The 144179-nt window shown below is 41.8% G+C and overlaps 2 protein-coding genes and 1 pseudogene across 11 annotated transcripts; 2 read left to right on the top strand and 1 right to left on the bottom strand.

The window, feature by feature from the left end:
• Positions 1-4172: 4172 nt before the first annotated feature.
• TGS1 (trimethylguanosine synthase 1) lies at positions 4173-40260 on the bottom strand. Of its 2 annotated transcripts, XM_067712313.1 has the most exons (13): positions 39987-40259; positions 37435-37499; positions 35530-35702; positions 34370-35180; positions 32110-32227; positions 31249-31335; positions 29865-30039; positions 27812-28118; positions 25593-25748; positions 23835-23978; positions 19990-20199; positions 18993-19078; positions 4173-7132 (listed from the first exon to the last, which is right to left on the bottom strand). In XM_067712313.1, the coding sequence occupies exons 1-13, from the start codon at positions 40088-40090 to the stop codon at positions 7010-7012; spliced, it is 2559 nt and encodes an 852-aa protein (XP_067568414.1). In that variant the 5' UTR covers positions 40091-40259; the 3' UTR covers positions 4173-7009. The 2 variants fall into 2 exon arrangements, with proteins under 2 accessions (XP_067568414.1, XP_067568415.1); XM_067712314.1 differs by lacking the exons at positions 4173-7132; positions 18993-19078 and adding an exon at positions 19139-19858 and having other exon boundaries at positions 19893-20199; positions 39987-40260.
• Positions 40261-40309: 49 nt separating this feature from the next.
• TMEM68 (transmembrane protein 68) lies at positions 40310-78382 on the top strand. 9 transcript variants are annotated; one of them, XM_067712322.1, is made up of 11 exons: positions 40311-40475; positions 40958-41030; positions 47182-47226; positions 48042-48244; positions 48336-48435; positions 56577-56741; positions 57374-57406; positions 59665-59858; positions 64899-64959; positions 70699-70838; positions 76766-78382. In XM_067712322.1, the coding sequence occupies exons 4-11, from the start codon at positions 48191-48193 to the stop codon at positions 76868-76870; spliced, it is 852 nt and encodes a 283-aa protein (XP_067568423.1). In that variant the 5' UTR covers positions 40311-40475; positions 40958-41030; positions 47182-47226; positions 48042-48190; the 3' UTR covers positions 76871-78382. The 9 variants fall into 9 exon arrangements, with proteins under 9 accessions (XP_067568417.1, XP_067568418.1, XP_067568423.1 ...); XM_067712316.1 differs by having other exon boundaries at positions 40310-40475; positions 48042-48435; XM_067712317.1 differs by lacking the exon at positions 40958-41030 and adding an exon at positions 46446-46584 and having other exon boundaries at positions 40310-40475; positions 48042-48435.
• Positions 78383-122709: 44327 nt separating this feature from the next.
• On the top strand, positions 122710-127068 carry LOC137210106 (tigger transposable element-derived protein 1-like; annotated as a pseudogene).
• The last annotated feature ends 17111 nt before the right edge of the window (positions 127069-144179 follow it).

A 144179-nucleotide genomic window follows, 5' to 3' on the forward strand; every position in this document is an offset into this window, starting at 1 on the left:
CGTTGCGGAGCACAGGCTCCGGACGCGCAGGCTCAGCGGCCATGGCTCACGGGCCCAGCCGCTCCGCGGCACGTGGGATCCTCCCGGACCGGGGCACGAACCCGTGTCCCCTGCATCGGCAGGCGGGCTCTCAACCACTGCGCCACGAGGGAAGCCCTCATTTATTGTTTTAATCATGTTTTTCTGGACTCTTTCCAGCTGACGGCAGAAGCAGTAGAGTCGCCCCAGCTAGTTGTTTTTTGGTCTTCGCTGCCGACAGGCACAGTCTCATGGATCAAGTCTCGACGGCCACTCTGTGTTAGGATGCTTTCAGTTGCAAGGAAACAAAGCTGATGCAGTTGAACTCAGTACTAAGGTAGAGCTCATCGGCCATGTGGTTTCAGGTGCCTCTGGGCCCAGAGATGCTTGGCCGTGGTTTAGCCCTGGCAGTGAGATGGCTGCTCTACCCCGAGGGCTAGAGCTTCTTATTTATTGACATCTTCTCACTGATATACAGCAAGCCCTACGTTCCTGCTGATTGAAGTGACTTAGATTGTGTGTACACTTCTGATCCAGTTGCTGTGACAGGGCAGATGGGACTATACTGATTAGCTCTGGCTACGCAGGGCCCACCCTGAGAACAGGGCCGAGGGGCCGTCAACACAAACCATGGCAGGGAAATTCAGGACCTGCTAGGAATGACCGGTAGGTTGGTAGCCACTAATAATATCCTCTGTGATAGCGCATGGGTTATTGACACAAAGCCATGGACACTGTACTTCACAGAGCAATTTAGGGAATTTCAAGGCAGAGCTTAAATTAAAACACTCCAAGTCCACCTTGCCCTTATCATGGACTGACTTGTGTAGGGATTTTTAATTCAGGTGCTGACTTGAGACCCTTGACTCCACTTCAGGAACTGAGTGTTGGTTCTGGGTTTAAAAGACCCAGATTGGAGTTCCTCAGATTCCATTCCCCTGCTTCTGCAGAAGGCGCTAAAGTTGAACAGCCAGTGAATGAGGGAACTATTTTATCCTCACAGCCTAGCATTGGCTATTACTATTTTTAAACTGCTAACTGATGAGCTGTAAACTGTCATCTTAAGCCTGCACTGATTGGTGCTATGAAGCCCCAAAGTCTAGCAGTCCCTGGCACTCTTATTTGTTTAATAAATGATAATTAGGGAATAAATCTGTTTTTTGTGTTTGCATACTATTTGCATTTCCTCATGTAAATTAACGTGCAGATGCTTTTTTTCTATTTATTTATTAGAAAAATCATTTAAAGAAATGAATTTGAATGAAGAAAGCATATGTCTTAAAAGAGAGTTAATGGTTCTCCTGTCCCTTAGAAGGGGTTTCCCAGAATGCAGGTCCACGTCTCTTGGAATCATTACCTCCCAGGGAGAGGCTATCAGGCATGAAAGAATTCAAATTCATCCAAGATCCACAGGCAGTCTAGGCTCAGGAACAAGTGGCTGACACAGTTACAACAAAAACCTTCAGTGCATACATTTACTATTTTTAATCTCAGTTATATAATTCTTAATTATCTAAAGGATTAAAAAAGTCTTGAATATACTTCAGTTGGGCCAATCAAACAAGAACAATGTTAATTTAGGACTTGCTGAGTACTTGCTTATCTGAAATACTGTAAAAGACTGATCTCTGTGTTTCTAGCTGGAAGGAGGAAGACTTTCACAGTGTCATGTCCTGTGCTGACAAATGCAAGTCTAGTCATTTCACTTTCCAGCTTAAAGTCCTCTGGCTCCCTGTCACCTAAGGATGAAGTCTATAAATTCCTAAGCATTTTAGAATGAATTATAAGTTGCCAGAAGCCTCACAATGGAAAAGAAGTGTTCTTTTTGTTCTCCAGAAATCTACATCTGCACTGTTGAGGCAGGCGCCACTAGCAACCAGCCACATGTGGCTACCGAATGCTTCAAGTGTAGCTGGTACAGACTGAGATGGACTCTAAGTTTAAAATACACGCTGGATGTTGAAAACTTAGTAAGAAAAAAGGTAAACTGTCTCATTAATTTTTTGTATCATTTACAAGTTCAAATAATATTTTCAATATAGTTAAACATACTATTAAAGTTAACTTCACCTGTTTGTTTCTACCTTTATTTATTTTTGTTTTTTGAGGAATTTGTAATCTAGGTTTTTTTGGAGTATAATTGCTTTAAAAAAAATTAATTTATTTTTGGCTGTGTTGGGTCTTCGTTGCTGCGCACGGGCTTTCTCTAGTTGCGGCCAGCGCGGGCTACTCTTGGTTGCGGTGTGTGGGCTTCTCATTGCGGCGGCTTCTCTTGTTGCGGAGCACGGGCTCCAGGCGTGCGGGCTTCAGTAGTTGTGGCACACGGGCTCAGTAGTTGTGGCGCACGGGCTTAGTTGCTCCACGGCATGTGGGATCTTCCCGGACCAGGGCTCGAACCCGCATCCCCTGCATTGGCAGGCGGATTCTTAACCACCGCGCCACTGGGGAAGCCCTGGAGTATAATCGCTTTATAATGTTGTGTCCGTTCCTACTGTGCAGCAAAGTGAATCAGCTATATGTATACATATATCCCCTCTTCCCTGGATTTCCTCCCCATTGAGGTCATCACAGACACTGCGTAAAGCTCCCTGTGCTCTACAGCAGGTTCTCATTAGTTATCTATTTTACACATAGTGGTGCGTGTATGTCAACCCCAATCTCCCAATCCACCCCACCCCGCTTTTGTTTCTTCTTCTCAACGTGGCTGCTAGAAAGTTTACAGTTACACTTGTGGCTCGTATATTTCTACTGAGCATGTATCTATCCACATGTGCCTCTAGATGATTCCCACCGATATTCTCCAGCATTTCCACTAGGCACCTTGCTTGGTCACAGAACGCCTTCCCCATTCAAAGCTGGGGAATTAACCCACTTCTCTGGTGCAGAAAAAAGACGGGTGTGTCTTACAGGGACTCTGGGAGCTGAGCGCCCATCGGGAGGAGCGAGTGAGCGGTGACGCCCTGTGGGCTCTGCTTCCTACACCTCTCAGGTCTGCCTCTCCCCGCGGCCCTCACTCACGGCCCGGGTGCACATCACTGACTGTGGGAGAAGCCTCCTCCCCGGGACCACGGAGCGCACTCAGGCGGCCTGTGAACGCGCACGGCAAACATCGCACAAGAGCACGCTTCTGGCAGTGCCTGTGCTCTGCCGCCGATAGAAACTTAGTTGTTTTCATGCACCATTCCAGTTGCTGCCGCTTCTTGAGAGGCCGTTTACATGCATCACTGCTCGGAAGCTGCGGTCGCTGGTACCCAGCGTGTCAAGAATCGAGGCCCGCGCTGTTTTCGGAGAGCAGCCTGCGCGCCCTCACTCGGCACAGGACGCTGGCTCACTCTTCAGCAGCTTCTCCAGGAGTCTGACATTCGCCGAAGCCTAAACATACTCGTCATTCTTTTGCCTTCGCGCCTTCTAGATGCTGTTTCCTTTCTTGGAATGTCTTGTCCCAACTGGTTAACCTGGAAAACTCCTGTGTGTCCCCCTGCTGTCCAGAGGGCGGCCTTTCACGGCACAGCAAGCAGGCCACGTCACACTTGCCAGCTCCCTGAGGGACGGAATGGCTCTTCGTCATCCTTACGCTCACGATCCATTCCACTGCTCAGGTACGTAGCATTTAGAAAGTAAGTGGATGAACTTTGAAAATATTAATACATAAAGGCATGGTGATCTTTCATTTATGGCGGTATTTGAAATTCTTTTTCAAATAAATTTTGTTTTAAAAAATTAGCTGAGTTAATAAAGAACTAACAGCACATACTGACACAGATGTGGCAGCAGCATCATGGTAGCAGACAACTGTCTGCAGGTTGGGAAGCATTGGCCGGGCTAAAGTCTTGCCTCTGGCTGGTTAGGATGTGACCTAACCCCTAGGGCTATGGGAGCATTTCATGTTGCCTTAGATCCCTCTGCTATTTCCTCCAGAATTGTCTGGGTCCATTTATGAAGAGTCTGAGATAAGATATTCACATTTGGGAAGAAGAGTAAACAGTGTATGAAAATTTTTGGGGCTAGTTTTTCAACCTTTTTATGACAGTAATTACTAAAGAATGAAAAGTTAAAGAATGAAAGCAATGCAACTAAGGAGCCCGCCTGCCACAACTGAGACCCGATGCAACCAAATAAATAAACATTAAAAAAAAAAAAGGAATGAAAGCAAATATGAGAAAATGTACTAACTTTATATCAATAAACCATGAACCAACATCTAAGTAAATGGATGTTTTCCAGGGAATTATAAGTTAAAAAAAAAAACTTATCAAGACATTTTTTAAAAACCCGAATGAAAAGATTAATGTTATTTAGCACACACAAAAAATAAAACCCTTTCCAGAGCATTCTGCCTGAATAGTCTAACTCTGACACCAAAACCAAGCAAGGTGCACAAAAAACAAACATAAACAAGACAAAACAAAGTAAACTCTTCAAGTGAAATCCAGTAGTGAACTAAAATAATACATTATGATAGAGCAGGATTTAAAGATAAAATGCAGATATGGTTGAATAACTGGAAATTTCAAAAGTAATTTAGTACTTTATTAGATTAAATATGACCAAAAAACTCTAGGAAAGAAAAGCAGCATCTTTAATTTTAATGCAAGCTGCAATAACATTCAAAAGAAATGCTTCTAATCTTTCATTGTAAGATAAAAAGCAAGTAAAAAAATGCCATTATCATAACATTCCTGGCGTCCTAACCAATGCAATAGGAAGAGAATAAGAATGAAGAGGTATACACATTGGCAAAGAGAACGACTCAGGCAGATGTCGGGACTGCCTATTTAGAAAATCAAAGTGAAGTAACTGAAAAGCTATTAGAACCATTAAAAAGAGTTCTGTAAGGTGACTGCATGCAAGGAAGAAATTAAAAGCACTGTTACATACATACAATACACCTGTTAGAAAATGTAACAACAAAAAAGACCCCATTCAAAATCAAACAAAAGGTGTGAAATATCAAGCAACAAACTTGGCAAAAAAATGTAAGATTTATACAATTAAAATGATGAAGTTTTATTGAAAGACATAAAACAAATTAATGGAGAAGTGTTAGTTCACTTGATAGAAAATGATGTAGCAGTTAGCTATTCATTTGGTGACAACATGAGATGCCTAACACGTGCAATTTGGGTAATATATGAAAAATTGCTCACACCTTACTCGTAATAAGGACATGCAAATTAAAATAAGTTTATTGTTTGTTCAGATTGGTAACAGTAAGAAGTGAAAAAATATGATATGTTTTTGAGGCTGTGGGGAAAACCGGCCCCTTTCATGCATAGCTAGTGAGAATATACATTTTTGGAGGACAACCTGACATGATATACATTAAAGAAAAAAATAAGCATGAACTTTGACTTGAAAACTCCACTTCTAGGAATCTACTCTACTTAAAAATATACACCATAGTACTATCTGCAATTGCAAAAACTGGGAACAATGTAAGTGTTCAGAGTTGGGTAACGGTTAAAGAAATTCTCATAGATTTATATTATGTGATTGTTAGAAGATGTATACGTATTGATGTGGAAAAATTTGTAAGACATTAAATTAAAAACAAAACTCAAATGCCAAAATAATATAATCCAATCCCACCCCATCCCACTGTGTATGCACAAGCTTATACTGCAGAGAAGTGTCTTAAAGGATATACACCAAAGTGTCAATAGCGGTTGCCTTTGGGAAAAGGAGTGCAAGTGTGGGAGATGGGGATGGAGAGGAAGGGCTCAAGGCAGGGGCGGATGGTAAGGTGAGGGTGCTGTGTTCACTTTGTATTTAAACTGTTGGAATACATATTCACTTTTATAAAAATGTCTTTAAAAAGTTTTATAATTTAACAAGAAAATAAAACCGAGTTGGACTAGAACAGGATTTGGCTTCTCGGGAAGTTTTTATTTGGACACGGGGGTTGCTTAGTAGATAAAGTTCTTTTGAGCACTACTAATCTGTAAATGAGTCATTTTACAAGTCAGCTATATCTGTGCCATTAGAGGGCAGGAATATTTTAACCTTGGTTAGGCTTCCTGTTCTACTTATACACGGTCACATATGTTCAGGAAGACAAATTAGTTTTAATGTTAACAATATACAAGAAAATGTATTGTGGAAAAAAGCATATGCATGAAAGTTAAATGACAAAAACTAAAAAATAATTGGTGATTTTGGAAATCTGCTTTTACCCTTCCATCTCCCACCCCAAGGGGCTAAGTGAGCATATTCTAGTGCTGAGGGCCACGTATAGAGCTGTTAATGACCAACACTGCCATTATTTAAAAAGTGGTGACAAGTTTACGGGTTAGACACTAATCCTACCTGATGAAAAAGTATAAAAACCTAGAACATCGACAGATTTTGATGTTGCAAATTAAATAATAAGAAATTACTTCCATCCTTAATGATCAGTTCAATTGCTGCGGTATTGCAGGGCAATCAGGCAAACTTTGTAAAGTTTCAAGAGACTAAAGTTAGCACTGCTCCATTCTCCAACAAAGTTGTTTTTTATTTAACAGTTATTTTTTTCTAATACTTACTGGAAAATTTCCAGTTTATTTCAATCCACCAGCTCTATCCCAGCCAAAACCATGCTTAATATGCCCATATTATTACAAGATAAAGATCCCAGATCCCTTGTGGCGAAAGAGTCCCCTGTCCCTGAATTCTGACCTACTTTAAAAATGACTGAACACACCTTTTGGATGAACAGTTACGCAACACATATTCTTCTTCCTTTCACTGCCATTTTAATAGAAAAAGAATATAAACTTCTATATTACAAAATATATTTCACATTTTTTTCAATAGAAACTTAAGAAACACTAACTTTATAAAATAAATGGATGTTTAAAAGTAAATTCCGGATGGTACTGCATCAACGTGGGGAAAAAGTGTATTGGGGTACAAATACCCATTTGACTATGGGTACAAAGTATCAGTGAATACAGAGAAGAAATTCCAAGTGAATAGTGTTCTGACCGCTATGATCTTTTGGTCACCTCACTTATGATTCAGAGGCCGATCTGCGGATCAGTTTCCCAAAATAAGCAGTGATTGTCTTCAATCTATTATTAAGAAAGTTTTGTTCTATTTCCACTTGCCCTCCAGGCCCGGCCAAGGACGCCACCTAAAAAGGGAACAGAAGAAAGTCACACATACATAAGCATGGTTTCAAAAGAAATCTTTCCTTCAGATGCTTTATCAAATAATACAGCTCTGGCTTTTTATTTAAATCTTTCAAATAAGGAGGCATCCCAAACGTTCACTGTTACTTTCCAGGTGGGTATTAATGCAGTACTTGGTGGCAGAAATACTCGTTTCAGACACTTTTGACATTACGGGTATGACCACAGTGCTATGTCATTGTATAAGACCTAATCTCTCCAATGCCAGAAGTGACAGAACTTAGAGGAACAGAAAATCAACGTATCGTTCCCAAATACCAGGTTTATTTATTAAGATGGAATACATCAGAGAGCAAGACAGACCCCGCCCGACTTTCATGGGAGCTCCAGCCTCCACCACCTCCACCTTTCACTTCTCCAGGTGGGTTCTGGTGCTGTTCTCCCAGCTTGTAGCACCTCCTCCGCCTGTTGCTCTTTTGTGTGTGTGTGTAGTTCTAAGTCTCCCACTCCCCCGTTTTTACTGTGGTTAAATACATCGTTCTTTTTGAGGTCTACCGTAGACGGCGACTAACACGGTTATTTGGAAGCTGAAAGCACCGTCCCTCTCCACCCCCACAGACTTAACCTCAAAAGGATGCTTCAAATTAGCAATGCTTTGCCCGAAGTTCTTAGACAGAAAAGTTTTGTTCTGGTCCACCATTTCTTCATCCAGCCTCTCAGATCTGTTACTAGCAAATATACTCTCTCCTTGCCCATGATTACATCACCAGAGACCAGTTTGCCAGGGCAGCAGTGAGGATGAAGTGGAAGGGAACACATGGAAGCCCGGGGACTCAGAGAACTGAAGACACGGGGTGTTGGAGAGAGGGCTCCCCAGGTACCAGGGACCGGCACCAATGACAGAGACACCACCTCTGTAATTATGTCACTGTAACAGCCAAAACTGTAGCTGCGTAGTTTGCAAAGAGAGGTGTTGTTGGTCTAGTTTGGTTTGGAGGTGAGAGATCTAATCTCGGTGGTATTACACATGCTCCACCAGCATCGAGTGGAAGGTAAGATTTATTGTACATCACCAATGAGTATGTATTTTAAAGCATTTCAACTTCCTCTTAGAAAAACGTCACAGATACAGAAATAGGGAAGAAGCAAAGCTCATTCTATACTACACACTAAAAGAAAAAAAAAAAGAGGCTGTCCCACTAAGGCAGTAACAATGTCAATTTCAACCCGGCCCACAAAGAGATGCAAAAGAGACAGCTGTGTTTTCACCAATAGGAACAGATGACAGCAGAAGTGAAACACAGTATCTGTTACAAGGATGAGAAGCTCACATACATCCCACTGTTTACTAATGAGGCATATAATTATTCAAGTAGAACTAGAGCAGCAATTCTTAGGAAGAAGTGTTTTATTTTCTATTTTGATATCTTTATGTCAGTCTGATTTTTCACAAGGAAGGGCAAAATGAAGAATCTGTCTTTAACCAATAAAAGGCGTTTTGACTAGTATATTTAAAATATAATTGTTTCACAGTAATTTTTCTATGAGTTAAGATATAACTTAAGTGCAGTATTTCTCCCATTCCTTTAAATAGTGATTTATTTAAAGAAAGTGAGACTGGCAAGCAGAAGTTTTCTCTGGGGGTGGCGTTAGGGAACGAGAGAGGAAGAGGAAGGAAAGGAGGAGAGAAGAGGTCGGGTGAAGAGAAGCACAGCAGAGCTGAAGCAGCAGCGAAAATCTGCCAGGACAGGGAGGGCAGAGAAAAGCAATCAGAGGCAAAGTTACATACCAGTTCTACCAATAATTTGCTCATCCGTATAGAAAGCCGTTAAGACAGGGTTTGGCTTCCTACACCTAAAAAGCAGGAATGCTACCCATCTCTGTAAAAAGAGCACCCTGTAAGCCATAAATAGAATTACAGTAAAACGAATCTCTGAGAAGGTAGGGTTGCCTGGACTTGGGTGCTTTGGATAGAAAAAGGAATGAAGACGTCTTACCTGGGAGTTTTTGAGGTCTATTATAAAACAGTTATTTATAAATTATTATATAAAATAAAATATCTTATTCAACAACTACTGAATAAATAGCTTAAAGGTTTTGGTTCTGGGCAGTGGAGTGTAGCAAAACAAAACGAAACAAAACAAAAACAACAAAAAAACCCAAAGAATGTTGCCTTCCTGAATCGTACATTCTAGCCGGGAGACTCAGATGATGGACAATTAAAACAAGTATTGAAAATGCCTATCTAGTGTTTAGAAAGAAACTTAAAAAAAACAACAAACTTAATATGTTACTTCAAGTGTTCTAATTAAAAATAATTTCTAACCTTAGCCTTTTTGCGTTTTTCTAATATTTTCACAAGTACATATATTTTCAAGGTTAGAATTCTAGAGTTGAAAGACTAAAAATTATGTAGTTCAAGCCATTAAATATTTTGTTTCAAGCAAACTTAATGCCATCAATTTCCAGCTGTCTTTATTTTTCACTAGCAGGTTTAACTGACAAAATGTCATCTGGTTTCTTCCCCTTTCTTAAAGTTTAATAAATTGAGAGAGAGACAGAGAGAGAGAGAGAGAGAGAGAGGAAAGGGGAAAGGAGGAGAGGGAGAGGAAGAGGAAGGAGGGAGGGAAGCCAGCAACTCTGGACGACACGCTACATTTTTGCTATTGTACTTAAATATACTAGATGTACCAAAAGAAATCACAGTTTGCTTGGGCTGGAACTAGAACTAAGGAATGAACTCTCATCAACTAGATTTCATGTCAGGCAATAAGGCTGTTCTTTGGGGATGGGGAAAAGAGAAATGGGTAAAGGTCACAATACAGGTGATAACTAGTGAAATAAAAGGTACCGTGTAGAAGATTTAAGAGTTCAATAAAGATTCAAAATTGCACTTTTTAAAAAAAGCAAACTGATTTAAAGTAAAAATATATGGTAACTGAAGTAGAGAAAATAATTTCTAAACTGGATCCTCATGGAAAAATATATAATAAATACTTTATTATAAGAAAGATACAGACCAATTAGAACACTGAAAAAAATGTCCTATTACTACACTGGAGAAGTGATTATTTCTGCAACATGTAAAATCTTGCTTAGAAGCAAATTACACCAAGTGAATAGGAAGAGTACTTTTTATGGGGCCTATAGATCTCTGTCAATTACAGTGACATAAGCAAAAAGCATCTGAAATATTGGCTCTGACTAGAAACCTAATGACTACTGTATAGCACAGGGAACTCTACTCAGTGCTCACTCTGTAATGACCTGTGTAGGAAAAGAATCTAAAAAAGAGTGGATATATGTATATGTATAACTGATTCACTTTGCTGTACACCTGAAACTAACACAACATTGTAAATCAACTCTACTCCAATAAATATTAATTAAAAAAAAAAGAAACCTAATGTCCAACAGACAAGTGTCTCACCCACAATTCCCTTTTGTCCTTAAGTTTCTTTTGTTACATCCAACTAATAACTTCACAAAAATAGAGGTTGGGCAAAAATATTTCTGATGAACAGTTCTCTGGGAAATAAAAGTATTTTTTTATCAATGGAAAACCAGGCAATACTCAAACTTACGCATATTTATTGAAATTAGTTCCATATCTCTGCACATGGTAAATAGAAGTGAGATTTCTATGCTTAATTGAATAAATCTTATTTTTTATTTTTTGCTGTTTTTCATATAACTCGAATGCTACCTCAGGTTCTCAAAGACATTATTTCCTCTCTGTTTCTCTCTTCCTTCAAATATTTATTTGTTGATTAAGACAAATAAGATTTTGAAAAGCCATCACTGTCAACAGGAGCACACTGGTGGCATGTCAAAAAAATTCTCCTTGGCATCAAAAGCTCACCTACACGCATCTCTCAGGAGAAGGATATAATAACCAGAGTTCACTAAGCTTCGTCCCTCACCCGTTACCAGAACAGGTACTGGAAACAGGAAGACTGTTCTTAAATTCAACAAGTTCTCTAAAGCACAACAGACTAGAGAACAAGGAAGCCCCTGGTTAACAGCACAGGACTTGTATACAGCTCTGTGTGTGGCATCCTTTATTGAAAAACTTATCCGGAGGAGAGAAGGAAATATAAGCTTAGGTTCAGAAGCATTTGAACCTTCTCAATTAGCCTTAGGAGGCCAGCTTCACAGGCCCCCCCCAAGAAACAGAATGTACATGCCGTACAAGAATGAATAATACTGCTCTGACTGTCCAGCGGCAAACTTTCCAAGGGAAAGGCTGGCTGATAAACGTTACAAGCTGAACAGTTGTATCCTGAATTGCAACATAGGATTCAGCAGTGAATTTCACTAAGAACAGAGCTGGTCTAGAAACCTGGGTGCCGGTGGCTGGAAGAGAGGAGAGGATCCTTGTGGCAGATAAAGGTCGGCAGCAAGCTGTCATTCTGAGGTGAAGTGTTGGCCCCCTGTCGTCCGTCTCACCAGTCAGGAGTGAAACAACCGATTCCGCAAAAATTCTAATGCCCTTCGCTTCTCTTGTCACCTCAACTTCGGCTCCCGCTCTCATGGTGGCCAACTCTGTGACTGGTAACGAGGACCTTGTCAGCAGGAGACACGAAGGCACTAACTGCGCCACGAGAAAGACCAGCAAATGCCTCACGTGCCTCGTTCACGCATCAGTGCAGGCAGGCCGATGACCTGGCTTGCTCGCTGCAGAGCTGTCACGAGGATCCAGTGGAACGCGCGGGGCACGCTGCAAACTAAGTACGCATATGCCACTACGACGAGGCTCCTATGTTGTATCTAAGTGCAGGGGGCAGTCCTTTGCAGGACGAATGCAGTTCTGTAGGGTGGGTGCCCTGAGCTTTAAAGGCTGGGCATTTTCAGGGAAAGCAGTTTCAGAGTTACCACTCCCACATGTACCAGAAGCGCAGTCTAGCTCTCAGCCCTCTTTCTGTTGTCTCCTGCTTCTGGGGTCCACACCTGGAGTTTAAGGGACCTCCAACTGTTGGGGTGATTTTATCACATTTTCCATATGGATATAGTTTTGGCTACATGAACGTGCTGCCATCAGACCAGATTTCTACTATGGAAATTTCATTTAGAGCAATTTGACCCAATTTCTTATCAAGCTTAATATTTAGAAACTGGTCAGGCCCCAATTTTCCTTTTATTGAATAAGCAGATTGCTATAATAGCTTAGAACTAATATTTGCAAAGAAATTAGTGGTAAACTTTTATTGTATTCAGCCAAAAATCAAACACTAAAAATGCTAATGAACCGAATTTTGTTATATTTAAAGTGTTTCCCCAAATAACAAAATTACCTAATAGTTTCCGTAACTATAAATAGTTTTAACTATTCAAATGCATCTAATTGTACTCTTTTATATGGTAAGTTTTAGAAATGTTCCCTATAAATAAGTCCTCCCTCCCTATCTCACAAAATAAACCATTAGAAGTGCGATGACTGTGACACTTCCTAGACACTGTGTGTTGGCTCTGATGGGAGCCTCAAGAATTCTGCTGACTAGAAATGTCTCTGGATGAAATCTAATGTCAATTTCCACACTTAAAGATACAACTTAAATAATCGCAGGGTAAGTTTTACCTACAGTGTTGGGTTAATTTGTAAATATTTTCCTGCTCTATCAGGCAATGAAATAGGTGTGGTCTGGCCTGTTATCATGAAGCATATCGGGGAAGTCATGGAAGGGTGGAGCATGCCTACTAGACAGGTGCCAGGAAGGCCCTGGTTAATTTTCTCAACACAGCCCTTAGGGATGATGCTGAGTGTTGCCCTGCCCTCTGTACTGGTATGAACAAGTTATAGGGAAAAGTAACTTAAATTAACTTGACTTGAAAAGTACAAAGGCTCTCACTTTTCTGAGTCATCACATTTTAAGAGTTACGAAATCAAACAAAGATAAGGATGAAAAAAACAAAAAACAAAAAAAACAAGGATAAGGAGGCACTATAACAAACTGACCAGGAGCCACTCCTCTCTCTGTTCCCAGGTCTGTCTGGGAGACAGGACACCTCCTGTTAGACGTTCCACCCGCAGGGCTTTCATACAAACACGGTGTCTGACAATCGTTGCCGTGTGGCTTCTTTGTGGAGACTAAGCATTCTACTCTGCTCAAACCTCTATCCACATTGTATACATTTACCACTTAAAAGAGAAGATTCTCATGTTTGGAAAGCATGGTAAACCCAAAGCTAGTACCGGCTGCAAATCTATGGCTGTCAAAGGAAAGAAATGAAGGAAAACACAGCAAGATACAGGCGTCAAGCAGAAAATATACAATAATCCCGCACTCCATCGACAGTGATTTCAATGAGTGAGATATACCTTGCCTCCAAAGAGCCTGAGTTTGACAGTGAGAGTCTGCATAACAAGGGACACACATGTCCTGGAATGAACCCCAAACAGAGGAAGGGAATAAGAGACTGAGGAAAAAGGCGACCTGGAAAAATATTTTACTAGATCCTGAAAACAATGAGACTTGTTACTTATATGGAAAGATTATAAGATAACTTATATTTGTACTGAGTCCACAGTCAGCTTAACTACCCTAAACATAAATGTTATCCAGAGTACAGATCTCCCTGGATGGGAACTTAACTGTTCTCTATAGGCATTTCTATGAGAAGAATGTAGGCTGAGTCTCAAACAGCAGAGATTCGTAAACTTTTAGAACCCAACAACCCATTTGTCAGTTCAGGTGGCTGTGATCTTCTAAACGCTCCTCTGCTCCTCTGCTCTTTCTAAATCTTGGAGCACCGTCTCTTCTCTCATTTAAGAAATCCTACATATGGATAGGTTGTCTTCATTTTATTATAAAAAGAAAAGGTGATCTCCCACTGTAATTTGATCTAAATTCAATACCAATATAATGTGCTTGAAATCTTAAGTTTTCTTTTTGACTTTCATTATTCTCTAGTGTCGTTACTCCCTCTAGAGGCAGAAAATGTGAATGCACTACAAGCCAGAATTCTGGCGGGGGTGCGAAGTAAACCAAAACGAAGGGAAAAAAGTTAACTTTCTCCTTGGGCAAGTGTTAATTTAACTAGAAAAAAATGTGCTCGCTTGAACTTTCGCAAAAAATAGTGAATTTCCTATTGTCATTCAAGTACCCAAATATGCCCGTCTAATGTTTAATATAAGGATCATCTAGCCTTTCATGAGACTAGTTATGATGCATGATATCTTTTTTCTTTTTATATTTTTTTTTCTTTTCTTGATGCATAATATTTACATACGAGAAAAAGAGAATTATGGAATAGGCTCAGCCTTATCTGGGAATCTAGAACGCAGATCTGAGTCATATGAGTAGCAGATATTAGGTTTAATATTCAATTTGATATAAAAATGCAAAAAGCAAGGGGATAGTGCTTTTTCTTTTGTCTTGTAGCAGCACAAAGTATTTGAGAGACCTAATGTTTAGATGCAATGGCTCATGGGTAAGATCTAAGAGCAGCCCCTGCTAACTCAGAGCAGGGGCTCAGACTCGTTAATTCTATTTCCTTTTCTTTTAACCCAGAGAATCTCAACTCTGGCAGCACATGACAATCACGTGGGGGGTTTAAAAAATTATGCTTGGGTCTCATCCCAGAAAATAAATTAGAGACAACCTTTCTCAGTAGACCTGAGTCTCAGTAGTTTAAAAAAGCTACTCTGCTGTGACTGTAAAACTCTTAGAAGAAAACACAGGGGAAAATCTTCAAGACATTGCATTTGGCAATAATTTCTTGGATATGACATCAAAAGCACAGGCAACACACAAAAAAATCAGATAAGCTGAACTTCATCAAAATTAAAAACTTTCGTGCAGCAGAGAGCACTATTAAGGGAGTAAAGAGGGAGTTCCCTGGCGGTCCAGTGGTTAGGACTCCGCACTTTCACTGCCGAGGGTCGGGGTTCGATCCCTGGTGGGGGAACTAAGATCCCACAAGCTGCTCGGCGTGGCCAAAAAAAAACTAAAGAGGCAACCCATGGGATGAGAGAAAATACTGGTGAAGCATATAGCCGATAATGGATTAATACTCAGAAGATACGCACATGAAAAGATGGTCAACATCACTTGCCCTTAGGAAAATGCAAGTCAAAAGCACAATGAGATACCACTTCACGCCCATTAGGATGGCTATTACCGAACAACAACAACAAACAGAAAGTAACAAATGTTACTGAGATTGTGGAGAAATCAGAACTCTTGGGAACTGCTGGTGGGAATGTAAAATCGTTCAGCTGCTGTGGAGAACAGTAAGGCGATTCCTCAAAAACCTAAAACTAGAATTACCATGTGATCCAGCAATTCCACTTCTGAATCTATAACCAAGTGAACTGAGTGCAGGGACTTGACTAGATATCTCTACACCCATGTTCACAGCAGCCTTATCCACAGTCAAAAGGTGGACCATGGACCCTAAACGTCCGTGGACGGATGAATGGCTAAACGAAATGCAGTGTACGCTGACAACAGAATGCTACTTAGCCTTAAAAATAAAGGAAATTCTGACACGTGTTATAACATGGATGAACCTTAAGGACATTACACTGAGTGAAGTAAGCCAGACACAAAAGGACAGATATTGTACGATTCCACACACATGAGCTATGTAAGCATGAGGTATGCATGAGTAGTCAAATTTATAGACTCAGAGTAGAATGGTGGGTGTCAGAGGCAGGTAGTGGAGGGATGGGCAGTTAGAGTACAATGGGTGCAGAGTTGCAGTTTCAGCAGATGAAAAGGTCCTGAGACGGACGGTGGTGATGGCTGTACAACAACATGAATGTATTTAACACCATGGACTGTGTGCTTAAAAATGACTTACGGTAGGGCTTCCCTGGTAGCGCAGTGGTTGAGAGTCCGCCTGCCGATGCAGGGGACGCGGGTTCGTGCCCCGGTCCGGGAAGATCCCACATGCCGCGGAGCGGCTGGGCCCGTGAGCCATGGCCGCTGAGCCTGCGCGTCCGGAGCCTGTGCTCCGCAGCGGGAGAGGCCGCAACAGTGAGAGGCCCGCGTACCGCAAAAAAAAAAAAATGACTTACGGTAAATTTTGTCATGTATATTTTACCACAATTAAAAAAACAAAAAAGCCGCTCAGGTGATTTAATTTGCAGCCAGATCTGAGAGAGACCCAGTGTTCCAAAGACTAAGCAGATGAACCAAAGACGGGAAAGTGTAACACATTAAAATAAGAGTACATCCAATACAAGTATTACTGCTTTCTGAGAGGAGGAAGAGAAAAAAAATCTATAATCTGGGATGTGTGTTTATAAATTAAATCCTGGCATTTTACAAAAAAAAACCACATTTTTTTTTGTGGGGGCCGTGCCGCACAGCTTGAGGGACCTTAGCTCCCCGACCAGGGATCGAACCCGCGCCCCCTGCATTGGAAGCGCAGAGCCCTAACCAGCGGACCGCCAGGGAAGCCCCCATTTTACAAATATCAAAGCTGTCTATTCTCTCCTCTAGAGAAAGCATGACATCTTTACCTATTGGTCCTCTTCAGAATCTTAGTAATGTTTACATTCTTTCCACGATAACTTTATGACAGGATCTTCTAAGTAACAGACACACGACTTTTTGAGGGTTTATGGGCTAGACGCACTGTGAAAAATGCTTTATCCCTTATTTCATTTGTTCTTCAAAACCACCACCAACAAGTGGCAGGGCTGAGACGAAACTCGGGTCTGACTCTCAGCGCCTCTTTTTCCAGCCCATCACCGGAACATTAGCCACATACTCCCACTTCCGCGTCACTGATGTTCTGGCCACACCTTCTCCTCCACTCCTCCAGCCAAGTCTGCTTTAGCTTAAAGTCTGGTTTATCCGCTGTATGTATCATCCCGGGCCTTTCCTGAAGTCATCCGGCAGAAAGCCAGGGTTTTAATCTCTGCCTTGCTTAGGAGAAGGTTGCGCTATCACTAGCTTGTAATCCGGAGAAGGTGCTGAACTAGCGCGCCTGCTGGCTCTTGTAAGACAGGTCTGGAGACACAACAGAGGGAAACCACCAAACAAAAGAAACCTATGGAGAGACCTGGGGTGGCTCGAGAGAGAGAGAGAGGGAGGGAGGGAGGGGGAGAGAGGGGGGGGGAGAGAGAGAGAGAGAGAGAGAGAGAACGAGAACTTGCGTAGGACGGAGGGCAGTGCCTCTGGCCGGGGGCAGGAGGCAGTGGCTGTGGGAATTGAAAACAGGAGGAAGGAACACAAGGAACGTGAAATTCTGCTCTCGCTCTTCCCCACCCATCGCCCTGGCCTCAGCTCAACAGCGTCTGTGCCGTGCCTGCAGAGCTATAGCTGGAAAGCGAGGGTGGCTGAAGAGAAGCTCTGACATGAGAAGCTGCGAGAAGCAGGTGGGGACCCGGCCCTGGCAGCTGCCCCCTCCCACCCTGCTCTCCAGACATCCTCGGGCTGATGCCAGACACTCTGTGGTGAAGGAGTACAGCCTTCAATCGCTGCTTTTGCCCAGCCTCCTCCCCAACTGCAGTCCTGAGCTGGCGGGTTAGCAACCCCAGAGCTCACCCACCGCCACCCCTGCAGGTGGCCACTGGGGTCCACACAGCCTTAGATGGCGGTTCGCAACCCAGGATGCACATCAGAATGACCCAGGAAGCTTAAGAAACTGGTTAGATCGATTTCGGGGATGGGGCTCGGAGAGTCAGTTTTTTACAAATGCCCAATGATTCTAAAGGGCAGCGAGGTCTGACACTCACTGGATTCTGGCCTGGCCTTTCTCCTTCTGCATTACTCGAGAATAGCCAATAGGCACTAAAACAAGACATCTGAGGACCACGAGTACTTCATGGAAGAAAAGCAAACAAGCCTAGAAATTATATCAAACGCAGAAAGGATAAAAAAGATTCATGATTTAAACTTCTTACAATAATAAAAATATTCGAGTGCAAAAGAAGAAAACAGAACACAATGCAGAAACATTAGGTGTAAAGAATATAAAAAACACAATAGATGGGATAGAGAGAATTTATATATGTGAGCAATGAAGACCAGACTGAGGTAATCTCCCAGAAGGAAAAAGGAGACAAAACACCAGAAAATACAGTTATGGGAGACTAAGATCCACGTAACAGATGTCCCGAAAAAGGAAAAAAGATGGTGAGAACATAGTTGAACAGATAATGGAGATAATGTCTCCAGAACAAAGCATGAACAAAGCTCAGTGACAGAGCTGGCTCTCAAGTACCAAACGGGAGAGAAAGGAGAAACCGGTGCCCAGCAGCACCGGAGTAAATTGAAATATCAAAGACAAAAGGTTTTCAGTAGAATGCTTCGCACAAAGCAGACATGTAATGAGCGCTTATAAAAAACACCAACAAAAAAAAAAACACCAAATAAAGACATCATCAAATCTTTGTGAGGCAGTTATTATTCTAGGGAAAAAACCCAACATGTTTAAAATAAATGTTTATGATAAGAACGCAACAAGGACATCTGAATGTTAGTCAAGTGTCCTATGGTTAAAACTGTTCCTGGACACATGGAGGTGTTATTTGTCTGTGGATTTCTATCTAGGCTGCCATTCTGAGGAATACCTAAAACCTGTTCTCAAGGTAGGCTGCAGTAAAGAGATCTCGGCTAGGCTAGGCGTGCACATGTGAAACACAACACATTCATCCTTTCAGGACACGGAATGAAAAGCCCAGAGTGCTCTGTTTATGTTTATGCAGGCCAGGAGCCGTGGAGACGAACAGGATGAAACAGGCATGGACTTAACTGCTAAGCACTTCCAGTTTTCTAATAATAGTCAAAAAGTCAGGGACCTCTCATAAACATGTTCTCAAGTAAAGAAAGACCCTGTATCTTTTTCGGTCCAATCTCTGTAACAGTCACACAAGAGGCTCATAGAAGTTCTTCAGTAATGGCTTACCTGGTCGATATTAGCATTTCTTGGAAGAAAATAAATGATATTATTTGTGATCTTCTGGGAAAGTCTGAAAATTTCAAAGGTGGACAGTAGTTAAGGAAAAGTAACAAAAACAGTAGTTAATTTCTGATCAGAGATATATTCTTCACTTACTACATCATAACCCAAATGTACTCCGATATGTAACAATACCCTCTAATGGGACCTAAAAGAGAATGAAGTAGCATACTGTCCCTGATGGGTCGGGGATTAGAGGTTAAATCTATTTATTCAATTATCCTAGTGGTAGGAAACCAAGAGCCAGAGACACACATTCTTTCTTTTGGCCATTTCCTGGGTTTTGTGACAACAGGAAGAATAGGAAAGCACAATACCCCCCTTTCTAGTAAAGAGTAAAGACAAGTAACTCTGTCCACTGTATTTTTCTAAATTTTACTTAGCAATTTAAAACACAATTCCTGTTAGAGTCATACCTGACTCCTCTGGGGAGTAGAGACAGAGAAAGGGACAAATAAGAAATGGTATTCTTTATGAAACAAGGGTTTGCTTCAGCGTCCTGGAAGAGTAACAGGGAAACTTTGGAGACACAGAGGATTCAAGTCAGTGTGAGCTGAAGAAAAGTTAGGGGATAGTCACCCAGACTCTAGGGACAGGTCTTGAGGAAACCCCCATTTCCAGACAATAATTCCACGCAATTAATGCCTTTTAGTTCTTGTTTTGTAATGGTACAACTGGAGAGCAACCAATGGAAACATAACCTCGCAGTTACATAAATACAATGTAACTTTTGGAGATCACTCACCAGTTAATTTTTATGCAAAACAAACTGGAATCTATCAAGTGCTATTAGCTGCTAGCTCTTCTCTTCACTAATGTCTTACACACACACACACACACACACACACACACACACACACACACACACACACACACACACACCCTTCCTCTCCACAACCACTGCTTGAGGAAACTCTAAGGGCTTCCGAAGGATATCCATCAGGGGACATCATGGTGCTGATGTCAAAGATCTCGGCGGTGGCGTAGTCTGGTCCTCCCCAAGGCGGGCTGAGAAACACGACGTCAGCCTTTAAATGAGAAGCCAGCTGCAGGAAGTCTCCACAGATGAACTCAATCTTGTCCGCTACCCCGTAAATTTCTGCATTATGGCGAGCGAGATCGATCTTAACAGGATCAATATCAACGGCGATCACTAAAGTGGGAACAAGAAAGATGAGTTAAATGATGCTGATTATTGGTTATATAGACTAGTTCATCTTCTGAGCAGTCGGTTTATTTTCTGTGCAAGACCCTTTTTAAAAGACTTTTTAAAGGGAGGTTAGGCCATATATATGAGAGAAAGAATTAAACACTTTGATCACAACTAGAAAGATTCACTTGTGTGGTACCAAGAAAATGTGACTGAAGGGTGTGGCCTTCAGAGCTGCCTCAGTCAGTCAGCCCACTGGGCCGAGGCAAGTAGTGACGGTGGCCACCCAGCACCCACTGAACCCGGTCTGTGGTCAACACCGTGCTCTGTGCTGTGGACAGCCGAGCGGCAAACCCTTGGGAAGGCGATGGCTGCATGGAAAGCCTATAAAAGATTTCAGATAAGACCAATTTCCTCAAAATGAGGCAACTTCCAAAGGAAGCCAAACTTGACAACTTCTACTGAAAGGCAAAATAAAACACATTCTGACAAACCGATATAGCCAACTTATGAAGAAGAGATGTAAAAACATCTGCTGGTGACGTGTAATGAGACATTTTAGGTAGAGGGAACAGATGTTATGTTTTCACCACACGGGCTTTCATTTAATTTATTGCAATTTCATAATTAGCAACACAAACCTAAGTTAATTCTGGCGCACTCGTGTCTTGCAGTAAATTACTCAGGTGCACCTGTACGTGCACCAGGATGTTAGTGGCAATATTTTATACCTGCAAGGGCTAAGTGGAATCCTGATACATACACCATGGTTGTCAAGGAAACAACTGCATTCCAGAAAATACTGGTTTCAAAATTTGTTAATGCTTTTGAGAAATAATGCACTAAATAAATCACTTGAACAGTGAATATAAGCACCAGTCATGTTGCAAAATCATGCATCTGCAACACTTTTTTCTGTTCTAAAAAAAAAATTCATATTTATAAAAGAGAAAAATGTCCTTTTTAAGCTGCTTAATCTGCTACATTTATAGTATAGAGACAGATGCAAAGATATACTGACAATAGCAAAAATTCAACAGAAAAAAATGACTTTCAACACCAAATGTATTCAGTTAGTTGTCAAGTTTTCATCTGCGCTCCCCTCGGAGGCCGTCTTTGTTGTCAGGCCTAAGAGAGTGCAAGCAACTCAATCTAGCACGTGAAGGAAGTGCTGACAGATGTTGGTAGATACTACGTAGAACTGTGCTGTCCGATAATGGTGGCCACTAGCCACATGTGGATATTACCTTTAAATCGATGCCAATTAAATACTATTAAGAATTTAGCTCCTCAGTCACGCAGCCAAATCTCAATTGCTCGATGGCCACATGTGGCTAGTGGCTACCATGCTGGGCAGTGCAGATACATTCCCATCATTACAGAAGTCCTAATGGGCAGACCTGATACAGAGCCACTGGAATTCATATAAAGGGGGAAAAAAAAATTTAACAGCAAAATGCAAACTCTGGGAATTCTCTAACCATTCAGTTGAGAACCTGCATAGACAGCAGCTATGTGGGTGGAAATCGGTCTGACACAAAGGGATCGTGCCGACTGCACACGCCATTTTCTCATGTGTATGCACATGCGCGCATGTGTACAGCTGACCCTTGAACAACACGGGTTGCAACTGCACAGGTCCACTTATAGGTGGGTTGCTCTTACTAGACGTGTAGGACAGGACCACGTGATCTGCGGGGGGTTGAATCTGCGGATGCAGAACGTCAGGTACAGAGAGCCGACCATGTTACGCTCGGATCTCTGACGTGGGGGCGTGCAGCGTCAGTGCCCCTAAGCCCTGCATTGTTCAAGGGTCAAGTGTGTGTGTGTGTGTGTGTGTAAAGAGTAATTGATTACATGCATATGTGTGTACACACACACACACACACACACACAACTGTACTTTGAACTCCCTGCCCCAGTGGAGTCAGCTCGCCCACACTAGGGCAGCACCCACCACGACTGTCAGAGCATCTGTGAGCTCCTACTGCTTTGGGTAGAAGGTCCCGGGACAGCACGCTGTGAGCACACTGAGGACTCCTGAGCTTCCGGCTCACAGGCTGCACCCGGCAGGGGTGGAGTCTGGGTGTGCCTCCTTTTCTTCCCAGGGGCTGGAGATCTGCAGGTGTGAGTGATGGGGCTGTGATGGAGTCGGGCAGAAGCGGTCTTCTTTAGCTTGGGACCCACATTAGACATTTTCCTTTACCAAATGTGCACTAAGCTACAGAGGGCCTTGGCAACAGATCTGTATTCGTAGAAATACAAAACTACAATATGGACTGTTTCTGTAATATTCTGAAACAATTTCCAGATCTATCTGCTGTTTTATCAGAGGGTAGATATTTTAATTCATGTTACAGTACAATGCCAAATGAAGACAGATTTTACAACTTTTGAGGAAAAAATCATTTCCATGCAATAAACACTGATTTGAGCTCATAGGAATGGCTTATCTGGCAAAGGCAGAGAAGAACTTTAAGAGAAAGTAGTAAATTCAGGAAAAACAAGAAAGTAACTACTATTCCAGTAAATGTGAAAACAGCTTTCATCCAGTCTCTCAGGAGACCACACACAGACAGCAAAGGTCACGATGCTCCGGAGCACCGGAGTGACTGCATGAGGCCACAGTCCATCAGCACTGGTCTTAAAATCAATGTGGAGCTGCCTTTCATCATTTCCTAGCTCCTATATTATGCTTTCCAGAATCGTATGTTTTCCTAGTTAACATAAAGGACTTTATATAAATCAATAAGACAACTGAAATCTACTGAAATGGGAGCTTTATATATAAAGACATTGGTGAAAAAAAGCATCTTCAGAGTATGACTTAACAGCTGCTATCTCTAAAATATCACATTATACTACATTTCAAAAAGAACTGAGAAAGAAAGGGGATATCAGATACAGAGAAAGCCAAGTAAAAGCCCTGGCTTCCCGACTCCGCTAAGTCAATTTGGGCAGACTGTCCAGTTTCATAAAGCCTTCTTTCCCCTGGGAACAGCACATGTTCTGCCTACTTGACACAGCTCTTAGCAGATATATACTGATACATCAGTAGTTTAACAGAGGTTTTCTTTCTTGTGATTCTGAAGTCAAACAACCATGAGGACAGTCCAATATTTAAAAGGTTCTTAGTGTCTTAGGATGTCAGAGCTGAAAGGTATCACAGAGGTTCTCTCAATTTAATGTCTCCTTTCAGTTAAGGCTAAAGGATGTCCAAGGTCAGCCAGATGGTGAGGGGCAGAGCTGGGAGTCCCTGCCTACTCTTCTCTTCTTCCAAAGAACAGTCTCCCATTTTCATATTTTTAGTTTTATATAATATGCTATAATCTTGGCTCCGCCAAGCTGTGTCTGTGTGATCTTGGGCAAGTTGCTTCATCTTTTATTTCTTGGTTTATTTGTGAAACACAGATAGTAGTAAAAGAGACATATCACAAGATCGCTGACTAAATAAATACATATTAAGCACTTAAACCAGTATACAAAGTATATGCTTAATATATGTTAATTATTATTGTTAAATATTTGGCATTAAATTATCAATGATTAAATCTTAGTAGAGATAGGCTGAAGCAAAATGAAGCCTTTACTGAATAAAGGGAAATTAATTAATGAATAAACTGCTGATGACCACTTACCTCTCTTTCCTGTTAAGGCAAACTGAATGGTATTTCCTCCAACTCCACAAAACGCGTCGACTACGGTGTCACACTGGAAGGACTGGCTGACCCTGCCGGCGATGTGCTCAGCGATCTTCTCGGGTGTAACGGAAAACCAGCCCTCTGCGAAGGGAGGGGGTTTCTGTTATGACATTCGGTGGCAAGAAGCCAAGGCAAACACAAACACAGCAAACATGATTATACACTAAATGCTTAAGAGAAAATACTCAGTTTCTCTTTTCAAAAAATTATGTATTATCTAGTTTGAAGGAAAAGGTCTAAGGATCTTGTTATAAAAGGGGCAGTATTATTCCCAGACCCAATTTCCACAGAAACAACCACCTCAATTCTTGCCTGATTCTTTTGCAATATCCCTCCAACAACTGAATGCAATTCTGATTTTTCTGGCTGAAGTATTAACAACTGACTACCTATCATGGAAAATGGAAAGTTAGCTATTTTAATTGACCAACTCCCCAAACGTCACCGAGGTTCCTAATTATTTAATTCCTGGAGGGGAAGCAGTGAACTGCATCTGTACGGGACACTTAGCAAAATCTGCACGTGTCTGAAGGGTCAGAAAAGCAAGGAAGTGACAGCAAGACTGCAGAGCTGTAGGCTCAGCAGAGCCTTCATCACTTTCAGAAATGAGGTCCCATGTCCGCTCCACAGAAAAAAATGACACTGCCCTCCTTCTTTCCCAAGAGAAGGAATTTACGTTTTTCAGAAAGATATTTCTCTGAACAAAATGATGCACCGATTTTCCTGTTCCCTTTCTTCATCAAAACTTTAAATGGCTCCTCATTGCTGGAAGAATAAAAACATAAACTTCTTTTATAGAATTAAAAGCTTTTCTCCAGTCTTATTTCCCCAACAAACTCTTATGTACTCTCCCTGATACAAAACATTTTACAAGTAATTTTAAGAGGCTCAGAGAAGCCCTGAAACTCCACACAGATCAATACCTCCTGATTTGGACAGTTAATAAAGACCAATGTTTAGGTATAGCCCCAGCATGAAAGCAAGCCTCAGTTTGCGCAACTGAGTTTAAGTTAGCTCTTCAAGGTCATGGTAGGAAAACTTGAAAAAGAATTCAAATTTTCCAGTGTTAATTCATCTACTTACATCTTTCTGCACATCAGATGTTCTGTTTAATAATCTATCAATTGCTTTTGCTATCTATCCTAAGATGCAAAAAATACAGATTAAACCTGAGTCTGAAGTTTAAAAAACACATATGTACCCAAATTGAGAGACACTGTAGAAAACCGGCAGCTGCTCTCTGGAAAATGTCGAAGTCATGAAAGACAAAGCAGCTCGGGAACCATCCCAGATTAAGGGAAACTAAAGGAACATGAAAATAAATGTGATACCTGACCCTATACTGGAAGAAGAAGAATGCTATAAAGGACATGATTCGTATAATTGATGAAACTAGAGTACTGACTTGTTGATTATGATATTGTAACAATGTGAAATTTGTAACTTTATCACTGTGACATAAAAATATCACTGTTCTTAGAAAATGCACACCAAAGCACTAAGGGGCAGGGGCCACTGGATCAGAAAACATACCTACATACATGCATACAGAGGATGACAAAGCAAATGTGGCAAAATGTTAAAAACAGCTCAATCTGAATAAAGGGGATATGAAAATTTCTTCCTATTCTTGCAACTTTTCTATAAGTTTGAAATTATTTCAAAATGAAGTTAAAAATTACATATACACCTTACCTCTGTCTAATTTAATCCCGTCGTCGAAGCGAGAGAAGAGCCTGTATCTCTGGGCCCAGTACTTGGCCAGCTCGGGCACAGCAGTGATCTCAGGAGGCAGACCAATCCCCTTTCTGTTCTTCCTTTTCTTCTTCTTCTTCTTCTTTTTATTTTCAGCTACAATAAAAAAATAGAAATAATACAGATGCTCACTATAGAAAGAGGAAGTCACAGGTGAATTTATCTAAAGTGTGGCCACGGCAAATAGCTACAGTTTGGGACTGCACTCCAGCACACGTATGCAGCCACACGCCGGAGGGTGGAGGGCACCTGGAAACAGCACTGGCTTCAGGTTATAGCCTCCACTTTGCCACTTCTTGGCTCCTTGAGCTTGGAAAAGTAACCCAGGCTCTCTAAGTTCCAATTTTTAATTCCTCAAAAAGAATGAATGAATGGGTAGCATTTTAGCTACTTACTTCACAGGATTGTTAGGAGATGTGGAGAGGTACTATTATAGGTATAAAAGTTATTACATAAGTGTTTCTTAGATAAAGTTGCTTTAGTGGGTGAATTATGGAAATTCAAGCATTTCCCTTCTTTAACACAAAAGCTCCCAAGGACTGATTAAGCTCTAACTCTCAGACACATCAATCCTCTGAACCTAGCCATGACCTACGAGTCCTACAGGCTCTGAGAAATTGAAACCGGGGTCACTAGCTCCATTCAATGGAAAAGGATCTCATTCATTCACATTGACTTTTTCTTAGATAAATGATTTCTATTTGTTTGGTTATTTGGTTTCAGTTCTGAGCAGATTAGATGCAGCAACTTAGAAAGACAGGAATGCTGTCATACCCAAGTATGATGACAAGAATTGATGCTGACAAATAATAAACATTAAAGTAAACATTGAAACGGTCCTCAAACAAAGGACTGTGTCCTAATACGGTCATCTGATCAGTGCAAACAGCAAAAGGTGCCGTCAATAGCCAAGTGCAGTGAGCTCCTCAAGAGAGGAGACACTAAGATTTTGAGTCAAAAACTCCTTATTGTGCAAGACCATCCTGTACAGGACTTAACATTAAGTAATCTAAAGTACGAAATGCCAGAATCCCCCAGATCGACCTAACCCATCTTCCAAATACCCGAGATGGTGGTATCACCCCAGGTGAGAACACCAGCCTCGTGACAAGTGGTGCTTAGGGAGCTAGGGTAGAGTGGAAAAATGGGATTTAGAAATCACACAACTTGGTACCAAGTTCTAGCTTTGCCACTTACTGGCTGGGTGATGTCGGGCGAATTTCTTATTTTCTCTAAGCTTTACTTATTTATAGAACAGGGATGATTTCACCTATCTCAATGGGCTACTTTACAAATTAAAGGAGAATAAGGATTCTCATTTCAGAACTCTCCAAGTGCCACGTGAACATCAGTTGTACAATGGCAATAAAAATATTAAACTACCTTAAGTATGCTGTTTAGAAAGGCAAAGAAATATATAATACAAAGATCACAGGTTTACACACACACACGGAAAAAAAAAAATCAAGACTCAAATAAGGTATTTTGCTCAATACTAAATAAGAAAGCATCACAAGTATAATTGTTTCATTAGGGCCAGTCTGAAATAATTCATCAGTAAAAATGAATACTATGTCAAATGAAAATTTCTGCCTTATAAAAGCCATAATGTTCCACTGAGTATAACTATTATAAAATAAATTCAAATACTACAAAAGGGCATAAAGTGAAAATGCTACACTGTTCTTCATTCATCATAGCCAACTACTGTAAATACTTTTTTATGTCAATGTACCATCTAAAAAACAAACATCACTACCAACCACCATCACCACAAAAAAACAACAAGAACAAAACAATTATCCAAAAGAAAATCAGGGCAATACTAGATTTCAACAGGAATCAAAGGGACTGGCACCTTTAGCCCAGGGAACAGAGTGGTGGCGGCAGAGACCAGTCTTAATGGCACAGACGGAGGTGCTCAAACAGCTCCCCCTACTCTTTGGTCTTTTCTTTTATCATGCTTGCTCAGCCAAGGATGCTCTGGGTGCGAAACCACGGCCATCAGCACATTTACACTAAATACGCCTTCCTTCAACTTACGAATAAACAGCAGTGAATCCTTAGGTATAGATGATTCGTAAGTGATAACGAGGGAAAAACATACTTAAAACAAGGAATTGAAGTCCGTTAGCGAGCGGGAGCACATCTAGCCTCACCTTCGGCTTCTTCCTGAAGACGGTCTGGTGCAGCCTGGGCGGGGCAGTCCCCCTCATCTGGCACTGCTGCTGCTGTGCTGTCCCTGTCAGTTTTCTCTGTTCCCACTTCCCCAGCTGGGGACACGGCACGACGCTTTCCAGGCTCCGGCTCACTCGTCTCTGGTGGGCCATTCCCTTTTTCAACAGACACTTCTTGTTCCTCTGAACCACTGCTTGTGCACGTATCTTGCACATTGTTATGAGAAACTGCCTCCTGCGATGCTTCCTCGTCCATTGGTTCATTAACCCATTTTAGGAATTTTTCTACCTGAAATTTTAAGATGTTACAAGCATGAATTAATTGGCAATTACACAGAATATTTCCACCTGCTTTACCATTTGTGACTTGACAAGCTGTGTCACAGTATTAGCTCTGATAAGTACACTGTATCACACAAGCTAATGTGAATAAGTAATTCCAACCTAATTACACTTTGTTGTCTGGATGTACCATGACCTTATTAAAGAGCTCTTTAAAAGGAAAAAAAACACATCAGCTTAAACACAAGACTATGACCTTCCTGTTAGCAATTAACACTAAGAGGATAAAGCTCTACTGTGCCAGTAACTTTCCATTAAGTCTTCTAACGATATAACCGTAATATATATTACCATTACAAATGTACTTACCTGTTGTTGAGCCATTGCTTTTAGCTTTTCAAATTATACAGAATTTTCTGTAATGGCCCCAGCTATACAATCTATGTTGCATGGTACTCAGCATCGAAGATGAACTCTACAAAGATTTAGTGCCAATCTGTAAAAGCAGTGCTATCTTGAAAAGAATGCGAGCTGCCTTCTAGTGAAGCAGTAGAGCCAGTAAAATGATTCCAAGAACTAAGTTTCTTCTCTGAAATGTTAACAAGGCTCAAGATCAGATGATACATACTTCCTTGCAACCTTCTGTGACAAGAATATGCTTCATAATAGATCTTCATGACCTTCCTAAGAGTCAGGAAGTGAGAACAAGAGTAACAGAAGATGGACATGGACCACGGCTCAGAATCTTCCTTTGAGGGGACTGTGCCTGTGTATCAATGGGACGCCTAAGAACACAACAGTCACTTTAACTTTCTTCCTCGGCAATTACGCGGCAGTTATGTTTCTGCTCTTCAGCTACAGATGAATGTATGGGAATTATCACATCCAACACATTATAAAAAGGCCCGTCGGACTGACTGAACTGATACTGGGAAATTTGTTCCAGATATAACCAGGGCCACTAAAATATTAAAATATGACCAGTAACCAACCAATCTGAAATATAATAAAAATAAGACCAGCTATAAATTTGTAGCATGTTTTGGAAAAACGGTGACGTTAAGGAAGGATAACGTACGCTAAGGGTAAAACAAAGTCATCACGGGACCTGAGACTTTGTTCCATTGCTCTATAGAGCTGCTGGACAGGTGACAGATAGAAAATTCTGCTCACTGGATGGGGCTGTTTTCCTATAATGAAGAAGGATCACTCATCAAACCGAACAAAAGTAATTCAAATTACTTTTGTTTTCCAGGTACACAGAAGGCAGGTACAACGAAGTCTAAGAGAGGGGATATAAATACCCCAGTTAACAATGTGAATCACTAAACTAGCCTTGAGGCTCGTGCCATTTGGATGAACTCGATAGTGCAAAGTCTGATCGATCAACTCTAGAAGACCTCAAGATTAAGCCTTTCAATAAACGCTGCATCAGAAATTGGACTTCCGGGATCCCCCTTAGCCTGAAACAGACGAGCTGTTACTACACACAGGGCGATTCCACCTATTCATTGTTCCATACACTACTCCTGTGTAGCTTTCAAAACATCCCCCTCTCATATCAGCCCCAATTACCCTTTTTTCAAATTTAGTTCACACAGGATAAGCCTTTAGGAAGCAAATGGAAAAGAATTTTAGGTACCTTTATATCTGGGTAGAAACAGGGTTCCTGTTTGCAAACAGAAACTTTAAGGAGTCAAAGGTCACAAAAATGAGACTCTATTTGTAAATACAAAGCAAAGCTTATACATACCTTACTCAGAGTTTTGCTTTTCTTGAGAAGAGTTTTTCCTGGCTCCTCAGTGAAGAAGATGTGTTTGTGTTTCATATCGATCTGTCTTCTCATGTCCAAGTACTTTGCCTTGTACTTCACATTCTTGTGCAGATACCTGACCCTCCGGTGACTGACATTTGAAATTCCACCATATCTGTGACCAAAGAAAAAGAAGTGGACTCAAACCTCAGGGTCTAAGAATCTGCTTCCTTATATGAAAAGACAAGAAAACTAACAGTTTTCACTATTTTCCTATTAGCAGCCACTATTTTAATTTCATTTTTTTAAATTATGGAAATTATGAAATAAAGTGAAAAATGCAGAGGACTTTTTAAGGTCTAGCTTGTATGTTAATTCCCAAGTAAATGTGAAACACCAAAGGTGGGAATATCAACATATCTTACAGATAACAGAAAGGAGAAATTACATTGTAAAATGTAATTAAAAAAAACAGCAGGAAACTATAACCCCAATGCATGTTGGGGAAATATAATTTTTTCTCACAGTGAGGTGATGCCAAAGCTCTTTTAACACGTATCTGGATATGTTCAAATTGTCTTAAAAGTGGCCACTAGATTCTTAAATCAATATGAACTAACCTAAGAAGCAAACCCCCCATTACTAAAATAATTAGAGAACCTGCTGATCTAACCATCTGAATTTTTCCAGTCCTAAAAGATATATGTCTGCTATGAAGCCTTCGCTGACTCTATTAAGCCTCACTAATTGCCTCTCTTATGGACTATTAGGGACCAACAGTGTAATATATAATTTAGCACTTATAAACAAACTCTGAACAGTTTGGTTTTAAATGTCAGTTGTTATCTTCTACCTATATTATAAACTTCTTTATAAAAAGTGTATCTTATCCTTCTCTTTTAAGTGAAATTGGGTGCTCTAAAATAGAAGAATAGTTAAATTCCAGGTAACAGAATAAATCTCTATGAGTATATACCAGCAAGAGCTACCTAAGTAATTTCTCAATAAAATTATGTGTGGGTAGAAATAAATTCTGCCAGGGATTTAAATGTGGCAGTTATCAGGAAAACCCTTTATATTATTAACTTTTATGAACTCTAGCCTTAAATGACTATATGGCTGAAGTACACAGAAATGATTACAATTTTGTAGAATAAAAACATCAGATTGCTATGAAGTGCAACTGAGCTAATACATGTGAATATATCAAATGTACAGTGATAGCTCTACAATTCTTACTAGCAAGAGGGGTTAGTGTTTTAATTGTAACACCTCAAATGTTATGAAATACATCACCATTATTCGCTATCTGAATATCAGAGAGCTTTAGGATAGCTGAAGTGGTTAAGATTTCTGGACGACAACGGCATTTATGGAAAATTACTTTTGTCCTGAGCCGTGCTTGAATCCTAGAAGGGAACCGTCGACATCAAAGTCTGAATCTGGGTTTTCATCGATGTCCAGTTCATGGCTAAACAGATAAACAAAGCCAACAGTGGTAAGTCATTATCTCCAGAGCCCACCAGTTCAGGCAAGTATTAAAAGGTACATACAGTCAACCCATGCAGACTTTCCCACCACAACAATCAACCACAGGTCACAACCCAGGAAGACAGGAAGAAGAGTACTTGAATCAGGATTTTGCAAATGAGATAAATTCCCTAGCAGTGTCCGGGACACAGTAATAAGCGCTCAAATCTTAAACCACGTCAAGTAGTATCTCTATTCCTGAACAAATATAAATTTCCCCCTTTTCTTTCGGGAAAACACCAGTTAACCTGCAGCCTTAACTAATCTCCTAGGTGATACCTCTAGAGGTTTTCCTTAAAAACAAACAAGGAAACATTTGAGAAGTATCAACCCAACCAAGAAAATTACAAAAGAGAAAATATTGTTAAGAAGGTTGTGATATAAGTAACTCAGTAATCCCCACCTTTGGGGGATACCTTCTAGTGATCCCTACTACCTGGGCAACAGCAACAAATGCAAACGATGAGAAATAACTCTTGCAAATTACGTTAAGCTCACTGAACGTTTATGGAGGACCCACAAGAACGTACAAGGGCCCAAGAATATCAGTGCACACAGAGCCTCTGCCTCTAGGGACTAGTAGGAACCAGAGGCGTTAACAAGCAACATATACCGTTTGGAAGGCACACGGCAGAGGCCCGCTTTTATGTACTAAGCTACTGAGCCTCTAACGCTTGCTGACACGTTCTGCACAGAGACGCAGTGTGAGACTTGCCTCCGCTTGAGTTTGCTTGGCTTCTGCTCAGGCGGATCTTCGCCACTCTCATCTCCATCAGTGCCGATGAGGCGTGGGCTGTCTTTGACTGTGTTTGCTTCTGATGACTCTTGTGAATCTAAAGAGGTAGAGGTACTGCAGTTGATTTCCGCCCTTGGTTTGACAACTCTTGTCATTTGCAAAGGCAATCAAAGTACGCCGGGGCCTCTCCTGCAATGAACTGATGCTAGACCACATCTATCTATTCCACGCATCCACGTGCAGAGTGTGCAGCTCGGTCTATTCAGGTCTAAAAGTTTCCATGACCTAACTACTTAGAAAGTGGACTACAGGGAATTCCCTGGCGGTCTAGTGGTTAAGACTCGGAGCTTTCATGCCTTCACTGCTGTGGTCCAGGTTCGATCCCTGGTTGGGGAATTAAGATCCCTCAAGCATTGAGGTGCGGCCAAAAAAAAGTGAACGATAAAACTACTTTTTCCTCACAGCTGTCTAAATCTGTACAAATTAATCCACAAAGTTACCTCTGTGATAGCTGTTAGCTACCACATTTTGATGGGATTCTAATCTAAATGACTCTAAAAATGGCATGATCACATTTGATTAAAAATAACTTCTCTTTATTAAGAAGCAAATACATCTAACTGCCTCTAATATAGCTCTTAAAGTAATAATGGAAGTAACAGAAAGACAAACACCACCATTTACAAAGAGTGATTATAACCTGCGGTGGCTCCGCTGAGGCACGTGTCTGTGTTCTGTATTCCTTCGGACTGGAGCCAGGTGGCTGGGTGGGACCAGAAGTGGAGAGGGGTCTACCCTGGAGACAGCGGGAGCTCTAGTGTTGCGAGGACAGGCTATTTCAGGAGACCCCAGCCACAAACAGTGGAACACGTACATATGGGGAGATGCAGTGTATGCCTTACGTTTTGGTCTCAAGGAGGATCCAAAACAAATGAAAGCCTGGAATTCTCAAATTGATCCCGAGGGCGGTCACACTGGAGCCAACTGCAGAAACGTCTAATTACACACCTCACTACGGGAACACGCAACGGGAGCAGTCTACACACACGCCTGAGAAAACAGGCAACACGAAGGCAGAGACTGTGAGGTTTACTGTGTCTAACAAAGGAAGCTAAGGGACGTGATCAACAGGAGGGACAGGAAGCACTTACTGACCAACATACACACTCCAAGGTTTCTGGTCAAAATAAGAACAGGACTTATCAAAAGACTAACATAAAATACCCACATTAAAAAAGGATGAAAATAACAGCAAAATAGAAAGGAATGAGAATACCATACTGAAGTAAGTTCCATTGTAAGAGGACAGAGAAGCTCATTAGTAACTCTCTAAAGGACACTGTAGGATGAAGTAAGGTCAGTGACCTGAGAGGAGCAAAGCAAACCCACTTGTTAAGTAAAAAGCCGAAACCTTTTGCTTTACATATATGAATGAGGCTGAGAAGAAAGTTGCTATGAACCAGACTTTTCCAGCACCAAACATCAAGGATGCCAAGACAACAAGTCAGTGGGTTTCAGGAGTTCAGGTTATAAAAACGTCCTCCTCTCCCACTTTTCTGCTGCACCAGTTGATGGTCCCCTTCTCCTCACAAAAGCCTTCTTATCTGCCTACTCTAGCTTCTCCTAGCACACCTCTCACTGGCTTTCTTTAGTCCCGACAGTGGCACCAGTCTGCTCAACAATTATTTCTTAATCACTCAGGCAGGAGTCAACCAAGTTCCTTATCCTGGATATTTGATGAGAATCCTGAAATCAATCCGTTCAGTTACAAAATAATCTTATGCCCTGTTGAGACTCTCTATAGAGCAAGACTTCACTTGTCCTGAACGAATTCCAGACACAACCCCCATTCAGATTTGCCTAACAGCAAATGTACGCTCACAGCTACTCTTTAGCACGTCTCCTATAAACTTAGTTGCTCCAGAGAAACTTGGACATTCCAAGCTCACTCTAAAACTAGATTTCTTAATGGATTTCCAAGTTGTAATTCACTGGCCACCAAGGTGCAAGAGGAACGAGTGATACTTTTGAGAACCCTATGCAAATATTCTTTTTATTTACATAAAAGGATAATAACTTGTAACATAAAAGTAAGATGGATTAGATCATTTCACTATTACACCATAAAATGTAGCTGGCATTATTTAACTCTACCATAAAGGATTAGTGTTAGCTATTTTGCTAAATAGACTAATTTTGGTAACCATTACTCAGCAGGATAAATCTTGGCCAATCTTACCCTGAGCTGGTTGGCTTGTGCTTCTGTTCCCAGACAAGCTGCTTTCCTTGGTTCCTCCATTACATGGTTCACTTTGGCCCGAAGCAGGGCATTCTCTTCTGCTGTTCACTTCACGCTGACGTCCGTCACAACTCACAGAGGGATCTGATCGGCTCTGTTCTACTTCCTCTGAATTCAGGCTTATATTACTAAGTCCATCAAGAATTTCATTATGATCTTTATCACCTGAACTAGAGCTTTCGCTACCCACTGATGAAGATGCAGAAGAAAGTTCATCTGCTTTCGTGCGATTTTCGTCTTTCTTGTTGTCAACTTCTGTTTTAGACCCACAAGTATCTGTATCACAGCTTTGTGAAGCTTCAAAAGTCCAACCCTGAGCTTCCCAATACTGAAACTGTTCCAAATAATACCAGTACAGCTGGCTATAATGCTGCTCCCATTCTGCCTTTGTATTAGGGACGTTCCAGGGCTCTGAGCACGGCGTCTGACCTGCATGCTTTTCTTGCCAGCTTTGCCACAGCAGTTCCCCCCCGTATTCCTTCCAGTACTTCTCCCAGAGCTCTGTAATTTCCAGCTTTGGAGGTAATGTATTTTCAGCAGGAAGATTCTCACCGTCAATGTCTTTTTTGGTTTGAAGTTCATACCTTCTGGTGTTCTCATTCTCAGATGAAGATGGATCATCTGAGGCCAAAATGTCACCTTCCTCACATTCTCGTCTCCAAGATTCTCTCTTAATTTCATCCAAGTACTTCTTCTGACGCTTTTTCTTTTTCTTTTTTCTTTTAACTTTGTTTCTAGTATTCATAGAGGCCTACAAAGGTCAATAACTTGAATATAAATTACACTTCAGAAACTGTAAGAGGTAGAATCTAAATCTATTTTGACATTAAATTAAACAGAATACCCTCAACCCCCCAACCTGGGTTTCAGTTACACCAACAAGTGAACCTTACTATCTACGTTTCCAAGAGGAGGAACAACCACACATGGGACATATCACAACTTGCAGTTTTCGTTAACTTATAAATATGTACGTACATTTAAGAAGAGGTGAAGTGCCCTGATTCATGAATGCATTAGATTTGGGATAAAAAGATTCCACGTGATATTTTACGAAGAAAACTAAGAAACAGAAACAAGCTAAGTAAACTAATACTTACCTCAAAATTCTTATGTGCAGACACACTACCAAACTGAAGTGGCAGTCCCATGCTTCTCATGAGTTCAGCCTCAGAATCAAGTTCACTTTCATCTGGGCCTACGTCTTTGCTGTCACAGGACTCTGCAGCGCCCTGGGAACGACCGCCCTCTTCCTCTTCTGCAGCTTGCTCTCCTACACACAGCACTGTTACTTTAGCTTAGTTTCAGAGAAAATTTAGATGCAGCTTTCATCACCCTCATCTTAATGAAAAGGAACCTGAGACCCAAAGTTATTACATGACTTGCACGAAGTAAAGGTGTGTCAATGTGAGTTTTTAAGGGGAAGAAAAATAAAAGGAAAAACAAAGGAACTGATGGGAATATGGACTTGTGAGAAAACAGCCAACTAAGAACCAAGAACAAGCCCTAGTCTGGCTCTGCTGGCCGCTGTCCACCCAACTGCTCCCTCAGCTCCCTCCGCGGAGCACCTCCTCTCGCTGGGTACTGGGCACAGTACTGAGGACGCACGAGGGAACACAGCAGGGCAGCCCCGGGGAAAATGTCTACATTTCCGCATTCCCCATCTGCAGCACTGCTGCACTCGATCAGTGGATTTAAAATGATGACCCGTGGAGTTATTTTAGGAGCTATTAACACGGGAGATGAGAGGTAGGTCTTCAGGCCCTCCACAGGTACTTCAGTCATGACTGGATTTACACCCTGGGACTCTGTGGGGAAGTTCATTTAATGAAAACGTTCTGCTGTTAAAAGTCTGAAATCCACTGAACTGGAAGATCCTTTCAAGCTCTCTGATTGTAGGTCTTAGAGAAAACCTGCTTTATCATAACAAAACAAGTTTTACTTTATCCTAATGTGGTATCTAAAAGTAGATCATACCACTAATTGGCCAAATGCCATCCAAATGCTCTATTTTAAAATGGGAGACGAACACTTTATATATTAGCATACTCAACTAGGGCTGAGCTGCACTCCAGCTACATGATCTTAGGCAACAGAACAGGGAATCTTCCCACTGCAAAGATGGAGACTGAGAAAAAGAGATCTTAAGTGCACAAATTCTATTAAAAGAAAGAGGGGAAAAAGACACCTATCTAAATAATGAAGGCGATTCCACTGAATGAACTTGGGAAAGCTCAGCAGAGAGCAGAGCAGGGAATATGAATCGGCTCACCTTGGTGCCCCTCTCGTGGTGTGCATGTGTTCCTATGTTAGGTGGGGCCCCAGGGTCTAGAGAAATCTTATTTGTACAATGTAACACTGAAATGCAACCAAACGTTTCATCCAGTGTGTAAGTGAAGACGTAGAGATTTGCTCCACCATTGTGAGAGGCGGGGGTCTTCGAGGGTAACGTGACACGGTACTTGTGCTGATTTTAGCCTACACCTCGGGCCACAGTTTTCCCCGTGTCCAGAGAAACATGAAAGATCTGAAAGGACATGAAAGGACAAATGGGGCCCAGAGAGGGAAGTCTGACAGAGACCAAGATGGTTTCCAGGTAACTAGGTGAGGCTCAAAGCGTAGGTTATTTGGGAAAGTTAATCCAGATTGTGGCCTCTTTACTTCAGCCAAAAGGCTGTGGCTGTTCACTTGGAGTTTATCCTGAATGGTTTACATATAAAACTGTTGAAGTATTTAAGCGAGGAGGCCGTTAGCGCGGGGTGGCTCTGATACCTTGGTGGCCTCCCCGAACAAGCCAAAACCTAAGCCAGGGCCAGGGAACTCCGACCTGAGGAGACGGGGCTTAACCGCCACACACGAGCAGCCCAGAAAGCTCTCCCAAGTAAGGCAGCTGCACAAACTACGGCCAGGCAAGTGATTTCCTTGCTTTGCTCCCGCCTCTCCTCTGTACAGTACCATGGTTAGTTTTAGCAAAAAAAGGGCTATGTAGCTTCATACTGTATTACCTGAACTGTTGCCATCGTCTTTAACGTAGTAGCCTTTTAATCCCAAATTGCACAATTTCCGATCTCTGTGAAGCAAATTAAACAGTCAATATTGAAAAAAATTAAACTATAAACTTAGTGAAAAAACAAGCTTAAGGCAGCATAGATTAATAAAAAGGTTAAAAAACAGAAAAGCTATCTGCTAATACATTCTTCTTATCTGTAATATAGAGGTAATGATACATACCTCACAGGGTTCTAATAAGGACTGACTGCACACATAAAGCATTGGGTACATATCACATGCAAAGCACGCAATAATGATAACTACTAATTTATTAAAATTAAGTGGCAGCTCTGGATACTGGGGAAAGAATCTGATCCTCCTTGGGATATACAAACAGTGAAATATTCTCTCAATTTGCTGTAGAAAGTGAGCATAAACGTGAAAAGATTTATCTTACACCTCTATAAACCCACACGCAGACCCTAGTCCATTTGCAAATAGGCCAAGTTATCCACTGCCTAGTAGATAAGATATTCATGGTCTGAGCTAAGGTTGTTTTGGGGACTAACATAAAATTAAGTTCTTATTTTATTAAACCGAAACATAAATCGAAATAAAACAATTCAGTCTCAGAGTTTTAAAAAGTGAATAGCTGAACTTTTCTTTACGTATCTACTTCTAAATTTTTTCTTTACTAAGATAAGAATTTCATAAGCAAAATAAACCTAACAGAACACTTAAAATAAAGGGAAGGGGGGGAATTTTGCTATTATCTTCCTACCGGTAAATTAAGCTGTAATAAACTCCACCATAACTGCCATAACAAGGCCATCTGCAAGTAATAGCTACTACCACTCTTCTAATGGGAGCAACAACAAATTCAACAAAACAAAATTCTTGTGTACTTGATATATCTCATATCCCCCATCTATTTATCTTTTGACACTTTATAAAACGTAACATAGGTGGTGACTTAGCAGGACATGAACGGGGGAGGGGATGAAGTGCAGATGTGCTCTGGCAGCATGCCCACGGACCCCCAGCAACTTGAAGCCTGGGGCGCGGGGGCAGCCACAGAAGGGCATCGACGGTGTGCCCGCTAGTGCCCAAGGGTATGGGCATGAAGGTGTCAGATGGAGAAGAGGGTCAATATGGTTGCAAGATTGGTTACACCGAGCAAATAAGTAAATGCACTGAGGATAACGACAGCCAAGATTCTCCGACACACACCTTTGTGTATGTACGTGAAATGCCCACTCAAACATATCCCGGTTTATTTCTACTCACCTTTTGGGCCACTTTTCAAATGCTACTTTCTCTAAGAAATCTCTGTGATCCATGGCAAAAGGTTGGGTTTTTGCTATAAGAGCACCTGGCACTTCTCTCCCATCTTGTACTTACAACTATAATTAACCAAATAATTACGTACCTGGCTGTCTTAATATTGATCACCTTTGCTAGAAAGTAAACTAAGGATGTAGGGATGGGCTGTGCCAGATACCCCAGTGCTAACCAGTACCTACCATGACGGAGCACAAAGAAAATTCGCTGAATGAACACACGCCTGCATGAATACAGAGACGACAGTATGTTGCTTTGTTTTTTGGCTGAGCCCCGTGTCTTGCGAGATCTTAGTTCCCTGACCGGGGATCGAACCCCCTGCAGTGGAAGCGCAGAGTCCTAACTCCTGGACGGCCAGGGAAGTCCCCAGACGACAATATTTTTTCATTAAATTTAATACAGCGCTTAATTTTTTTTCCGGATTAATTTGCCGATTACTCCACAAAAACACATGGCGAATAGTAAGAATTCCTTCCAACTTAAATTCTGTCTTAATTCTATAATTCTAAATAAACTATGTTAAAAGTACCACATAAAATTCAGTTCCACAAGTTGGATCTAACAATAAGCCAGTGAGAGGATTAGGGTAGATATACCCGTTTCAGAGATTAAAAAAAAAAAAAGGATTAAGTGGCGGAACTCACACACCTAATATATGTATATATATTTTTTAAGAAATCCCTAAAATCCAATTCTTGAGTCAGTGCTTTCCTACCCACTAACTGTCTGCCACGCAGCGCAATTTGTGGCCGAAACAAGTATTTTCCAAAAATAAGCACGGCTCAAAAACTGATGTGATTATAGTTAAATCTTTTCTCCCGGGTAATGAGAAGTTCTATTTATGTGCATTTGTGCTTTAATAAACCTTAAGGTTTAAAAAAAGATGTTAACTAGAAACGTTACTCATCTTCAAACCTCCGCCCTGTGCTATCACATCCCAGATCGCTTTCATTTCACTTCCCCGCAGCTTGTGACCGTCCCCTCAGTTGACGAGTGTAAAATGACAAACACGGGCCACCACATTCTCTCCTAACAGCCCGCAGAGCAGACTTACTCCATCACTTCAGGGCCGTGGGCGAGCACGCCGTAAAGCCCGAGGACGGTTCTTCCTTTCTCTCAGGCACCACTGTACCCGACGGTCGGACACTCTGGCCCCGATCCCGGGGATCAATCGCCACCCCAACCCCTACAGGTCAGGAAACCGAGAGGCCCGCGTGCGACTTACTCCACAAACGCCCTGGAGCAGAGGCAGAGGATGCAGGAGTCCTCCCGCAGGTCTTCAAGGAAGAGACACATCTCCGCCACGGAGCTCCACTTCTCGCAGTACATCGTAGCGCCTCAGAGGAGGCGGCCACGCGGCAGATTGCGCGGGAAGGCCTCCCGGCCGCTGTTCGGCTACTGGGGACCGAGGGCAGGACTGGAGGCGCGCCCGGCTGCAGAGGAGGGACGGACCCACGAGCACTCCACCCCGGAGCACGAGAGAAGCCGCAGACGGAAGTGGTTCCGGGGGTGGGGACACAGGAAGGGACGGGGCGACGGGCGGTGTCACATTCAACGCTGCTCGGGCTGCAGCCGGCGCTTGGCTTTTTCCTTCCGGGTCTCTCGGGGAGAACGGCTGTTCGAGTGCCTCTGCTTCCCCGAGTGAGCCACCGAGGAGCTCCCGCCGCTGCTGCAGGGTGAGGGCGAGCCGAGCCCCCTCTGCTTGCTGCCCGAGGTGCGTCGTCCCCGCCTGGGCCTCCCCGCGCTCCTCGGCGCCCTGCCAGCCTCGGGGGCCGGGGCGCCGCGGCCGCGCCGAGTCCCCGGCCTCCCGCAGGACTCGGGCTTCGGCTGGGGCCCCAGAGTGGCCGGGAGGGAAGGCCCTGCCTGGGTCACAGCGAGCCCATTCACCTCGGCCCGCATCTCCCCTCGAGCCCCAAACACTGCAGTTCGGCGGGTGCGGCCTCCACTTGGGTCGGGGCCAGGTGCCTTCCCCCGTCCCTGCAGATCCCTGGGCTTCCCGGGGCCGCTCTGATAGGGAGGCGAATGGAGCCCACTGTGTGAAGCCGAAGGTGGTCGTGGGGAGGGGGTCGCGTCCACACCCTTCAGTCCCGGCGGGGGTCCTGGTCGATGCCCCTTTATACCACCTGTGTGACCCGGGCGGCCACGGAACCCTCCTGGGCCTCGCTGTGAGCATCTGTAAATAGGGATGATTCGTAGGACCTGCTTCCTCGGACTGCTGGAAGGACCGAAGTGGGTATCCAACCTCTCACCTGTGCTGGTCATAGTCCGGGTAGGTCCATACTCTGGAGGCGCCTGGCACTGTTTCGGTCTCCGGAGTCTGCAGTCTGTGAAACAGGGCTCAGCCCTCCAGCTGCTGATGATATACGAAGGATACATGTGCACAAACCAGGATGTCGAAAACGGGAGCAGCGCTGCTGGATTTGAAAACAGCAATCAGTGTTTGGTGCGTGGCATTGGTTGAGATCGCCCAGGCAGTTTCCTCTTGAAGCACGTTCAAACTTGAAGGTTGTCGGGGCACTTAGGACTTTGCTTGTGCGATGGATGCTGGAGTTGGTTTGGCATTCCTTTAGAATATGTAAGAGCTAAGATAAAATCCAGACGTTTAGAATGGCCCCTAATATTTTGGCCGCATTTACTGGTGAGTGGAAGTAGAAGGTTCATGTTCAAATGAAATGTTTATTCCCGCATCCTTGCTGCTGCCTTACTCATGTTAGTGACTCAGAAAGATAAGACTGCTGCACAGTTACACCAGTATGGTTGTGTTAACATTTGGGGATGAGGATAGTTAAGAAAATAAGGGTGGAACAATAATTATGAAACAGAGTGGAAGATTCTAGCTAGGAGTCGAAGGACATTCTAGGATTGAAAAAAAAAAACAAAAACCAACAACATAAAAAACCACCTTGAAAGGTAATTCATCTCAGAACCTAGAGTTCGAAGCTTGAAATCCAAAAGATATTGCTTTAGAGATAAAATGGTTGAGTTTGCCAGATATCATAACTGAAATATTAAACTTCATTTTTATTGATGGTTTGAAGTAGAGTGTACTCACTAAAACTGAGTACAAAAGCCCTGTTGAACCATTATTAAATCTGCAGAAAGGAAAAGGGAAAATTAATTTGGATTTCAGTGAGTATTTCTTGTAATTGGCATTTTCAGCACATCCTCAATGTGGCTCACATACTAAAAGTAAGAAATGAATCTGCTGCCATACATGGTGCTAAAAGTACCAGTAATGGTTAAAAAAAAAAAAGGAATAGATTTATTTCCTTAAGTTTTTGTAGAAAACAAAACAAAAAAATCCTGTTTTATTAGTTTTTGAAATATTCTGATTTTAAACATCTATAAAGTTAGTTATTGTAAATGTTCCTTGCCATCAATATCAACATGCTGATATTTCAGCTTGTCAACTTTTTCTTACAAGTTACGTGAATTCCAGATGGGAAAATATGTGATGCATAGGACTGTTTCACTGGAGATTTTTGGGGGGGGAGGGGTTAGGAAATAACCTAGAATTTTGGTAACTAAAATATTATATCTCCCCCAAAACATCTTTTAAGAATTATAGTTTTTATTGGATTAAAATACAGTGGTAAAGAGTCACATACAGCCTATGGTAAATTGGAGGGGAAGAAGAGCCAGGCAGAAGTAGAGGGAAGATAGAAATTGCAATCTTAATATTTTCAGCCTTTCTGTTAGAGAGAGAGAGAGAGACTTGAAGTATAATGAAAATCAGAGTAGGAAGTAGGAGGACTGGGTTTTAATTTTGGCTCTTGGTTTTTCACTGAATTAATTTAGTAACTGGGTAAGTCAACTTGGCTTTCTATTTTTAACTTTTCCACAAAATTAAGAGGTTGTATTCATTGAGTTCTAAGGCCATTTTCCCATTTTATCATAAGTAAGTATTTTATCAATTCAAAAGCTTGTTATTTAAATTCCTTTGATAGTTCTCTAGTGACAGATTTTAGGACACTGTCTTGGTCCACATTTTTGTCCAAAATTTGGATGAAAATAGTTTACATCCATCTGTATTTAGTTAGCCAGCATTGGTTAGGTGGCTAGTGTCTGCTAGGCATAGTATTCTAACTGCTTTTACATATGTTTTCTCATAACCATCTATTTAGTGACATATCCCCCGTGTTTAGAATAGTGCCGAACACAAACTACATACTTGTTTGATAAATATTTATTGAGTAAATGAATTAAAAACCGAGTGATGTAAGTCTTTTTGGGGCATCTTCTTTTTTATCCACTGTATTCTATCCCCTCTGGCCTAGGCCTCAACAGTAATCTCCCTTGCGTCATCCATTCCTTGTTCTCTCATCGATACATCATCACTGGTGTTAAAAGCTGCCGTATTTTTGTTCATCGTAAGACAACAAACTTGATCCACATTCCTTTCTGGATACCCACCTGTTTTTCTGTTCCTTTTTGCAACAGTAATTCTCTGAAGAGTTGTCCATATTTGCTATTTCCAATTCATTCCCTCCCATTCTTTCTTGAACTTTCTCCACCTGACTTTTATCCCCACTCTATCAAAACCGGTCTTATCAGGGCTTGTCAGTGCCTCTGTGTTGTAAAATCCAAGGATCAATGATCTTTATCTTACTAGACCTCCAAGTGTCACATGAAACAGCTGAGGACTCCTTTCCTGAAACACTTTCTTACCTTGACATCCAAGATGCCACGCCTGGAAGGAGAATGCTGGTTCCTCATTGGCTTCCCAGCTTCTAAAATGTTGAATGCCCCAAGGCTCAGTCTTGGAAACTTTTTTATTTTATATTCACTCCCTAAAGGGACCTTCTTTAGTTGTACGGTTTTCAGTACTGGTCTATATGTCACCGAATCGCGGGAGTATTTCTTTAGCCCTGACCTTCCTGCTAAACTCTGCTTGTGTCCAGCTGCCTTCTGACCATCTCCACGTGGATGTCCAGTAGAATCTTAACGTGTTCAGACCTGAATTCCTGATGGCCAGGAATTCCTGGGGTGTCTAAACCTGTTCTCTGGCAAGTCCATCCTCTCGCAAGCAGGCTAACGATGATGATGATGATGATGAGAGTAACACTTGTTTAGTGCCTTTATGGTGGGAGGCACTCTTCTGAGCTTTTTTCACGACAGTCTCATTAGGAAGGTACTGTTGTTATTCTCATTTTATAGAGGGAGAAACTGATGTTACGTAACTTGTCTGGGTCACACAGTAAGTGGCAGAGCCTCCCAGGATACAAACCCATGTTGCCTGGACACCGTGAGGCCATACCGGACTTCTCTCGCTCACGTTCTACATGCATTCACCAGCATATCCTGTTGGCTTTATCCTCAAAATACATCCAGAAGCTGATCATGTCTTACAGCCCGCACGCTGGCACACCTGTTCATCACTCATCTCAGTGACTGCAATAACTTCCTGTTTGCTCCCTGTGCAATGTATTCTCAACACAGCAGTCGTTTAGAACCCACCCTTCTGGTGCCTTTTCCATCTCACTTAGGTGAAAGCTGGCCCACAGAGTTCTGCAGTGCTCCCCACTTCTGACTGCCCCACCCCCCGCCCCGCCCCATCCCTCTTCCTCAACCCAACTGCTTTGCTGACCCCTCCAAGTGCACATCCTTTGTACTCACCGTTCTTTCAGCTGGAATTCTCTTCCAAATGCCCGCACGGTTTGCTTCCTCACGTCCTCAGGTCTTTGCTCAAACATCCTTTTAGAGAAACCTTCTGAGACCACGCTGTATAACGTAGCAGCCTTCTCCTTACCCCCTTGTGTGCGGGATGTTGTCTCCATGGCGTCTCCATCAGCTAATGTAGTATATCTAAGTTCTACTGTTATCCCAGTTTTATAGATCTTAGCAAACCCAGGCCCAGGTGGGTTACTCTACCTGCTCCGCTCCATATTGGATAAGCAGAGTCAGTCACAGGGCGTGACCCGAGTGGTGAAAGGTTACGGAACCAGGTCCCAGGAGTGGATGAAAGGACTAATAAGGATTCTGACTAGAAAAGAGGATTTTGTAGCTTTGTGATAGCTGTCCTAAAACTTAAGAGGTTGTCTAATGGAAGAGTTTCAATGGTACAGAACTAGGTCTATGGGGAAAATTCCAGGGAAGTAAGTGTAAGGAAGGTCTTTTTAGCATTTCGATGAACGGTTCTGATGGTGGAAAGGGCACCTTTTGAGTTTTCTGTTCTGGAAGGTTTTAAATCAAAATCTGGGTTGATCATTTTTGGAGGAGGTCCTTGCATGCAGCACTTGGACGCTGTTAGCAGACGGCAGGATCTTGTGAGTGGTCCGCATAGCCCCTGTCCCTGGGTGTCTGCCTTCGCACTGTCCCTCTCCCCTCTACTGTGTGTGTTAAGTGTGTGTAATAAATCAGAACATAACTATGGACAAGAGGTATAGTTCTTTTACCAATTTGGATGGGGCGAGGTACTAAAGAAGGTTTTAAAATCACAAGATTTTACAATCCTATTAAAAATTGGAAATGAAACTAGATTTTTTTTTTAAGATTTTTTTGACGTGGACCATTTTTAAAGTCTTTATTGAATTTGTAACAATATTGCTTCTGTTTTATGTTTTGGTGTTTTGGCTGCCAGGCATGTGGGATCTTAGCTCCCTGACCAGGGATTGAACCTGCACCCCCTGCTTTAGAAGGCGAAGTCTTAACCACTGGACCGCCAGGGAAGTCCTGAGACTAGATTATTGGGACAATTGTATTAAGCAGTAAGGGTCAAATCACCAAAATGATTGGTTTTCAGGCCTGGGAAGAGCTTCTTTTAACATATTTGAGAGGCTATCATAAATTTTAATGTATTACTATTTGAAAGCTCTTTCTGTTGATATGTAATTCATCGTAATATTCACCATTTAAAAATGTGCAACTCAGTGGTTTTTAGTATATTCACAAGGTCGTACAACCATCACTACCATCCAATTCCGGAACATTTTCATTATCCCCAGAAGGCACCTCTGTTTCCATTGGGAGTCACTTCTCATTGCCCCCTGCCCCAGCCTCTGGCAGCCACTAACCTTTCTGTCTGTGTGGATTAGCCTGTGCTGGGTATTTCATGTAAATGGAATCATACAAGGTGTGGCCTTCAGTATCTGACTTTTTTTTACTTAGTATAATGTTTTCAGGGTTCATGCATATTGCAGTATGAACTAGTACTTCATTTCTTTTTGTGCCTGAATAATATTCTGTTTTCTGGGTATAGCATATTTTTATCCATCCGTGGATGGGCATTTGGGTTGTCCATTTCTTGGCTATTATGAATAATGCTGCTGTCAACACTTGTATGCAGATATCTGTGTGAATATATGTTTTCAGTTCTCTTGGGTGTATACCTAGGACTAGAATTACTGGGTCAAATGGTAACTCTGTGTTTAGCTTTTTGAGGACTGATTTCCATGGTGACTGCACCATTTTGTATTCCCACCAGCAATGTATGAAGGTTCTAATTTCTCCATATTATCAACAACACTTGTTATTTTCCTTTTTTTTTTTTTGAATATAGCCATCCTTGTGAGGAAAGCTCTCATTTTAAAAAGTAGTAAGTTTTGCTCTGTTGCACGCTAAATGATCAAACACTGGTAAATTTTAGCAGTTTGCCTCTTTAGATGGATTGATTAAAATGTGATGTAAATAAAACACAGGTTGTGGGCTTAATGTGTGCTGTGTCCACCTTCTGTTACCGTAACAGGCCCAGGTTTCTCACAGATAAATGCTATTGGTTACAAGGAAACTGGGCTAAATCCTCTTAACGCTGGAAGAACAAGTCAATTCTGTGCCCTGCTAACATGCTAGTTATCAGCAAGATAATCTTGGCTTCAAGACAACATGTAATTGCTCTTGTACATCTGTCTCTCCTTCTCCCTCCATCCCTTTCTTTCATTTTTTCATTTCCTGCCTCATCCTCAAAGGACTTGAGATGATTTTCATTAAGTTTATATGGTATGGAATAATGATAAAATATCTCTAAGGGTAGAACCAGAAGCAGAGAAAATAGTGACGGAAGCAGGAAATCTTCTGTAGGAGGACATGATCATGAGGCTGATGCAACCGCACCATCGAACATCACGTCTGCCCATCAGCTCGTTATCTGGCAATGACTAAAAAGAGACAGAGTCTGTTACACATCTTAACTTCATACTTTTTCTCTGAAGAAGCGAAGTTTCTAGAGCTGTGAATTTAAAAAGTGTCTCAGGTGGGGCTTTATAGTGTGGAACTAAAACAGCGTATAGAGGTGTCCTCACTAAAAGCACTGGTAGTGTGAGTGTAATTTTTAATTGTGATACACTAGTATAGGGCTGTAAGCATAATTGTCACACATTGGTGAAAGTGTCTTGCCATTTATTTTATGGAAATTCTATCTCTGGGTATTAATGATTATCTTTTTTTAAATCATTTTTCTTCCTTTTATATACTGTGTTTTTCAGAATACAGACATTGAAGCTTGGGACAAGATATTTATCTAATTTCTGGTAAGTTAAGTGAATGGTTTAGAGAATGACATAGAATAATTGCATGCTGTATTCTTTTTTTTTTTTTTTTTTTGCGCTACGTGGGCCTCTTACAGTTGTGGCCTCTCCCGTTGCGGAGCACAGGCTCCGGATGCGCAGGCTCAGCGGCCATGGCTCACGGGCCCAGCCGCTCCGCGGCATGTGGGATCTTCCCAGACCAGGGCACGAACCCTTGTCCCCTGCATCGGCAGGCGGACTCTCAACCACTGCGCCACCAGGGAAGCCCCATGCTGTATTCTTTCAATCATTTAAGATACAAGAGAAATTTTAGTGACTATAAGATAAAAATGACACTGACAAATTTGTATTATTGTATAATGTCAGAGGAACAGAGAGCTTTTCTATAAACTTGCTTGGAAAAGGTAATATCTAAAAATGTATGTCATCATTTCCTAAGAATTAGGTTACTTTTATTGAATCAGATATTGATGTTTTCTTCTATGAAGAATAGTTATCTCAACATAACCTAGTTTAAGATACAAACGTTCAGTATGATCCATTAAGATATAAGTCAAATTATTAAGATCAATCTGAAATTTCATTCATCAGCTTTATTTTCCTCTTGTAATTGTAGCTTGTGAGTTATTTCAATAGCTAAACCCAACACTCTTCACAAATGAAACCCATTTTCACATTTAAATCTGCAACAAAGTTAACTTGTTAGCAATCTACTCATTTTTGGTATTAAGAAAGGACTACACAGTATTCATGTAGGCTAAAACATTTAACATTTCAGCTGTGAAGAGAATAACTTTGGATTATTTTTTCCCTTTTAGTGGCTAAATTAAAGACCTGCCATGATGTCGAAGAAAGAGACTGAATTTGTCATTTTCACCTAAAGAAAAATGATAGACAAAAATCAAACCTGTGGGACAGGACAGGATTCCATGCCCTCCATGACTTGTCTGATCCACGTACTTGAAGAATGGTTTGGTGTGGAGCAACTGGAGGACTACTGGAATTTTGCAAACTATCTCTTGTGGGTTTTTACACCACTCATACTTTTAATACTTCCTTACTTTACTATCTTTCTTCTCTACCTTACTATTATTTTCTTACACATTTATAAGAGGAAGAATGTATTAAAAGAAGCTTACTCTCATAATTTATGGGACGGTGCCAGGAAGACGGTGGCAACGCTGTGGGATGGACACGCGGCCGTCTGGCACGGTAAGCGAGATTACTTTGAGTTTTGGGCTCCTTTTCGTGTGGGTGGCGCTGAAACCGTGTTACCCTTTCATTTTGTTGATTGAGGAAATATTGAAAAATATAATGGAAGGGATAGTTACTATTTCCTGTTACCTGTTTGCATGCATTGTGCATATATATGTCTTTCTTAAAATGATTTTTTCTGAGCACACTAGTTTCCATTAAACAAAGAACCACATAATAATGTAGACTATTACTCTAAGCTCAAATAAAAAATTAATAGTTAAGAATCTAAGAGAGTAAGAGATGAATTAAAACAGTATAGAAAACTGTTTTGAAATTGCTTTATTTTGCGTTTACTTCCATTTTGTTCAAAATAAGTTTGACTTCCCCAGTGTAGAGATTTTTAAAAAATGAAAAATAATATTAAATAGTAATAACATTAAATTAGATATAATATATATACCAAAATGTACCCGTTTTCCGTTTGCTGTGTGACTTATTCAGCTGACATGTTGTCATTTTAATCCTACATATGCCTGCAAATCTTTTTGAACACTTGACTGTCCATTACAGTCAAATGCTTAACGTGCATCAGTTCTTATAATTCTTATAATGCTGTAGAGAGAGTCCACGTGTTATCTCCATTTTACAGTTTTCCCATAAGGAAACTGAAGAACAGCGAGGTTGTTAGGTGCCCGAGGCACGCCAGGACACCAGGGAGAAGGGCCAGGATGCAGCCTCTGACTCCTGGTTCCAGGCCTGTGCTCCTCTGATCTGTGCTGTGCCGCAGGCTTGTCCTTGGTTGGGCTCAGGGTCAGAGTGTAGCGGTCGACAGACAGCAGCTTTGCAAACAGGAACCACATGCCGTCGATGTGTTGAATTCTTAGTATTTACCCATGAATACGAATGCCCTTGCCAGTCCGTACAACTCTCATACCTGCTCGTGGTTGTTCACCGGAGGTGGGATGCTGTTTCAGCATTCCGTGACCAGAGACCGTGCCTATGTGGACTGCTCTCGTTCACTGTCTTTAAAGCAGTGAGACAGAAATTCAGTGGCCTCGTTTACAGTACTCGGGAAACGATGTCCCCCTCCCACTTATAACCCTCTATACTTCAGGGTAATATATGTTGTAAGGAATTTGAATTTTTTTCTGTTTCGGGAGACATGATTTAATGTGGATAAATTCAAGTGTTAAACTTATTTTGTAGGAGCATATATAATTTTGAGGTATTTATTATTTATTTTCCTGAGGTATTTAAAAATATGCACCTATGGCTCAGAGGAAGTAAAATATATAGTTCTTACCATGTTTTAATGTTTTATTTATAATAATTTAACGTATTTTAGTAAGATAAGTGATGCTCTCTAAAATGATTTTCCTCACTCTGCTCCTTGGTGACGCACAAAGGCGTCTGTGTGCGTATTTGGATTTCGTATTGATGTCAAATCAATTTTAATTTATGCTTTGTAAAGAGTCTTCAGAGGAATTTTTTAACTAATAAAAATGTTCATTTTAGAAAATGTGGCGAGTAAAAATAAAGAAGAAAATAATAGTCACCTAAAATTTACCATGCAGTTGAATTCTGTGTGTTTATTGTTTTTTATTTGTGTGGCAGACTAGTATTTTCATGTCACTGAGCCTCCTTACATGACTTATAATGACTATATGGACTCTGTAAATCCTATAACTAATTTACTTACCTATTGAGCTGTTGTTTGTTTATAACTGGTTTACTGTAAGTATCTTTGTATAAGAATCTATCCAGTGTTTCCTGTTTTGAAGTTAAATTTTACCCTCTAGTGTATATTATGTAAGTGCTTTATCATTTTTCAAAAAAATCTGATTCTCCTACATCAAGAAACATGAATTTGGTATTTCTTAGATACCTGCATTTCTAGGTAGTCTGTCAGTGAAGCCCCTGCCCTCAAGTTGCTTACAGCCTTTAAACTATAAAAATTTTGACTTTTTTACTTCACATTTTACTATTAATTTTTAAAGAAATGGACATATTTTATTCAGTAAAAGCGTCCTATAAATTAAACCATATGTAGTAGAGTTTTTTATGGGAAAATTAAATTGGAATTTCAGGAGAACATTCCTGCTGTCCTTCAGTTGGGTAAGAGTTTCCTTTCCCCTCCTCTGTCTTTCCCCCAGGGAAGGACTCCTGGGTCCGACTCCTGAGTTCCAACGAGGCCCTGCCAGTCACCGCGGGGGGACCTTGGACAGGTTACCTGATTTCTTCTCCCCTCCCTTCTCCCTCTTCCTCCTCCTCCCTTCCTTTTGCAACAATTAGGATTTTTTTAAACTTCATTTTAAAAAAATTTAAAATTACAGAAAAGTTGCAAAAATAGTGCAGAGTTCCTATTTTTCACTCAGCTTCCCCTGATGTTAACGTCTTACGTAACCGTTTGTATAGTTATCAGATTAACAGTGGTATAATACTATCAACCAAACTGCAGATTTTATTCACATCTTACCAGTTTCCCTGCCAGTGTCCTTTTACCAGGATCCCATCCTGCATTTGGTTGTCACGTCTCCTCCAATCTCTGAGGGTTTTTTAGTCTTTTATGACCTTCAGACTTCTGAAGAGTACTGCTCAGTGATTTTGTAGACTGTCTCTTAATTTAGAGCTGATGTTTTCCGTAAATTGATTGAAGTTGTGCATTTTTGATAAGAATCCCTCTGATGGTGGGTCCTTCTCAGCACATTGTATCTGAGGTTCATGATGTTGACACGTTTTATTATTGGTGATGGTGACTTTGATCACGTGGTTAAGGAGGTGTCTGTTAGGTTTCTCCACCACAAAGTTGCTATTTTTTACTTTGTAATTGATAGATGTCTTGGGAGAACTCCTTTAAGACTATGTAAATAACTCTTCTCTTCAAACAAGATACTTAACTTTTCTGGACTTCATTTCCCTCTTCTGTAAAATGGGTTGTTGGAAGGATTCACTGGGCCTTGATGTAAAGTACTTAGAATAATTTTTATTACATAATAAAAGTTCAACAAATGTTAGCTATCACCATTACAGAGCATCTTTCTGCAATAATTTGGAAAGCACTAAAATACATCACTTGTTTCTTGGTCACTATTAAGTTCAACTTCACACACCTACTATGTTCAAGATTCCTAGTATTTTCAAGGTATATTTTTAGGCTATCAAAGTTTTGATTCTTATTGCTAGGAAGAAATGCATTTTGCCACCCAGTATATACATACAGGTATATACTATTTCATCAAAAGTGTATATACTGTCTTCATGCGATCTGCTCTATTTTCTATTCTACTCTCTCTTATTTAAAAAGAAAAATGCTGACTATAACTGACTAAAGTGATTGCATAACTCAATGAGTGATGGCAACCAGCATTTGAAAATCACAGGTGCAGGTTAGCACGGGCACACCTCTAGTAGGAGGTGTGGTGTGGGGAAGGGCACAGGTCGTGGAGTCAGATGCATGTGGGCTTGCGTCCTGGCGGTACCACTGTGTGACCTCAAGTAAGTTACATGGGCTTTTCTTACTTGGGTTTTCTCATCAGTGCAGGGATTCTGTGAGGACCAAATGAGATAGTTATTACGGATCCAATACAGTGCCTGTCAGGTGAATGCTCAATAAATGTTCATTCTTGTTTCTGTGGGACAAAAGTGAAAGCACTATTCATGGAGAAAGTAACTTTTGAACAAGGCTTTGAAGAATGAGTGGGAAAGAAATTGAGTAACTATTTCACACCATTTTGTTTAAAAATTAAATAGACAGTTTTGCAGGAAAAGAGAAATGATCAAAATTGGTTCAAGAAGGAGAGAGAAACAGAACAGACCAGTAATCATGAAATAAATTGGAACAGTGGTCAGTCTGTATCCTCCTCCCTTCACAAAGGGCCAAGAGCCCACAGGTTATACTAAACTTTTAAGGAACAGATAATGCCCATCTGTGTTTGAGAGTGTAGGGAAAAATGTGGAGCTACACAGTTTATTTTGCAAAGCTAGCAGAACTTTGCTATTGAAACGAAGGAGAACACAAAAAGGAGATTTGCAGGTCAGTCTCATAGATTGTAGTTTTATAAAATTCAATAGTTATAATAAAAAAAAATCTTAGGAAGCGAAGACTAAAAGGTACTACTTCAATAAAGGGAATGTACCAGGAATCTTCAACAAAGATGATCCACATTGGAGAAGTGGAGAAGTATTAAAGCGAGTCCCATAAGTAGGGACCAGAACAAGGAGGCTCTCACCACTGCTATTTAACATTGTCCTGGAGCTCCTAGAAATAAGTACAGAGACGAGAAAAGAAGAGATGCCTGAAAGCCAAGTGAATCCACCTATCAGTACTAATAAGATCAGTTAGCAAGGGAAATGGGCGTGTGATAAACACAAAATTAGTAACTACTCATATACCACCAATAATCATTTTTAAAATGGAAAGGAAAAATGCTACTTGAGGCTAGATCTAACCAAAAAACACGTAAAAACTTTATGGAGAAACTGGAGAAACAAATGGAATTCAGAAAATGTGAAGTGGATAGAGAGTCTCCGCGTAGTAGAGATGTTGCTCTACAGCCCACACTCCCAGTTCCTTCACCAATTCAGTAGACTTCTAACACGTTTTCATCAAACGTCTAAAATTCATATAAAAGGGCAAACGAGAATAACCAAGACAAATTTGAAAAAACAAAAGAGGAAGTTTTCCCCTAGCATATCAAAACCATTAACATTTATAATGATTAAAATTACAGCGTTGGTACAGGGAAAGGATCATCACAAACAGATCAAACAGATTAAAAAGTCAGAAATGTGAATTTAGTAAATGATAAAAGTGGTATTCCAGATCAGCAGGAAAAGATATAGGAAAATATTTGATGATCTCCAACTACGGAAGGTCTTAAAGAAGATGCAAAAAACCAAAAACTGTTCAAAAGAGACAGAACTAAAAGACACATCAAAAGATGGGGCAGATCACCACAAGTCATTTACAACATGGCTTAGAAAATAATAAATTAGTAAGAAAAGAAATCCAACTTAAAAGTGGTCTAAGCATGTGGTCTAAAAATGGTCTAAATATAAATGCCAATAATTATAACAGATTCATAAGCCCACTAGTAATTCGGAAAGTGCACATTAAAACTGCACTGAGATAGCGTTTTTACTCAGAGGATTGGCAAATAATTAAAGTTTGTTGACATTAAAGGATGAGAATGTGGAGATGGGAACTCTCACTCGGTGCATGTGAGAAAGTACCGTAGTGTAGCGAGTCAGGAGGATGATTTGGTAGTTTCTGTTATCATTTAAAATGGGCGTGTACCATATGATCAACAGTTACCTGTCTTAGCATCCAGTCTAGTGATAAATTCACACATTCAGTGCACAAGGATGCATATAAATGAAGGTTCATTGCAACCAATATTTGAAAAATTGGAAACAATCCAGTGGTCCCTAAATAGGAAAATGGCTAAATGAACTGTGATAGGAATTCATTATGGAATCCTTTACAGCCATTAAAAAAATCATTAAAAAAATCGCTACATGTGTATATCAAATAGATGTCCAAGATATGTTGTTGAATGGAAAAACTGAGATTCATTGCTATAGTCCTAATAGGAAACTACCTAGGTTAAAACATGCACACACCTCAGTACTGAATAAAATGCAGGGTGTATTCAGGACCAGAAGATGAATCATTCATGGGTGAGATGTATGCGGAAGGATGAACCTGGAGAAGTAGACAAATTAGGCTTTCAAGGCTCTTGAATGCTATGCTCAGGAGTTTGACTTTATTTTGTAGGTAGTTTGCCTCTGTGTGCTTTTCGGAGGAAGACTCAAAAGGATGGTATTGTTATTTGTGTAGGCGTATAGCCTTGAAAATGGATTATTGGTGACAAATTTAGAAAGGATCTCTCTCTTAGGAGAAGATCATCCTTATCTGGATTCATGATGCTGATGTCTAAAGCCAGTGGGCAGTAACTCATTTACATAATAAAGAATTGCTATGGAGATAGATGAGGCTACCTGAGCTCCCCTGACCTTCAGATCCTCGCCAAAGAATCTGGAGAGGCTCAGGGGACAGAGCAGGGGAGGTAAATAAATGCGCATCTCTTGGCATCCAATAAGAGAACCGCAATCGCCACAAGGGTAGGGCTGTTTACATTGAAGGGGCCGAGACCGCTCGAAATGTGCATAAAGTGTGCATACGGAGGCTCCCCGTCCCTGGACAGCGGATGGACGGACGGTGGCGATAGCTGCGGTCCCGATTGCGTTCTCAGATCCCCAGGACTGGGGTTCTGTAGGCAGGAGAGGACGGGGCCACACTTCAAAACCAACACTGGGAAGAGGGAGTGATAGATTTAAGAGTTTTTGGAGGTAAAACGCACAGAAGCTGGTGACCAGGGGAATACAGAGTCTGAGCGAGGAGCAGGTAACGTGCCCCAGGATTTCTGCTTTTGCTCGACAGGGAAACATGGGACAGGAAGTGCGCCTTTAGAGACGGTCACGTGAGCAGCACAGAGGAGGGAGGCGCCCTGAGTCCACGTGACACCGAAAGAATCTGACATCACTTGATCGGTAATTGGGACCTAAAAGGCCTTGACATTGACCAGAGTGATTATCTGCCGGTGCTTTTATAGCGAGGGGCTGTATGACCACATCCACGCTTTACGAGTGACACAGTTGAATATTGGGGCTTAATGTTTAGTGGCACGATGGTAAACTCTAGTTTTTGTCAATAATGAATTGATTCATTGAATTTTTCTACTTTCAATCAGGTGACCTGGTATTAAGTAACAATTATTTCTCAATTCTTTTTTTTAAAAAAAAAAGTATTCTGGAAAACAAGAGAGAACCTCAGGAATATGCTGTATAGAATCCCTGAAAGAAGTATTCTTTATTTCTTGGAAAATTTATCTGATGGGACAATCGATCCTTTGGATAACGTCAGACAACTTCAGTGACTGTTCTAAGTAAATTGAATTATTTGAATTAGAATTCGGTAATTGGGAAGAAATGTTAAAAGTATAGACACATACAGAATCTTGAAATATCATTAAATTTAGTTTTTAAAAACATTCTCTTGAGCCCATTTGAAATATTACCAAGTAGTTTATTCCTTCAGTAGTGGGGGGGGGGGGGGGAGTGGAACTCTGTCCCTGCCCGCGTCAGGTACCTTTGGCAAGTACCGGTTCTTAGAAGCGGTGGGAGGCTTTCCTGCGCTTCTCCCTGGGCCAGGTTTTGCTTTTACAAGAGAAGCTTCCGGGAAGCGAGGGGGATTTTGTTCTCTGAATCTTTAGCAGGGTCTCCCGTGAGTCTCTGGCTTGCCCTGCCCCTGGTTTTCTCGTGCATATGCGCTGAGGCCTGCGTGAGGCTGGGGAGTGGGTGCAGACTCTTGTTTGTCTCTGGGTTGCCGGGGATCCAACACCTAGCGCTCGCCCACATTCGGTCTTTAAGTGTTTGTTAACATTTTGGTTGTTTTCTTCTCTCCCACTTTGTGGCACCTGCCCGCCCTCCCTCCCACGCGGCTGAGAGAGCGACTTCAGCTTTCTAACGTGCTGCTGCTTCTCCTTAGGGTGGGAGTGAGGTTCTCTTACGGCTGCAGAGTTGATTTTAGTTTTCTCCTTTTCTGTATTTGCGACTGTTAACCTTCTCCAACAGTGAGAAACCAGGCTGACATTATCCTTAATATGTAAACTGATTTGATCAGTCCCCCTGGGTGTAATCAGTCTCCCATCACTGCCACCGTCCCCTGCCACTCAGGGACACCACCCTGCTCCACTCGGGCTCTGACCCCCATCCTCATGCCACATGGCTCCCCTCCTTTGCCCGCCCAGGCCCCAGCACCCTTTCTAGACTCTTCTCCTGTGTGTGGGCTCTCGTGACCGTTTGGGTTTTGACTCGCCATCCCGGGCCACCCTGTACGGATGCCCTCCTCGCCCTGCCTGGGCTCCAGCACCCACCGCAGGCCACCCTCCACCCAGGCACCTACTGCACGCCGGCCCACCCAACCACTGTAGGACCGATATATTCAGGGAGGGAGGGAAGGGGAAAGTGGATGGAAACAGGGGGGCTTGTGCTCCCGAAAGAAAGACTGAGTGTCTGAGTTAGTAACCATCCTTTAGTATAAATAAACTAATATTAAATACATTTTAAGTATCTGTATTTTGTCTTTCTAACAGGTTATGAAGTTCATGGGATGGAAAAAATACCAGAAGGGCCAGCACTGATCATTTTTTATCATGGAGCTATTCCCATCGATTTTTACTACTTCATGGCTAAAATTTTTATCCATAAAGGCAGAACTTGCCGAGTAGTAGCTGATCACTTTGTTTTTAAAATTCCAGGTAAACTTTCACTGTAGCTGGTGATATAAAAATGTTTAATTAACATGATCAAACTATGTGACAGTCTGTATGTCTTTGAGTTTAGTATCTGTTTTAGGTAATATACCTAAATATAAAAACATTATGGCCAAAAATGTTATCTAATTTCTTTCTCTATTAACAGGTAGTCATTATTTTTTGAAGTTAAATCATAAAAGAAATTGTAACTTTTTCCAAACAATTAATTTGTATTTTGGTATAGAAGGTAGTTGATTTTTCATATGGTGAATTTTTCTATGAGATATTGATCTGGGAGTTTAATTTTATAGTAATTAGTGTTTGATTACTGTCAGTTTGATAGCAAATCAAAGTTAAAAAAAATTAGCCAGGATATATTTTGTCTTTATATAATCATATAATATTGCCTCAGAAATCCTAACCTAAAGAGCCTGTTATGTCTTTTATCATACTTGACTTGCTTGGTAGAATTATAACTCTTAAGACTGAGGACCACTTTTTTTTAAATATTCATAAAGGCTTCGTACCTCTTTAAAAAGATTAATAAACTGAATGGTTTCAAACATGATAAGAGTTTTAAAAAATATCATTCTAAAGTAAACTCATTAAGATTAAATCTTATTTTCTTCTGTCAGGAAGTCAGCAGAAACAAGCCAAGAAAGTTTATGGTATGTTCTCTGGAATTGTAAAAGCAAAAGCCAACCGTCAACCAGATAAACACCAGACAGTGAATGAAATAACAGTTCTCTTAGTGCCTTTCATAGACATGGTTAATGTTTCCAGCATCCTTGGGCCACTAAAAAGCCATTTGTACTTTGTGTATAAACTAAATTGGCTATAAAGTGTATTTCTTTGGACAGTAATATGATCACTTTATAATAAGCTTGGAAACTACAGGAAAGAAAAACATCATTATATGGTCTTACCCTCCTAACATATATCCAGTTATCATTTTGATTTATTTTGTTCATTTTTTAAAAAATTAATTCATTCATGTATTTTTGGCTGTGTTGGGTCTTCGTTTCTGTGCCAGGACTTTCTCTAGTTGCAGCGAGCGGGGGCCAGTCTTCATCGCGGTGCGCGGGCCTCTCACTATTGCAGCCTCTCTTGTTGCGGAGCACAAGCTCCAGACGCGCAGGCTCAGTAGTTGTGGCTCACGGGCACAGTTGCTCCGCGGCATGTGGGATCTTCCCGGACTGGGGCTCGAACCCGTGTCCCCTGCATTGGCAGGCAGATTCTCAACCACTGCGCCACCAGGGAAGTCCTATTTTGCTTCATTTTTAATTTGCACATCTTCACGTTATGCAAACTGTTTTGTTCTTTTTTAAAAAACTTAATGTAGCATTAACATTTTCCCATGTTTTATAAATAACATTTTAAATATATGACTAAAATATTTACTTAACTAGTTTTCTCTTATGGAACATTAGGTTGCTTACTTTTTTTTCTTTTTATAAATAATAAATGTGAATATTTTTATTTAGCATTTGACTTAAAAATTTCCCCCTTTATGATCTTTATGATCTTGTAATTTATTAAACCTCCCGTTTATTCATTTATCATGAGAATACATCTAGTGAAATCAGTGAACTTTTAACATAGTATAGGATGAGAATTATTTCTTCTCAATAATATTGATAATCTTGCTTCAGATCCTTAAACCTGTGAGAAGTTGGATTATTCTGCACAGTTTTCACTCTCCATCCCCATATTTCCCAGTCTCAAGGGATAATGTATACAAACACCAGTCCTCTAAATTTCCAGTTTAGGATTTGGTTAAAATATTTAATTACTGATAGGATTATTTCTTTCATCCATAAATAGCTATAATTTGAAAAACTGTATAATATTAAGACTGGAATTAATTGTTTCTGAGCCAACCACTCACTTTATTAAAAACTCTTAATGATATTGCTATCATTGTTGATTTAAAAAAATTTTTATTGTGGAATTAGCAGTATCTAACTTTTAATTTCAATAGCTTTAACTGTGGCTTGCCAATTTTGGTAGAGCTAGAGCAGTCAGACTCACATTCTCTTGAGTGATTCTCTTTCTTATAGGGTTAATGGAAGATTAGATGTGTGATTGATGATGGGATGTCCTTTCTGATTGCTCTAATAAATACTGTAGACAGTGTTTGGCCATGAGATGCAGTGGAAGGAGCTTTGGACTAGACATACCTGGACCGGAATCTCTGCCCTGCCCTTTGCTAGGTGTGTGACTTGGAGCAAGCTTCTTAATTCTCTGAGTCAACTTTCCTCATCTGTAAAATGGGAATAAGAATCCCTATTTTCTGGGCTTCCCTGGTGGCGCAGTGGTTGAGAGTCCGCCTGCCAATGCAGCGGACACGGGTTCGTGTCCCGGTTTGGGAAGATCCCACATGCCGCGGAGCGGCTGGGCCCGTGAGCCATGGCCGCTGAGCCTGCGTGTCCGGAGCCTGTGCTCCGCAGCGAGAGAGGCCACAACGGTGAGAGGCCTGCGTACCGCAAAAAAAAAAAAAAAAAAAAAAAAATCCCTATTTTCCCAGGTGTTTTTTTTTTTTTTTTTTTGGCCACCACACAGCACGGCATGTGGGATCTTAGTTCCCCAACAAGGGATCGAACCTGTGCCCCCTGCAGTGGAAGCATGGAGTCTTAACCACTGGACCACCGGGGAAGTCCCATGAGTTTTAATTAAGAATTTGAATATGTAGCCAGAGTAGTAGGTGATCACTGAGAAAGTAATCAGCGAGACATAGCTATTAATTTACCAGCAATATTAATCTTATGTTAACCTTAAGAGTTGTTGTTGGTTTAAAAAAAAGTAAAAAAAAGAATTTACTGATTTAAGTATAGATAGTACATTATGTAGGTTGTGAAGATTTTTGCTCTTGAAGAATTGGACAAGAAGTACTTAAGATATATCTTCATGCTAATGTTTCTTACAGGGTTTAGTTTATTACTTGATGTATTTTGTGCTATACATGGACCAAGAGAAAAATGTGTTGAAATTCTGCGGAGTGGTCACTTGTTAGCTATCTCACCAGGTGGTGTTCGAGAAGCCCTGATTAGCGATGAGACCTACAACATCGTGTGGGGTAATCGTAAAGGCTTCGCTCAGGTTGCAATTGATGCAAAAGTGGTGAGTTGTATAAAACTGATTATTAAAGGAAAGCTGTGTCTTTAAAATAAATGCTTAAATAGCTTAAGAGTATATCAGAATTTAGATACTGTCATTGAACTGCTTTAAAAATTAGTGTCTGTAACTCTAAGATAACAATAGAGAAATATTCCTTGTGCATGGGAAGCCATCTTTATAAAAAAATTCAATCTGGAAATTTGCAAATATCTAGCAAAGCTTTATTTTATGCTTCAAAATCCAGCTTCTTTTAATCAGATTTATGAAATTTTTTGTATTCCTTCACTTATACTTTTTTTCATAAGTATAATCAATCCAACTCTGTGTATTTTAATCCTTTGGTTCAACTGAGTTGGCACGTTTCAGTGATGGCTGTTGGTTGGTTTCATTGTAATTCTTGCATTTGTGACCAATTTGTATAACAAGAGAGCCCAAATAATATATGGTTCCTACCATTTTTCATCAGTAAATGTGATCAGCTCTCTAATAGTATGAATAAAGATGAGAAAGAGATATTGGTGTAATTTAGATCTTTTTAAAAGAACGAATTTGTCAATAAAATTAAGTGTTCCTCTGGGATTCACTGTAATTATTCTACTTAGTAAACTGGAAAATCTGAATGTCATCTTGTTTTTTTGCTTTGGAAAGTATATCTAAGCTTTTTGGTCTCTGTATTGTACTTTATCCTATGAAACATTTATTACTTATGGAATGTTTCTTCTTTGTTTTCTGTTTGTTTTCATTATAGATTGTCTATCAGAAAAAGAAATCATAGCACTTGACAAGGTGGTTTTCTTTTTCCAGGCCAATTAGTTAGGGACTGCTGCTAATGCTTTCACATTTCTGTTTTTTGTGTGTGTGTTTCCACTGCTGTCGTATAGACACCAGTCTGTACCCTTAGCTTGCCTGTCCATCTTGCAGATACAGGCTTTTGATTAAAAAGGAAAGGATTATGGATGACTCCTTCTAACCCAAAAGCAACATTTGAAGAAGAATGGACATTTTCCCTTTATTTTTTAATTGCAGAGTTACAATAAAATAAAATACATTGAGCTCTATTCTCTGTACATATTTGTATATGTAATTCCTAGAAGTACGTCATAGTGCTTTAACAGTGTGATCTTGGTATAAGTTAATGTACTTGTCCAAGTGTTTAATGATGGACAACATAAAAATTTAAACACTACTGTCCTATAGTAGATTATAAACTCCCTTAGGACAAAGCCACTTTTTATATTCTGAATTCCTAGTACAATGACTAGCACTTAGTAGGCTCTCTGCATTTGTTGAATTGATTTTTTAAATACTACAAGAAAGGAGTCTTTTGAATTTAAGTCTATGTTAATAGTATTAATGGTACAGAAAATTAATTTATAGCCCATTTTATTTTCCAGAAAGTCTTATGTACTAAGGTAGAAAACAAAACCTTAGACTTTATGAATAACGTAGAATATAAGATGATATATGCACAGTTGTTCCGAAATTAAGGATAATCAGTGTAAATGTACATTAAAGCAATGATAACAGCTAAAAACTTAAAGATAGTTCAATCTTCAGGTTTGTATTTTGAGAGAATTATTTTCTTCCAAGGTTTAAGGTAAAAGTGACAAAAATAGATTTGGAATCACACAGATTGATCATGGAATTCTAATTCCTCATCCTTAAGTTACAGTTTTAAGGACCATTGCCTGGAAGAAGTCTTGAAAGAAAAAATTATATAGAGAAAGAAGCCCGTTTATCAATCCCTGAGTTTCTAGATAATTAATTAAGATAACCTAGATAGAGCTTCCCTGGTAGCAGAGTGGTTAAGAATCCACCTGCCAATAAAGGGGACACGGGTTCTAGCCCTGGTCCAGGAAGATCCCACATGCCGCTGAACAACTAAGCCCGTGCGCCACAACTACTGAGCCTGCGCTGTAGAGCCCGTGAGCCATAACTGCTGGGCCCACGTGCCACAACTACTGAAGCCCATGTGCCTAGAGCCCATGTTCCACAAGAGAAAACCCGCAATGAGAAGCCCACGCACCACAACGAAGAGTAGCCCCCGCTCGCTGCAACTAGAGAAAGCCCATGTGCAGCAACGAAGACCCAACACAGCCAAAAAAAAACCCCCGATAACCTAGATAATTTAAGGTTTTTCATACAAAACTTGAGAAAATTTAATAAACAGCCTTTTACAAGTTAATAAACAAAAATCTTTAACGTTGCTGATTTACAAAATAGCACTGCATCACTGATAAATCTTGTACCACCCTAACCTTTCTTAGCACTTTTAAAGGCTTTATGTTGGTACCCCTGTACAGTAAGTAGGTGACATATGTAATTATTCCAGTGTTACAGATGAGGAAACTCAGGCACACAGAGATGAAGGGATGGAGGGACCCTGTCACACAGCAAGTCAGAAGCAGAGCTTACAGTTCAGGACTGCAGGCAGCTGGTACACTGCACAGTGAGTCCGCCAACCCCAAGATTAGAGGGCCTTGCAGATCCGCGAGGGAAGCCTTTCAGTCACATGAGGATACAGTTGTAAATGGTACCAGCAGCTTATTTGAAAAAGCCCTTCTTAGGTCTCACAGAATTATCATAAACTTTGAATAAAAAGCTACGACTGTTGTTACAAGACTAACCACATTTAAATTGAAACAAAGGAATGGAAATTCAAGTGAAAACCTAGGTCATCAACAGAAATTCACAAAATATTGGCAGAAAATATTTAAGACTCGTCTGCAAGTTACAGGCTTTTTGATATAATCTAAATCACTCTTATTTTGTGAATTCCTGAGAATTCTGACTGCTAAGAATTTTTAGGTAATTTCGTAGCTAAATAATTTGGGGAAAAAAATGAGCCCATTTACTCTAATTGGAAAACAAATAACAGATGTAAAAGAAAATAGCATTCGTTCCAATAAAATTGTTTATATGTATTATCTCAATCTATAAAAACCTTGAGATTGGATCATTATTATTATTGTCATTTCATACATGAAGAAACAGGTTTAGTGACCTGTCCAATGGTTCCCACTTAAATTTTTGTGGCAAAGTTAAGACTCCAAGGCCACGCTCTATTCCCCAAGAATAGTTTTAACAAAATACACATTCTCTACCTCTTCACACACGTGTACATACACGTACAGAGATACACGTATACATGTGATCAATTTGATTCTAGGTTACTTATGCAACTACCTTGTTATACAAAGTGTGCGCAAACAAAGGAACGAACTACAGTATGAAGTTGTAATAAGGTAATGCTTGCAGCTGTAAGGCTGCAAGCTTGAATGTAAATTTAGAAACCAGGGTATAGCCTGGAATACTGAGTTTGTAGGGTAAGCCTTCTCCGGTTTAGTATCTTCTAGAAATGCCCAGCTTCTGGAGAGTTAGCCATTTAAAGGATGATATATATATACCTGAAGAGTCTTTATAAAGTGCAGCCTTCAATACTAACTTCGGGGTTCATGCCAGTCAGTAGACAAAAACCTAGCAGCACTGATCAGAGAAGGCAAAGTGGTGTATATATGAGCTGAAAGCTTTCTGTTCCTTCCTGGGCATCTTAAGTTCTCAACTCTAAAGACATAGTAGAAGTATTTAAAACATTAGGATTCCAACCATCACTTTATTCTACAAAACTAGTGGTGGTTTTAGGAAAATCATAATCTGAATTTTTTTACAAAAGAGTCAGTCTACTTTGTCTTAGGTGTTAGCTTTATGAATTAACTCCATCAGATTTTAAATTATTCATCGGACTGCTGCTTCTTTACCCGGCTTTTCTGGTTTTAAAATTGCTGCTGCCTGTTTCCTACCCTTTGTATTCAGAGAATACAAGCTAATTCCTTAGAAGCATTTTCTCTCTGTCCTGTTGATTCATTCCTTCTTTAGTTCACCTGTCACACTGTCTTTTAGTACCTGCTTTATTCCAGGCACTGTTCTAGGTGTTTCCAGCAGTGAACGAAACCAAGTCTCTGCTATGGGGGGTCTTGCTTCTAGTGAGGGGAGAGTGATAAAAACTAAATGATCAGTTAGGTGATTGAAAGGGAGTATGTTTTATGAAGAAAGCTGTGTCTGTAGACTCTTCCCTTTGGTCCACCAGATTTCACTGGTTTCCAAAGCTGAAAAGGAACGGCTTTTTAAATGTCAGCTTATTTAAATGTTTCAAACCCTGCTCACTCAGGCAAGTAATTCTGTATTAACAAATGCTGATAGTAGACTGTAAGTAAAATGATCCTCGCCCCCCCTTCCAGTTTTATCTATTCTAAAACATCATTTAATTCAGTATATTTTGTGTACCTTTTAAAGTGTTTTATTCAATTTTTTATCTACTTCAGTTTCGCCGTGGCGTAACTTCCTTGCATGATCCTTTGCTACTTTATCCGTTGTTTCATGACATTTAGATAAGCTCTCCATTTTTAAAAAATCATATTTAACCAATAATGTTCATGGAAAAATAAAAACCATGAACTTTTGAGCAGACATCCTCCAAAATAATGATAGAAAGGATTCTTTTATGTATATGTTTTTCCTTTTTTTTACTTTTTTTTGGTGTTGAGTATTATACTTACTTTTCATTGATGTTGAACATTATTAGATTTAATAAGCTCACAAAAACATGGTGTTTCACTAATTCCATGACAGCATCTTGCTAAAACTTGTCATTTGAACATATGTAAGTTTCTCCATAGAGAGAATTTGTTTTGAAACTTTTTCTTCAGTAGCCCACTGAAACCAGTTTAATTATCACACTCATTTTACTTAATGAAATTAATGATCACTTTAATCTTAATTTTGAGTTTCAAGAGTTCATGTGGAATGATAGGAAAGTCGGTAAATGAAATATTATGTATTACCACTAGAAGGTAGTGTTTTCAATTTATATTTTTCTACAAATGATCATGTTAATTTTAGTCTGATAAATCACACTGGTGATAACAGTATACCTTTATTTTTAAAATGCCTTGGTTTTGTGACTTAAACAGGCCCTCAAAAGTTTGCATTAGAGACATCAAATGGATTAACGTATTTACTTTTTAATTCAAATTCTCTCTTTAGCCCATTATTCCTATGTTTACACAAAATATTCGAGAAGGATTTAGATCCCTCGGAGGAACAAGTAAGTTCTGATTCATATGTTTTTGCTAATTGTAATGTAATATTTAGAATGTAATATTTTAAATATTTGGGCTTTTGAACACTACAGGAAAACTTTTCGAATTATTGCTTTAGAAAATGCATGTACTATTTAGATGTTTTTCTCTTTAAACTCTAAATGTAACTGGTTCTAAGTAATGGTGGTTCTAGATGTTAGATTTTTGTTAAGAGTCTCACGTATATACTGAAGCTTATTTATCATGGGCTTTTTAAAATTACAGAGTGAATTTTCTAATTTACTGTGTTAAACCATGTTGTTGAGGTTTAAAACAAATGTACTTATTTGTAAATAAAGACTATCTTCCTAACTCATTCCTGAAGAAGTGACAGCTGTAAAAATGGATGGCAATAAAAAAAATTGGGGGGGCAGAATTTGAAAGTCTATTTATCTTGAAAAAAGTATATATATATGTTTGCATAAATCTCTTAAATTTTAAGAAATTAATTTCTATTGGAGTATAGTTGATTTTACAATGTTGTGTTAGTTTCAGGTGTACAGCAAAGTGAATCAGTTATACATATACACATAGCCACTCTGTTTTAGATTCTTTTCCCATATAGGTCATTACAGAGTGTTGAGTAGAGTTCCCTGTGCTATACAGTAGTTTCTTAGACAAGAAAATATTGAATTAAGATTAACAACCTAAGGAGATATCATTTGCTTTAATTTATTTCGGTTACCACTTGTTTTTTTTTGAACCATGATAGATTTACATTGAAAAGTTCTTTTTGCCTACTTTTAATGTATTGATAACAAAGTAAGCTTTGAACCTAGTTATAAGAGTGATAACAATTCAATGTGCTTTCTCTTTGCAAAGTCTCTCTTTTTTTTTTTTAGTTTTTTTTTTTTATTTTTTTTTTATTTTTTATTTTTTTAAACATCTTTATTGGAGCATAATTGCTTTACAATGGTATGTTAGTTTCAGCTTCACAACAAAATGAATCAGTTATATATATACATATGTTCCCATATCTCTTCCCGCTTGCGTCACCCTCCCTCCCACCCTCCCTATCCCACCCCTCCAGGCGGTCACACAGCACCGAGCTGATCTCCCTGTGCTATGCGGCTGCTTCCCACTAGCTATCTACCTTACGTTTGGTAGTGTATACATGTCCATGCCTCTTTATTGCTTTGTCACCGTTTACTCTTCCCCCTCTCCATAGCCTCAAGTCCATTCTCTAGTAAGTCTGTGTCTTTATTCCTGTTTCACCCCTAGGTTTTTCATGACATTTTTTTTTTCTTAAATTCCATATATATGTGTTAGCATACGGGTCTCTTGTAGACAGCAAATATATGGGTCTTGTTTTTGTATCCATTCAGCCAATCTGTGTCTTTTGGTGGGAGCATTTAGTCCATTTACATTTAAGGTAATTATCGATATGTGTGTTCCCATTCCCATTTTCTTAATTGTTTTGGGTTTGTTATTGTAGGTCTTTTCCTTCTTTTGTGTTTCTTGCCTAGAGAAGTTCCTTTAGCATTTGTTGTAAAGGTGGTTTGGTGGTGCTGAACTCTCTCAGCTTTTGCTTGTCTCTAAAGGTTTTAATTTCTCCATCAAATCTGAATGAGATCCTTGCTGGGTAGAGTAATCTTGGTTGCAGGTTTTTCTCCTTCAACACTTTCAATATGTCCTGCCACTCCCTTCTGGCTTGCAGAGTTTCTGCTGAAAGATCAGCTGTTAACCTTATGGGGATTCCCTTGTGTGTTATTTGTTGTTTTTCCCTTGCTGCTTTTAATATGTTTTCTTTGTATTTAATTTTTGACAGTTTGATTAATATGTGTCTTGGCGTATTTCTCCTTGGATTTATCCTGTATGGGACTCTCTGTGCTTCCTGGACTTGATTAACTATTTCCTTTCCCATATTAGGGAAGTTTTCAACTATAATCTCTTCAAATATTTTCTCAGTCCCTTTCTTTTTCTCTTCTTCTTCTGGAACCCCTATAATTCGAATGTTGGTACGTTTAATGTTGTCCCAGAGGTCTCTGAGACTGTCCTCAGTTCTTTTCATTCTTTTTTCTTTATTCTGCTCTGCAATAGTTATTTCCACTATTTTATCTTCCAGGTCACTTATCCGTTCTTCTGCCTCAGTTATTCTGCTATTGATCCCATCTAGAGTACTTTTAATTTCATTTATTGTGTTGTTCATCGTTGCTTGTTTCATCTTTAGTTCTTCTAGGTCCTTGTTAACTGATTCTTGCATTTTGTCCATTCTATTGTCCATTCTATCTCCAAGATTTCGGATCAACCTTACTATCATTATTTTGAATTCTTTTTCAGGTAGACTGCCTATTTCCTCTTCATTTGTTAGGTCTGATGGGTTTTTATCTTGCTCCTTCATCTGCGGTGTGTTTTTCTGTCTTTTCATTTTGCTTATCTTACTGTGTTTGGGGTCTCCTTTTTTGCAGGCTGAAGGTTCGTAGTTCCTGTTGTTTTTTGTGTCTGTCCCCAGTGGCTAAGGTTGGTTCAGTGGGTTGTGTAGGCTTCCTGGTGGAGGGTACTAGTGCCTGTGTTCTGGTGGATGAGGCTAGATCTTGTCTTTCTGGTGGGCAGGTCCACGTCTGGTGGTGTGTTTTGGGGTGTCTGTAGACTTATTATGATTTTGGGCCGCCTCTCTGCTAATGGGTGGGGTTGTGTTCCTGTCTTGCTAGTTGTTTGGCATAGGATGTCCAGCACTGTAGCTTGCTGGTCGTTGAGTGAAGCTGGGTGCTGGCGTTGAGATGGAGATCTCTCGGAAATTTTTGCTGTTTGATATTATGTGCAGCTGGGAGGTCTCTTGTGGATCAGTGTCCTGAAGTTGGCTCTCCCACCTCAGAGGCACAGCACTGACTCCTGGTTGCAGCACCAAGAGCCTTTCATCCACAGGGCTCCTTAATTTGGGATGATTGGTTGTCTATTCAGGTATTCCACAGATGCAGGGTACATCAAGTTGATTGTGGAGCTTTAATCCGCTGCTTCTGATGCTGCTGGGAGAGATTTCCCTTTCTCTTCTTTGTTCTCACAGCTCCCAGGGGCTCAGCTTTGGATTTAGCCCCGCCTGTGCATGTAGGTCGCCGGAGGGCGTCTGTTCTTTGCTCAGACAGGACGGGGTTAAAGGAGCCGCTGATTCGGAGGCTCTGGGTCACTCAGGCCCGGGGGTAGGGAGGGGCACGGAGTGTGGGGCGGGCCTGCGGCGGCAGAGGCCGGCGAGAAGTTGCAGCCTGAGGCGCGCCTGTGCGTTCTCCCGGGGGAGTTGTCCCTGGATCCCGGGACCCTGGCAGTGGCGGGCTGCACAGGCTCCCCGGAAGGGCGTGTGGCTAGTGACCTGTGTTCGCACACAGGCCTCCCGGTGGCGGCAGCAGCGGCCCTAGCGTCTCATGTCTGTCTCTGGGCTCCGCACTTTTAGCCGCGGCTCGCGCCCGTCCCTGGAGCTCTCTCAAGCAGCGTTCTTAATCCCCTCTCCTCGTGCACCAGGAAACAAAGAGGGACGTAAAAGTCTCTTGCCTCTTCGGCAGTTCCAGACTTCTCCCCGGACTCTCTCCCGGCCAGCCGCGGTGCACTAACGCCCTGCAGGCTGTGTTCACGCCGCCAACCTCAGTCCTCTCCCGGCGCTCCGACAAAAGCCGGAGCCTCAGCTCCCAGTCCCGCCCGCCCCGGCGGGCGAGCAGACAAGCCTCTCGGCTGGCGAGTTCCGGTCGGCCCGATCCTCTGCGCTGGAATCTGTCCGCTTTGTCCTCCGCACCCCTGTTGCTGTGCTCTCCTCCGCGGCTCCCAAGCTCCCCCACTCCGCCTCCCGAAGCCTCCACCCGCGAAGGGGCTTCCTAGTGTGTGGACACTTTTCCTCCTTCACAGCTCTCTCCCGCTGGTGCAGGACCCGTCCCTATCCTTTTGTCTCTGTTTAGTTTTTTCTTTTGCCCTACCCAGGTACGTGGGGGGTTTCTTGCCTTTTGGGAGGTCTGAGGTCTTCTGCCAGCGTTCAGTAGATGCTCTGTAGGAGTTGTTCCATGCGTAGATGTATTTCTGGTGTATCTGTGGGGAGGAACGTGATCTCCGCGTCTTACTCTTCCGCCATCTTCCCGGAAGTCTCTTTTTTAGTTTTATAGTTTGCTTTGTACCCTATGGTTTATATATTATATTTGATTGATTATGTTTTATCCCTAGTGCTATATTGTTAGTGTTCCCACCCACATACAAATCCCATCCTGAAAACCTTAAACTTCTGTTGTTCCTTTTATGTCTGTGTTGGTATATTCTTGATATTCCATTATGGGTTTTTTTAGTTCTTTTTCTTCAAATTTGGAATGGAAAGGCAGATTGATGTGATGTTTAACTTTTGTTGTGTAATTAATCCTTCTAATTTTCTCTCAGATCATTTCTTTAGAATTTAAGTTGCATACCAGAAATTATTCCTAATTTTGTTTCTTTAATTGTAAAGTGGTTTTAAAATTGTTTTTGACTGGGTTTCCCTGGTGGCGCAGTGGTTGAGAGTCCGCCTGCTGATGCAGGGGACGTGGGTTCGTGCCCCGGTCCGGGAGGATCCCACATGCCACGGAGCGGCTGGGCCCGTGAGCCATGGCCGCTGGGCCTGCGCGTCCGGAGCCTGTGCTCTGCAACAGAGGAGGCCACAGCAGTGAGAGACCCGCGTACCGCAAAAAAAAAAAAAAAAAAAAAGTTCTTTTTGACTGCTTTTTTTACTTTAAAAGTTGAATATCTCAAAAGTTGGTGTGTAGTGGTATATCTTTTTGAGTATTACTTTGGGTCTTATGGTATATTCTGTGTTTCCATATATAAAGTGTTTTAAACTTTCAGTACAATTCTTTTTTTTTTTTTTTTTCCGGTACGCAGGCCTCTCACTGCTGTGGCCTCTCCTGCTGTGGAGCACAGGCTCCGGACGTGCAGGCTCAGTGGCCATGGCTCACGGGCCCAGCCGCTCTGCGGCACGTGGGATCTTCTCGGACCGGGGCACGAACCCGCGTCCCCTACATCGGCAGGCGGACTCTCAACCACTGCGCCGCCAGGGAGGCCCTCAGTGCAATTCTTAACTATGTATTCCATGTTGCTTGTCATGTTTTGGATTCTTTTTTTTTAAACTTAGTCTTAGTCTGTCAGTTTATGTTACATTATTACCACTTTTAATCTTGCTAAATTTCATGGTTGGTCATTAGCATTAACAATTCTTTTTCCTAGTTTACAGTAATGTTTTTAGCCTTTACTTAGTTTATTGGTGCATTTTAGTCTCACGTTTACTTGAATTTATTTTATGCTTTCATTTTTTCTTTTGTTTGTGTAAGTCACGTATTTGTGAGTCTTTGGACTTTTTAGCTTCTAGCTTTTTGTTGCAATCTTTATGCTGTGTTTTTCAATAATAGTAATTAGTTTGCCTTTTTAAATTCTTACACTTTTAAAAGCTCATCTTTCCCCCCTAATTAATAGACCTTATTTTTTTGAGCATTTTTAGGTTTACAGAAAAATTGAGCAGAAGGCATAGAGAGTAGCCATAAACCTCACCACTCCCCAGTTTCTTCCGTTATTCACATCTTGCATTAGTGTGGTACATTTGCTACGATCAATGAAAAGCTCATCTTTTAAAAAAGTATTGTATTAATTGCCAGGAGGTGATCCTGTTTGCCTCCATCCTCTAAGTCTTACATAATTAATTTGAAAGTTTACAGTTACATGCTCAGAATATTTAGCCAATTAAAATGATTTTGTTTTCTTTACAACAGGGTTATTTAGGTGGCTGTATGAGAAGTTCCGTTATCCGTTTGCCCCAATGTATGGAGGTTTTCCAGTGAAGTTACGCACCTATTTAGGTGACCCTATTCCGTACGATCCAAAGATCACGGCAGAAGAACTAGCTGAAAAGGTAAATTATTCTTTCTTTCTTAGTTTTAGGACACATTTGTACTTTCAGGTTTTATTTTAAAAATTAAATAATTCTACAAGCATGTCCTGGATCAGTGGTGATGTTCCCCCCAGGGGACATCTGGCAACGTCTGGAGACATTTTTATTGTCACCACGGATGAGACTTGGGAGGAGGTCACGCTGTTGGCGTCCAGTGGGTAGAGGCCGGGGAGGCTGGTAAACATTCTATAGTGCACAGGACACCCGCCCCGCCCCCAGCAAAGAACCGTTCTTTCTAAAATGCCAATTGTGTTGAGGTTAAAGTTCTTGGCACCGTTAATTAAAAGGTTTCGTTAAGTGATATTCAGAAGAAGAAAGCTTTGACCTCCATGAAAAGAAATTGCTTTTGTCTGGTAGAAATACCTCGGGAGGAACATGGAATCGTGTTTAAGAGTGTGGGTTGTGAAGTCAGATTGTTCTAGTGCCACTGTGTGTTTGCTTGGGCAGGGGAGCAGGGGAGAGAACAGAGCCCACTCACAGAGTTACCCCTGGGGGTCACATGCGATTGAGGACATCCATCATTGAGAGCAGTGTCTGCCCTCTAGCAGGTGTTCCATGACTGCTGGCTACTGCTGTTACTCTAGGAACCTGTGGCCCAGTGTGGCAGGTAAATAACTAAATCGATGCTTTTAAGGTGACGCGTTAGCACAATGGTGTGCTTGCGGCACGATTTCTCAACCTGGGCACTATTGGTATTTTGTTGTGCGGTTGTTCTGTGCACCGTAGGGTGTTTACTCACTAGATACTGGTAGCATCTCATTGCTATCCCTCACTCACTGTGACAATAAAAAAACATCTCTAGACGTTGCCATTATCCCCTGGGAGACAAAATCGCCCCTGGTTGAGACCTGCTGTTTTAGGGTATTATGGAAACACAAAGGAAAACATCTAAATTAAACCAGGGATGCCTCCTTGAAGGAAGTGATGCTTGAATTCAGTTTTGAATGGCGAAAAGGGATTCGCTGGGTGAAGAGTAGAGAGGTAGAGGAAACAGCGTATGAAAGGATGGCAGCACGAACTGGCGTAAAGTCTTCAGGGAGTTGAGGGTGGTCTGGGGTAGCTAAAGGGATAGAGAGTATAGACAATGAGGCTGGAAACATAGGAGTGTCTGGACCACGAAGGCACATCCTTGATTTTGTTTCTTGAAAGCCAGGGGTAGCTACTGAAAGCAGATGACTGATGTAGTAGGTTTGCTTTTAGAAAGATCACTAGAAGCAGTAGGGAGGCCGAGTCTGAGTGAGACCAGGAGAAGCTCAAAAGGGAAGGAGACTGCTTTGTGAGGGAAAAAATAGGAAACGCTTCCTAGAATTGAGGGCATTTGTGGTAGGTCTTGAAAGACGGACGGGACTTGGACATGCGGACTTGGGGCAGGAGGGAAGAGTTCCAACAGAGGAACAGTGGTAGGAAAGTTGACTGCACACACCAACAGTGTAGAGCAGCCTGATAGGACTAGGAGAGTGAGGTTGGGAAGGGTGCCTAATAAATTCGCCTTCGGGAATTTCGCAAAGCATGTGAACACTGTGAAGGTTCTAAGAAGCCCCGCAATAAAGAGGTCTATTTAACTTTGTTTCAAAGAGCTTTGCCCAGTCTCATCTGACCAAAACCAGCTCCTGGTTTTTCCTGGAATAGCAGCTAATAACAGCTCTGGAATAAACTGGGGGAATCACTAGCTGAGTGGGTAGCGAGCATTTGGTTGAGAGGAAACTGGAAAAGTAAGTGGAAACTCTATTTTTCGGCCCGTGAATAGCAGACTAGGGATTTTGTTTAGGAGAGGCCATTGGAAGTAGCCGTTCACCCGCAGTGACACTGGCCAAGGCAGGCACACAGCCACACTGGGCGTTAACGGGGCGGGACAGGATCCTTTCCACAGGGATGGCCCAGAAGAGGCCGAGCAGACGAGCACCTGTAATGCCCAGGGCTCAGCAAGGTCTGGCACTTAGGAAAGGATGCCCAGCCGCGGCAGCTAGAATGTCACATCAGATGAGACTGTTCACATCAAGCAGCGGGTATGTAGGAAGCTTGACAAAGGTAACATTAATGATACCTTATGTTCCTTGTCTGTGAGCTTCATTCTGAGAAAACGTACCTCCTGCTAGGTGTTCTACTAACTGGTTAGGTGAGTTAACTCAGAGTGTAGCAATCCTTTTCCTGAAAGGAAACCCCTCCCACACTGGTTTCCCAGTCCGGGCAGGCTCTGTGCACAGCACTTCTCCCATCCCCAGGTGATGCCTCACGGTGGTGACTTCAGATGACACCAGGGCTCAGCCCTCACCCTGTCATGTTGCTTCTGCCCACACACTTTATTGTTCCTGTACCACATCTCCGCAGCTCCCTGACAAATGCATTCTCCTTTAGCACTGAGCTGAACTCTGTTTTGTTCTTTAAAAAGGTTTTTCCCGCCTAACTATTAGGATTTAATTGGGTCAGAGCAAGTTAGGAATACTTTTTTACAAATACCGTCCATTTTTATGGTTAAGATACAAGGTAATGGAGAGAGAGGGAAGAGAAACTGGCCTGGAAGTTTAGGGATCTGAGTCCTAACCCTAACTCTCCCACCAGGCAGCAGAGTCAGGTTGGGTAAATGGTATGTTCCTCCCTGAGTCTCAGAGTCCTCAACTGTAGAATGGGGAGATTAAAATGGATATCTCAGAGGTTTCGTCCAGGTCTAAAATTAAGTGAATCCTGTTCCCGTATTTTTCTCAGTTAAGGAGAATATATTACTGATCATTAAATTCCTGGGACTTGATTTTTCATGAGTGAGAAATATATTCGTGGCACTGGTAGAGTTAGATATTTTAGACGTTAAAATATATATTTATATATTTACCAATTCAAACTGGTAAAAAGAAGAGGCCTTCCTGAATCATTGAAATACCTCAGCCACTGTCTCCAGTTACTTTATGTACTTTGTTATCAGTATTTAAAGTAACAGAAGTTGTCTACGAAAGCATAGTTTAGTAAAATTTCTTGAGGGAATTTCCTTAAATATATAGTTGTCATATCCGTATTTCTGCTGGTAAGTTGTCATTGCTGAACTAAAGTAAACTCGAAATAAAGAATACTTGAAATTTTCCTTTTGTGGGTACGTTGCATGAATTTCCAGTCTCCATTGTTTACAATGTAAGCATAAACTGTAGCATAATGATCCCTGGATTATCGCAAATTCAAAATTACCAACATCTAAATTAAGGTAGAAATGAAACCTCATTTAAGAAATGGGAGGGCTTCCCTGGTGGCGCAGTGGTTGGGAGTCCGCCTGCCGATGCAGGGGACGCGGGTTCGTGCCCCGGTCCGGGAGGATCCCACATGCCGTGGAGCGGCTGGGCCCGTGAGCCATGGCCGCTGAGCATGCGCGTCCGGAGCCTGTGCTCCGCAACGGGAGAGGCCACAACGGTGAGAGGCCCGCGTACGGCAAAAATAAATAAAAAAATTAAAAGAATGATCTATTTTTAAAAAAAGAAATGGGAGCTAGACCGTTCAGGCATTTGATTGTGGAGAAGACGCATTCTGTAGACGCTAAATCTACATTAAAATACCTGCGCTCGTGCTGAAGAGGGCACTTGGGGTACGGCCTTGAAGTTCTCTCAGTCTTAAAGAAATCTGTTGTTTCCATCCGTCTCTGCCTCTCTCTGCATTCTGCATACACACATCCACACATACGTTAAGTACAGATCTATTTATATGTACAGGTATATATAACATACGTGTCCTATTAAGGTGGAAGGAAGGTGGGGAGAAGCGCGTAGGTTTGAGTGGTACTGGGAGGTGAGCTAACGGATGCCACCGACGGATTCTTACTCTCAGTGAATGAGAAGCAGGAATTGTTAAGGATGATTCCCAGGCTTGGGTTACTGGGCTGGATTCGTGGCCGTTTGCTGAAGCGTGTTGAGTTTGAGGTGCCTTTAAAACATTCAAGGGAAGTCATATTGAACACTCCTATCTGAGGCTGGGCGGCTGGAGATATACATCTGGGAGTCGGCAGCAAATGGATGGTAATTTACGCTGTGGAAAGCTTCCTGAGCCCTGGAGGAATAGTCAGTGCTTGCTTTGGGGAGTGTAAATCTGCAAAGGGAGCGTCCTGAAAACCCAGCTTTTCCTCCAGGGGTGTGAGTTCCAGAAGCAGGATCAATGGTCACGTCAGATGAAAAGAATGTCCGTGGGATTTAGTGACACAAGGGGGTCATTAGTGATCTTTGCGAGAGCTGCATTTTCTTAATGCACAGACCTCATACTTCTCCACCCAGAAGTTCTTCCTTGATACATCAATTCATACCAAACAAAGTCTCTACTTTTTCACTTGGTATTTAACTCCCTTCGTGATTTAATTGAAACCTACCTGTAAAGCCTTATACTGCCCAGCAAATGAACACATACCCGAAATGCCAGCTCTCCGTCGCTTAACTGTTTTCTTGTGGTCTTTTCGCTCTTGCTGCTTTCTTCACTGCTATTGAAATCTCACAGGCCGGGGGAGACCGAGACCAAACAGTACCCCGTCCACGCAAACTTCCCTGGTCACCGGCCACCGATGAACTTCAGATGTGTTCTTTTCACGTCTCAGATGATACAGCTCACAAATGAGCTTACATTCTAACTCCTTTGTCCTTGATTATGCTTATTATGAGCTCCTTGAGATTAGAGACTTGTTTCACTAACGTTATAGCTTCCAAAGCATCTAGTATTTTCTGAGTGAATGAATAAAATTTTTAAAATATACGGCACAGAACACAACCTGTGTGTCAGTCGCTGTGCTCAGTGCCTGAAGACATGGCTTCAGTTTCATGTAATCCTTATCGTAAGTGTATGAAATTGTTCTCATCTCGCAGATGTGAAAACTTGTGCATTAGAGAGGCATATTTTTAAAATACATCTTTGGGCTAGGGTTTCTTAATTATATTTAAAAATAAATGAAGGTCCCAGATTTGTAAAAAGAAGGCTTAATAAAGCTTAGCATCTGAAAAGAAGTGTGTACGGGTGTGCCTACCTGTACTATGTGCACGCAGAAAAAGTTTTTTAGAGAGCCACAAGCTGATTTAAAGTAAAAATTGTTATTGTAAATCAACTATACTTCAATAAAATAAATTAAAAACAATAAATTAAAAATTGTTGAAATTTGTCATGAATTTAATGGGAACAAATAGTTTTAGATTTCTTGATATATCCTAATTGACTTTTCCATTGCTATGACTTAATTTAAATTCCTGTTAAATTATCTAGAAATTGGGGTAAAGGACTAAAGCACATCTGCTCGTTCATAGTTTTCCTCACTTTTTCCTGTCGCATTGCCTGATGTGATTGGTGTGTATGGTCATGAAAGACAAATACATAAAAGTTTATTAATGGGTGAAAAGGAGTGAAAACTTCCATTTGCCTACCAGAAAATTTCCTACTACATTTTTCTTCTGATTTTTTTCCCTTCAGTTCTCTTTAGTGTTTATTATGTGCAAGGCATTGCTGTGCTCAGTGCTGGAGAAATGCTAAGATGTATTTTAAGGAGCTTACAACCTGGTGTAGAAAGTTGCCATGCAGACAGTATCTGTAATTCAAGTGTAATAAAGTAAGTATAAGAAATATGCTATGCACAGGGAAGAACCACTGCATCAGTGAAAGTTCAAGAACCTTCTGTACTAAACACAATTTGCAACGTTCTGTTACTTTTTTGTATGTTTAGAATGCTGAAAGGGTTTTGAAGTTAAATAAGCAGTATTACCTTAAAAAAAAAAAGAAATATGCTATGGGCATGCTGAGAAGGAAATCATTTATTCTGAGTAGCGATGGGTGCTAAGTTAGGGAAGACTTCTCATAAGTAATAGTATATTAAAATCCTTACTAACTTCATATCTACATTGAGAACTAAAAGAATAACGGCCTTTCTTTTGTTTTCTTGATAGACGAAGGATGCTGTTCAAGCTTTGATTGATAAGCACCAAAGAATACCCGGAAACATTATGAGTGCTTTGCTAGAACGTTTTCATAACAAACAAAAGATCGACTAGAAGACTCTTTAATACATTTATATTAATACGTCTATGTCTGTAGGACTGTCTTCAAAATTTTGTGGGTTCTGTAATTAGTATTTTTTGAAAAATCATGTTAATAAGCATCTTTCACTGAACTCGTTTAACATTGTATTGTCAATTTTGTTTCTGCAATCCATTGTGTCAGATTTAAACAATAACTCGTTACATGCCTAATTATTCAGAAAATGATCATGGTTCTTTTTATAATTTCCTAATAATGTATCGTAAACATAGATTCTTAAAGTTAAGTTTATTAATAACAGCAATGGAGGTTACACAAACATTCCTAAATAATGCATCTAGTTTCTGTATCTCTTGCACTGAGCTAGTTTTGCAAGGTGGCATAACCTAGGGTTTAGTACAGACACTTCAGTTAGGAAAAAAAATGCTCTTTCCTCTGCCCCTCATTCCTCTCATGACCTTGGGCAAATCACATAATGTTTTTATGCCTCAACAATTCACTTTTTAAAAACATGTTAATACTTTGGTGAGGAATATTGTTTTAAATTCTTTATATTTGCTGTGATTGATAACTGTAGAACGAAATTATAACTGAATTAATTAAACAATACCAACGTCTTTTAGAAGTTTATGTATTTTGTCCATAGGATGTTTAAATTACTCCTTCAGGTATGATGTCAAGTTGCCAAGGACAATGAACATGATGTACTGTTTTTCAAGTTGAGTAAAAAAGAAATTAGGGAAAGTAAAATTTCTAATTATTGTTATTATTCTTTCTAGTATTTTATATATATATATATATATATTTTTTTTTTTTTTTTTTTTTTTGCGGTACGTGGGCCTCTCACTGCTGTGGCCTCTCCCGTTGTGGAGCACAGGCTCCGGACGTGCAGGCTCAGCGGCCATGGCTCACGGGCCCAGCCGCTCCGCGACATGTGGGATCCTCCCGGACCGGGGCACGAACCTGTGTCCCCTGCATAGGCAGGCAGGCAGACTCTCAGCCGCTGCGCCACCAGGGAAGCCCCCTCTAGTATTATATTTTTAATGAGACTCTGTAGACAAGCCGTACAGGGTGTGCATTCTCAGCCCTATGATATGGCATTTAATACTGTCAGGATAGAAATCACGGTTGTGCCCTGCATCTCATATGTTAGAAGCTGATTCTAGGCTGATGAAAGCACAGAGAGAAAGCTCTGCTTTTGCTCAACATCATGGCTTATTCAGCTTGACTTTGCAACCAGTCAGATGGTTTATTGTTTCAATAAAAATATACTTGAATAATGAATTTATGTGAACATGTCTTTCTGAAAAATTAATGGCTTTCGATTTGTTGTCTCCTTGAAATCTGAATTTAAAAGTATTTAAACACGATAGTACCAGGAATCAAAAGCAGTATGTCCCTCTCCCTTTTTAAGATATTAAATTACTTGGATTTTTGTATAAATTTTTGTATAACAAGTATGTATGTATGATACGTGTAATGTATATAAAATAAAGCAGCATAAAAATAAAAGAAGCTGAACTGAAGTTCATATTCTTGTGAGATTACATATGTGACATTTTCTTAGTTTAAACTGATTTTTTTTTACTATTTATGTATTCCTCACCTACAATCATATTCATCAATCTCAGCCGCAATGAATAAACCTGACTTTCCAATGTATTAAATATCTTTTAATTCCAGTTTCAACGAAAAGAGTCAACTAATGATATTTGCAGCTTTTTTCCCTCTCTAGCAGTGAGCAGTGTTTGTTTAAAATTGATAAATATTTCCGGAACGAAGAAATAAATGATCATACTATGAACGAGAATAATATTTTTTGGAAACTATTGAGTTTTAAAAACTGTAGAAAGAAACATTCATTGCTAATGTAGCAAAAGCCATTATTTTTTACAGTATTTAAGTTTTGCTGCATTACTTAAAACCTTTTTATCTTCTTTGATACTCAGATTAACAGGAAGGCTTTCTGTCTTGTTTGATGCAAGATCTCTATCTTTGCTATTTGAATTTAAATGCCATTTAGAAGAATGAGGGAATGTGACTAAATATAGAGATATAAGTAATAATAGAAAGGAGGAGGTGTTGGGGTTTTTCTTTGTTTTTGTTTTGTTTACCATTTTGTCTTACACTTAAAAATTTTTTTGTTTTATATTGGAGTATAGTTGATTTACAATGTTGTGTTAGTTTCAGGTGTACAGCAAAGTGAATCAGTTATACATACACATATAGCCACTGTTTTTTAGATGCTTTTCCCATACAGGTCATTACAGAGTACTGAGTAGAGTTCCCTGTGCTATACAGCAGGTCCTTGTTGATTATCTATTTTACATATTGTAGTGTGCATATTTTAATCCCAACCTCCTAATTTATCCCTCCCCCCAACCTTTCCCCTTTGGTAACCATACATTTGTTTTCTATGTCTGTGAGTCTGTTTCTGTTTTGTAAATAAATTCATTTGTATCAGTTTTTTAGATTCCACATATAAGTGGTATTATATGATATTTGTCTTTCTCTGTCTGACTTACTTCACTTAGTATGGTAACTTCTAGGTCCATCCATGTTGCACAAGTGGCATTATTTCATCCTTTTTTATGGCTGAGTAATATTCCATTGTGTATAGGTACCACATCTTCTTTATCCATTCATCTGCTGATGGACACTTAGGTCGCTTCCATTTCTTATTGTAAATAGTGAACACTGGGAAGTGCATATCTTTTCAAATTGTGGTTTTCAAGGAGGGGGTGTTTTTCATGCTTTTTGAAACATGAGTCCTCAAGTCAGAACCTGATGAAAGCCAGGGACTCCCTCCAGAAGCATGAACTTGGTCCACTTTTATGGGAAATCTTTCATACCCTTTCAAAAAAACTTTCATTTTGAAACAATTACAAATCTACCAAAAAGTTGCAATTATTGTGCACAGTACTCCATATACTTTCACCCAGATTCCCCAACTGTTACGGCACATTTGTTTTATTATCTTCATACGTTCTCTCTCTCTCTCTCTGTCTCTCTCTCTCTCTTTCTCTCTGTCCTCTCTTTCCTCCCTCCCCACATATATATCTATAAAGTTTTCTCCTGAATCGTCTGATGGTAAATGCAGATACCGTGCCCCTTCCTATGTGGCCGTCCATTTACGGAACCACAGAGCAATGATCAAAATCAGGAAATTTGTCATTGAGATAATAGTATTATCTGATCTAATGACTGGATTCAAATTTCACCAGTTGTCTCAATAACATCCTTTGCATCAATTTCTCCTCCTGATGCACGGTTCATAGCAGGACCACACACTGCATTTAGTTTTCCTACGTGTTTAATCACCTTTCATCTGGGATGATTCCCCAGCCCTACTTTGTCTTTAATGATACTGACATTTTTGGAGAAGACAGACTATCTGTTCTGTAGCCATCTCTTCAATCTGTTTTTCCCTGATGTTCCGTCATGATTTGATTCAGGTTATGCATTATTCCAGAAATGCTACATAAATGATGCTGTGCTCTTTCCAGTGAGTCATATCAGGAGGCATAGAATGTTGGTTTGTGTCATTAGTAATCATAGTAACTTGATCACTTGGTTAAAGTGGCTCCCACCAGGTTTCTTCCCTGTAAAGTTATTATTTCCTTTGTAATGAATACGTTTATGGAGAGAATATGTAAATATCTGTTCCTCATCAAACTTTCACCCACTAGTTTTAGCATCTTTGAACTGAGTATTGCCGGGATAAATTCTTACTCTGAGGGTTTCAACGTGTGAAACCCTATTATTATTATTCTATTATTCTACATTTATGAGTTGGCATCCTATTGTAAGAAGAAACTTCCCAATTTCCACCCCCCCACACACACCCCCCAAACACTCAACCTATCATCTGAGGTTCATATTTTGTTTAAAGGATAATGCATATATACTCTTAAGTGATTTAAATATGAGACCCTTTGACATTTTATGAACCATTGAAATAATAGACATTTACAGGGTTAACTTGCGTGTGTTTTTGTATTTATGTATATGATTCCTATTTTTTTTTTTTTTTTTTTATATATATTTAGTCAGTGGAGAGCCCACTTTTATTTTTTTAATTTTTATTTTTTTGCAGTACGCGGGCCTCTCTCACTGTTGTGGCCTCTCCCGTTGCGGAGCACAGGCTCCGGACGCGCAGGCTCAGCGGCCATGGCTCACGGGCCCAGCCGCTCCACGGCATGTGGGATCTTCCCGGACCGGGGCACGAACCCGTGTCCCCTGCATCGGCAGGCGGACTCTCAACCACTGCGCCACCAGGGAAGCCCTGATTCCTATTTTTAAAATATATTTTTGTTACTTTTTTATTGGGCAGGTATACATACCACGATTTACAATCTTAACCCTTTTTAAGTGTACAATTCGCTGGCATTAAGTACGTTCACAATACGGTGGAGCCATCACCACTGTCCGTTTGCAGAGCTTCTTCACCATCCCAAGCAGAAACTCTGCACCCATTAAACAATAACTGTCCATTCACCTCTCCCTCGTTTCCTGGTAAACTCTATTCGACTTCCTGTTTCTATGAATTTGCCCACTCTAAGTACCTTATATAAATGGAATCACAGTATCTGTCTTTTTGTGTCTGGCTTATTTCACTTAACATAAATATCTGAGCTCTTTCCTGACACCAAATGACATAGTTCCAACGCCAGTTCTCTGACGTCAGCTGGGTGTCCTCCAATTCCATTCAAGTCTGACAGTACTGGAGTCAACACAGACCCTATAGGCTAAGGGCTCAGTCCCACAAGACTGCCCCTACTTCAGATGCCAGCTGCCAGTGGGGCCCCCAGGCCACTCCCACTTCCGCCTGGCCTACTACAGAGTTGGAGGTTCCCATGACATCCCCTCAGGTGGCATAATTCCATAGAACAACTCAGAACTCAGGAAAATGCTGTACTAAAAATTTTATTATCAAAAATTCAACCCAGGAACAGCCAAACGGAAGAGGGCAAGCTACAGGGGGCGGGGCGCAGAGCTTCCACGCCCCCTCTGGGTGCACTGCCTGCCCAGCATGTCCAAGTGTTCACCAACCCAGAAGCCTTCGCAAACCTCGCAGTGATCACCAGTGGTGGTTGAACTACATCTCTAACCCGTCTCTGTTCCCTGGACGTTGAGCGTGGGGCTGAAAGTTGTAACCCTCTAATCACACAGTTAGTTTTTCTGGTAACCAGCTCCCACCCTGAAGCTCTTTAGCCACCCCCGGCGCCCCCCACCCCCACCCCCGACCAGGAGTCATATATTGTTAATATTAAGAATCAGCAAATTAAGAGTCATAGCACTGAGAGCTGTGCCCTCGGTTCCTTGAAGAATACTTACCACATTATAAACAGTTACTGAATAAATGAACAAAGTGTATGAGAAGACTAAAATATTTTCTTGGGATAAAAGAAGTCATGTGACTGACTTCACATAAAAAAGCAATTTAATCGATTTGTAAAAACTCACCATTGTATTGACATCCCAAGTTCTACTAGCTAGAATATTAGAATCAGTTCAAAAATAATTAGCTCTATTGATTAATCAAAATAACTTGATACCCTAAAGATCAATGTTCAGGACTGCACTAACCCTAGAATGGAGACAGCAAACAAGTCCTCTCTGTGAAATGTATTGCATTGAGTTTCCTGCAAATCGAATCTAGGAATTGTTCATTTTCATCGATTGGTACTACCATCATGAAATGCTACAAAGAGGTTTCTTTTAAGTGTTCCAGGATACAATTAAATGGATTTTGTGAGACCTGTGTGGGATAACTTTTGGAAAAGAACAGTGTATTTTGTGTGCGTTAAAGACTGAAAAAGAATAATTGGCGTTAAATTTAGGCGAGTGTGGTATTGATTAAGTTTCTTGAGCCTCGAGGTGATGAGGTACTATAATAGGCTGGACAGGGAGGTGGTGAAGCCCAGAGAGATTTTTTTTTTTTAAGATAATACTACATAAAAGACACATTCCATCCATTTTCTCCTGAAAGAACTTTCCTTTCCCTCCTCCACTCGGGTCACATTTGAGCATGTATTCATTCTCTCATCTTTCTTTCTTACTAACATGGGTGATGTTAGTTTTTATGAAAAAGGTGGGTGACAAGATTCTTTATGCACTTTGCATTGTCATGCCTGTTACCACTTGGAGACCACTATTTGCCCATTTTAACCAAACATAAACAAAAACAGAAGCATCTTTTCATAATCTTCTGCTTCAGCAGCATTCAGGTGTCTCTGCTGCTGCCACCTACTAACCTCCTGATGTAATCAACAATCTCCCCACACTACCCCACTGTGCCCCCGGATCCCCTGCGACATCTGTTTGAATGGATCATTCAGCGTTCTACGTTGCACTGGCTTTGACGCTGGAGGTCCACTGTCCATCCTGAAACAGCATTCCTGTTTCTTCCTTGCTGAAGGGCCACACTTTGGTTTGGGTGACCACCTTCCCCACAAGGCACCTAAAAGTTGCTGATCAGTCTAGCGAAGCCCCTTCCCTCTGCCAGAAATTTGTTCAGGGGTTGGTACGGGACGCGCTTTGGGCTTCATTTTTTGAGGAGCTGCTACACTGTTTCCCATAGCAGTGCACCATTCTACATCCTCACTGGCTGTGCCCAAGGGCTCCAGCGTTTCCAAATCCTTGCCAATAATTGTGCCTGGTTTTTGATAGTGGCACTTAATGGGTGTGAGGTGGTGTCCCGTTGTGGTTTTGATTTTCATTTCCTGAATGGTTAGTGATGCTGAGCATCTTGTCATGTGCTTATTGGCCTTTTGCCTGTCTTCTTTGGAGAAACATCTGCCAAGTCCTTTGCTCATTTTTTTTTTTTTTTTTTTTTTTTGGTACTCGGGCCTCTCACTGCTGTGGCCTCTCCCGTTGCGGAGCACAGGCTCCGGACGCGCAGGCTCAGCGGCCATGGCTCACGGGCCCAGCCGCTCCGCGGCACATGGGATCTTCCCGGACCGCGGCACGAACCCATGTCCCCTGCATCGGCAGGCGGACTCTCAACCACTGCGCCACCAGGGAAGCCCCCTTTGCTCATTTTTGAATTGAATTTTTTGTTGTTCAGGTTTAGGAGTTCTTTATACATTCTAGATATGCATCCTTTATCAGATGTATGATTTGCAAATATTTTCTCCTTTCTGTGGGCTGCCTTTTCACTCTTTTGACAGTGGCCTTTAATGGACAAAAGTTTTAATTTTGAGAAAGTTCAATTTACTTTTTTTCTTTTGTTGCCTGTACTTTTGGTGTCATATCCAAGAAATCATTGCCAAATCCACATCCAAATGAAGTTTTCTCCTATGTTTTCTTCTAAAGGTTTTATAGTTTTAGTTCTTACCTTTAGGTCTTTAATGCAACTTGAGTTCATCCATTTTTGCACATGGTGTAAGATGCAGGTCCAACGTTATTCTTTTGCACGTGGAGTTTGGAAAAGAACAGGATTTTCTTTTAGATGTAGCTGAAAACATATTAGCATTGAGGTTTGCAAACTTTCTCAGGTCACAGATTCCTAGCGTCCCAGTAAATCTTGTATGGGACACCCAGGCCAAGAGTAGTACCTAACAATTCCACTCACTAAATTGTTAGATCTAAACAACTTCATAGGTGTTCAAACCTGAACAATTTAGCCATTTGAAAAAAGTACTACACATAAATTTGAAAGAAAAAAAACTTATTTTAACGTATTCTTAAATAACACAATTACTTACTCGTGGAGTTTCTGGGTCTGTTGGGTGATGCACAACATCTCAAACCTTGGAATCAAAGTGGACACTGCTGCCAACTGAGATGAACTCAGTCCCTTCATTAGGGAAACACCTCACAGAAAGTGCGGGGAGTTTTTTCATGCTGGGGCAGAGCAGGGCTTAAAATAAAAGCAAGTCCTCAGTGACGTGCAAATGTCCTTCTCCGGATGGAACGAGAAGCGAGAGGAGTGTGTGCACACTTATTCCATGGGCTTCGTCCTTCGGCTCATCCCTGCTCACAGCCACAAAGCTTTCGTCCCCACTGCCCTCCAGCTCTGCAGGAACAAGCTGCAACTCCAGAGCCGGCTGGCTTGCATTCCTCTTAAGCCATGGGATTCAAGAAGCAAATTTAAGACCTGAAAATCATAGAAATCATCAGCGCGACACCACAAACCACATGGGACCTTCTCCTGGTCTCTTCCAGCTTGGGGGAGGTCAAGTCCAGCCCGTCTGGACTGATGGTGAGGAATGTGTGCAGGTGAGTCCCTCATGGCCCTGGGCTCAGTTCCAGCCTGCCCCTTCCCTGTGTGACCGTGGGAGGGTTGCTTACCCCCTGTAAACCTCAGCTCTCTACACCGTGAAAGGGGATTGGGAACAGACAGCAGCAGTTTCAATGTGAGAATTGAATAAGATCACATGTGTCTCACTGTTGCCGTGGTGTCGAGAGCTTCACGACTGCTCAGTGAGCCGTAGTTGTTGCTATATTATTATTAGTTTGTTATCAGCATTATCACTAGCCAGAGAACGACATTTTCTAGAAAGAGTTGCCATAAAGATGTATAAAAGTTGCATCTGTATCCCACCGGGGACCCAACAGGAAACAGATGACACAGTCAAAAGTGGTGATGCAAGTGAGACGAACGAAAGGCCTAGTTACCATGGTAGGGGGAGGGGTAAGGGAGACCAGGAGAGCACTCCTGGGCCAGAGACCACCTGTGGCTAGAGACCACCTGTCCCAGCTCTAAGCCAGGGCCGCCCAGGAGCAGCTGTGGCTTGACAGACACAGACGGCCACTGTCAACTCAGAGCTCAGCCTGGAGGGGCCCAGGGAGCTGTATCAGCCGAGCTTCCCCTCCTCTCCCTCTCCAGCCTTCTGCACAGGCCTGTTGGCCAAAACTCCAGGAGAAGCCAGAGGGCAGGGGAGTGGTTCCCCCCGCCGCCGCCCAGTAGCGGAGTGCAGCTGGGGAAGAGGGGAGAGCGTATCTGCAGGGACAAACGGAGGAGGACCTGGGCAGAGGTGGGGGGATTCGCCTTGACAGGAGGAAGGGAAGCTCCTGACCATGAGAGGAGATGCCTGGGTCAACGGGGGATATTTGTGGGAGTGTGGTAGGAAGCTGGGTGAGTTCTAGCGTGAGGATTATGATTCTTATTTTCTTGGTAAAGTTCATGGAGCTGCTAATTACAAGACAGAAGGCAACGTAGTGGGACTTTCCAAAAATGAGGGGAAAGTTTGGAAGCATTTTGGGATAGCCACTAAGATTATGCAAAGGGTCTTCAGGTTTAGAATCTTGATGATGTTGGAGACCACAGATCCCAATTTACATGGAGTTTTGTTTTGTTTTTTAATTTTATTGGAGTATAGTTGATTTACAAGGTTGTGTTAGTTTCAGGTGTACAGCCAAGTGACTCAGTTATAAATATGCGTATATTCATTCTTTTTCAGATTCTTTTTCTCATATAGGTTATCACAGAATATTGAGTAGAGTTCTCTGTGCTGTACGGCAGGTCCTTTTTTGGTTACCTATCTTATATCTAGTAGTGTGTGTTACGTGGAGCTTTTCATGTTCGGCAGGATGGGGTCTTAAGCAGAGAAGTGGAATGATTGGCTAAACAGGGAAATGCTTAAGCAGAAAGAGGTTGATAGACAGGTAGAAAACAGAAAAGTGAAGAACTCTGAGAGCTTCATGAAGTAAAAGTAGGAATTAGGAGAGAGAGTGTGTGATGGATAAAAGCAGATCAGGGTATGAAAGAGTGGAACGTGAGGGTAAAAGGTAAAGATATTCCAGGCTATGACAAGGACAAGTGTGGCATGGGAAGAGTCGGCTGAGGGTGGAGGTGAAGTTAAAGAAGTCGCCTCAGCTAAGACACCCTCCCCCAACTGCTCCACGTGCTGAGATGCTATAGCAGACGCACGGGTACCACGCTCAAGGCACAGAGACACTGGACATCTTTCAGGCACCGCATGAATCGCTAGCTTAAAATGGTTCACAATTTCAACATTGGATCACACCACTTACCTTCTATGGCATTATACCTTTGCAAAGGTGTTTTCTAGAGTGGTTGAAATAGAAAGCAAATACCACACAAGACCCAGTGGTTTTCCTGTGAACAGGAAATGAGGACAGCAGAGTCCAGTTTGATTCCAAGGTCTGAGATGTTGTGCAGCACCCAACAGACCCACCCTGTTAATCTAAGTGTTTCCAGTGTGTAGCCACGATTAGAACTCCTGGTCTAAACCTAGAGGCCTAAGAATTGCCTTCAGGGTGTTGACAAACTCACTGAACTTGCATAATTATACAAGAACTGGGTGGCCGGCTGGCTCAGGATGAGTCAAGAAGAGTCCTGATTCATAGGTGGGAACCTAAGCCCGTTAGTTAAGCTTGGACTCCAATGTTAGCTGAGCCAATCGGTATCTTTGCCCTGGAGATTTTTCTTGTTTGTTTCTAAAATTTTTCACTTTCATTTTTCCTTTACTAGACTGCTGCTCAAAATCAACATAACTTAATTTTTTCTTATAATGAAAATAGCACATTAATAGAAATAAATCCAGAAAATACAAAAAGGTGTAAAGTAAAAATGACAGTTACCACCACCCAGAGAGAAATCTTGTTAACATTTTGATGTGTGCCTTTCCATATTTTTTCTATGCATATAAAAATGTGATTATGTTACAATGTTTTGTAATCTTTCTTATTAAGCGTAACGTATCGTATTTTTCCTTCATAAAGAATATTGATCCTCAAGATTATTTTTAAATCTGCCATGGCAACAGCCATCGAGTGGCTAGACCATAATTTATTTAACAAGTTCCCTGTTGAGAACTGAGAAAGCATGCTTTCATTGTTTCACTCTTACGAATAACACCATGACGAACATATTTCTGCATATAACTTTGTATGCCTCTCTAGCTCTTTCCTTAGGATAAATTCACAGAGGTAAGATGCCTGGGTAAAGGGTATGCCTATTAAAAATCTGATTACATATTGCCAAATTACCCCCTAGGGAAGCTGATCTCATTTACACTCCTGGGACCTTGGCGTGAGACTATGTTCCTCCACACGTTACCAATACCAGCTCTTAGTAATCTTAAAATTTTGCCAATCTGTTAGGTAAAAATTCTACTTCTTGTTTAGTCACTTTGATTACTCTATAGGGGAAGCACTGATCAAATTCTGAGCTAGAAAATTTCACTTTAGCCTTGGATGCCACTAGGTTTCGGTCCCATGTTGAGGAAGTAACCAGTGACCTGCCTCTGATAAAGGCTAAGGTGACGTCCTGCTGACTACATTTTTTTAACAGTCTACCCTTGAGGTTGATACACGTTAAGTTATTGGCTGCTTTGATTTTCTGAATAACTTTTTAAAATATAATGCATACAACCCATGAGTTTCCAATAATACTAAGCAAGTGGATCATAATGGCAAAATGAGCTTGATAACGCAGACCATGGGGAAGTTGAAGAATATATCATTTCTTGGAAATACGTGAAGCTTTAAGAACTAAAACCTCCTAAAAGACATGGACTTAAAATCCCCTTGATGTAAAAGAAAACTTGAATTATAAGAACAGACTTGGCCTTTTGATAGAGGCTCACATTTCAAAGTCTTGGACACCACAGTGGTGTCCAAGTGTCCAAAATTAAATTGAGAAGCATTTGGGAGGATCTTGAAGTTATATGTGACTCTTACATCCCCTCAGCTCAGTGTGAGACAGCATGCAGCAGGTCTGACCCTTCAGTTTACCCCTGTAACCACATCACTTTTCTTTTTGTCCTCTCAAAACCTCTCTTTCTCATCCAGCAGTGACTTATTCCTTTTTCCCCCATTCCACTGTTCTTTTGTCTTAATTGAATGTTCTCATAACACAAATGGAACTATTAGCTCTTTCAAAGTGTCCAATTAAACGGCCTTTAGTACGTTCACAGTGTTGTACAGCCATCACCTCTATCTAGTTCCGGGAACATTTCATTACCCCAAAAGGAAACCCTGTGCCCCTTGAAGCAGTCGCTCCCCATTCCCTTGTGTGGGAGCCCCTTGCCGGCCTGGCAGGGACGCTTAGACACCGGCACTCAAAAGTAAAGCGATAGAACGTCACACGTGTTTCTTGTGGGGCATGAATCTCAGCCAGGAATGCAGAAATGACCTTCTTCCTTGAGCTGTTCTTCTTGCTGTTGAGATAACAGCGTATTATTCTTTTGTCAGAACGGGATTGAATCTGATCCGTTGAAACTGGAACTTACGATACTAAAGCTAGAAATCTCTTAAGTTGGAATTTGAGTAGCATGCAATACAATATTATGGAAATATGCATAAAATATCTATTTCCTTCTAGGTTTTATTCACATTTGCTACAGAACTTGATAAAAAATTGTTGGCTGGATTCTTCTCAATGAATGAAAAGCACTTCAAACAGTAAATAACGCTAACACCTATTTATATTTTATTTAATGTCCATTTTATTAATATTATGATTTATTGAAGCGTCCTTCAAACATTAAACATAAATGATTGATATTCTTCTAAGTATTTACATGCTGCTTAAGACGAATAAATCAAAACTTACACATTTAACAAATTAAATTATCCAAATGCTTAAGCATTGATTGCAAACATTTAATTATACTCTTCTAAACATTCAATAAAATCATGGATTTCACCCATCCAATGCTTCAAATACCTTAAGAACCAGAAAAAAAAAATGCACAGAAGTATAGTGATAATTACCAAACTGATGATACTTGCTAATACCAGCTGCAAATGTGGTTACGTCATGGATTGATTGATTGATTTCACATATTTTTCCGGAGTTGCCTTCCTAGAGCTGTAGAGAGATTTACGAGCCCTGAGAGGAAAAGACTACCTCCTCAGACTAGCTGAGGCTGCAGGATTTGGTTGTCAAGCAACTGATGCTTGGTCAGGACCCAGAATCCACTGTGGTGTCCAAGACTTTTAAATGTGGGCCTCTATCAAAAGGCCAAGTCTGTTTTTCTAATTCAATTTTTCTTTTACATCAAGGGGAATTTTAAGTCCTTTTCTTTTAGGAGGTTTTAGTTCTTGAAGCTTCACGTATTTCCAGGAAATGATATATTCTTCAACTTTCCCATGGTCTTCTGCATTATCAAGCTCATTTTGCCATTATGACCCAATTTCTTAGTCTTATTGGAAATTTGTGGGTTGTATGTGTTATATTTAATAAAGTTATTCAGAGTTTTTGGATATAAGTGAATGAGGGATAATTTAATCTTTGGGACAGTTGGTTAACTGATTGACAACTAGTATTGAGGACCTGCTTTCACCTGGGGATCTCATAGTTCCCTGAGGTTCTGTTCACTTTTAAAAATATACATTTTTTTCCCTCTGTTTTTCATACTGGAAATTTTCTATTTTTATCTTTTTTAAAAATTCTGACATTCCCAGTCTTCTCTTAAGCTCATCCAATGAATTTTTAATTTCAAATATTAAACTTTTCAGTCATAGAATTTTGATTTTGTTCTTTTTAATGGTTTCTATTTTTCTGCTGAGATTTTTTTCTCTTTGCATTAATTATGAGCATATTTTGTTTTGTATCCTAGCGCACAGTCTTCATAGCTGCTTTAAAGCCATTCCAATCTCTGGATTCAGTGGGGGATGAGAACACATGGCTTTAGCTCCAACCCTTGACCGCAGTTGGAGGACTAGGATAGGGCAGTGTGATTGATGGGTGGCCTAGTGGCCACCACTTAGGAAATGCGTCCCCAGAGGCAGTACCATAGGATGGTGTCCCAGCGCCCCATCCTCAATTTTACGTATATGTAAAGCTCAGTTTTACTAGTGTTTCAGAACAGACGAGACTGTCTTAACTAACCAAACTCACAAGTCTGGTGTGCAGGCCGATATGCTAATCTGCAAGAGAGACCAGAGTATCCGTGTCCGATGTGCAGGGTGCTCTAACCACTGTATCTATCGGTGCTAAATTAATAATCCACGTGTTGTTTCCTGATACGGAAACGGGGCAAAGAGAGATGAACAACAATTAGGATAAAAATAACAATAAAACACCTGCTATGGCCAAGTGTTTTATATTCCTTTTTGTTAATTTTCACAACAATCTTGCAGAGAAGACATTATCATTCTTATTTTGCAGCTGAAGGAGCTGAAAGTCAGAGAATTGAAACATCTTTTTGAAGGTCATAATCCCTGGCAACATTCAAGCCTCTTTTCTGGCTTGAGAGCAGAGCTCTCGTGTGACAGAGAGATTTGTGTCCACAGGTCCTATGTCTGTGTTACGTGGTGCTGGATAAAGACCTGCAAATTCTCTTTCTCAAGTACACTGGCAGGCAAGTGGTTTGTTAACTCTAGGAACTGGCTACCCTGGGAGGGGTCATCTGTCCAGGTAGGCAAGGCCCCAAAGCATCAGAATACAGAAAACAAAAGACATGGTTAATAGACCAGCATGAAGTTATGCCCCCTGGCTGGTGACATTTTGAGCACCTGCTACACTGAACACCGGATCACGTGTGTTGTGGAGCACAGCTGACAGAGCTCACGAACCTCTCGAATTTCTTTTACTGCAGATCTCAAGGTAGCCATTATTCTCACAAGAAGTTTTTGGGGATCGGGCCATGAAAGAGAGGTGGCAGAGGGCCATATCATTGTGGCTTCCTGGCCCTCATGCCCCTGAACAGAGACCATTCTGTGCCCTCGGTGCCCCCAGGGCAGGCCGCGGAGGTCTTCTTCACGCCTTCCAAGGTGCGGGGACACTTTGTATGCCGGACACTTTGCTAAGTGCTTTAAGACACCTGAGTTCATGGAGCCCTCACATTGCCCTCTGAGGAGGGCACAATAGTTGTTCCAGCTCCTCAGGTATGGAAATGGAGATGCCAAGAGACGAGTAGCTTGCCCCGAGGTTGCACAACTAGTGGACAGGGTGGAATCCGAATCCAGCCTGTGTGAGTGCAAAGCTGTATGCTTAGCTGCCGTGCAAAGATGCAACGTCGGTTCCTGGTGTGACACCTACCTTGGCTCTGAAAAAGCAAAGAAGTTGACTTAGTAAAAATGCATTTACGTCAATATCTTGTAATAACCGCTAATGGAAAATAGTATGAATATATATGTATATAATATACATTTATATTTTATATATGCATATAAAACTGAATCACTTTGCTGTACACCTGAAACGTACACAATCTTGTAAATCAACTCTACTTCAATTTAAAAAGAAAGAGAAAAAATACATTTACACCCTTTATCTTCTCTGCCCCACCCCTCCTCAAAATCGTGGGAGAGCATTTCAATAACTTTCACAATTTGAATCATCCTGCTGCCAGTTCGGTCTCGTGGACTTGACGTAGCAGGGAGGGAAGGGGAAACTTGTGAGGACTTTCCAATGAGCATCCCTCACCCCAGATCTCTGGGTTTATCCATTTAGGAAGAAAAATAAATATTGACAGCATATTCACTGGAGTCTCAGTGCCTCCAGGATTTTAGGTGGGAGGTGATGGAGTCAGACAAGAAATACCAGAGGCTGCCCCGGACGTCATGCTCTTTCAATGAGCATGTGGTCCAGCCCTACGTTTCTCTCTGACGATGCCCAGTAACATAAGGGGTGGGGTCTACAGTAAGGATGATCACGGTGGTTATTCCGGCTATCATTTTCTACTTTTCCAGATTTTAGGGAAGTTACTCAGAAGAGATGGAAAAGGAGACAGTTTGAACTCCATCCTTTATTGCCCATGGCTGAGTCCTGCACTTTTCCCTCCCTGCTTCCCTGTAGGTTCTGAGCCTCAGAAGATCTGCAGTGTGTCTTACTTAGAAATCTGCATTTTTGACAAGGAGGAAAATCTCAGATTGATGGTGAAGTGACGGCCGCAGGCATGGTGTAGTTAGGACACACTTATGTGTTAGATGGTAATATTATGTTTTAAAAATATCTTGACGCTTAACATTTACACTAATACAAAGAAGAGAAAGTTGAATCGAATAAATGTAATGAACTCTATTAGAAATAAATTGCATGTTGATAGCTCTAATATGGTTCATATAAAAAAGAGAGTGTAGGATGTAACATGGTACAACATAAATATAGGGTTCAGGACAATCAATGTTAGTGTCCAAGTCAAAGGATGTGATAGTTCCACACTGTACACTTTTGTATCACCGTACACTTACATGTCCATCGGCGTCATTACCTTTTGAGAGAGCTCCTTATGCATTGGAGTATATCTGTAAAAGGACGACCAGAATTAGAATGGGGTAGAAGCCCTCATCCGAAACCAACCCCTGCAAAATGTTCAGGGTTCTGTAGCAAAAGAGCTGAATTTATTCTGTGCAGACACAAGGCACAGAACTAACACCCACTGAGAAATTCTTGGAGAAGTGGATTTTACCTTTAAACGAGGAAGCTCTTTTTAATCATGAGCGTTGTTCAAAAGTGGAGTGAATTTTCCTGAATCACAGAAAGTATTCAAACAGAATAAATAATCATCAGTTGGTGATGCTGTAGCTGAAATTTCTGAATTAAGCAGACAGACTCATTTCAAAGATACTTCCTCACTCTAAAATTCAAAGCCAATTTTTTTTTTTTTTTTTTTTTTTTTTTGCGGTACGCGGGCCTCTCACTGTTGTGGCCTCTCCCGTTGCAGAGCACAGGCTCCGGACGCACAGGCTCAGCAGCCATGGCTCACGGGCCCAGCCGCTCTGCGGCATGTGGGATCTTCCCGGACCAGGGCACGAACCCGTGTCCCCTGCATCGGCAGGCGGACTCTCAACCACTGCACCACCGGGGAAGCCCCAAAGCCAATTTTAAATCCTTTTTGGGGCCTAAGTTTTCTCATAGGTAAACTAGTATACACCTTATAGGGTTTTATTAGTCTATCATGATTCCTTTTATTATAAAAATATAAAACTATTTCAAGTGACTAGATTATTTTTCTTCAATATTTCTTTGGAAAAAGGAGTGGGAATCTGTATGATTGCACAGGGTAAATCTGATTTCCACCCTGAAAATAGTGTCGAAGATGGAATGGTCAGCCTCTTCCTACTTATTCCCATGTGGACAAATTAAATTGGCTTTATCAATTTAATGGTGGGGGAAACTGTCAATCTCCCCCCTCCACACTTTTGGATTGACAAGGACTGTTAACTGGAAAATATATAAACACATCAAAGCCCCAAACTGACCAGGTTTTGAGTTGTCCTAATAAATAGAATTTGGAAGAGGCCAATCACAGATTCTTTTTAAATCTGTCACTTCTCCCAAACCATGTATAATCATTTCCATGTGAGAGGCTCTATGTTTGGGCATCTGAAACGGATTGATGGCAAAATGATGGACAACGATAACTGTTTATAAATTTTGTGAGTGACTTTTATCGACACTTAGCGGGCCTTCCTTGTTCTAGTTCTATAACCCACAGCACAAAGTGCGCTGAACTTTGCCTACGCCCCCTTTATTTGGTCTGATAAGGCTTCCTCATTTGTATAGTTAATTAGACACCAAAGTTAATTAAACACCTGACGAATACTTCCTGCCACCTGAATTCCTCAAGGTCTATTATAATTGCTGGTTATTTTGTTTATTCATAATAGCTCTGTTGGAATTTCCTCTCTGGTTGGACTCTGGAGAATTCTTCTATGTTTTCTTTAAAACTTTTACAACTTCTTTCCCTAGACGAATCTGTGGAAGACTAGCCAAAGAAAACAAGAACAATAAGAGCTATTGTGGCTGGAGCAGTGGAGAGGATCCAGGACCCCAACTTTCTGGCCCTTCTCTTTCAGGTGATTCCACTTAAGAATGCACTGGTCTGTCCCGTGTTTAAGCAGGAAAAGTCTTTACTCCCCCAAATTACTTACCCACTTGGAACATTCCATCTAATGATAGCAGCGGTTCCTGACAATGGCTAGTTTCTTTTCTCAGGCTAGTAAGTGGCCTTTGAGAACTAATTTCACTGGGGTTTTTTTTGTTGTTTTTTTTGCGGTACGCGGGCCTCTTACTGTCGTGGCCTCTCCCGTTGTGGAGCACAGGCTCCGGACGCACAGGCTCAGCGGCCATGGCTCACGGGCCCAGCCGCTCCGCGGCATGTGGGATCTTCCCGGACCGGGGCACGAACCCGTGTCCCCTGCATCGGCAGGCGGACTCTCAACCACTGCGCCACCAGGGAAGCCCTTATTTCACTGTTGATTGCTGTTATGGAGAAATAGGTGAGGGACTAGATGGTTCACAATCTCTGCTGCCTTTGACTTTGGACAGGAGCTAGGCAGAATAAGTCATGTGACCTGACCATGTATCTTGGTCACTGGCGCGTACACATAACTTGTAATTAATACTATGGTGAGATTCGAAATCAGCAGCAAAGACAGTCTGCTGAGAAGTTAGATGAGTATGAATAGTTTAAAGGAGGGATATATTTTGCTTTCCTTTTACACCCCTTATAAAAAAATGTGCATTCGCGATTTGAGCTGGTTTCAGATGCATTATGATTGTACCCCTCTGGTCCTATTTGCTGAAGATACCGGTTTATAGTCACAAGTAGAAGTAGTCTCAGGAGTGGTTTTGCTCTATAAGTAGTGAGGAAGAATGGTTTAAAACCAACTACTCTAAAATCTTTTCGATCAACATTTATGGGAAATGCCCTCAAAATTTGTCAACAATTTTGCGTAGCTGGATCAACTCACTTAGATGCTCAGGGTACATTTTCCAACCAATTTTGCCCTGGAGGTTTTCTAAGACACTGTTTAAAATTAATTATTTTAGGGCTTCCCTGGTGGCGCAGTGGTTGAGAGTCCGCCTGCCAATGCAGGGGACGCGGGTTCGTGCCCCGGTCCGGGAAGATCCCACATGCCGCGGAGTGGCTGGGCCCGTGAGCCATGGCCGCTGAGCCTGCGCGTCCGGAGCCTGTGCTCCGCAATGGGAGAGGCCACAGCAGCGAGAGGCCCGCGTACCGCAAAAAAAAAAAAAAAGAAAAAAAAAAAAAAAATTAATTATTTTACAGGTGCCTCATTGAGGGTTTGTTTGTTTGTTTTTTTAATGTAAATGGCAAAGGTGAGAAGTTTATAAGTGCCTTATATTTTTTCCAGACCAAAATGACATTAATAACGTCCTCCAGTGTGGAATTTTGGCACCCAGCCTGGAAGCAGACACAGAATTCTGTTTTGAAGACATGTTGGCCCTAACTGGGGAATATTCCTCCTTGCCCGTCTTCTAGTCTGACATAAGTCTGATTACGTTCTTAATTTATATAAGATGATTCAAGTCTATTAAAAAGATATAGCTCTTTTAAAATCTTGCAGCAAGAATGTGTGTCCTGGACTCTTGTTAGAAGATATACCCTTGATCACAACCTACTTCTCTTTGTAGCTTCGTTTCGGGCAGAAAGAGGGAATCTCTGAAGGATGTATATTTCATCCATCCCACGTAGATTTGTGTTTCACAAAGTCTGGTCCATGGGCCAGCAGCAGAGAATCACTGAGGCCTGGCCCCCGTGATCTTCTGCAGTCCGAACCTCTGGCCTGCGACACAGTCCCCTGCAATGAACTGAGCAGGGCTATGCTCTGGGTGGACCCATCCTCTCCACGTTCTAATCTACCCAGACCAAGCCAGACCACAGAATCTTTATACGACATGGTGCTGTGGTGTTAGGCCCTCAGAGACCTTGGAAGAAGCAGTCGTGTAGAGAAAGAATCCAATTTTCTGAGAAGCCACAGCTGTATAGCGGCCCCTCTCTGGTCTCCGGCGTCTGTGTGGACGGGCCCCTGACTGGAGAGGGAGCCACTGGAACTTGTAATTCCCCTCTTTGGTCAGCATTCACCCACCTCTTATATGCCATTGGGTCTCAGAAGTCTCAGCTTCTTTTTAATTTTAATCATTAGATAGAAATGCAATATTGCTGTGGCTTTTGTAGGAATGTTCCTCAGGATGTGTCTTCTGTGTCCTCAATGCATAGGAGGTCGCTCAGTGTCACCCAGGGTCATTTTCCTTAGGTCTTGCTGCTACTGACAGCTGTAGCCTCTTACGTACATAACATTCAGTCCATTTCACGGGCAATGTCAGTGCTGTAACTGCTCTTTTTTTGGCCAAGCCATGCAGCATGTGGGATTTTGGTTCCCTGACCAGGGATTGAACCCGGGCCCTCGCAGTGAAAGCACGGAGTCCTAACCACTGGACCGCCAGGGAATTCCCTAACTGCTTATGTTTTTGGCTTTGCTTTGGTAACTAGGCAATTCAGCATTAAGTGTGTGGCCCACTTTTAATAACTAATTGCAGGCCATTATGACACATATAATTGTTAACTTTTCTTGTTTTTAATCTCATTATGTGACACCAATTCTTCCTTCACCAAGATTTTTTAATCTTTGGGGCAAAATCTTTTAATTGTGCAATATATTTTTTGATTCTTTAAATTCTTTAGGAATGAAGATATAAATTCAATAATAAATTAAATTTTTGTTTTCAGTGCTCTGCACATAAAAGATATTTCATAAAAATTTGCTGAGTGAGTAGTGAATTCTGGAAGGTCTGTAAAGAAAATCTGGACATAAGCTATTTTAGCAGAGGATACAGGAATAGAACCAATGGTCAGTAATAATAGTAACAAAAACAACGATTGCGAGCTATACGCTATAGACGCGACGTCACTTAACCTTCACAAGGAATGAAGGAGCACGATATAACTATTACAGTAAAGACAGAGAGCCACAGAGAGGGTGATGACATCCCCAGGTCACCAGAGGGTAAGTGACAGAGCAGGAAGTTGAGCACATCTTATAGTCAAACGCTTGGTTCAGGTACCGGTGAGAACCCAGAGGATACAGGACTTTGGCTGGCTTCTCGCCACTTTGCTCCAGGTGTTAATTTGCTCAGCCTAACTCAGCTTTCAGCTGAGGTGGTCCTGTTTTCTGAGCTCAAAGAAGATGAATACAAACTCTTGTCTCACATCCTGGATAAAACCCAATGTCTTCCCTGAGTTCTCCTTGGATTCCTGGAGACTTTTGTTCCCATGCTCTATTCTGGCCCAAAGTTCCTGCCTCGTGGGTTCTGGAACTTCTACCATCTCTCCTTTTGGACTATTCTCACTTCTGTCTGTGCTGTGCTGACCCAAAGTGGAAGTCTGTGGCTTTGGCTGATTTCCACAAGCCCTCTCTTGTGATGCACTTGTGTGTGGCAGATGTTAGGAAGGTGTGGGGAGACACATTATTTACGGGCAGAATCTCAAACCACTTAGCGCTGGTCATTGGGCGCTCCAGCCCCTACGTGTCCTTGGGTTGCCTTGCTCAGGACATTGCTTGGTGGCCACTTTTCCCATCAGGTGCCAGGCTCGTGGCTCAGCACCTCTCCCTTCTCCCCACCCAGTGGCTGCACAACCCGGAAATGGGCATTGGAGATAAGGGAATACAAAAGGCATCCACGTTATTCGAGCATGGAGAGCTTTAAGGTAACCCACTTTAAGAGTGCCAACATGCAGGACAATTGATGTGCCTGGGAAGCCCCCTGTGGTCCAGGTGTTTCTCTGCTTCTTCTTTCCCACCACCCCTTTCATACTGATCCCTTTCCTGCTTAACAGAAGGAAGGGGTACCTCGCGCCCATCCCAAATCTTACTACAGCATACTGCTCTGAGCCTTTTTCTTTTTTTTGGCCAAACCATGCAGCTTGTGGGATCTTAGTTCCCCGACCAGGGATTGAACCTGGGCCCTCAGCAAGAAAGTGCAGAGTCCTAACCACTGGACTGCCAGCGAATTCCCTTACAGCTTATTGCTCTGGAGTGTTAACACCTTCATGCAAAGGGATCCTTTGAAATATTGATGTGGGTCTAAGAAACTGATCAACTCTAGCAAGTGGGTAGCTATTCCTTTTTAAGTCAGGTGGTTTCCAATTCTTGGCTTCCAACAAAATTGAAGGAGAACTTGGTTGTCAGCTGACAGATCATTTAAAAATACATTTTGAGGATACATAACTATGCTAACTTGGGGAAATAGAACTCGGGGAGAATTCAGCAGTTGAGTGACATTGTATCCCCAAATGTCTTCATTCCCATCTACTTACTTAGGTGAGTAAGGAATTTTCAGCATTTTCATCAATAAAAGAGAAAAGTCAGGGTAGAATTAATGCTGTGACCTGTGTCATTTTAGCAACACCTTGTCATCACCTAAGGATAAAGGAATGCATCAGAAAAAAAAAACTGTGCAAAATCTGTTCGGATGAACATTTCCAATTTTTCTTTTACTTTTCATATAATATATTTGACCATATACTCTATCTACTCAGTGGCGTCTTACTGATCATTTGACTGATAATTCAATCCACACATTTTAAAACATTTCGAACTTTAGATTCATAGGAAATAAACAACCAACTCCAAATTGTAACTTTGATTCCTGAGGGTAATCAATAAAAAGTCTTTCAAACATAAAAATATATTAAATTTGAATAAAATTCTACGGCAGAAATGGAATGGAAACCCAAGTTTAAGGGTAAAACAAACATTAACAAAAAATAAAATAAACAGAAGCATAAAAAGAAATAAACGAAGTTGTAGTGTTTTTTCCCCAGTAACCCAGGAGATCATCTTGCACAGGACATAGTACAAAGGTACCCAAACCACGTGGAAGGGTACTCCCGGGATCTAGAGCGTGGGCACTTCTGCACATGCGCGAGAGGAAGCAGGCTGGTGAAGATTGTTCGTGATTCTGCTTCTGCACGAGTCACTGCCACCGGCCGGGGGTTCCATGTGCCCTGACCTTGTAGTTATTACTCAGTTTTTCTTTCTTCAATATACTTACTCTACGCTGAAAAAACAAAATGCTTTACAAAGACTACCCAATAAAAACCTTGTTATCTCTTCTCCCCAGATGGTGCAGTAAAGACCTAAACATATCATGGAACTTTCCTGAAATATTACAAGTAAGTGGAAGTAAGAGGAAGAGTCCTCATTCTCGGGTTATTGGACAGTAAATAGTGACTGCAGGTGGGAGTGGAGGCACATGGCTGGAGGATTTTCGCCATCCTCGTGGTTTAGCATGACTTGTTAAAACTCTGCTGGATACCAAGCTCCTTCTTTTGACATTTCCTGGAATTGCCTTTTGAAACAGGCCCGATCAGGTTTGCCCTTGCCGGGTCTCCGGCGCCTTCACCCAGTTCCTCCAAGGGTGACATCGCACATAACTGCAGAGCAATGTCAAAGTCAGGACTCTGCCGGCTAAATAACAGAGGAGATTCTCCACGGCTGTATGGCTACTCCTTCACCTCGTGGAGCTCAGGTGAGCTGAGCGTGACGACACCCAGGAGGAGATGCAGGAAGGCGCAGCGGGACACGGCAGGAGCGGGAGGGCGCTGTAGTGGGGACACAGTTTGCTGATTCAGAAAATGCCCCTCCTGATGGCCCCCAGGAGACGAGCCCCAGGAAACTTGGGGGCAGCCGCTGTCCTGTCCAAGAGGGATAGTTAACATCACACCCACGTGGCCCCGAGGAGACAGGAGGGAATCCTGATTTTGAAGGGCTGGAATAGGGATGGATCTCCGCAAGTGATGCCTTCTCTGATTTTTTCCCCTTGAGATATAATTCACATACCATAAAATTCACTCTTTTAAAAGTATACAGTTCAGTGGTTTTTAGTATATTCTCAGAGTTGTGCAACCACCACCACTACTGTATCTGGTCCTGGAATACTTTCATCACCTTAGAAAGAAACCCCATGCCCACTGGTCCTCACTCCCCACTCCTCCCTCCCTTTGGCCCCTGGCAACCATTTCTGTCTCTATGGACTCGTGTGATGTGTCTCTTATGGGCATTTTAAAAAAGTAGAATCACACAACACGTGAGCTTTTGTGTTTGGCTTCTTTCAGTCAGCACAGTGTTCTCAAGGTTCTTCCATGTCTCAATCCTTCATTCCTTTTATTTTTATTTTATTTTATTTTTTATTTTTTGCCTGCGCTGGGTCTTCATTGCTGGGTCCTGGCTTTCTCTAGTTGTGGCGAGCGGGGGCTACTCTTCATTGCAGTGCGTGGGCTTCTCACTGCAGTGGCTTCTCTTGTTACGGAGCGCGGGCTCTAGGGCTTGCGGGCTTCAGTAGTCGTGCCTCGCAGGCTCAGTAGTTGTGGCTCACGGGCTCTAGAGTGCAGACTCAGTAGTTGTGGCGCATGGGCTTAGTTGCTCTGCGGCAGGTGGGATCTTCCCGGACCAGGGATTGAATCCGTGCCCCCTGCACTGTCAGGAGGATTCTTAACCACTGCGCCACCAGGGAAGTCCCAATCCTTCAGTCCTTTTAATGGCTGAATAATATTCCACTGTGTGGTTATAAGGTTTTTCCACAGACAAAGGCAGACTGAGGACATGGGGGGTGGAGGGGAAGGACCATAGGGCGCTGCTCTGTTTCAAATTGAGAGAAATTAAAGAATCTCTATTTACTTCATTATGCATCAGGAATGTGAAGAGAAAATGTTATTTGCCTGTCTCATCTATCTATTTTCAAATCTCCTTTAGAAACTGAGTTCAAAGGTGTTGGTTGATTACATCTTCATTTTCATGGTTGTGTCACATTTGTACTTCAGAAAGGTTTCCTGTTCTATAAGGTCTTTCATGGTTTGACTTCAACCTTTTCACCAGCCTAGTGGTTCCCAAACTCGGTGCTGAGATGCCTTTGGGTACCACAAGAAAATTGGTGGGGCGCTGCAGGAATTTCTGAACTTTTCACGTTTAGGGTACTCAAAACTAGGTACTACTAGTTAGAGATAGGTTACAGTTTCAACAGTAGACAGTGACACATTCTGTTGGAGTAATATCTCTATGGAGCTGGGATTTTGGCGGTAGCTCTGAGAAAAGGAAAGCACTGCGTGAAAATCATTGTGGAACAGGGAGCGGGGGGCTGTGTTCAATCTGATTCCAAGATTTGAGAAGTTAGGGAGTGGCCAACTGATGCACACATCCCTCAAATGTGTAACTGCGATTATTAAAGAATGAAATAAAAGTATGCGCTTCCTTTGTTGCATGTTAAGTGTTATTTGAACCCAACTACTCGATAAATGAAATGTTTAAAAATTTCTTTTGGTTTCAGGTGTGCCAAAAAAAAATTACTGAGAAACAAAGGTTGCAATAAAACAATAAGTTTGGGACTCTTTGCTCTAGTCCTTTTTCCCCTTAATTTCTGATCCTCGCTACATTGAATTCTCATTATTTCTAAGACATATCCCTCCCTTTCATGAGTCCATGTGTCTCTTTAACTTGAAGTTCCCCCTTTCTCTCCATTCTTCTTTTTCCTGGAAAACTTTTTTTCACCTTTCAAGACTCCGCTCAAATACCCCTTCCTCTGGGAAGCCTTCCTGGACTTCTCCAGGCAAAATCGGTTGCTAAATCTTCAGTGATCTCATAACAACCAGTCCATCCTTCCACTCCGACGCCTACAGTGGGTCACTGGGCTGTGAGTTTGTTTGGATTACTCAACTTCCTCTCCCAATCTGAGTTCCACAATCACAGAAACCACATCTTAACACCTCTGTACCCCCAGCCTGGTGCCTAATGCACTGTAAATGACTGGCTAGCTGCCTGGATAGACTGAGGATAGTGCAAGCTACCATCACTTCTCTTTCAAGATGCACAGTTTTCATTGGAAGCAATTTACTACGGCATTACTGGAGAGGACTGTACATAATGATGATTGCATTGCCAATAAAGCTTTATAATCAATCAGAGAGACCATTGGAATACAGAATGTGACAATTTCAAAGACAACTTCCTGACCACTACCTCAAAAGCACGTGGCAAACACAAAAGTTGTGACAACCTGAGATCTCCATTTTAAACCATAGAGTTCACGGCAAGTTCAGCCTGAACTGGGCTTACGTGAAATGACATCGATAGCAGATGAAAACTCAACAGGTTCCAGAATAATTACGTACTGGTTATGATGCTCTCGCTAATTGGAGCACCAGCTCAGTGAAACTCAGCTTCTGGAGCTGCGCCGGGGGTAACTGGCAGACACATCTGTTTGGGAAGAATCTGCATATCTGCTCATTTGCCAAACATGTAAAGTAGAGCCCTGAATTAGTTTCAGTTCACTTCATCACTGCCAAGCTGAAGAATCAGCTGAATACATTACAGTACTCCCCTCTCCCGCACATGCCAAATTTCATCCGTAAGTGAACATTCAAAAGACGCCATTTAGAAGCGGGTTGTCTGGAATGGTGATGCGCAGAGATACCTACATCCTTTGGACGGATGTATATTACTCTCATTTATCTGAATAGGAGCTGAGTGCTCACCCCAAAGAGGAGAGTGATAAAAAGAAACTTTGTGGAAGCTCTCATGTTCCAGAGTAAAATGAGACTTGCGTTTTCTTAAAGGGAAACCCCTTTAACTCTCATTTCATTCCCTTTGGCAACGTGTGTGTTAATAGATAAGTATTGGCTTCGGGGTTTCAAAAATTGTGCTTCTCACAGAATTGACGTCTAACCTTCGTCACTCCCGGTGGTGTTCTCTCTAAAATAACTTCTGTCACAGCCCTTGAAGGCCATGTTCATTTTACTTTATCGTGGTTCTTAAATTATAATAATCCTCCCATCTCTTGGATTTGGTAGAGAGCAATTTCATATTTACACTGCACTGGGCAAATTCAAGTCACCTTCCAATGTTCTGCAAAAATACAAGTCTCGGCCTCCAAGCAGCAGCCACCCTGCGGAGGTGAAATGGGGGCTAAGACAGCTTCACTTCCGCTTCGCAGAGTCCGACCGTCAGAACAGAGCCTCACTTTGCTGCTCGTGGTTACTAGTTACGGAATCTTTCTTCAGAGCAAGGAGCAGTGAGTGATTGAGTTAGCTCTGGGGTAGAAATTCATTTATGGGGAACGTCCTTACCCTCAAGGCGAGCTGTGGGGGCCTGAAGCTCCTCCTCCCCAGGCCCCCTGCCTGCTTCCTTGAAGTGATGCCATGACTCAAGGATCCACTGGGTCCCGACTGTGGGCCAGACACCGTGTGTCCAGGAGTGAAGACGTGATCTGCCTGCCCCGAGGAGTCCATAGTCTAATGGGAGACACAGACCGAAAGTAACAGAACCCGGAAACATCAAGATCAGAATAAAATGATAATATGTTTGAAATAGGGTGATGGGAAAAGCATACTTTCTGGATATAAGGAGAGTGCTGGTGGTCAGGGAAGGCTCTTGTGAGGAGGTGCGTCTAAGGTGAGGACAACGATGGGAAGGAGCCAGCCTTGAAGAGACCTGGGAGAAGAGCATCGCAGGTCGGGGGAACAGTAAACGCAGAACCCTGAGGACCGAGTTCCCGAGTCCCCGTCCCACCCCCGCCCTCTCCCCTGCCTCCCATCAGTTCCCCCGTACTTTGTTTCATACATGTCAATTGACCAAAGATTCCATCAGGTAAACCCTCTGCATGGGCCCAAAGGGTCTAGGTGACCCCCAAAAGCCAGCCATACCTACTACCCAGAAGGTAGGGGTCTTAATAAATTACAGGGACTAATATTTAAATCCACAAAAACTAAAAATGCAGAGTTTTCTAGAAGATAGTTTTGTGGGGGGTGGCTCTGTGTTTTATCAGTAAACCCTGGGAAACTTACAGACCTGTTAGGCGGGTCCTGTTCTAACATTCTGTGAGGTCTACTTAACCGCAAGTCCTGTACAAAAATGAGGAGTTGCTATTTGGCCTGTTTGGTCTCTGAAAGGTTGCTAGCCTCTCGGATTCTCTTTAGGTACAGGGGTCTGAACCAGGCAGACCCCGGCACCAACGGCTGTGCTCTCACCTGTGGCCGGCGGGCATTCCTGGGGCTGTGGGCACCCTCAGCATCTTTCAGTGACGTCATCTGCAGTCATCACATCCGTGCCTCCATTCCAAGAGGGTACTTCCACTGAGAAGAGGTAAAATGAGTATCAAGGGTGACAATGCCTCTGGATGACCTGTTGCCATCTTCCTGGGATTAAGAAACAGAAGAACACAAAGATGGGACAGCTTTGCCTGGTGGGAGGGGCCGCAGTAAGGGCTGGTGGTGCTCTCCCAGAAGTCTAAAGAATTCTCGCCATTGTTCAAGACCCAGCCCAGATGACTCTCTGAAACTTTGCCTGATCACACCTCTTCCCAGCCCCGAGGGCACCATTAGTCTGCACAGTCTCTCTGCATCTTTGTACTTGTCCATCGCAGTGAATTAGAGTGTGTCTGGCTGTAAACCTAGATCCCTATTCGGACTGAGCTTGTCTGCATTTTGCTCATTTAGCTATATCTCCAGAAAGGCTGCTCGAACATTGTTTGCTGTAAATGAAGAAGTAAATGCATGATGTATAATCCATACAGTTCTACCGAAGCGATATCGGCAATACTGGCTGCAAACCAGTAGCAGAGCCCCACGCACTGTGGTAACTTGGAGGAAGACAGGGGTGCCTTCCTCAGCAGAAGCCCCGTCTTCAAGAAATAAGGACCCTCGCCCACCTAGGACTGTTAGTCTTTCATCCAGGTAGACATTTTATTTTCCTCTGCGTTGGAAAATCGTGGGCAGAAGGTGGAGGACCTGAGATGTTTTGATGAAATCATCTCATTACTTAATCGGTTAGCCTGCACCCTATTTTTGTGGTTGTAAAGTCTGCCAAAATGTGTTTCAGCCTCTGTCTTAATAAGTGCAATCGTCTGAACAAAATGGAATCTTTCTTTGAAGGTTGAAGCTATTGTACTGCCCTAAGGCTATCGTAACATCCAGACCACTGCCATGGTTTCTTCTGGAATATGCATAGGAAATATAGCCAAGTCTTCACTGACCCCAGGGCATGACTGGAACAGTAAATTTTTGAATAAATCTGAAAATAATCTGGTTTCCTTATGACCCACACTTTTCTTTCCAAAGTCATAAGCTATAAAAAATTCGGATGGGTTTATGTCTCTGGTTCATCAAGGTTTACTATCTGCTTTAAACTTAGTGCCCAGTGACACCCAGTAATCCTTCTTTGTTTGCAGCATCCCAGCAGCAGAGAAGTCAAATTCCTCACCAAGGGACAGCTGCACTCACGTTCCAGAAGAGAGACAATTCATGAACCTCTCGTCTTTATTTATGTTTCTTTTACCGCCATCAGGGAATTTTCTAGCCTGATGCTATGAGTAGACAGAGCATGACCTTCCACACTACTGTAATATTTCTTCAGTTGGTGTGTTTAGTAAGAAGTCTCTGGAAAAATGGATATGGAGAAAGCAGGCTATAGAATTCCTGCCTTCCTGGGATATGTCACCGTGCTAAGTGGGTGATGAATTCTGATGAGCATTGACTACTTCCTCAATCAGGCCGCGTGTGTGTGTGTGTGCGTGTGCGTGTGTGTGTGTGCGTTTTGCAGCTGCTGTCTAGACTAGACTTTCTATTACTAAACCGTCAGTATGTTCACAAATAATCAAGGCAAAAAAATGAAATGACATCAGATGCATCCTTTAATCCATCTACAATATTAACAACGTGGCTTAACAAAACACTCCTGGAACACATTGTGCCTTAATAATGTATCAGTGGCAATAGCTGCAAAGAATTTCTGAAATCTCAGTCAAGTCCCAGATGTGGACATGGTTTTATGAATTTAAGTATAACAAAATAAGTGTTTTGACTAGAGAGTATGTAATGGAAATGGGTTTCATTTGATGATCATTCCTTTGTATATCATCTACATCTGAAGACAAAAGGACCTGGATCAAAGACCTGCTGCCAGGGTACTTTGGTTGGGTTATTAACCCTCCTAAACCTTGGAACCTGCTGTTGGGAGGAGAATGCTGCAGAGGAAGGCTGTTACTGGGGGATGCGGGCCTGGAGTCTGATCACCAAGCTTCACTTCTCGGTGACGGAGTCACACTGGTCCAGCTGTCTACCTTCTCTGAGTCCCATTTCCTCATTCAGTGGATGTGGATAACAATATAGTCCTCACAGGATCGTTAGGAGGAATGAGATGGAGATATTCCAAGTAAAACACCTGGAATATGCCAGGTGCTCCCTGGGTGTACAGGCTGTTCACTCTCCTAATAAGCTTGAAGAAACCCTTTTCCTTATATGAGACTGAGATCAAATGACGCAAGTCAAATTACTCAGCACAATCAATAAATATTGAGTAATGAAAAACAATGTGAAAGCACTCGGTCAATATAGGTTATTATTAATGACAAAATTTAACATTCAAGAGACTTTCCCTCCCACTAAAATGTCTAAAACTGGATGCAACACAGGAGGCAAGTCTTTTCAGGTGCTGGTGTCAATGCCCGAAAAGTTATTTCACATCCTGTGCTTGGTCCTTAATTGCTTCAGGCGAAATGATAAATCCAGTCCAGGTTACTCCATTGTGGCCGGAAGGGGAGGACTGCCAGTGGTCTGTCATAAGTTAAAGATGCACCTACTAAAAAAGTAATAATAAGAAACATAGCTAAATCCAATACAAGAAATACTAAGTATTAAAGAATATTAAAATTATTTGATTACCCGAGATGGAAGCAGGAGGAGAGAAACAGGCATAAAAAACATGAAAAAATAGAAAACAAAGATATGGTAGATGAAAACCCAACCGTATTAATAATTACATTGAATGTAAAGGAACCGAACATTCCACTTAAAGACAGACTGGATGGGAGTCAAGATTATGGTGGACATAAAGCTGCTCTACCAGACCCTCTTCAAGGAAGGACGTGGTGCCCATGCCCTTCCCAGTGTAGTCCACATCCAATTACTGGCTGAGGCAAGAACACAAAGACCTGACCGTTTCAGCCCAAAGTGGGACAACTCCGAGAAGCCCCGCCTGCACCAGAGCTCCCTCTCGGGTCAGCTGAGTCTCTCTGCAAAGACTTCAGTGCAGCTTGACTTCTCTTTCGGCCCCATCCTGCTTACTCCCCACCCCCACTTCCACAGTTGCTGACTCCAGTAAATACTCTGCACAGCAAACTCCAGTTCAGCATCTGCTTTTGGAGAATGTAACCTATGACAAAGACCCAATTATATGATGTCCATAAGAGATGGACTTGAACTATAAAGACAAGTCGATTAAATAAAAGGCTAAGTGAAAGAAGCCAATCTGAAAAGGCCATATTCTGTATGAGCCCCACTTCTGGCAAAGGCAAAACCACAGAGACAGTAAAAAGATCAGTGGTTGCCAGAGGTGGGTGCAGGAGGAGGGATGAATTGGTGGTACACGGAAGATTTCTAGGGTAGTGAAAATATTCTGTATGGTACCCTAATGATGAATACATATCATTGTCCATTTGTCCAAACCCATGGAATATACAACACCAAGAGGGAACCCTCATGTAAACTATGGACTCTTGGTGATAATTATGTGTCAGTCAACTGTTCATCGATTGTAACAAATGTACCATCTGATGGGGGTGTTGACGGGGACGCTGGGGGGAGGCAGGAAGCTATGCATGTGTGGAGGGAGCAGGTATATGGGAAATCCGTACCTCCGCCTCAGTTTTGCTGAGAACCTAAAACTGCTCTAAAAGAACTGCCTTAAAAAAAGAAGAAAAATCACATGGTTTACTTAATCAATTAACAAACACAAGGCAAAAAAAGCAAGAAAAGAGACATGGGGTATTCAGCACATTTTGGAGACAGTGCAGGCAGGTGGAAGTGCTACCTTATCTGAACCCTGGGCTCTGCTAGGTTCACCTGTCCTGTCTCTCCCTCTGCCTCATCTGCCTTCCCCACTGACAATGTGGTTACAAGGACAAGAATTGAGGTTTGAGCAGGGGGCCTCACAGACAGAAGATGTCTTGGGCCAGTGACACGCCCTTGCTCTACTGGAGTGATGTAGGTGCAATAAAACCTGGCCACAGCTGTTGCCTGCTATTCGCTTGTTGAACAGGCTTGGGTTTTGTCTCTCTTGAGGCCAGAACGAACGTCACCAAGGATGGTGAATTAAGGCCTCTTGAATATTGAGTGCCCATGAGTATGTACTGTAACCTGAATATTTTGAGCTTCTTGTATATTTAGTTCTGTATACACCTCTTAAGTGTTTAATATATCCTGAATATTTAGTACCTCCAGGCTACTTGGTGTGTCATGAATATTTAGTATCCAGGCGCTGCATGAATATTAGGTATTTTTCTGCTCCTTCCGCCCCTTTTACCGATGCTTAGCACACACACGCTCTACTTTGTAACTCATCTTTACTTAACACATTTTAGACATTTTAACATTTGGGCATTGTTTATTCTTAAAAAGATTTTGCTTACTAAGTTATCTATACTTAAAACACTTTAAAAGTTTTTGCCAATGTTTTAGAAACTACATTTTCATCATTTATAATAAAATTGAACATTTTCAAAGTAAATGTACACTGCTGGGAGTAATTTAAACAGGCTGCCATAAGTGGAGAGATATACCATGTTCATATTTTGGGAAACTCAGTATCAAAAGATATCAAATCGCTCCAAATCAATTCATGAATTCTACACAATTCCAATTAAAAAAAAATCCAGCAGTCTTTCTTTGGAGGGGTGGGTTGGGTAGAAATCCACAATTTGATTCTAAAATCTGCATGGAAATGCAAAATAGTTTTGAAAAAGGAGAAAAAAGCTGAAGGACCTAAGCTACCTGGTTTCAAGACTTAACTTCAAGACAGTGAAGTGCTGGATACATGTGTAGAACAGTGTACAGAAACAGATTCATGCTGAGTTTCAGCAATGGTGCTCAAGTGATTCAATGGGGGAAAAAGATAATCTCCTCAACAATCTGAGCCGGTTTCACTAGATAAAAAAATGCACTGCAACCTATACCTCATACTATATATAAAAATTAATTTGTTGCCAAGGGGGAGGGGGCTGGGGGAGGGATGGATTGGGAGTTTGGGGTTAGCAGATGCAAACTATTATATACAGAATGGATAAACACCCAGGTCCTGCTGTATAGCACAGGGAACTACATTCAATGTCCTGTAGTAAACCATAATGGAAAAGAATATGAATAATAATTATATATATTTATATCTGACTCACTTTGCTGTACAGCAGAAACTAACACAACATTGTAAATCAACCACACTTCAATAAAAAAAATGAAAAAATTAATTTGACATGTACCCTAAATGTAGAAGCTAAAAAGCAGAAAAAGTAGGAGAAAATCTTCATGACCTTGGAGTAGGCAAATATTTCTTAGACACAAAACACTAGCATTAAAGAAAAAGTTCAAATTGGAGTCTATTGAAACTAAAACTTTCTGCTCTTCAAGGCCACCATGAAGACAACGAAAAGGCAAGCCACTGACTGGGAGAAAATATTCACAATACATATATCTGACAAATGTCTTGTACCCAGAACTCAGTAGTAAGAAGATAAACAATTCTTTTTAAAAATAAGCATACAAAAAGATGATCAACATCACTAGTTATCAGAAAAATGCAAATTAAAACCAAAACAAGACACCACTTCACTAAAATGAAAAATATGACAACACCAAGTGTTGATAAAGATGTGGAGCCACTGGAACTTCCCCACCTTTGCTGTGGGAGGATACAGTCACGCAGCTACTTTGGGAAACCTTGTGCCAATGTCTTACAAAATTAAATGTGCTCCTACAATCCTACTGCTAGGTATTTATCAAGGGAAATGAAAACATATGTCCACGAAGAAACTTGTATCTGAATTTTAATAGCAGTTTTATTCATCATAACCCTGAATTGGAAACAACCTAAACATCTATCAACAGGATAATGTCTAAACAATATATTAAAAAAATGTAAACGATATAAGGGTACCTATCATATCTGCCCTCAGAAGTCCCTGAATTCCCTTACAGCCGCCCATGTCTGCTCACTTGTGATGTGAGGGGTGATATAAACACTGCTTTGCGGGCCTCACCTTACAAGGCAGTGGAGGGCAGAGCTTCCCATGGCAGGCGGCTGAGATAGAATCCAGGGAAGAGGAGAAACTTCTTTGCTTCTCTTTTTTCTACCCCGCTGAAGGGTTTCCAAGCCCTTTTGAGAGCAAAGGAGCAAAGTTGCTGTGAAAAGCAGTTGGTGTACAACGATTCGGCCACAAACAGGAATGAAGGAAGGATATACACTGCTAGATGGAGGAAGCCTGAAAGTATGAGAAATGAAGGGAGCCAGACAAGCAAGGCCACACATTGTATGATTCCCTTTATGCAAAACCTTTAGAAGAAGCAAATCCATTGAGCCAGAAAGTGGCTGCCAGGGAATGAGAACTGGCTGCTAACGGGTATGGTGACGAAAATGTTCTAGGATTAGACTGTGTTGACGGTTGCACAGCCTGTTGAAAAAATCACTGAACTGTGTACTTTAATTTTAAGGTATATGAATTCTATCTCAATAAAAATCCAGTGGAGACTTTTCAGTCCTTATCTTGCTGTACTTCTCTGCTGCATTTTTTTCTTCTTAATAATGTTCTCTGTCTTGATTTACTTTCTTCATTTTTTTCTGTGATAACGCATTCTTATGATTTTACCTCTACTGTCCTGCTGTTCCTTTTTGATTTCCATTGGAATATTCATTCCTTAAAGAAATGTCAGTAGTCCTCAGAGTGCTTTCACAGACCTCTCCTCTCTCTGAGCATCTCTCCTCTTGTTTCCATTATACTCTGTAAAAGAATTGATTGGTATGTCTATGTCTGCATCTGATACACCCATCTCTCTGTCCTGAGCTTCATATCTTATGTCCAAGCCTGGTGATCTCACAGCCTCTCAGTCTCAATATATGCCAAACAATTTACATGCCTTTGCCCCCAAATAAAACTGGCTAGTCCTTTTGTTTTTTCCTTATCTCAGAAAACCAGGGATCACTCGACACATCCACTGCCCTCAAGAAGGTCTCCCAGAGAAGTTGCTGGCCTCCAGCAGAACTCCACAAAAACTGGCTACGGTGTATCATAGCATCCAGTCTTGGGGGAGGGCCCCGGTGGCAGGTGGGGCGTGGAGCCACTCGTCCAACTGTGTTATGCAGTTGTAGCGACAAGTAGGTACAAGCCTGAACCTCGCTACCTGTTTATTTCAAGAGGGATCCTGAGATTCAAAACAAAATGATTAAATGAAAAAGAATATAGTATAACCAGGAAAATAATTTAGTTTCGTTATCAGGTAAATAGCTCATTTTTAGCTTTTTGGAGATGAGAATAAACAGGATGAAGGGGAAAAAATTGCCCTAAGAGTGGAACTGGTTTAATTCAATTTCCTTCTTATTGCTTCATGGATGTGGTTCATGGATTTCCAAACTAATCCAGGGAAAAAATAAGTTGTCTTCTTAGGGAACTATCATCGCATCCTAGTCGATTCACCATTTCAGGGTGACAGAGTGAAACCACATCTGCCTAAACATAAAAAGGAGTTAGGGAGACCGCAACTACAGAAACAAAACTATGAGTGTTTACAACCGTGGTGTGAAGGAACCATGGAAGCCCATCTGGTCAAGAAGGGACATGAAGAATAGCTTAGGACACACACGCGATGCTTACAAAATGCAAAAGAACCGTGCGGAAGTAGGCCTGAGACAGCAAGGAAATTCACCAGGAGTGGAAAGAGAATGAGTTAGAGCTCAGAGAAGAAAAACATGAATATTGCAAAAACTGTCTCCATAGGAGTTTTCAAATCACTGAACACAATACAGGTAAAAGGCAGCACGTCTTCACCAAAGTGGTTTTCAAGGGCTTATTTCAGATGATAAAGCCGTGCTAGAGCAATGAAATAGTTACTTTGCATTTGTTTTAGAAAAAGGACAGAGAGAATGAAGATGGACTTCAGATCACAGCCTCAACGTTCTCCAGGAGCTATGGAAACAGAACTAAATGTGCTCAGAGATGACTAAGCAACTGATGCTACAGAAAATGCATTGTCCTGTTTCCAGTTTCTTCTGCCTGCTGCTTTGAGAGCAAAGCATGCGTGAGACATGAAACTAAATACTGGATCATGAATTTTAGTCCTGGCCTTGCTATAGGAGCGGTGCCTGATCTTGGCTAAACATTCCGCCTCTGTGTCTCATGGTTTTAAACCTATAGCCGTTGAGATTGCTTGCTTATATGGCCAGCATTTCTGAGGCCGCCATTGGATGCTGGGCTGGATGGTCTCGCATATCTTCCCCCTCGAGTCTTTAGAGAAAGATGCTTACACGGACAGGAGAGGCCGGTTTTTAGCTCACGTCCCTCACTTAGAAGATGGTGTAAACTGAGACCCAGAGAAGTTAATAAGTCAGTTAAGACCTGTCAGCTAGAACGGAACTGGGGTGAGAGCCCTGGTCCCTGCTGCAGGCTGCAGCGTGAAGGCTAAGTGGTGGGTGCTGCCTGAAAAGTGGAAAGTTCCAGTTAATATGGAGTGAACGTTCCTCGGCTTCATCTGGTAGAAAAATAATACCAGCCTTAAGAAGTTATTTACTTTCTGAAATACAATAAAACCTTGCTGCCCTCTCTTCTTTGGAAAAACAAACCTGTTAAAGATTAAATGCTCTAATAAGACCAGTGACTGTTTACTGAATACACAGTGTGTGAGGAGAAGGTATTGGGACACAGCCCGGCCTTGTGAGGTCCTTGTTGGGCCCGTTTGCAGGTGACGAAACTGAGGCCTGAAGAGTGAAGACACTGGGCGCGGGGCTGGGACCTGGGCTGAGCCCGGCTGCGCAGCCCACGTGCTGATCGGAGGGTGAGGACCACGGCCCCGGGCAGCGTCTCTCCGGGGAGAGGCCAGACCAGGCGTCCCCGCACAGAGCGGTGAGCGGGAAGACAACTGGGAACGGGGACAATACTGAGGGGTGGTGGCCAGTGGTGGCCTGCAGCCTCCGAGACGGTCCAGCTCCAAAGTGCTGCCGGTGCGCCCACGGCTGCGCCGAGGCCAGGAGCGCAGCTTCCCTTCCACCCGCGAGCCTCCGGCCCTCGCGGCTGCTGCTTCCTTCCAAAGCCACCGATTCTATCCTACTTCATACAAGTCGTAATACACGTCAACATACAAAATAGTACGTTATCGTTGCCTGTCTCCTGGTCTACGTGCCCTGCTGAGCGCGCCAAGGTCAGGGATGGTGTCAGGGACAATTGTCCCCAGCACCTGTGACACCAGCGGGCCACAGGGGGCTTCATCAATGCTGGGCTGCCTGTGGGTAAGAAATGCCGGGCGGAGGGCCTGGCAGAGAAGAGGTGCTAAGTAAATGCTAGTGATTATTCGTTATTACCCCAGCTCTAATATCCCAGGATTATAGAAAACCGACTAATTGCAGAGCTGGCATCTGGCTGGCACCGATCTCACTGTGAGGAACCTACAGATCTGCACAATTTAAAACCCAAATGTAGACTGCAGGGGGAAAGAATTCCCCTTCACAAGTGGAGACCCGCTGGTGGCCCTCCAGCGGCTGGACCTGCGGGGCCGTCTTTTTTTTTTTTTTTTTTTTACAAAATTCACATTTTATTTAGGTTGAAATAAACTATACAAAATTGATTTTCTACACCAAAAATAACAGCAATATTTTCTGTATTATTCCTAGATAAACCACAAAACACTTATTTTTGTAGGTTTTCTAGGTTTTGCTTGTAAATCTGGGGGGCCGTCTTGACAGCTAACCTGCTGGGCTCGCACTGTGCCCCGGGCGCCTGTGTGGAGACGCGACACCCTCTCGTGGGCCCGCGCCTGCCTGCGCTGTGGTTTTTCCTCCTTTAAGTGTCCATCCCGCGCTTGGCGCTCAGGAACCTTTCCTGATTTCCCGGCTAGACGTGAGTCCCCGCCCTCCCCCCTCTCAAAGCACCTCTGCTTGTGCCGTCCTGATGCTGGGAAGACAACCTGTGGGTACCGAACTCCGAATTACGCCACCCGCTCGGGAACGTTGTCACGTGATATTGCACGCGATCTCGACCACCACCTCTGAAGAAGGTACTACTGTCATCCCCATTTTATAGGTGGGGAAACTGAGGCTCTGACCCTTGCTCAGAAGCGGCAGAGCCCTGGATCTGCCTTGAGCTAAATTGCATGAGCTTCTACTCTGCCACAGGGAGGTTGTTTTGTCTTACTTGGCAGTAGTAGACTTAAAAATATCTTTTTTTTTTTTTTTTTTTTACTTTGTTTTATTTTTCAATGTAGACGTTTGAAAAGAGTTTAATGTAGTCAAATTCCCTCTTCCCTTTTTAAGTGGCTTTTGGATGTTGAATCTTTATTACAAAGATTTTTTCCCACTTCGAGGTAATAAAAGTCTCTCAAGATTTCCTCTAATCCTCCTATAAAGGTGTCATTAAAAAAAAAAGTCGAAGTCTTTCAGACCTCTGTAGTTTATTTCAGCGTAAAATGGGAGTTAGTGATCCAGCTAATTTTCTTCCCCGGTAGCTGCTTGTTGACGGAAAGGCCCATCTCGTCCTCACAAATGGCAAAGCCATCCTTGTCGCTAACTAAACGTTCATCTGCGTGTGGGTTTATTTCTGGACTCTCTCTTCTGTGCCGATCACCTCATTTATCCGTAAACCAGTACTGTTCTGTTAGTTATTGTAGCTTCGTAACATAGTGAACTCTTTGGGAGTCTAGATTGCCCAATTGTTCTTGTTTTGAGAGCAATTTTTCACATTGTGTTTGTATATTTCTTCTGCAGTTCCTTCTTAAAACTTAACTTTACACAGGCGACTTTGATGTGTACACATTAAACTCATTGATGACTTCACTTTGGGCTTCTGGAAACAAGGACTCGTGAGCTGCCTTTAGACTGTAACCCGATTATAGGTAGAAAAGATGTGCTTTGCATTGTCTGGTGCAGACCTCAGGGCACTTAACCAAGGAAGGGGAGAGTCAGAAAGAAAGATACAGAGTTGGGCAATACACAGTTGCCAGAGATTCAAGAGTATTAGGTTTAGGAAGGGATCTTAGAGATTAACTTGATAGATGAGGAAACTTTTTTTTTTTTTTAATTTAAGTGACTTGGCTAAGATCATACAATTAGTTGGTGGCAAAATCAGGACTAGAGTGGCCCAGGGTCCCATCGCCCCATTGAATCTTCTTTCTACTACACAATGTCTCACCCCTTCTAGAACCAGAAGCAGGTTTTTGTTTTTGAAATAAAAATGTGGGAGACTTCAGTTCTTTCTAGTCCTAACCCTTTAAACTTTCCACAAGAAGGTACATATTAAAAGAAAACATAATCAGTTCTGAAAATTCTGTGAGATTGTTTCTTCATTTAGAGGCTACTTAGTAAGTTAGCAAGAGTTGAAGCATAAAAATGGGACTCTGGGGGCTTCCCTGGTGGCGCAGTGGTTGAGAATCTGCCTGCCAATGCAGGGGACACGGGTTCGAGCCCTGGTCTGGGAAGATCCCACATGCCGCGGAGCGGCTGGGCCTGTGAGCCACAACTACTGAGCCTGCGCGTCTGGAGCCTGTGCTCCACGAGAGAGGCTGCGATAGTGAGAGGCCTGCGCACTGTGATGAAGAGTGGCCCCCGCTTGCCACAACTAGAGAAAGCCCTTGTACAGAAACGAAGACCCAACACAGCAAAAATTAATTAATTAATTAATAAAAACTCCTACTCCCAACATCTTCTTTAAAAAAAAAAAAAACAATGGGACTCTGGAATGTTTCTCTTTACCCACATTAGTAAGGGTAACTCATACACTTTGCATGAATTGTACACATCTTTACCTCTGCTTTTCATTTTTCTTATTGATAAAATACCCTAAACCAGCTGGAGAGAGCTGGAGTTTGGCTTCATTTCTGTTTAGCGACAATTTGGGCCGGAAGGGAGGGGAGTGAAATACCTCTGGAGTAATCGTTTCCCCAGCCAATGACTGCCAGGTCTAGAGATAACTTGATATATTTCCCTACAGTGATGTAGCTGAAGGTTGCAAATGTTTGCTCGGGGAGCAAGCCTCTCAAATGCATACTCACTTTACAGAAAAAAATTTGAATGATATCTTCAGACAGCTCAGAGGAGACAGGAACTTTCTAAATCAACATTGACAAACAATGACTCGGTGTGCAGTTCAGGACCCAGGTTTATCTTCAAGGGTTAAAGCTGGATGAAAATGGTTGCTCTCTACATGTCGTGTCATGCTGATTACTTGGGCGATATGTATCTGTGTTAAGCATTTTCTATTTAAGTGAAAGGCAGTTTAAAATGTGCTAAAATGTAGACCAAATGCATCCAGCTTTCCCTCATTTGAGCCGTTTTTTTAATGCCCCATTTTCCAATAATACACCTTACTTCAGGCAGAAGTCTAGATACTGGGCCAGAGTTAAGGATATTGGATATTAACAGTCTGTGACTATTTCTAAAATGCTCTATTTTTGCCATCTGTTCTCCACATTCCCTGGTCTCTTCATGTCCTTCTTTTCCTAAAATGTTAGTTACGGCTTCTAAATTCATTTCCAAGTCTTTTTTCTTTTTTCGGCTGGGATTCCTTTTCAGGATTTCACATCATTCAGGGTTTTTCTAATGAAATGTCATCCACTCTGCTCAACCCCAGATTCTGTACTTTGCTTTTGTCCTTCCTTCTGCTCAGAATGTCGCGCATCCTCTTCTCTCTGCATCCCATAGACCCAGGGTGGACGGGAGCCTCTGGAGTGTTCTGGAGGCCTCTGCCGCAGCTGGTGAGCCTTGAGGACGGTCACTCCTCCTGCTGCTATAGCTCCCGCCTGGGCCTAATGGCTTGTTGCTGGAGCCAAACCATACTCCACAGAGGAGCGTCTTTCATCAAACCCCAATCCATTTCTAGATCACTGTATTTTATTTTATTCTATTTTTTAATTTTTCTTTTATATTGGAGTGTAGTTGATTAAAAATGTGGTGTTAGTTTCAGGTGTACAGCGCAGTGACTCAGTTATACAGGTACCTGTATCTATTCCTTTTCAAATTCTTTTCCCATTTAGGTTATTACAGAATATTGAGCAGAGTTCCCTGTGCTCTACAGTGGGTCCTTGTTGGTTATATATTTTAAATATAGCCGTGGGTACGTGTCAATCCCAAACTCCCAATCTATCCCTCCCCCCCATCCTTCCCCCCGGTAACCAGAAGTTCGTTCTCTAAGTCTGTGAGTCTGTTTCTGTTTTGTAAATAAGTTCATTCGTATCATTTTTTTAGGTTCCACGTATAAGTGGTATCATATGATATTTGTCTTTCTCTCTCTGCCTTACTTCACTTAGGATGATAATCTCCAGGACCAGCCATGTTGCTGCAAATGGCATTATTTCATCCTTTTTAATGGCCGAGTAATATTCCATTGTATATATGTACCACATCTTCTTTATCCATTCCTCTATCAATGGATGTTTAGGTCGCTTCCATGTCCTGGCTACTGTAAATAGCACTGCAACAAATGTTGGGGTGCATGTATCCTTTCGAACCATGTTTTTTTCCAGATATATGCCCAGGAGTGGGATTTCTGGATCATATGGTAGCTCTATTTTTAGTTTCTTAGGGAACCTCCATCCTGTTCTCCATAATGACTGTATCAATTTACATTCCTACCAACAGTGTAGGAGGGTTCCCTTTTCTCCACACTCTCTCCAGCATTTATTGTTTGTAAACTTTAAATCACTGATTTTAGATGAACATGATTTTCTTAGAAATTTCAAGTTTAGTTTCCCTGTTTTATGGATGAGGAAACTGAAACTCTGACTGGTAAGTGGTTTGCAGAAGGGTACAGGAGCACTGGCAGAGGAGAATCATTTCATTAGTAGAGTGTTACCCTATGTTTATGACAGGTTTAGAACATTTAAGTGGGAAGTAAAATTAACAAATCCTACAAAGGAAATAATACTAGTGAAACCCATGAACCCTTTTTAAGCCTCATGACAACCTTGTATATTAGTTAGCTGGGGCTGTCACAACAGAATACTGCAGACTGGATGACTTCAACAACAGAGATTTATTTTCTCACAGTCCTAGAGGCTACAGGTCCACCATCATGGTGTGGGCAGGGTTTGTTTCTCCTGAGGCCTCTCTCCTTCGCCTGCAGATGGCCACCTTCTCCCTGTGTCCTCATATTGGCCTTTCCTCTGCTTGCTCATCCCTGGTGTCGCTTAGGTGTCCAAACTTCTTCTTCTTCTTTTTTTAAAATATTTATTTATTTATTTTTGGCTGCGTTGGGTCTTCGTTGCTGCGCGCAGGCTTTCTCTAGTTGTGGCGAGCAGGGGCTACTCTTCGTTGCGGTGCACGGGCTTCTGATTGCGGTGGCTTCTCTTGTTGTGGAGCATAGGTTCTAGGCATGCAGGTTTCAGTAGTTGTGGCTCACGGGCTCTAGAGCGCAGGCTCAGTAGTTGTGGCGCACGGGCTTAGTTGCTCCACGGCATGTGAGATCTTCCCGGACCAGGGCTCGAACCTGTGTCCCCTGCACTGGCAGGTGGATTCTTAACCACTGTGCCACCAGGGAAGCCCCAAATTTCTTCTTCTGATAAGGACACCAGTCAGATTGGATTTGGGCCCCACATTAATGGCTCATTGTAACTTAATCATCTCTTTAAAGGCTCTACTCCAAATATAGTCACAGGCTGAGGTACTGGAGGTTAGGGCTTCAACACATGAATTTTGGTGGGGAACAGTTTAGCCCAAAATACCTTGTGAGGTCAGGATCATTAATATCCCCATTAACTGATGACGAAAGGGTGACACAGAGATGTTAAGTAACTTGCTTAAGGTTGCTCAGCGAATATATGGTAGAGCCAGGATTTGAACACAATCCGGCCCCAGAAAATCTGCTGAGAATGTTGGATGGTGCTCAGACGCCTGCTTAGAAGTGTTTCATAATAACACTGTTGTAATGTTAAGACTCTTCCCTTGAATAATTTGTGCTGAATATATATATATATATATTTTTTTTTTTAACAAGGGACAGTTTTTGTTCATTTGCCATGACTTTTGACTTTTTCAGGTCTATTTAGTTCTTCCTCACTGTATGTAAGAAGGTCAGGGCCCATGTCCCCCAAGGTTGTATAAACACTGTCATGCCACCCGAGACATACATGAAATATATAGGAAATAGTCAAAGCAGCTCTGAATTTTTCTTTTGAACACCTTCTCTTAGCTCATCCATAGCTAATTAAATCTGAGAGGAAAGGTGTATGAATAAATAATTTTAATCCCAGAATTTTCACTAAGAATACCTGATTACACCTTCATTTTATAGAAGGTTGCTATAGCCTATTATCTTAAGAAATGGATATGGTCCTGTAATAGCCCTATAATCTGGAGAAAATTTCCCGAGGAAACTCAATAACACAACCAAAGAGTTGAGTGTCTAGTAAGGGATGATTTTCTGTCTCGGACGCTGTAGGTCCATCATCATTACCGGTGACCCTATGGTCTAAGGCAGCAGGCAGCCTGTCATCTCTTAATTGTCATCTCTTAATCTTCTTAATTGTACCTTTAACACATTTAGGACAAAAATAGCTGTCCTCACTCCCATAGATTTTCCACAGGAAAAATGAGTTGCCCAGGCTCGGCTATTATAAAATTTTCACGGTCACTGTCAGCGTCAGTGAAACTGCGGAAGGAAGAACCCAGGCGTTTTCCTCAGCGAAAGGGAGGTCCAAAATTTAACCTCTGCTTAACACTTGTGATTGAAACAAGATGAAAGCATGTGCACAAATTTACACAGAAAGTTTTTGTAATATTAAAATTAAAGTAAGGTCTTTTTCAGTCATAAATTTCAAAGCTCTCAGTGAATACATAAGAAAATGCATTCACGTCCCAACTTTAACAACCAGCTGTAATGTTACAGAGTAAAATGTGACCCTATGTTATGGGAAAGCCCAGCGGCAGCAGAAGAGATGTTAATAGCCTCGTTAATAACAGCATTTCTAAAGTAAAGCAGAGCGTGAGGAAATGCAACATCTGTCTCAGTGTTGATGACCAAAGTCTAGAAAAATTAGCCGTCATCTCTCTTTCTCTCATTGCTTTCAATGGCTGGCTTCCAGTTTTTTGAAGGAAACCTAGTTACTTTCTAACAGACACTATCACATAACCTTAAGGATCAGAGAGTCAAATTTCTGATGTGTTTATGAGGAATTTTAGACCCAGATGAGTGTCGTCCGTCTAAATCACGCAGCAGATGCTGTATGCTGGGGCCAGGACTACAATCTAGGTCTCCTGTCTCCCTGTCAGCCTCTGTCCACCCTTATCTTTATGGGAAGATGATACTGGAGAAGATGGTACAGAAAAACTTCCCCTGGCATGGAGAACCTTATAGCGTCTTTAACCTTAGAGAAATTATGATTGAAGGTAATGATATCATCTAGGTACTTCCATTAAACCCAAATATATTTTTCCCTTGTTCCTAAAACCACATTCACTACGATATTTACAATTCTAAAACCAGGTGCAGCTTTTATATCCCGCACCATAATTAAGTATGGGAAGCAATCTGAAAAATCCCAAAGCACGCAGGTTTTACTGCAGCTGCAAACTTGTAAATATAGTGAGCAAACACATAAAGAATTGCAGCTGATTAGTGAGAAATGCCAGAAATCTTCGTTCTAAAAAGGATTTGAAGAGCAAACAAATACCTGCCTGTGTAGAAACGTCTACAAAAAAGGAAGAGACAATTATTACTTTATGAAAATGGTGTCTTCAGAGATGCAGTAATCACAGGTAGGTTGGGTCTCTGCGTAGAGCAGGATAAGTTTACATAAATGGGCTCCCGACGTCAAACGCTGCAGCGTACTAGCAATCTGGGTTGACGTGATGGCCTTGCGGTTGGGCTGCAAATCCGGATTGTAGGGTTGCAGAGACCAGAACAAGCCCTTGGAATTTCCCCTGAAGCCTGTGCAGAGTGAGATGCTTGGTGAGGATGGATAAGCCTTGTCTGGTTGTCCAGTTCTGTTCAAATATGGGTGAGAGTTCATAGGCTCCCTGGAGAGATGGAGTCATGTGCAGTTTCGCGCCCTGATCCTTGTCAACAAAGTATCTGAATTCAAAGGAAAAGCAGTGATTCTGCTGTGAGAGGAAGTATCTACGTAGGTGGAGTTTGTCCTTAAGGATAAGTCTGAAGTGTTCAAGCTGGCAGAGCACAGACACTGGGGGAAAAGCAAAGGTCCCCTGGGAGTGAACACATTAAGCAAAGTCACAGGCACGTCAGAGGGCAGACGCTGGTCAGGGTTGGGAGTCCTTGCAGGAGAATTTGTGCATGAGGAGTGGAAAATAAGGCTGACCAGAGCTGGGCTGTGACAGGTCTTAAACTTCCATAGTGCATCAGTGGGGCAGCACCCTCAAAAAGATGCCGTCAGGGTGTTTCCAGCCTGGTTCCACGGCATCGCTGCCTCTTGGTTAAGCATCTTTCCTTTCTGGTTGTAAGTTTGGAGGCCTTACCAAGGTCATCTTACCAAGGGATGCTCAGATATTTCGAACCAAAGTAGAAAATTAGTTACTGATGTGCTTTGTATTTGACAGGACACAGTGGTTAGTCTTCTGCAGAATGTGCTTCCTTTCCAGTTAGGTATGAGTCAAGGAGATAAGATCGTTGTCTTCTAGATCCTGGCTCCATCTTGGAATGTTGAACAAGGAAGCCAGTCCTCTAATTCCTTCCCCTCACCTCCAAGCTCCAGTGGGGCTGATTTGTAGCACATAATCCAATCAGAACCAAGGAGGCATTTCATTTGGGTAGGTTGAGATACTATTCCTTGGATTTGTCCTGGGACCATGAGCTGTGAGATGCTGACATCTGTTTGCAACTGCAAGGGGAGAGCATCCTAGAATGGAGCAAAAAATAAGAAGATGAAGTTCAGAGATATGGAGGAGAAACCAGGTCCTGGAGACATTTTTTTAGAGGCCTGGATCAAGCTGCGCCTGAAGGGTGCGCAGTTACACAGCCGAGAAATCCCCCTTATGCTTAAGTCAGTTTCGGCTCCGTTGTCTCTTCCTCGTAATGGAAAATCCTGATATGGGAGCCATCTCTGTGATGGACATAGTCAAGTCATGATTTGGTCAGTTTAGTTTTTAAGAAGCATGTCCAAGGACAGAGATCTGGGAATGACCCACATTCAGAGTCTAGGAAGACAGTGAGAAGCTGGACATGGAGACCAGGCTCCTGGAGATACAAGATGAGAGTCAGGACAATATAGCTTCTCTGAATCCAAGGGAAAAGAGGGAGGGACCAGCAGTGTGGACTCAGGCAGAACTCCAGGACGAAGAGTACCAAGAGACACAATCAGGTTTGAGGGTGGGGAGGTCCTGGTGACGTTGGAGAGAGACTTTTCGGGGAGTCACGTGGCACAAATCTGACTGCAGAGGCTCGGGAATATGTTGGTGGAAAAAAGTGGAAAAGCCAACTTTTAAAAATTACATTCGAGTCCAGAGGGATGGAGAGGGAAAGGATGCCAGCTATTGGGCAGGGGGGCAAAAATCTAAAGGGAACTTTTTTTTTTTTAAGTCTTTATTGAATTTGTCACAATGTTGCTTCTTTTTTTTATGTTTCATTTTTTTTGGCTGAGAGACATGTGGGATCTTAGCTCCCCAACCAGGGATCGAAAGCCCACTCCCTACATGGAAAGGCGAAGTCTTAACCACTGGGCCGCCAGGAAAGTCCCTAAAGGTAACTTTTTAAAGGAGAGAGTGGAGTGGGGGAAAGATCTGAGATGCAAAAAAGAGTCATTTGATGGAGAGAGTTTGGAAGTGGCAAAAGGCAATGAGGCTGAAGAAAAGAAAGAGGACGGGAGAACTGCTTCTTGTTTGGAGGCAGAACTGAGCACGGAATAAGGAGGACGGAGGGGCCCTCTGTGCTCGTCACACTGGGGGAAGACCTGGTGGAAATGAATGTGAGCAAAGGATTCACCAAAGGCACATCCGCGCACAGTAAAATCTCAGGAAATGCGAAGTGATTTTCGAGGAGAAAGAGGAGGAATGAACGCATATGTGCAGCTCCCCTGTTTTGGAGGATGGCCCACATTTCGGGCAGCTGAAAATGGGAGTTTGCATTTCCTCAGCCTTCTGCCCACTTGCACAAAGGCCTAAGGAGACAGCCAGGTGTTTTTTTTCCCCATGGTGAGTATCTCTGTAGGCAAGGACCAGGCTTAACCTTGAAATTGCTTCTCGTTCTATTAATGCGCTCTGAGAGAGATGCTGCATCCCTACTTCCTTACGCCATTGGCTGCATTTCTTTTCCACATTCACTGGAACTTTCACTAATTCCATGGTCAGAGCTAAGTGGGTGCTTGTTCCGGCAGGACGTTCCCAAAGGGAAACACTGCCTCAGACTGCAGACAAACCCAGCAGATCAGCTCGGACGGGGACAGGCCAGTGCCCCTAATCATCTCAGGGTTGCATCCCAGGAGCAAAGTAAGGCCTCCTCAGCATGCAAGGTGCACGTTCAAGGAAAAGCTCCTTTTTGCTCAGACAAGTGATACCACCCGGGGCACCTTCCATGACACATCTGTGTTCAGGAATTGTGAGGCGTGAGCTCTGGGAACGTTTCTGGATCCGTCTAAGGCAACGTTAGTGTTGCCGTGTGAGATTCTGACTGGGCAGTAACTTGTAATTTATATCTGTGGTTTTCAAACTGTGCGCTGGGGAGTGAGGAAGGAGCTGGGGAGTTTTCAGCATCCGAATAGAATTTTATTTGAACAAAATATTCGAAGGGAAAAGAAAGAAAGGAAACCACTATTTTAAATAAAACAAAGCCTATACCCAAGCACGTTATTGGCAATTAAGCAAAAGCAGAATTTTTGGAAACGGAAGTTATTATTCTGGTCTGTAAATAAGAACCATCGGTGATACATCAATATCAGTGCCATTAAAAATAAATTGCTTTTTTTTTTTTTTTTTTTTTTTTTTGCTGTACGCGGGCCTCTCACTGTTGTGGCCTCTCCTGTTGCGGAGCACAGGCTCTGGACGCGCAGGCTCAGCGGCCATGGCTCACGGGCCTAGCCGCTCCGCGGCATGTGGGATCTTCCCGGACCGGGGCACGAACCCGTGTACCCTGCATCGGCAGGCGGACTCTCAACCACTGCGCCACCAGGGAAGCCCAAATTGCTTTTTTTTTTTTTTTTTTACAGTTTAAAACATTACTGAACCCCCCAAAGCCAATTCTTTTCCATCTGTCAAAATCCTACTCGTCTTTTAAAGATATTTTTTACCCCTAAGGCCTTGTTGGAATATTTCTCTTCCAACAGAACATTCCAGATCCCTGAGACATTCATTTCTTCCTTCCCAGTCCTTCTGTAGCCTTTGTTAATATCTGAATTGTCCCACAGGTCACAGCGAGCCCTGCTTTCAGTTTGCTTGGGTCCGTGCTGGTCTTTCCCCAGGACCCTGAGCCCCTGCAGGGCTCCCATTATCTCCATAGCCCCTGTTGCACTTGTCTAGGAATGATTCGTAGAGAGGAAATCCTAAATAAATATGTGTTTTCCTGAATTCTCAGAAGTCATAATTTTCACATTATTTCAAACCGTTTCATTATTACTATATTTGTTATGGCGATCTGTGATCAGCGATCTTTGACGTTACTATTGTGATTGTTTTGGGCACCAACACTTCCATAGAAGGTGGCAAACTTAATTGATAAATGCTGTGTGTGTTCCGACTGCTCCACCAGCCAACCATTCCCCCATCTCCATCCCTGTCCTTGGGCCTCCCTATTCCCTGAGACATGACAATATTGAAATTAGGCCAAGGGAGAGGAAGAGTCCCACGTCTCTCACTTTAAATCAAAAGCTGGAAAGAATTAAGCTTAGTGAGGAAAGCAGGTTGAAAGCCGAGACAGGCCAAAAGCTAGGCTTCTTTCCCCAGTCAGCCAAGTTGTGAATGTAAAGGATGAGTTCCTGAAGGGAAATTAAAAGTGCTCCTCCAGTGAACACACCGATGATAAGAAAACAAAACAGCCTTATTGTTGATATGGAGAAAGCCTGAGTGGTCCGGATAGAAGATCAAGCCAGCCACAACGTCTCCTTAAGCCAAATCCTAATCCAGAGCAAGGCCCTCTTCAATACTATGAAGGCTGAGAGAGGTAAGAAAGCTGCAGAAGAAAAGTTTGGAGCCAGCAGAGGTTGGTTCATGAGGTTTAAGGGAAGAAGCCGTCTTCATAACATCAAAGTGCAAAGTGAAGCAGCAAGTGCTGATGCAGAAGCGGCAGCAAGTTATCCAGAAGATCCAGCTGAGATATTCATGAAGGTGGCTGCACTAAACAACAGACTTTCAATGTAGAAGAAACAGCCCTATATTGGAAGAAGATGCCATCTAGGCCTTTCATAGCTGGAGAGGAGAAGTCAGTGTCTGGCTTCAAAGCTTCAAAGGAGTGGCTGACTCTCTCATTAGGGGCTCATGCAGATGGTGACTTTATGTTGAAGCCAAGGCTCATTTACCATTTTGAAAATCCTAGGACCCTTAAGAATTATGCTAAGTCTACTCTGCCGATGCTCTACAAATGGAACAACAAAGCCTGCACAACAGCACATCTCTTTATAACATGGTTTACTGAATATTTTAATCCCACCGTTGAGAACTACTGCTCAGAAAAAAAGATTCCTTTCAAAATATTACTGCTTATTGACAATGCACCTGGTCCCTCAAGAGCTCTGATGGAGACGAACGATGAGATTAATGTTGTTTTCTTGTCTGTTAATACAACATCCATTTTGCAACCCATGGGTCGGGGAGTGATTTCAACTTTCAAGTCTTATGATTTAAGAAACACATTTCACAAGGCTATAACTGCCATAGAGAGTGATTCCTCTGCTAGATCTGGGAAAAGGCAATTGAAAACATTCTGGAAAAGATTCACCATTCTAGATGCCACTAAGAACATTCATGATTCATGGGAAGAGATCAAAATAACAACACTCACAAGAGTTTGGAAGAAGTTGATTGCAACCCTCAAGGATGACTTTGAGGGGTTCAAGACTTCAGTGGAGGAAGTACCTGTAGATGTGGTGGAAACAGCAGGAGAACTAGAATTAGAAGTGGAGACTGAAGATGCCACAGAATTGCTGTAATCTCATGAGAAATCTTGAACAGATGAGGGCCATCTTATGGATGAACAAAGAAAGTGGTTTCTTGAAATGGAATCTACTCCTGGTGAAGATGCTGTGAAGATCATTGAAATGACTGCAAAGGGTTTAGAATAAGACATAAACTTAGTCGATAAAGCAGCAGCAGGGTTTGAGAGGACTGACTCTCATTTTGAAAGTACTCTCTCAAACAGCGTTGCAAGCTGCAAAGAAGTCTTTCCTGAAAGGGGGAGTCAACTGGTGGGGCAAAGTTCATTATTGTCTTATTTTAAGAAATGGCCACGGCCACCCCAACTCCAGCACCCACCACCCTGATCCGTGAGCAGCCATCAGCACCGAGGGAAGACCCTCCACCAGCACAAAGATTAGGACTCACTGAAGGCTCAGGTGATGGTTCCCATTCTTTTGGCAATAAAGTATTTTTTAATTAAGGTGTGTATGTTGTTTTTTAGACATAATGCCATTGCACACTTAATAGAGCACAGTATAACGTAAACATAACTTTTTTTTTTTTTTTTTTTTGCAGTACGTAGGCCTCTCACTGCTGTGGCCTCTCCCGTTGCGGAGCACAGGCTCCGGACGCGCAGGCTCAGCGGCCATGGCTCACGGGCCCAGCCGCTCCGCGGCACGTGGGATCCTCCCGGACCGGGGCACGAACCCGTGTCCCCTGCATCGGCAGGCGGACTCTCAACCACTGCGCCACCAGGGAAGCCCAAACATAACTTTTATATGCATTGGGAAACCAAGAAATTCATGTGACTCGATTTATTTTGATATTTGCTTTCTTGTGGCGGTCTGGAACGGAGCCCACAATTTCACCGACGTGTGCCTCTCTATGTGCAACATTCCCTGTCACTTTTCCCTGAAGGAAGCTCACAGGGCAAAACCCAGGAAAATGGAATGCAGAAGTTTTGTTTTTCTTTAGAGACTAGAGGAGCATTGGACATGGTACGTGCTGAGTAAGTGTGAAGAGAGCCTTTGTACGTATCCTTGTCTCTATCCCTTCCTTCCATTTGGCTTCCTGCATCTTTGATGTGAACGCCCCAGCCACTGTTGGTAACCGTTTGGTGCTAATTAGAAGTTTTACTCCTGAAATAATTATAAACCTCTTGGTAGAATTGTCGACGTCATCCCAGGATCAGACGGGGGCAGCCTGACATTTTCAAAAGGGACTGTGTTTTATTTAGACTATTTTAGAGCACAAAGAACACATTCCAGATTTAACCAAGTTAGTTCATGGAATTAGACATTTATTGTAAGTGGAAGTTGATTGTTAAGTGTGGCAAGTATGACTTGGTTCCACTAGGCTGGGATGAATGGAAATGAATATTTTTTTTACTTTTACTAAGTCACGTAAATTGGCCAGACCCCCACTTGCCAGAGTTGGTGGGAAATTCACAACTAGCCATGGTTGAGCTGTCTTTCTTCCTCAGGGTTCTAAGAACCTGGGAGAAAAATCCCGAGAACACAAGTTCTAATGTTCACGAACATCTCAGCTTCATCACACTAGTGTCCTTTTGGCCAAAGTAGTCACGTGGTGAAGCCCAGAGTCAAATGAGTAGGGGGACTGCACACAGCCGTGGACACTGCGAGATGGGTTCCTTGGGGGTCATACTGCAACCACTCAGCACAGGCTGACCTAGCTCATCCACTTAACACGAGGTCACTGCAGGTTAAATTTCTCCGTCGTGCGTTTTTATAGCATTCCGTGCTTATTGTCTCTGTGTTTGATCAGACTGTGAGGTGCGGGGGATAGAAACCACATGGGTTTTGTTCAAGGCCTGGAACATTACAGGAGGAGGTCCCCTGCCCCAGTAGAATGTGACCAGGTAGACTATTATGGGACACAAACATGTGCAACTAGGCTGCCCCGTAAGCAGGTGTTTCCTGCAAGAGCAAACCCTGGGGCGGCTGCTCCTAGCGCAGAGCACTGGGGAAGAAGCTTGGGACAATACATCTTCAGCATCAATTGAGGGGCCCAGATCACGTTACAGGAGCGTGAGTCCTGGGGCATGTCAGGGGCCACAGCACCTTTCCAATTCCAGAGCATCCCCTGGTCAAGTAGCTTTGGGATGTTCGCTTGGTTCCCCAGTAGGCTCCCAACCGAAAAGAGAGATTTCCCCTTTTGTCCAGTATTATGTGCTTCCCTCTCCCCACCATCAGTGTCTTGTGGATTGGTTGATGCAACCAACTCTCCAATATTTTTGACTGGTGGTGGGTGCATGGGAAGAAATAAGGTGGAGTAGACTGAATGTATTTAGAGTCAGACAACGCTGGATGTGAACTTGGGTTCTGCTGTTTCTTATCTGCCTGGTGTTGGCCAGGTTGCTGAACCTCTGTGGGTCTGGGGTTCACCATTTACACAAAGTTTTTTTTTTTTTTTTGCGGTACGCGGGCCTCTCACTGTCGTGGCCTCTCCCATTGTGGAGCACAGGCTCCAGATGCGCAGGCTCAGCGGCCATGGCTCACGGGCCCAGCCGCTCCACGGCATGTGGGATCTTCCCGAACCGGGGCACGAACCCGTGTCCCCTGCATCGGCAGGCGGACTCTCAACCACTGCGCCACAAGGGAAGCCCTACACAAAGTTTTTAACAATAGCTTCCCTTTAGGGTTTTCATGAAAATTAAGTGAAATAACATAAATAGGATTCTACCTTCTTCCCTCCCCCCACCTGCCTTCCCTTTCCCCTCAGCTTGTCACCCATTGACTGGTATTAAGGATTCTTAGGAAAACAGACTCAGGCCTTCATAAGACATACCATGGTATTAAAGTGTGGAGACTGGAGCACGAAGCATGTTGGCGACACTGGATAAAACAATTTTAATCTTAGGGGGAAAAAAAGAATTTAAAAAATAGCTTATTTTTAGAATCCTAGTCAAGTCCCCAAGCCAAAAGCAGAGATCTCTGTTAACAAATTAATAAATTAAAAGCGCAAAACTACTAAACACAAAACGAGGATAACGTGTCTTAAAAGCTTATATTTTCTGACTAGGAATGATTAAACTCCCCTACATAAGTACTCCGTGCCTTTCTTATAAATGGTTGGAAAGTAAGATACAATTGGAAGGAGACCCAAGAACCACTCATGTGAAAGAAAAGACTGTTATTTTGGTATGGACAATAACAAAATAATAATTTTTAGACTTTATTTGAGTCTTTATGAAGAATAAGCTGGGAAGATTTTATGCTCAATCACCTTTTGAAGCTGATGGTTGGGTAATGCATGGGATGTTCAGGACCCAAATGGCACAGTAGACATGCATTAGTAGGACTGGTTGAAATTCAGAGTCATTTTGGAGAAATCATTTCTCTAAGTGCTTTGTCAGGTTCCCCAAGAGCTGTATAGTCAGGGAAGCCCCGTATCTTGCGTTTATTCCGCTATATTGCTGCTCATGTAGCTTTAAGAATTGTAGCTTTAAGAAGAACTCTATTATAGAGTTAGTTTCTTGTTCACATTTAGACTTACATTTCCATGAACTACTTTTGACAGTACGTGTTTTTCTCATCACTGATTTTTTTTTTCAAATTGGAGTGGTTCCTAATTAAACAATCACTAAACTATATATGAGATTATGCTGTGAAATAACTGAAACTCAAAATGAAAGGAGAATATCTAATCGAAAATATTTTAGAACATTTTTGGAATGAAGAACTTAATGATGTGCCTGGAGCTGATATCTTTGTTTTTTTGCATCCGTATTATTGGTTTCCTATTAGACAACTTCCCCATTTGGTACGGTACTTAGTTTTGTTTTGTTTTTTTTGCGGTACGCGGGCCTCCCACTGTTGTGGCCTCTCCCGTTGCGGAGCACAGGCTCCGGACGCGCAGGCTCAGCGGCCATGGCTCACGGGCCCAGCCGCTCAGTGGCATGTGGGATCTTCCCGGACCGGGGCACGAACCCGTGTCCCCTGCATCGGCAGGCAGACTCTTAACCACTGCACCACCAGGGAAGCCCAGTATTTTTTAATATAATTTATTCTTAATGAATTCCATATAGATTGGTCAATTAAAAATTATTTTTCTTTAAAGATTAATTCTTTCACCTGCACTGTGATTTATGCCCACACATTTTACTTACTGTCATATTCCAGTTTGCAGATAGCTATGGGTGGAGCATTCAGGTCCCTTACAAATTTATATGTTGAAATTTTTAACCCCCAGTGTGATGGTATTGGGAAGTGGAGTCTTTGGGAAGTGTTTAGGTTAGATGAGGTCATGAGGGTGGGGCCCCATGGTGGGATTCGTGTCCTTGTAAGGAGAGGAAGAGACTAGCTTTCTATGCCTGCCCACCCCCCAACCCCCGCGGGGAGGACACAATGAGAAGTGGTTTCTGCAAACCAGAAGAGGGCTCTCACGAGGAATCGAATCAGTCTGCATGGATCTTGGACTTCCCAGCCTCCAAAACTGAGAAATAAATGTCTGTTGAGTAAGCCACGCTGTCTATGACATTTTGTTATAGCAGCCGGAGCTGATTAAGATACAGGATTTCTCTCCTTTTAAGGGAAAGCTGGATTTGCTCAGCTCTGTGTTAACCCTTCCTGATACGTGGAGCGCAGCTGAAAAACAGGGAAAATGTTAGTTGATGAAGCTGTCCAGCCAGGCGGGAAGGGGAACAGAGGGATAATACAAACCAATGACCACTTGAGAAGGATGATGATGATGTGGGTGGTGCGAACTTCTCTGGTGAAAACCTGTACAATGATCCAGAAATGGCATATCAAAAACCACCATATTTTTTTCTTCAAATTAATGAGTCGTCCAGTTGTTTTGGTGGTATAGTCATGATCATTTCAGTATCTTTCTATGACTGATGGAATCATTAATTAATGTCATAATGTTACAAGTAAATTTTTAAAAGTTATTATATTTGATACACTAAAGAACTTCCAAATGAGAACATCTGTTGTTTTCCTGTTATTCACAAATATTTAATCTTAAAAACAGAGCTATCAAATTTGTTGCAGATGGTTTATTAATTCTGTGAACTCATGGCATTAGTTTCCTATTATTTCAGTATCAATCCTCAGGCCCCAGGGAATTAAATCAAGGAAGTGGAGACCTCCCCCCTCCTTCTACACGTCCCAGTGGCCCTATTTTCTCATTATTACCATGGGACCAGTAAGACTCAGGGTCAGCAATATTGAAATCCTTTATAAATTTGAAGGGGACATATTGACTTCAACAGTCTGGAAATCCATCTTAAAAACGGAAATAAGCCATGAAGGACAATTATTAAATAGTCTGTAAGGCTATTCCCTTGGATGGGGAACTGGGAAAAATCTCCCTTCGCTCACTTCAGAATCTGCCACTCAATGTTGTAAGTTTGTGTTGCTAACTAACTTCAGCCCAATATTTTCCTTTTTTTGATTCAAGCAGTTATCCCTGAAGGGATGAACTATGGGGGAGGAAGTTCTTTCCAATCGCAAGTACCTAAAGATGAAATTTTAGTAGAGTCTATAGTTTGTGCAAGAGTAATGTCAACCACAAATAGGCGTACCCTCAGGACTTGAGAGTGAAATGAAAATGGGAAAACCACCTTCAGACATAATTTGTTGCTGATGAGACTAGGAAGAAAGCCTTTTAAATCACATGAAAAAATTCTCATGGAAGTAATATGAATATAATTTAATAAACTTGGTCTAATTAATGATGACATTTATTACTGTCAAGACAGGAGGATGGTATTCTGCATGGAGACTGGAAAGAAAGAAGGAAGAGTCAAACTTTTTCAGTATTTCTCGTGCACAGTACTGTTTCAGGGTGACTTAGGAAGAAATATTTTCCCTAGGAGCAGAGAATAAACATTTATCATGAAAGGTATATTTTGCGTTTCATTGCCATAGCAAATGCATCATTTTGGACTTTTGGTTTACAAATATGAATCTTGGTGTATTAATCAGGATCCTCTTGGGAGCAAGTAGCAGGAATCAACTCTGACCAGATTAGGCAGAAATAGTTATGGGCTCACTGGGGAGGCTCCCTGCACCTGTGACGCAGAGAGCACAGTGTCCCACACTCAGAAGGGCCCGGCGCAGGCGGGTGTTAAAGCTCTGCGGTCGCCATTTTGACTTCCTTAATAAGTTTACCTTTAAATTTGTGTTTTGTACATGAAATCTGTTGGAACAACACAGTATGCGTCAGGGCTTGGAGCCTCGGCTCACGGGCCTCCCTGGCTGTTCGTGACGTGTTCTGTACCGTCCACACCCACAGCCCCTGGTGCCTAGGCCAGATTTGGCAAAAACAAAGAAACAAAATCAGAAAACAAGATGTTCAGTTATACTTGAACTTCAGATAAACAGTAAATCATTTAAAAGTATAAGTATGTCCCAAATATTGCCTGAGATATACTGCCAAATGAGCTGAAATTCAAGTTTCCCTGGGCATCCAGTATTCTACCTGGCATCCCGTCCCTTCCCGGCTTAGCCACCGGTGATGCCCTTGGCCACGGGCGGATCGCGTGGGGAACCGGGTGGAAACCGGTTGGGCGCACGTGGCCTTGGGGCGGGGCAGGCGAGGGCCATGCGCCGGGGTTGGCGAACCCGCCGCCCACCTCTCCTTCGGGAGCCCAGCGCGTCCTGGCGCGGAAGATGCAATGCCTTGCGGGGCAACACCCCAGTCCACGGTGGGATGGGAGGTGCCCGCTCAGGTTCCCCCCCCCCCCCCCCGGGGGAACCGCGGATGATCCGGGAGCCTGGATGGTCAGGGCTGGTCGCCGGCATCCCCGCACCCCCGGGAGCGCTGGAAGAAAGAGCAAATAAAAACACCGAGACGGATCTAGAAGGAGACTGCTGAAGACAGGAAAACGCGTTTTATTTTAGTGCAGTTAATGACGCGTCCTGGGCTCACTTAACCCGGAGGGGTTAAATGAGGTATTTTTGGAATTTACTGCGTGTGGAGACTCAACGTTGACAGAATGTTCTACGTCACTTCTAAGAACTTTGAATTTCTTCCATGAGCACAGCTGCCAGGGGCTTCTGATTCGCAGCTTATAACCTCCGGGGCCAAAGGAGAAGGTTCCAGTTCGGATAATGTTGGACGCAGCCTGATGGCCCCGCTTGGGTGCCCTGAGCATCCTTGGACACGTCTGCGCAGAGCGAGGCCGCGAGTCCTGGGTTCACCTCGGTTAGTGGGAGAGGTTTGGGGAAGGGGTCCAGCTAACCTAGTTACTGCAGGAGGTCCCTGTGAGACGATCATTCTACCCTGATTTGATTTTCCGACGTTTAGTTAGTAAGACTCTTTCCTAGGGCTCTTTTACTTCTGAATTAATTCACACAATTGGTTGTTTTTGAAAGTTAAGGCAGGGAGGGACCCCACCCTGCTGTGACCTAACAAGATGCAAGTGTCCTCCGCGACCCAGCCCAAAGGAGCTTCACCATCAAGCCCTCTCTTCAAAAGAGAGCAAACGTAAACCTGCTTACATTTAGAGTTGCCCTGGGGACTCTCCGATGTGTGAATTTAGCATTCATCCTCCCTCCTATTCTTACCTGTGTTTATCAGCAGATGTGTAGCAGGTGCCGAGAGCAAGTCTGGGGGCTGAAGCTTACCTGGGGGAGAAAGGTCTGTAACTTGGAAACCTTATTAAAATTACCTAAAACTGTCTAGTAAGTCCACAGCAGGGGGGACAAACACAGACGGAGTGTCTTGTCTCTTTTCTTTTTTCCTTCCTTCCTTCCTTCCTTCCTTCCTTCCTCCCCTCCCACCACCCCCCTTCTCTCTCTCGGGTCTTCTAGAGACTCTTGCACATTGAAAAGTTTTGGGGTTTCCCTGCCTCACCGTATCACAGAGCTGCCTGCAGTTTCTTGAACCTGCTGGCCCTTATGCCTCAGTGCCTTTGCATATGCTGTTATCTCTGCTTGTAATGAAGTGGGTCCATGAGAACTAGTTGAAAACAAACGGCTTGAAAGCTGTTTAATAGAAAACATAGAACAAAGCATTACGTATGATGGTAGGATTATATTAAACATATTGTGTTAGTTTGATCCTATAACAAAGCACCACTCTATGGCTTAAACACATGAATTTATTGTCTCACAGTTTTGGAGGCTAGAAGTCCAAGATCAAGGTGTTGGCAGGTGTGGTTCCTTCTGAGGCTGCTCTCCTTGGCCAGCGGATGGCCACCTTCTCGCTGTGTCTTCACGTGGTCCTTCCTCCGTGTGCGTGCATCCCTGGTGTCTCTTTGTGTGCAAATTTCCTCTTCTTATACTGGATGCCCGTCCATCCTAACGACCTCATTTTAACTTAATCACCTCTTTAAAGGCTCTGTCTCCAAATACAGCCACATTCTGAGGGACTAGGGGTTAGAGCTCAACATATGGATTTGAGGGGACCCGACTCAGCCAATAACACATGCCAACAAAAGAGAGCTGGCGGCGGGGGCTTGGAGACGAAGGAAGAAGGGGAAGAGACAAGGTTGAACCAGACATTGAGTAGTTCGTGCCTTTCTTGTCTTCTCCCTATCACCCAGCCCCGTCCCCACCTTCAGCTTGTTTGGACCACCCTCACCCCACCAAGTGGTATGGTGCCTGGAGAAACTCAGGCATAAAAGCACAGAATTCTCAGTCGAGTTTCGGCATTAACAGGCCAGGTTTGGCCACGCTCAAGATGAGGAAGTTTGGTAAGGCTGGGAGGAAGCCAGCAGGTGCTTTATCCTGCTAGAGATCAGGTGTCCTCACAGGGACGTTGTACTAACATCTTGGGACTCCTCCCATGAAATTCTGGGAAACTCCCCTCTGTGTATTTTGTCATTAGAAGTCATCACACACACAATGGCCACAGCAAACCACGGCGTCTCGCTAGGTTTCCAGCCCCTGTTCTTGTTCCACCACCTACCTGACACTTCCTCCAACTTTGCTTTGCGTGGAGAATGGCAAGAATGAGCATTCATCTTCTCCAATTTGAATATATTTTCCAAAATATCCTTGAATATCTGTTTCTGTTGAAAGTAATCGTGAGCATCCGCTTATACATAGAGTAAGAGAACCGCTCTTTGCCGCGTGTGGCTGCGTTACATTGACTAGACACTGAAACACGTAGGTTTTGGGAATGGAAAGGAGTGGGGAAAAAACATTTATGTGGATCAGCAACTCCAAAACACAGAACCAGTGCCTGTTACGACATTTCCAGGGCGTTCTTTTACCTGCTTAAAAAAAAAAAATCAATTGCTGCTTTTGGCAAAGACTTTGTTACTTCCTAATTGCCCTAAATTTCTTTTCTTGTTAAAGACAAGGTTAACAACTGAATTCATTATCTCAGAAATCAACAAAGACTTTAGTTTTTCAGCAACTGCCCATCACTGCAGTGCCCCCAAGGAAGTATTCATCTAAAGGAATCTGTAAAAATGTTATGTATTTAATAAGTTCATTTAAAAGAGAATAAATTTTCAGATTTGGGGATGGAAGGCTGTTATAGACTGCTATGGACTGAATTATGTCTCTCTCAAAATTCATACAGTGAAGGCTTAATCCCTAGTGTGATGGTATTTGGAGATGGGATAGCTCATGAGCCTGGGGTCCTCAAGATGGGATTAGAGCCCTTGTAAGAAGAGACCGGAGAGCCTGATTTCTTTCTCTCTCTGACTGAGGAAAGGCCAGGTGGGCACACAGGGAGAGGGTAGCCATGGAGGTGCAGGAAGTGGCTTCTCACCAGGAACCCGAACTGCTGGCACCTTGGGCTTACGGCTTCCAGAACTGTTGAGGAATAAACGTCTGTTGTTCAAGCCACCCAGTCTGTGGGATTCTGTTATAGCAGGCTGAGCTGACAAAGATGCAAATATTCATCCATGATGAGCATGTTTGAGGCTACTCTCAGCCTCAAAGAGTCCAGGGCGTGTGAAAACCAGACTCTATTCCTTATTCGCTGAAAGCTGAATGCTCATCATGGGCTCTCATGATCTCTCTAGCATCCCCCAAACAGGATTAAAATAAAAACTTGAATCAGCAACTGGGTGTTGACATTTCTCTGTGTCCTGTGTGTCTGGCCCTCTGTGAGGCACTGGGCATGCTGCAGTCACCAAGACAAACATGGTACCTGACGTTGTTATGCTTAAACACTTTTGGGGAGGTAACAAAAAAATATACAATCCTGAGGCCAAATGTTCTGGAGGCAGGACAAGATGCAGTGGGAGCTCTCGCAACCCTGGACCGAGTGTGCAGGGAAGCTGAGATTAAAGGCGTTGAGAAGCAGGAAAGTTTAAAGGGGCTGGAAGAGCTCCAGGCAGAGAGTGGTTTGGGAAAGTGAGAGAACTTTGAGGCTAGAACACAACCAGGAAAGAGAGTCACAAGGGATGAACCAGACAGAGTTACCCACATCTAGACTATGTAGGGCCTTCTAAACCATAGGTGTTTGAAGGTTATCTTAAGGGCACCGATGAACTACTGAAGTGTAATGGCAACAGCTCGATCCAATTTGCGTTTTAGAAAGACTGTTCTGGTTTCTACGTGGATTGGATTAGAACAAGAAAGGAGGCGGTGATACCCAAGAATCACCATGGTGAAGTGTGGGCAGAGGAGGAAGAGACGTAAGAGAGAGGAAGGGGCCACACAGAAAGATGGAGAAGACTTGGCGGGAGTCACACCTGTGAGTCTTAAGAAGGAAACGCCCAGCGGTGTCAAATGCAGCTGGGAAAAGTCAAACAGTAGGAAGAACAAAAAGGCCACAGAACTTGGGAATGGCTACTTATTTATATTTCCCAGAGTTAATCTAGTAGCAGTAACATCTCTTATTTATTGCTGTCCACTGGGCTAGCTGCTTTCTATGTGGTATCTCTACCTCTATCATGACCACCATCCTTCAGATGAGAAAAGTTAGGGGCCAAGAATTTAATGAATGTATCTACAGTAATGTTCGTTTGTTCATTCAGTCACAGCCAAAATATGATGTGGTCCTTACTCTGAAGGAATTGACACCTTTTCTACTTTCGAATGAATCATGTTAAATTTGTAAATTCTTCACTCAAGGACGGAACACAAGGGGGAGACGCGATGAAGAGTCAGGGAGAGAGAGGGAAGGAGGGGCAGACATCTGGGTTTGGCGTTTTGGCTTGGGTGATCACAGCACCATGGTAGACAGGATGAAATAGATCTCAGAAAAGACAGGAAAGACATGGGAGGATAAATAGAGGGGCAGTCTATAAGTGAAGTTAAAAGTCATGGAACTAAAAAACACAGGTGGGACTTAAGCCCTGGGAAAACATGGAGGAATGTCTCTTTCAGACAGTGGTTAGGATGGTTGTAAATACAGTAGATTTTGATTTTCAGGAGAGTCAGGGTTTAAGTTTATTATTTTGTCTGTGAGATAGAAAGGCAGCAAGGGCCTCAGTTATGTGAAGGATCAGGGTGGACCAGGCTTGGTCATACATGGAGAAAAGATAAGGGAATTGCCTGGAAATGAGTAGAGGAGGATTTTAAAGACAGCACTGGCTCAATTAAATTGTTCAGACAACTGTTGGCTTTTGTTTCTCTTAAACTCCACTGAGATGCTGTGGCATGGAGTACGCGCTGCGATACTCTTGGCCTATTGAGTAACCACGAGTGGTTTCTTTGCCAGACCCCTTCAGCCGTCCTGGGTTCCTGCACGCGTGTTCAAGGTGGCCATTTCTCATTGCCTCTCTTTTTTCGTATGGACTTTGACTGAAAAACACAGCCTTTTCCTAAAGTCTCTCCAAACCCAATCACTTTTTATAAACCAGCTCCAGGTACAAATTCTTCAGAGGAACTTTCAATCACTGCCCTCCATGGTTACATCTTTTTCAAAAATCTGTCAAATAAATTCAATTCACACCTAGCAGAGCTGCCAATTTCATACTCACTGATCAACTGGTGTGTCAGACGAGACTGTCGTCAGGTAGCTGCCTGTTCACCTATGGCCAGTTCTCTTCCCTGCAATGTCCTTTGCTCGTTAGACCAGCCTTTGCTTCGTGTTCTATTGCACTCCTGCACTTTCGTTTATCGTTTGCCGAGACTTTTGTTTCTTTGTTCTTTACTTTCAAAATGAAGTTTTAACAATGAATATTGTTTAAAAAAATTTTTTTTAAACTTAAAAAAATTCAAGTATAGTTGATTTACAATGTTGTGTTAGTTTCAGGTGTACAGCAAAGTGATTCGGTTATATATATATATATATATATATATATATATATATATATATATATATACTTTTTCAGATTCTTTTCCCTTATAGGTTATTATAAAATATTGAGTATAGTTCCCTGTGCCATACAGTAGGTCCTTGTTGGTTACCTATTTTATATGTAGTGGTGTGTGTCTGTTAATCCCAAACTCCTAATTTATCCTGACCCCACCTTTCCCAATATTGTTATTTAATACAATAAAGATACTTTTAGAGTATTTATTATTTTTAGTTGTTACAGAGTGTCTCACTATAACAATGTACCATAGTTTATTTGATTTCTTATTGCTTGTTTTTCAGTTATTTCCAATTTTTCCTCTACGAACATCATTGTGTATACATTGTAGGATGTTTGTCCAGCCTAGTAGGTTCAAGATTTCTTTCAGGTGATTTTTGGACATTTGTATTTCTCCTTTAAGAGAAGTAATGGAAATCTATCTATCATCTATTTATCTATATCACTGTAGCCTACATTCTTATTGATTATAATCTCTCTCTCTCTCTCATTTGGAATAAAATTTAGAAAATATTTCCCACCTCAGGTGATATTAATATACTAGTTTCATAGTTGTGTTTTTCTACAATTTTATCTTTCATCTATGCAATCTGATTTTGTGTAGGAGGTGTCCCTAGTGGGGAGCTGGTTATCCTAAGACCATCTGTGGAAGAGGCTGTCCTTTTTCTACTGATTTTAAATGATCACATATTAAATTCATTTATATTATATGTATAGATTCTGTTTCTGGACTTTTAAATGTATTCTTGTGCTGGTAGTAAACTCTTATGGTTATTGCAACTTATAATAGGTTGGGAGGGCAAACCTCCATCAATACACATTTAAAAACAAACTATTTGGTTATTCTAGTGTTTTTATTCCTCCATAAACTTTATAATCATTTAGTCAAGTTTTATAAAACATCTTTGGGGCTTTGTTTGGAGTTGTATTGTGTTTCTAGATTAATTAGAGGCAAATTGCATTCCTTACTAAATTAAGTTTTCTAATTCAGGAGTATGGTGTGTTTTTCTTTTTAAAACATCTCCCCTTAAATATAAATTTCATTGGTTTTCAGATTATAATAACAACACTCATTCATTGTAGAGAATATGAAAAAAACAGACAAATAGCCATTTCTTTTTCTCCTTGATTGTGGACCACAGGTAGAGAGAGTTGAATTAATCATCCCACGGTTGAACTAATTGTACATCACTAGTCCACGAATGCTCCCTAAAAGCAGAAAGTAGCAAACAACCCCAAATGTCAGTTGCCCAACCCAGTAGAAGTTCATGTTTTGCTCATGTCCATTTTGGTTCTGCCAGCGTGGGGTGGGGACTCTGCTCCATCCACTTATTCAGGGATCCAGGCTCCTTCGATGGTGTGACTCCCCATCTGCTCCCCTGCAGGCTGAATTAGATACTCCCATAAGAGCCTGGGCAGGTCTCTACTTTTGCTTTTACTAACAAATAGTATAATAATTAGTGTTTTTGGACTCATTTCCCCACTAGACTGTATTCTTTAAGAAGAAAATATGTTTTATTCATATTTATAACCCCAATACCATGCATATCAAATGGTTGTGATTTTCAAAAATAGTTGTTAAAATCACAATTTGTAAAAGTTGTTAAAATCACAATTTGTAAAAACTACAAATGCTTACAAAAAGACTGGAAACAGGTACTTCAGAATGGTGGGCTTAAGTATTTACATTTAGCGTGTGTTATGACTATAGTCAGGAATAAAGAAAACTCTGATAAATTACTCTAAAAAAGAAACAAGCGATACCTCATTGTAGTTTTTGATTCACATTTCTCTAATAATTAGTGGAGTCTAGAAAAATGGTACAGATGAACTTATTTGCAAAGCAGAAATCGAGTTACAGACGTAGAGAACAAACTTAAGGTTACCAAGGGGGGAAGGGGGAGAGGCATAACTGGGAGATTGGGATCGACATATACACACTACTATATATAAAATAGATAACTAATGAGAACCTACTGTATAGCACAGGGAACTCAATGCTCTGTGGTGACCTAGATGGGAAGGAAATCTAAAAAAGAGTGGATCTATGTATATGTATAACTGACTCACTTTGCTGTACAGCAGAAACTAACTCAACATTGTAAAGCAGCTATAGTCTAATTAAAAAAAAAGAAACAAGTGAATTCTTGACAATCTTTTTTCATGGTTTTGTTCCTTCTAAAAGTTTTGAAATTTGTTCTTATTTGTTATGTATAGCAGTTTCTCCACACACAGTAGAGCTTATGCTACAGCCCCTTTTAAACATTTTAAGAAAGGCTTCTATAAACCAGTAGGATGCTCACCGAATTGTACAGAAAATAGAACATTTCTTTAAAAAATTAGAATATTTTAAGAAATACAATTATGTATAGCATAAACCCTAATTTTGTAAAACAAATCAGGCACTTAGAAATGTTATCTTTTTAAAAAGTACTTTCTTTCATTGTCAGTTTTTCCTTTTATTAATGTTTAAACAAATTATTTACATTTTAAGCCTCTTTGTGGCCTGAAACATCTTTTTGCTTTTATAGTGGTTCTAGAGAAACATTCTTTAGCACTTTTCAGAAATAAAATGAATAAGTGAAACATATCCTAGAAACTGATATAATTCGATTTTAAATTTATTTCAGATTTGACAAAACTCAGCTATTTATTCTCAGGTTTAAATCACATTGTCAGGAGACTATGCCCGTGAACGTGGCCTTCCCCTACTTTCTCATCTTAGACCCACAGTGTCCTGCTCTCTTCTTAGACTTAGAAAGAATCAGGAACTCAGACTTCTGTTAAAATGACCACAGTGTACTTTATTTAATGATTTTGGTACCTTGTGTTGCAATAAAATAAAAAAAAAATCTACAAAATCCAAATATATAAAATTTCAAGTTTTCTTCTTTTTTTTTTAAGTTTTACAAGAAAAATCATGTAACCAAGGAAATCTGTTCATTATGAAGCACTACTTCCACTTCGTTTCATCACAAATTGCAACTTACTTAACAGACCAAAATAAAGATGGTACTGCAGTACATCAAATACTCCACACACTGTGCTTTCAACTACAGCAGGTGGAGACCGTGTCCGGAGACAGTGGCTTCCAGCCAATAAAGACACTCTTACGATCCGAACGCTAAAGGAATGTTTGGATACATGGAATTTGAATATAGATATTTACAGGAAGGAAAAAAATTTAATAACTAGTTTAATTCTTCATTTCAAATAAAATTCCAAATACATTTGTACAGTGTTTACAAAGCAAAAGCAGAAGAACTGCCAAGGTTATCCTTCAGGTCCAGGCAATGAGCTTGTGCTGGGGGCGGGGCGGGGAATGTCGACTCCATTCCCTAAACACACGCACGGGGTCTCTCAGACCTTACTTCTGTATTGGTCAAGGGAGAGGGAAGCACAGGAATGGTCATTTCCCACACTTGGAAGGTCATGCAGAGAGTTGACAACGGGGCACCGAGAAATGATGGACCATTCTCATCAGTTGGCTGTTCACCTCCCACCTGGTACATTTTCTTTCCAGAGATAGATAGATTCAAAACAAAAACAACGGAAAAATTGAGCTGGGAAAGGAGCACAGAATATTTAAGGCAAATTAAGCAAATATAGAGCAGTTTCTCTTGGTGTTGAATGGAAACAAGGATTTCACCCGCACTCGAACTTAGAAACGAACAAAATGAAGTACCACCTCTTGAGGCTGGGTTACTTACATCATATACGAACTTTTTGAAAATTGCTTTGCACCAAGTATCCTTTTGGAATTTTAAAGGAAAAAACTTATTGGTTACAAAGTGCATAATTTCATGTTTCAAAATAAAACAGTAGCTGAGGTAGTTAGATGTGAAACTTATTTACTTAAAAATAACTGGAGGATGAAGAACAAATGTCAGTAGCAAAAATCCTTGCTTGTTTGGAAGCAGGTTTCCATTGTGCATTGGTTTAACGCTGACCTAAATGCTTCTACTTTCCTACTGGATATTATTAATGAAACCAAAATATTAGTGGTAGTGGTATACGTTTCTAATTTGCTTGGTAGGATGTCAGTACAGATGAAGTCTATATCCCCAGTAATTTTATAATTCATGCTTTCCCTATTTCTGCAAAGCTATAACATATCAGGACATTATCGTTACTAGAAATTTTGATCTAAACTGTAAAAAGTATTTAGTAGGAACAGAGAAAAATCAATAGGAAGGATGATTTCACTCTTATACTTTTATGACGTTTTTCTCTTTAGCCCTAAATTCAAAGTATTATTTGGTTTCAAAGGGGAAGGAAATGTCTGGCTCATTGGCTGCCCTCCTTGTTCTGAGAATGGGAAAGCCTATTTGCATATCCATCATCTTTATCTCTCTCCAGGCCACTGAGCTCCCTGTTAACTAAGTAGAAATGCAGGAGTGATCTAGCAGAGGCAAAATTCTCACGCAACATCCCCTCTTCCAGCCTAAAGAGAGGCTTCAGGTGGACATTCAATAAGCAATTGACCGAAAACTTCCTTTTTTACCTATATCTGGTACCATCTAGATATGAAAGGAGTTTTATGATAATAACATGCCAAGGATATAAACAAGTTGGGAGACATTCCTTTTGAGCAAAACAGAATTTTCCATGTGTTTTCTTCTCTTTGTTTACGGGATAGAAGGTTAACCGGAAGTAGTCATGAAAGTTGACAGCTACATTTGAAAAGCATCATATACGAGATGAGGACATAATGACTGATCCACAGCAGTATAATCAGATTTATCTTTGCCAGAAACTAGTTTTTCTAAAAGAGTCTCTTATTTTCAGGGAGGACGCTGGCGAGTTTCGTGTGGGGCTGGGAAGTCTTAAAAAGAGTGAAATGTGTAGAGCATTCAAATCCCCTTTTCGCCAGTGATTAGATATACAGCTTATATCTAATAACATCTTGTCTCCATTTGTTTTTAAGTCTAGAATTTAGATTCTACCATTTTGAAGAACGGTCAGCTCTAACCCCTTTGGATTCTATTTTGTACCCTTGTGGTGAAATCTCCCAATGACTTATTCTGCCCACTTACCTCCTTTCCTCCCAGCCCATCCACCTGGAAAGCTGCCTCACCCCATCTTATTTCCAGGTCCTTGCACCAAGGCCAGTCAACCTCAGTTTTCTTGTGCAAAAACAAAGGAAAGACATAGATATTTCCCTTCATAGCAACAAGGATATTCCACCGCACTTTTGGTTGAAAAGGTTTTGATGCTAGGAACTGGAAAAAAAAAAAAAGCCAGAGAAATCCACGTTATTTTGACTCACTTTCTATAATCATATTTTGAGTCTAAAAACCCCACAAAACCAAAACCAAAAGAACAACAACACCACCAAAATGATCCTTAAGTCTGATGTGGCAACATAATTTTTTTTTAATGGGTTAGATAATTGCCTA

The sequence above is a fragment of the Pseudorca crassidens genome, chromosome 17, assembly GCF_039906515.1.
Source record: "Pseudorca crassidens isolate mPseCra1 chromosome 17, mPseCra1.hap1, whole genome shotgun sequence".
NCBI lineage: Eukaryota > Metazoa > Chordata > Mammalia > Artiodactyla > Delphinidae > Pseudorca > Pseudorca crassidens.

Coding starts and splice junctions, on each gene's coding strand:
- TMEM68 (XM_067712316.1), top strand. CDS start 48,111: ATGATAGACAAAAATCAAACCTGTGGGACAGGACAGGATTCCATGCCC. Junction 57,407..59,664: donor ACAAGCCAAGAAAGTTTATG/GTATGTTCTCTG, acceptor TGTTTCTTACAG/GGTTTAGTTTATTACTTGAT. Junction 70,839..76,765: donor CAGAAGAACTAGCTGAAAAG/GTAAATTATTCT, acceptor TTTTCTTGATAG/ACGAAGGATGCTGTTCAAGC.
- TGS1 (XM_067712313.1), bottom strand. CDS start 40,090: ATGTACTGCGAGAAGTGGAGCTCCGTGGCGGAGATGTGTCTCTTCCTT. Junction 37,500..39,986: donor TGCTCCAGGGCGTTTGTGGA/GTAAGTCGCACG, acceptor TTTGCTTCACAG/AGATCGGAAATTGTGCAATT. Junction 35,181..35,529: donor CTGCACATAAGAATTTTGAG/GTAAGTATTAGT, acceptor TGACCTTTGTAG/GCCTCTATGAATACTAGAAA.